Source organism: Lissotriton vulgaris, chromosome 11, assembly GCF_964263255.1.
Source record: "Lissotriton vulgaris chromosome 11, aLisVul1.2, whole genome shotgun sequence".
Taxonomy (NCBI): domain Eukaryota; kingdom Metazoa; phylum Chordata; class Amphibia; order Caudata; family Salamandridae; genus Lissotriton; species Lissotriton vulgaris.
Genome location: NC_141699.1, coordinates 1099428205 through 1099550100, shown reverse-complemented (window position 1 = coordinate 1099550100; position 121896 = coordinate 1099428205). Strand labels below are relative to the sequence as shown.

At 45.4% G+C, this 121896-nt stretch overlaps 1 protein-coding gene across 2 annotated transcripts; it reads right to left on the bottom strand.

Annotated features, from left to right (window-relative positions):
• Positions 1–3683: 3683 nt before the first annotated feature.
• Positions 3684–97197, bottom strand: CLDN16 (claudin 16). Of its 2 annotated transcripts, XM_086944966.1 has the most exons (6): positions 96687–97197; positions 54469–54571; positions 30135–30221; positions 25520–25684; positions 12377–12568; positions 3684–9715 (listed from the first exon to the last, which is right to left on the bottom strand). In XM_086944966.1, exons 1-6 carry the CDS (start codon positions 96798–96800, stop codon positions 9582–9584), a joined length of 795 nt encoding a protein of 264 aa, XP_086801092.1. In that variant the 5' UTR covers positions 96801–97197; the 3' UTR covers positions 3684–9581. The 2 variants fall into 2 exon arrangements, with proteins under 2 accessions (XP_086801092.1, XP_086801091.1); XM_086944965.1 differs by lacking the exon at positions 30135–30221.
• Positions 97198–121896: the final 24699 nt, after the last annotated feature.

Below are 121896 nucleotides of genomic sequence, written 5' to 3'. Positions count from 1 at the left end.
AAGAAAAAACAAGGCAGAGTGCCTTTTCTATTTATGCACCCAGGAACTGGGACAACAACCCCATATCTACGAAGATGCCCCAAAGCTGGTCTAATTTAGGAAAGAGCCCCTTTAAATAACACTACATCACAATGCATTAACCGTCCCCAACCCAACTTCGTCTCCTCTTATTCGATGACTTTATGCTTGTCTTCGATTAGGAACAGGGCTCCGCTGGCTTATAGAAAAACCATATTGATGCATAATCCATACATACAGTGTTCACATAAACACTGATTGTAAGCTGGATACACACTGTTCCTATCACCAATTATTGTTGATGTGTATGTTTACTGTGTTTGAGATTTCTATGACTTAGATTTACTGTGCAATTGTCTACGTATGTATATGTACTTTAAGCTTGCTTTTCCAACAAGTAGCTCAGGAGCCTCTGGTAGCTCTCCATCCTCCTATAAGTAGCTCTTCCTTGTGCAGGCAGCCTTCAAAGTTAGAAGCTTTTTTTTTGTTGAATTAATATATGTACCAAAATGAAAAGCATGTATTTGAGATGAAAATGTGTGCCTTTTCAGCACTGATAAGGTAAAGTTTGCAAAAAATTGGTTACTTTTCCAAAATATATTTGAACTCATATTTCATGCTGTGTTGGGTAAACTTTCTAATAGTATGACTTTGGTGCCAGGGGTATTACAGCAATGGCTGTCAAGTACTACCCATGTAGAAGCATTCCACAATGACAAAGCCTGTTTTACATGACTGCTGGAAGCCCAGCCTGATGAACCGAGGTGATGAGTGCGGGTAATATTTCATAAAGTGGCCACACATCTAATCTTGTCTGATATGGTCACGTCTACAACACAAGCACTATCAGTATCTCGGAGTAGTTTTAATTGACTTTAAGTAGCTCTTATTACACAAAAGGTTGGAGACCCCTAGTTTAAAGTGTTATTAAAGTGGTGTTGTTCTTAAGTGAAAATAGCCCCGGTTGCGTCCCCTAATTCTATTGAAATTGTAAGGATTGTCATACTTTATGTAGCCTTTAAAGGAGGACTTGGATGCCAAATTTCCCTTACATTCACCTACATCTTGGTCAATCCGCATTATCTCTGATGGTGGTCTGTTCTTTGGGGAGAAAAAGCCTGATACGTGTAGAGGCCATATGAAAAACCAGTGCAGGAAACAGGAAAAATCTATGAAAAAACATTACTGCACACATTTCAGATCATATCAAATATTTAATAGGCATTTTAATAACTTTAAATAGGTTACAATAAAGCAGAGTGTCTGATTTTCCAAAGTGCCCATAATTACATCTTTCTTGTGCAATATATGCCAGTTTCCTTCACTTTGTGTATTCTATCTTCAAAGTGCAGGGTGTGCTTCAAGTCACCCTGAGATGGGTCCCAGGAGTTCAAGTACTGGGCTGGGATTGGTAGATTCACATTTCTTTATACATGTCAGAGATAAGGATAACAAAACAAATACTTAACAAAAACAATAAAACATATTTAACTAACTTAACAGACATTGAGATTGAAAGCCTGTATTTAGTGGCTTAGAAAATTGTGAAGAGCAGATAAGATTTAAGTAAATATAGGAACATTTTGTTATGAAAATATTTAATGACCAGGGAACTGAATAGGGATATGGACAATACCCTACTCAACACATAAAGTTAAGTTCTCCATTAATCTCCTTTTCATCCCAAAACAAATCATGCCAAATATCCAAACAAAATCACAATAATGTACAAACTGGTCAGTATTCAATATCAGTGTGTGTGTGTGTGTGTCTGTGTCTGTGTGTGTATATATCTATCTATCTATCTATATATATATATATATATATACATATATATATATATATATATATATATATATATATATATATATATATATATATATATATTAACAAACACCTCCTCCCAAGATAAGAAGAAGCAGAGGCCTCAGCGGGGAAACAGGAGAAACCATTTATTAAATGCTGTTGTTGGGGATAATGCATTTCGGCCTGGTGTAGGCCTTCCTCAGATGCCATCGACAGTGTTCTGGCGACTCTGCTGCTCGTAGAAGTACTCCTTGCCACAATCCCATTTGTTAAAAGGCGCCACGCCCACCAGTGGAGTGATGTCACAATTCCCGCTGCTCGTAGGAACTGCAGGGTCCATGATGCAACAGCCAGGTGAGTGCTGCTGGTGGTGTGTCCCAGTGGAAAAAGCGTTATGTGGCAGGGTAACGAGGAGCAAAAAGTCAATATCCAGTAAAGTGTTCAGCATGCTCCCTCCGGTCCCCTTGCGTTCCAACCTCCTAGTCCCGATGTGAAACGAGCAGGGACCGCAAAATACAGTGCTTGCGAGTCCCCCGTGAAGTCACGGTTCAGCAGCTGCTGCCGCCCAGGGAAACACCGGTGTTCAGGGGCGGGCTCGGGACTGTAGCAATACCTTGCTTAATTGTAGAACTGCTAGCGCAGGATCCAGATGAGCCCAAGCCTCTTTGCTGGAACGGAGCCTCTGAAGCGCGTTATCTGGCAACGCGCGCAATATTATATATATATATAGATAGATATATATAGATAGATATAGATAAACTTGGAGGATCTGGAGTTTAATGAGGGAACAATCGAAGGAGCAGGAGGGGAGCAGCAGAGCAACAGCGGGAGTCATGGAAAGTAATATATGCAGTGGAGAAATATTTGTATGTGGTACTGATGTAAAAGTGGACAACAGAATATGCAGTGTGAATGAAAGAAACACACTGCCTAAATCCAAGATAGACTCACTACAAGGAAACTGGGTTATTCAGAGCTCTTACATTTCACAGATCAATGCATATGGAGTTAGAACAGTGTTTTTTTGTGCATTCTGGGACTTGTAGTCACTTCTAATGATTCCACTGGGCATCCACGGCATTCTGAAATTGGAAGTGTGCCTGTGATTTGCTTGTATTACCGTTACTAAAAAATAATGTCTGAAAATGTTGTACTTACAAAGAGGTCTCTGACAACTTTCATTGAGTTTTTCATTAAGGAAGGACTACAACATTCCCTTAGTCAGCTGTTCCTGGACTTATATTGGTTGAATAGTCACCCGGCCAGTTGCTATCTGCTAACTTCTATGAACATGGCATCAGGCTCTGTCTGCTGGGATAGAGATATAAGGCCAAACAGTAGTCAATTTACTATGTCCATAGTTCTATTGATACTGCGAACGGACTACAATCTGGTAAGTGGTGGTACTTTCTGTAATTGCAAAATGTATCTTTAGAAGTGTTAAGGCATGTTCGAAAGTCATGAAATGCTTGCTGTGTGTCCCTGCTCCACTGTGCAGATGCCTGAATGATTCATTCTCCAATGTGTTAATATGGCACTTATAAAATTGCATTCTGTTTCTGAACATACTATTCATAACTTCTAGGTAGCGGTATGGGATCCACTTTCATACCGAATGCAGATAATTTATCTGTTGCATGATTTGAAGTATATTACATGTGCATGTCAAATTTTCTTCAAAACCTTCATATATCACCTTTGATACATCCATAACTTTTTGATAGTTTAGAACGACCCAAAAGCAAGTCCAGATTACTTTAAAACAAACATACTTAACATATTTAGTGCTATGGGTGTGATGACAACAACCTGAACAATAGAATTTTTATGTCTTTAGTTTTTTGTTTTTTTTTACAATTGTACACAACATAAACAGTGTTACATATGTAGAAACTTGAAAGTGTTTTTAGAACTTTCTACTGATGCAAATACCTTACTGTATTTCAAAAGCAATCACTCAAAGCCATTAGAATTTTTTTTTTAAAGTGAGACTATTTTATCAAATAAGACAGAGCAGCGCTAGCATTTAATTTTCTTTCAGAGAAACTATGTAAAAATTGAGCAAGTGGTGATATCCGAACAGAATGATTTCAAAAGCCAAAAAGATAGTACTTTAGATAACAGAGATCTTTTATTGACATGTAAAATAAAATGAAGGTAGACTGAAAGCCCTTGGAACTTTTAGCCTATTTGTGAGATAGATTGAAAAAATAATAACAAAGGATTGCTGCATAATGCATATTTGTCACTAGTCTTAAACAGAATCCAGTGCATAAGTAGTCTAACAGCTCAAGGATAGAAAATACATTCGCTGCAAGTTGGGGTTTGTAATAATTGTAGATTACTTTGGTTGTGGACAATAATTTTGTCTTAAAATGTGAATTTCCTTTTACCATTTGAGAAGAAATTGTCACTATTTACTGCTGATACACTTCAGTTCCAGCAGTGAGTGGGTACCCTATATGAGAAGTAAACATGCAATCCACTGCTCTACCTATTTCAGAGGTACAGGTTAGCTTAACCTAAAATGTGCTTGCTCAAACCATCTTTTATAGTAGTTTAAAGGACACCAGTGCTTAAATTCAAGTACAAAGTGCCCCCCCTTTAATCAATATTTCACGCAGGATAAAAAAAAGTATGTCTGATTCCACAGAGACTCTCACTTCACCACAAACATTTCACATAAATCCAGCAAATTTCTCAAGAGTCATCTATATCATGAGCCAATGTTGGCAGAACATCAAAGTCAGAAGAATTTAGTGCCAAGCATCCTAAAAATTGATTTGCAAAAAAAAGGTCACACATTGTGTAGTGACTTTTTGGGAATGAGTTCTGATTTTGTAAACTGAGCCATGTACTAATAGGTTAGTTAAAAAAAAAATCACCACTCAAAGTGGGTCACAATTTAACATAGCTCATTGACGTTCAAGAGGTAGGTTGCAAATTGCAATTAACTCCAATTGGATGCCAGCACAGGGATGGTGGCCTGCTGGGATCAGAAGACCACCAAGTCTGTGGCAACATTTTAGTAAAGGATATACTTTTTTAAATTCAGCTCTCTTCCCTAAAGGAAATGTGATTTGTGATTCGTTAACTTGTTTTGGGTTAAGTACACTTTAGAACAGGTGCCTCCAGCCAGTCGATCACAAGCTATCCGAAGCTCATTGGCATGTTCAGAGTAGCTCACAGCCTTAATTTCATTTTTAAATAAGCACAGGGTCATATTTTTCTTTTAAAGATAAGGAAAGTCAGTATTTTATTTTATATTATCTTTAGACTGCCGATATCAGGGCCTAATAATGCGCAGTAATGGAGTCAATTTTTTGACCCAGAGCACAGAGGTGAAGCACTTAGGTATTTAACTCTGAAATAAGTCTTTGTCAACTCAATATTGAATTGTGAGAGCAAAATATGTTTCTGGATGCTTTTAAATGGTAGATGACTAAAATGAAAAGTAACCTAAATGATTAAGTTAATTCTTCATTTTAATTTTCAATCACTTCAAAGCGTCACATTTACAAACAGCGGGCCTCTTTGCTCCAAGTAAACACTGCTATATTGTAACTGAAAAATACAGTCCTCTTTTTAAAAAGGTGAAGAAAAATATTTCTATGAAACATTGAGGCCTTCCTTATGATGTTGGTTGGTCTGCAACTGACGGCCTGTCTGTTGCAATCTGACCGACATCTGGTCCTGTGGTCCGACCTCCACATTATGATACCCGGTGGTCAGGGGCGGCATGCAGAGGGACCGACCGATGATTCCGACGTCTCAAGGAGCCCGGCGACCATCGGTCGGAATATAATCCCCTACAATGGGGTGGTGCCTACTCAGGCACCACCATAGGGATTACGACGTCCCTTTCAGGCAGCATTTCAATGGTGGTTTGACCGCCATTGAAAGTCTATTATAAATGGACTTTGGGGCCTGTGGTGCCCCCCAAAACATCCTTACCAAGTGCGCCAGGCATCACATGGTGCCTGGCAGATGGTGTATGGATGTTTGTAAACATCCATTTTACCAATGCGGCTTGTGCTGCGGCAGTTTTCTGACCGCTGCACAAGTCACTATGGAAAAATAGATGTTTACGACTGCATCATGGGCGGTTGCATCCTAATTTGTCGGATGGAGCCACCGTCTACTAGTCAGTCAGTTTCCATTCCGACACGATGCTGGTCGGAGACTCATCCGACCAGCATCATAATCAGGATCTAAGTCATAATGTTTTTCTCCACTTTCAATTTAGCCAATTATGTCTGAATGTTTTATGAAGCATGTTTCTTCACTTTTAATTCCTCCAGTTTAAGCAAATGGTTGTTTTTTTCTGTTACAAATATGGCAGCTTGCCTACAGGCTACTGGGATTAAGCTGCCTGGTGTTTGTAATAGTGGCACTTGGAAATTGGATTAAATGACAAGATGTATAAATATAGAGTTAACTCTTCAGTTTAATATTCTCCCATTTCAAAATGTCGCTTTTACACACAGCAGGCCTCTCTCTCCCATTGGCTGGTAGACACAGTGCGCTATTTATAACAGAAAATATATCCAAGTGGGAGAAATTTAAAGCGTATAAAAATGTTCTATATCATGAAAGTTTTATGCACTTTCAATTTCTTCCATTTAAAAAAAATAGTTATATGTTTGTATTATACATGTAACGGTGCCACACATGACGAAAGGTATTCCAGTGCCACAAATACATATGACTAATGCTCTCAGTCACTCATACACATGTATCCCATTCATACGCACACATGTTCAAACATCCCCTAAGACCACCTCTCACTGGCACACATGACAGCCATGTCATTGTGCTCCTAGTCAAAGTATTGTGCTCAAACCATAGTATCTGGTTCTTATGCTATGGCTAGGCTTAAAGTTAAAGGACTGGGCATGAGGTTGTTTGGAAACAATGCACAAGTTTCTTATACTTCAGTAGCTCACAATGAGTTTCACTGATCAGAAGTAGCTCTCACTACAGAAAAGGTTGGAGACCTCTGCTTTAGAAAGCAAAAAGCCTTTTAGCAGTCGTACACCTGGTGATTTAGCGAGCCGCAGGCTTTGGGACCACTAAATAGCTTTGTACATCTGTCAATTAGTGTTTTCAGAAGACTGAAACATCGCTCAATGTAGAAAAAGTGCCTTGGAGCTACTACAACATAATACACAAAAGGACACAAAGAAAATGTAATATCCTAGATTGCAATCTCTCAGGTTATGCGCAGACCTCGTGGCGACAACATTGGAAGATCCCAGCTTATAAAGAATGAAGGTCGATTTTCTGAATAAATTAAATGTGAGAGATTCTGAATGAATGTAGAAAATGGAAAAATGTTGTAGTGCATAAGAAAACTGCCAAACAAAAAAGTTTACGTTAAACACGAGTGCTTACTGCAAGCCTCTGTTGCATGAAATATAGGAATATCAGATCATATAAAGAATCAATAAGGTATGACCATGGAGGGATGCTACAAGTATGTCAATCAGACAGTATATTTCACCCATTTTTCGGAGAACAAAGCACATGACCAGCGTATGCACGTTTCTCTGGCTTTTCAGAGTATAGAGGGAATTGGTAATATCAAATTGTCAGAGAGACATGTAAGCAGAATGTTAGAAGATACAGAGGATTAATGGTGGCAAGAACACTTCTATAGAAAGTGCTGATTTTGGGGCTATTTAAACAATGAGATCAAAGTATATTGTAATTAATGTGGCAGATGAAATACTGAAATATGTATATATTTGTATTAAAAAGAAATGCCAAATACAATTATTGTTATATTATGCCAGAGCAGGACTAGGACATGTAAGAAACATCAGAGGAATTTTCTTCAAATGATGATTATTCAATTGAATATTGAACATAAAAATATTGTAATATAAGATTATCGTGGACAAAAAATCAAGTATCAAATATTGAAAGGTAAGTGCCTCTGAAGGAAGTACAAATTTAATATTCCTAACTCCACTTCTCTGCACCTTGACGGTATATATCCTCAAGGTACATATATCCGGAATTATGTACAGAAAAAATGCAGTAACTACTGTTTGATATTTTGATTTCAACATATTGCCCTCAATATTTCTGTATCATGACATTCTGTCTTCAGAATCCCAGGGACACTCCCAAATGTTGATGCGTAAAGGAGAATAAAGAGTCATTTTCACCCTCTCACCCATTAAGCTTGTCCGCCACAAGGATGGATATCTGCTTTCTAATGGAGATTTCTGTTTTGTGAGGGAGCTGCCAGGGTGGCGATATTCACCATTCCAATTTGGTGTTCGGAAGGGACACCCTACACATGCCCCTTCCAATTACCAATTTGTTATGTGTTCAAATTGCGATTTGTAATATGTTACCAAATCGCAATTTGGGCATCACATTTAACAAAAATACTTTTTGGGGTTGCAAATATCCTGTTTCTGCAAATCGGACCTTTGTGAATGCACAAGTACTCCGTGCATCTGGTCCATGGTGTTCAATGGTATTCTCTTTTAGCTTCATCTTTTGACAGACGATCCCAGTTTTAGTGAATTTTCAGATTATTATTTGATCATATCAGAGAGTTAAATGTGGATTAATGGAGCTTAGATGTCTAAAGAACTTGCCAGTGTAAAGACCCTTGGCAGGCCCTTGTAGGCAGTCATGAAATCCAAACAAGTGAAAACTTCAATAGACCATTGTACCACATCCTACACAATATTCTGACGTACTGTGGCAATAAATATAAGTATGTTTCAATCATGACCTTTTTCAGATTTTGATTGGTTTCTAAATATTTTGTGAAGTTCTGAAATTTGGCAGAGAGTTCTTTGGTCAGTAAGGCTGTGGCCTCCATATTCATGTCTTCAGTCCTGTACCTTTCGAGACAACCCTCAATGAGAGAAGATCAACGCGATCTCATCGATAAGCGCTGCTACATTTTTGAGACAGGATCTCATAAGTGATGTTTGAGGATCAATGCAATGGTGGATTAGATGACCTCATTGAGATGAGAAATAATGTTGAAGGTGGTTGGATCCCTTTCAGACAGCAGCCATGTCTGCTATAACATGCGATGCAATGTGGGGATCATTCTAAAACAGCTTCGCGTGCTGTCTTTAGATCTCAGGACATACAACACTGAAAGGCTTTGGACCTCTGCGGACGACAAAGGCGGGCGCTTCCCATGTGCGGCTCTTAATTTCAAGCTGACCCTTCAAACCACTACTGTCAACATCAAAATGCAAAATGCAAAATCTCTTCCCTGAACTCAATGGAGGTGTCTGAATTCTTGACATCTCAAAACTATCCAGAATCTCAAGCCAACGATGGACCGAACTCTGCGGATGGGGTGCCGGTTGGAGCAACACCTTCCTGGACTGAAGAATATGTTCATTTTTGATCAATCCCCAAAGGAATTACACCTCAGCCAGTAGGTACATGCAGTGGGTACAATGAACACTACATTATCTTTTCAAGAAGCCTATTGTACCTGCCACATCTAGATTGGTACACTAGGATACAAACATGTCCCTAAATTCTGTGCGTTAGAGGGAATGAGGGATTGTGAGGCCAAGGGGGTGGGCAGCCAAAAAACAGAGTTTCCCAAACGCTTGGATCGTACAAATCACAACAAAAGTTGGGGCAAAACCCCAAGGTACAGATAAAGTAGGTTCTACCGGTGCTACAATCCAAAGAAAATTGATGTCTCTATGGAAATGCCAGACATCTTCTGCCATGGGTTTTACATTCATCAAAGATGGCTGACTTCAAACTCTGGTGTCCACCGCGTACATCTTGGCAGTCGCTGTCTGGGAAGAGTACAACTTGGCCATGGCTGTGCCGGCGCGTGATTGGACCTTCCTTGAAGAGTAAGAAGAGATGTTTCTGCCCGATCCAACATCTGTGATAAAAAAAATATCAAAAAATGACACTCCTCGCCACATATATTTACATATGTTACTTGTCACATCTGCAAAATGTTTTGTTAGATTTCTTAATGCTGGGAGGCTTTTCTGTGACATCTCTCCCCGTTAGGCAGTGATGAGTGAGCAGCCTTTACCTATAACACTCTCCTTTGGTAATATTTCAGTAACAGGTCACAATTACCAGCTTTATCTCAATATCATTGTCCAATAAAGATCATATTATATGGGGGGACTCACTTCATATTTTGCTAGATCATTGACATGGGCCTGTACAGAAGGCTGAGTACCCACCTGGCTGCCTTCTGTTGGCCCAGTAGGGGGCAGTGCTGTGGTGTACAGTTATGGGGTGGGTTAAGTACAACATGTCCAGTCAAGGTGGAGGGTAGGTGGGAATGTCTGACTGAAGCTGGCTGTCAGAATGTATGAGGTCAGTCTGTAAATGGAGAAATGTGGCTCAATGGTTAGAGCGGCAGACCTTGATGCAGAGCGCTGGCCAGGGACCAGGGTTCGATTCCCGCCTCGGCGGCATCGGGCTTAAATTCCTCTGACCGGATATTCTCGCCTCAGTGCCGAATCTAAGCATGGCCCCCACGCTGCAACTCTGGGCAATAGCTTGCTTAGTCTCCCCAACGGCCCCCGATACACAAGGGATGCCTGGTTTCACCATGGGATGCCCAGGAGTGGACACCTCACAAGGAAAAGCCAGGAGGGGTTCCCTTGTGGTAGGAGTACAAGCGCCGGGATGCTTACGGGTTACTGTTCGCGCTATACAAATACAACACATTTACATTTACATTTTACAAATGTGCAAGAGACAGGCAGGGAGTGCCTGAGTTAAGGATGCAGAGAGGATGTCCTGAGAGTAAGAAGTCAGGTCGATGATGCCAGGAGAAGAGTAGAAGCACAGGAGAACAGAGACAAGGAACATACATTGGCGGCACGGCACAGGAGACCAGAGACAAGGAACAATACACGGGTGGCACGGCACAGGAGAGCAGAGACGGAACTGTACCAAGGCAGCACGACACAGAAGACGAGAGACACGGAACAGTACATGGGTGGCACGGCACAGGAGACCTGAGACATGGACATGTGGACATGCTTGGGCCACCATGGACAACCATCAGCTCTCTTGATAGAGATATGCAAACCCAGGGGTAATAAAGGCTTACCATCTAGATATTCCTGGCAGGAATTTCTAGAAACCTGCTTAGTGAGGGCACCCATGACTCTAGGGCTGCTCCCTTCAGTTGACACGCCTCCCGTGACGTGGTAGCCAACTACACATTCCTCCAATCACAGAACTGATCTAGTAAGCAATCAAGTGGCTGGCACCCCCATGGGCATTGGAATCAACATACCTTGAAGGGGGCTACCAGACTTGGGACACTGTTGAAGGTGAAATGCCTCTTGGCCACAGGTATCTTCAAATGTCCCTCCTGTGAGGCTGGTAGGGCCTGGTGCAGAAGGGTAGTGTGGATGAGACAAGACATCCCTGGTGAAAGTTTTTCTGGTGTTAAATATCTCCAGGGAGCCACAATGGTTTCCTTCACATGACGCTGCCAGGGTCCACCAGACTAAAACATTTCCAGTTGACATGCCTGGCTGAGCCGCTCCTAGGGAATCCTGCCCTTTAATGGCTTGCCACTCACGGTGCCCGGGTGGTACCAATGTCTAAATACAGTTGCATAAAAGAAGCGTCCCTAAAGATGCTCCATGCAACACACAGTCCCCCGAAGACCACACTGCTGATTTCCACCCATAAGAAACAAAAAGTGGAAAGTGTAGGTCCAGGGCCAGTCTCTGCTTCACCCACAGACAGACACCATGAAGCTCTATCACAATTACGGCTCCCGGTTTTATGGTATTTATTTTTTAAACATTTCCATGTGTATTTATCCATATTTGTTGGTTGGCCATCTTATTGGTACTTATTCATGTCTATTTTTTCTTTTGAGAAAAAATGGATTCGAAAAAATAATATTTCCATATTTATTTAACTGATAAAGTTGCGCTCATACTGTGATGCCTGTCGAGTTTTAGCAAATTAAGCAGCCAAATATAGCGAAACGCTACACTCACAGCTAAATATCAGCATTCCAGTACAAATATATGTTAATATATGCCTGTATTTAGGAAAATCTCAACCAGTTTTTTTAAATCTTCCCATGCAGTCTTTCTGCTCAGCTGTTGTCCTGGAAATCACAGAAGACAGCACGGAGAGTCGCCCACATGAAGCACAATTGCCCTTGCTTTTCCACTTTTGAAAATAAATATAGACAGGAACCACACTGTTTTCTGTTTGTATTTATCTGTAAAAATCAGTAAAAATGGAAAACTGGGCGCCTTAATCACAATTTAGTGTGTGCCACTGACTTTATATTCAAGCATTATTCTGCACTCTTTGAAGATAAAGTGTGGGTCTCAGTGCAGAGGGTGTGCATGCCAAGTGTTGATTTTGCTGTAGGGAAGTCGGCCAGCATGTTTGAAGGTCAGCCCTTTGGAGGGAATTTGGTGTGTTGTATTCTAAACTTCATCCCACATTTCTCAAACATAGGACAATAAAAGATTTCAGGACAGAGGGCAGAGGAGTGGGGTCATCAGGAGGAAAGGGTGCTCCAGGCTCCATCACTTACCTCTAAAGAGATAGAGACAGCAGGTCAGCAATGCCCCACCCAGGAAGCTGCCCATTGACCCCACCATTCCGAGCCAACACGACCAGCCGAACTTGTACTGGATGCCCAGGAAGACGTTGTGGAAGACCAGGGACGAGCGCTCCACGTACACATCGATGGCGTACCAGACGGAACCAATGATGCCAGGGATACCTACAAGAAGAAGCAAACGTATCTCACAACCAACGAAGGCCCACTGCCCAGATGTTCAACTCCTTAGAATACCAGTTGACATCTGGAATCTTCAACATAGGGAAGAGATTCAGCATGGCACACTGGGAAATTGGTCATTCTCTTTATTCCTGCTATTTGGAGTCATGGAATTTGGGGGGGGGGGGGGGCTGAAAAACTTAAATGTTTAGATGTCTGCAGAATAATATAGTCAACATACTGCCATTGGATTTCCTAGTGTCGATAAGTCCGCGGCATGTTGGGGTCTACTGTGGTGTTGAGACAGACTCAAACCCAGCGCAATTCAAAACCTTTGGCCATTAAAAAGATGTGTGGTGTCTTTCTACATAGCACTGCTGTCTTGAGAGGCAAGGGAGAAGGCTCTCTCAGCTGCAGGGTCATGATCCTTTCCTTGTTTCAGGACACACGCAATGCATACCATATCGCATACCCACCCAAGCTCTCGTCATGCTCAATACTCCACCTTGCATAGGGGGCAAGGAACAAAAAGCTGTCTACCATGAGACACATTCAGCAGAGGTGTGAGTTATGGGGTGTGTGGTAGTACATGGCACACAATAACTAGTGAATCTGAAGGTTGTTTTCAGGTTTGTTTGCTGAACTATCACTAGCTGTGGTCTTCAATAAATTTTTCTCATATACTATATTCACCCCTATTATAGACTGGCAGTCACCACTGTATAGTTATGGTTCAAATATACTGTCCGTAGACTTCATGGACAGTAAGGCACCAAATTAGTCAATCATTTGACACAGTTAGCTAAGGTCTGGAATGTCAATGTTTCTTTTGATATGTACAAAGAAAAATATGCTGATGTGCTGTCCCATTTTAGCTTCTGTAGGAAATTCGCTTGAGTCTACAGAAAAAAAATCAGAACAGATTTACAACAAATTTGGCAAGAAAGTAAACCTTTACTCAGACAAAGTGCTTTTAGTAGTTTGTTGGTAAAATGTTCAATAGTTTTTGATAAATATCTGTTTGAAATTGATGTAGGGTGGGCTTGAAAATGTAGCTCAGTGAATATCTACCCCATGGATTTAAAATGGGAAATGTCACTTCTATTACCGCTCCCCTTTTTTTGCCCACCACTTCTTCCACTTCACTAATCTGTACAAAACTTTTAATGCCAAAACCAAATTGGATGGGCATTTATTTTGGGAAAGTTTTTGGGCAGTTTGGTCGAACAGCAGTTGCCACTGTGTCATTATAGTTAACTTTTTTGGCCCCCATTTTTAACTGTCCATTGACAAATATGTGCACATTTGAAAATACCAAGCGTTATCTCAACCTACGACTTTAGGAAATGTCGCGTGTTGTACCCTAGTCAAATACAGTAAGTGAGTGGCAAATTTTGTGCCAGATCTGGGCCAAAGCTAGAGACGAATCAAAAAATGTCTTTGATGTAATTTAAGTGGAAAGCGAGGATGACCATACCTACACAGGGATAACTGTTACTGAGATGGATGGATGGATGGATGGATGGATGGATGGATGGATGGATGGATGATGGATGGATGGATGGATGGATGGATGGATGGATGGATGGAAATTACACCGTGGTGGTTGCCACTGTGTAGTTATAGTTAGGTCAGAGTTTACATAGAAAAGGTATTTTTGTTTCATTAATAACTTTGATACCTTTTGATGATTCAGCAAGAAACTTGCCCCTCCCCCCCCGATAAAAAAAAATAATTCAACCACTTTTCTCGTTTGAGACAAACCTTGGCCCATCAAGAGGGGGCCTAGAAAAAGTGGGTGGCAAGAGAGGCCAGGCCCTTCGGCCAACCCCCGGCTGCGTGTGGCCAAAGGCCGTACACCATTTGCCTGAGGGTGTTGGGCGTATGCGCAATTTTGAATATGATCAAAAATTCACAAAAAATGTCTGAAAAAAACAAAGGGTAAAGTGACGTTATAGTTAAGTATGGTAATACGATCTTTGCTTAAATTATATAAAAGGCAGAAATTGCTGAAAAACAAGTGTTTAATTGACGTTACAGTTAAGTATGGTAACATGATCTTAGCTTAAATTTAAATAAAAAGACAGACATTTACTGAAAAACAAGAGTTAAAGTGACAGTATAATTAGCTGCTGAATAAGATAAGAACTAATGTTTGAAAACTGAAACCACAGAAATTTGCCAATTACGGTTTAGTGAACTACCTTTAACTTGTGCCCATTTCATGCACTGCTTTATTACCTCACATATTACATTACTCATGACACGTTAAATGACAAGAATAAGGACATCACTGATGGCATGTCAAATGACATAATTTATGACATCACGGGTGACATCTCAAATTACATCATCCATGACACTCCTATTCACATTCGTCCATAAGTCCTTAGATCATTTAGAAAAAGAAAGTTGTTACTAAAGGGCCTGTAGTAATACACAGCAGAGTTACTGGAAGCAAATACTTGACAAATGTACCCATTAGTGCATCTGATGGAAGCATTGGTGTAAACATAGACCGGTCACTGTCCGCCTGCTCTGAGCCGAAGCAAATTTACTAACATGCATTGTGGCTGCTGGGTGTGCTGCCCCAGCACACTAATGTGCAGCAGGGAACGGAGAAATCTGCTTCACTCTTCAATATAAGCAAGTAGCATAGCTCAGTGGGTTCATGTTTCTCCTGCAGAGCTCTGTGTGCTACCTGAAGGTCATAGGGTTGACCTTGTGAGGTAAACTTGATGGTAAGGTGATGATAAAATATATGCTAGTAAATATCGAAGTAAAACAAGATATGCACATTATTATAAATGATAAAGAAACACAAACAACCCATAATGTGGCGGATGAAGAAACACCAAAGGGAAATAGCAAAATAAGACAGACATGCAGATGAGATGCATAGAAAGACAGATATGCAGATAAGATGTATAGAAAGACAGACAAGCAGATGAGGGGCATAGAAAAACAGACATGCATGTGAGATGAGATGCATAGAAAGACAGATATGCAGATAAGATGCATAGAAAGACAGACCTGCAGATGAGAAGTATAGAAAGACAGACAAGCAGATGAGGGGCATAGAAAAACAGACATGCATGTGAGATGAGATGCATAGAAAGGCAGACATGCAGATGAGATGCATAGAAAGACAGATATGCAGATGAGAAGTATAGAAAGACAGACAAGCAGATGTGGGGCATAGAAAAACAGACATGCATGTGAGATGAGATGCATAGAAAGACAGATATGCAGATGAGATGCATAGAAAGACAGACAAGCAGATGAGGGGCATAGAAAAACAGACATGCATGTGAGATGAGATGCATAGAAAGGCAGACATGCAGATGAGATGCATAGAAAGACAGACCTGCAGATGAGAAGTATAGAAAGACAGACAAGCAGATGAGGGGCATAGAAAAACAGACATGCATATGAGATGAGATGCATAGAAAGACAGATATGCAGATGAGATGCATAGAAAGACAGATATGCAGATGAGAAGTATAGAAAGACAGACAAGCAGATGAGGGGCATAGAAAAACAGACATGCGTGTGAGATGAGATGTATAGAAAGACAGATATGCAGATGAGAAGTATAGAAAGACAGACAAGCAGATGAGGAGCATAGAAAAACAGACATGCATGTGAGATGAGATGCATAGAAAGGCAGACATGCATGTGAGATGAGATATATAGAAAGATAGACATGCAGATGAGATGCATAGAATGACAGACATGCAGATGAGATGCATAGAAAGGCAGACATGCAGGTGAGATACATAGAAAGGCAGAGATGCAGGTGAGATGCATAGAAATCAATCAATCAATCAATCAATCAATCAATCATTTGTAAAGCGCACTACATACCCTCGAGGGTCTCAAGACGCTACTGATCGAACAGCCAGGTCTTGAGTATCCTCCTGAAGGTCAGCAGGTCTTGGGTCTGTCGTAGGCTCAGTGGGAGGGTGTTCCATGTCTTGGCGGCGAGGTGGGAGAAGGATCTCCCACCGGTGGTTGTTCTTCGGATGCACGGGACGGTGGCAAGTGAGAGGTCGGCGGAGCGTAGCTGGCGGTTGGGGGTGTAGAGGGAGAGCCGTCTGTTGAGGAAGGCTGGGCCAGTCTTGTGGAGTGCCTTGTGTGCATGGATGAGGAGCTTGAAGGATATCCTCTTGTTGACAGGGAGTCAGTGCAGGTTTCTCAAATGGGGGTTGATGTGGCCGTGGAGTGGTACGTCAAGAATCAGTCGTGCCGAGGCGTTTTTGATGCGTTGTAGTCGTTTGATGAGCTTGGTCAGATCTCCTGCGTAGAGGGCGTTTCCGTAGTCGAGTCTGCTGCTGACGAGGGCCTGGGTGACTGTCTTTCTTGTATCTGTTGGGATCCATCTGTAGCTCTTGCGGAGCATGTGGAGGGTGTTGAAGCAGGAGGAGGAGACGGCGCTTACTTGCTTGGTCATTGAGAGCTTTGGGTCGAGGATGATTCCCAGGTTGCGTGCGTGGTCAGTGGGTGTTGGGGCTGCCCCCAGTGCCGTTGGCCACCAGGAGTCATCCCAGGCTGAAGAGTTGGAGCCGAGGATGAGGACCTCCGTCTTCTCTGAGTTCAGCTTCAGACGGCTGGTCTTCATCCAGTCGGCGACGGCCTTCATTCTTTCGTGGAGGTTGGCTTTGGCGGTGATGGGGTCCTTGGTGAGGGAGGCGATCCGCTGAGTGTCGTTGGCGTAGGAGATTACGTTGAGGTCGTGCTGTTGGTATACGTGTGCGAGCTGAGCCATGTAAAAGTTGAACAGCGTCGGGCTGAGGGAAAGACAGACATGCAAGTGAGATGTATATGAAAAGATTTTCAGAATCCCACAATAGAGTTTCTGGCCCCTACTAATTTGGAACTTTAAAGGGGCATGTTTTGGCTTTTCTTCTTCCGATTCTTTGAGGCATGTATCAATGATTTGTGAATGGATTTCCGGTTGCAAACCAATGATCAGTTTTGACTCCCAAATTCGGGCGGTAACTGATTCACAAATGCTGAAGGCTCCCCTTTACTCCTTCCCTTCAGGGAATCATGGACGCAACTTCCGGGGGAGTAGGCAGCGATTAAGGGACTACTGCCAACTCTCACGAAGTTTTTCAAACTGGATGGTTTCTAAAGCATCCGTTTCCTTTAAGGAAATCAGGATACAGTGAAAAAATAAATTGAAATGCAAATCACTGTAGTTGTAGATAAAAAGAGGGCATTGCAAATGGCGACCTCCTAATGCACATTATTAGGCTGGCTGTTCTGTGACCGCTGCTCTCAAACGGTGCACAATTTTGCATCGGTTGGTTCACAAATCAGATTAGATGCAAAATGTTAATGCACAATTTGCAATTTCTTTTTGCGAAGCCAATCTTAGTAAATTTTCACTAGAACTCTATTTTCCATCGTCAAAAGCAGACAGTTTAGTGCTGGTCCACTTAATGCAAAAAAGCAGCCAATGAGAGGGCGCATTCAAGTCTGAGGTTGGTCACGTGACCACCTGAAGGCAGCCCTGGCACTTCACAGAGAGGCAGACCCTGCCACCTGCTGGCCTGCTCCAGACTGCACTTAATTCTTGTGTTCTTGAAGCCATAACTTTGATGCCTTAACTTTTGGAAGTCTTCTTCTTTTTAGAAACTCTAACTACATTTATAACTAAAATCTTCAGAGTAAATGTCTCCCATGCCAAAAAATGAAAGTTTATAGTTGGGTGAGGTGCCAGGGGCATCCTGCTGATATACACTTGCCAATTACAAGAGCAAAATGGAAGGCAAAGCGGCCAATGGGATTCGCCAGAGTATACATACGGGTGCAAGGATGAAGGCGGATACTCAGGGAGGGATCTTGGATCCTGTAGAGTGGGATCTGCTTCAGGTCCTCCAAACTAGGGGTTCCCCCACTCTACTCAGTGAATGAGTAGTTTCCCATCCACGCTGCTTCCCTTTACTGGGCATGTGAGTACTTTCCACCCAGTTGTGCTTACAGTCAAGAATGTATGATATGATGTGAGTAAGTATTTACAGAGCACAGACTGTCACTCTAAAGAGAACATCCTGGGACTATGCAAAACTAATACAGGTTCCTAAGAGTAGGCTAGTAGAGTCCTCTTAATGAACTCCAAAGGGAGTCCGCAGCTCGGAAGAACCAAGATTTAAGTTCTTTTTTTTTAAGTTACTTGAGATCAATGGCACGCATACTGCAAGGAAGCAGGTTCCGTGCTTTGTGCCCACATGCATCAAACTAAATTGGATTTGCAAACGGTGCGAATCGCAATTTTCGGCCGTTTGCGAATGCAATTTACTAAATTGGGATGCATCATGTTTTTCGCAATTTTAGAAATCGCAATTACGTTACGATTTCTAAAATTGCAATTGCATTTAAGAAATCGCAATTTGAGATTTCTTAAATGCAATGCATGAACATTTTAAATTTGCGAATTCACACATAGGGAGAGGTAAATTACCATGAAGTTGACCTTCATGGTAATTTGCGAAAACTTTCAAAAATGCACAAAAGTACATTTTTTAAAGTTTCATTTTACACACACACATGCTCTTGGGGCATGTGTGTGTGAGAAATGCACTTAAAGTTATATTTCAGGGGTGCAGGGGGGGTCCTTTGGATCCCCCCCTGCACCCTTGAAATTGCATTTTCAATTTGCGATTCGCAAATTGCTAATCGCAAATTGAAAATGACTTCCCATTCATTCCTATGGGCCTCTAGGCCCATAGGAATCAATGGGAAGGGATTCCTTAATTGCGATTCGCAAATTGTGAATCGCAATTAAGGAAATTTAAGAAATTGCAAAAAAAATTGCGATCTCTTGGTGCATAGCCGTTTGCGATTTCTTAATTGCGATTCCTTAATTTTGGCAATTAAGAAATTGCAAACGGCAACAATGATGCATGTGGCAGTTGGAGTCTAAAACTGCGAATTACTTTCAACCTCGAGATTTCAGATGGAATGAGGGCAGTTCAGAAACTTCTCAGAGGAATGATCTTGGGGGTTCGCTGGGGCAGGTAATGGCAGAACAGTTCATTAACGTATTTAGGTCTAGGAACAGAAGTATTTGAAAAAGGATCCTTTCTTGGCTTGGAAGCCAGAGCAGCTTATTACGTACTGCCGATACGGAACTCCGCCTGGGGCGTTGGAGACCAGTCGAGCGGCTGTATTCTGTACCATCTGAAGTTTATGAATGAGGCCTTTTGTGCAGCAAGCATAAAGACTATTACACTAGTCCAATCTTGAGGAAATGAGTTGTAGGAATGAGTAGTAGGAATATGGAAATCAAAACTGTTTATCTCACTTTATCATGAGCTCCTCCTGGTGACACTTTTTCCATCATCACATGACAACGATCTGTTAAATGGGAAGAAAACCAAAATTGTAATGAAAAGATTCCTATTTTACTCCAGGAAGCAACGTCCGGATGAGCCCATAGAGGGCCATGTGTCTGTACTCAGGTCTTTAGCGGTCACATGTGATTTTGAGCATATTTATTATGAACAGGTACTTAGGGACCAAATTTTGATGAGGACCAACAATATGAAAATACAAGAGAGGGTGTGGATAAGTACTGACATGTCGCTCAATGATGCCATTGAAACTGCCAAAGCAATTGAGCGTTCAGAGAAACTTGTGAAAGAGACAAGAGGTGTTGGGAAGACTGATATCCATGTTGTGCACAAGGATACGTCTAAAATGAGGAACCAATGCATCCAAAAAAAGGGCACATCATAAATTAATGATATGAAGCTCCCGTGGCAGAAGCAGATGGAAGGAAGAATGCATTTTTATGCTATTGATGTGGGAACAATGCACATTTGGATGATGCAAAGGTGTGTCCTGCTATGGACAAAATATGTTCAAGGTGTGGTAAGAAGGGGCATTTTAGCAGGGTGTGTAGATCGGTTCCTAAGAAAGCCAACCGTATACAAAGGTAAGAAGGATATCATCGCTCTAATGATAGCAGTGTGCCTGACATTAATACTGTGTTGAGCATTGGTGAAGAATCTTATTTCATAAAGTTTCCTTCATGTGAAATCAATATTGATGGAGTTGGGTTGTGTGTACTTGTGGATTCTTGTGCTTGGTACACCATTATTTCACATGATGTTCTAAAAAATAACTGGACAATAAGAAACTCATTCCTCCTGATGTCGCTCCCGGAGGGTACACTGGTCATACAATTGATTTATTAGTTTCTTTTGGGCCTGAATAGAATTTTCTGGGTGTCAGACATGTGGGAAGATTTATGTAGCCAGACAGGGCCAATCCCTGTTGCGTTGGCCGCACCAAGAAGAAATGGGAATCAAATTAGATCCTGCTGCGCCCTCTCCTGTGTATGTTGTTGCTGCTAAAGTTGCAGGGGACGGGAATGCCATTTTATTGGAATTAAAATCACGGTTTCCTGAAGTTTTCAGTGGTACACTAAGAATATCGTCGATTCAAGCACCATAGGGTGCATAGCGTTATCACTTAGAGGTAAACTCCAAGACATTTTACATGATCTTTGTCAGAAGAAAATTATTGAGCTGGTGGAATCATCACCATGGGTTTCTCCAATTGTTATTTCAGTCAAACCCTCTGGCGAATTGAGACTTTGCATTGACTTGTGCAGCCTCAACAATGCCATATGGGTGGATGCTCACCATCTGCCTAATTGACACGAGATGCTCACCATGTTAGCTGGCAGCGAAAATATTTACTTCTCTTGACTTAGCAAGTGCATATCACCAGGTTGTTTGAGAAGAAGAATCAAGGAATTTAACAGCATTTGTAACTCCTGAAGGGTCGTTTTGGTTCTGTCGCATGCCTTTTGGGCGTGTCAGTGCCACAGCTGTTTTTCATAGATTGAAGAAGGAAACTCTGGATGGGTTAAAAGGAGCGGTTGCGTTCCAAGATGGCATACTTGTTTTTGGCAAGGATGCCAAAGACCATGATCACAAATTAAAAGGGTTTTCATGGCCTTAGCTGACAGAGGTCTTGCATTACAACATGATGAATGCAAGTTCAAGCAAACTGAAGTTGAGTACTTAGGGCACTCTATTAGTCATGAACAATCCATAGCTCTGGTGACCTACATGCGCCATCCCTAGCTCTGCTGAGCTACATGCACCATCCATAGCTCTGGTGATCTACATGCACCATGCATAGCTCTGGTGACCTACATGCACCATCCATAGCTCTGCTGAGCTACATGCATCCATAGCTCTGGTGACCTACATGCACCACCCATAGCTCCGGTGACCTACATGCACAATCAATAGCTCTGGTGTCCTACATGCACCATCCATAGCTCTGGTGACCTACATGATCCCTCCATAGCTCTGGTAAACTACATGCACCATCCATAGCCCTGGTGACCTACATGCCCCATACATAACTCTGGTGACCTACATGCACCATCCATAGCTCTGGTGTCCTACATGCACCCTCCATAGCTCTGGTGACCTACATGCACCATCCATAGCTCTGCTGAGCTACATGCACCATCCATAGCTCTGGTGATCTACATGCACCATGCATAGCTCTGGTGGCCTATATTCACCATCCATAGCTCTGCTAAGCTCCATGCACCATCCATAGCTCTGGTCCTACATGCACCCTCCATAGCTCTGGTGACCTACATGCACCATCCATAGCTCTGCTGAGCTACATGCACCATCCATAGCTCTGGTGATCTACATGCACCATGCATAGCTCTGGTGACCTACATGCACCATCCATAGCTCTGCTGAGCTACATGCACCATCCATAGCTCTGGTGATCTACATGCACCATGCATAGCTCTGGTGCCCTATATGCACCATCCATAGCTCTGCTGAGCTCCATGCACCATCCATAGCTCTGGTGACCTACATGCACCATCCATAGCTCTGGTGACCTACATGCACAATCCATAGCTCTGGTGTCCTACATGCACCCTCCATAGCTCTGGTAAACTCCATCCATAGCTCTGGTGATCTACATGCACCCTCCATAGCTCTGGTAAACTACATGCACCATCCATAGCTCTGGTGATCTACATGCACCCTCCATAGCTCTGGTAAACTACATGCACCATCCATAGCTCTGGTAACCTACATGCACCATCAAAAGCTCTGGTAACCTACATGCACCATCCATAGCTCTGGTAACCTACATGCACCATTCATAGCTCTGGTAACCTGCATGCACCATCCATAGCTCTAGTGACACAAAATCCACCATCCATAGCAAGAGGACACACACAAATAAGGCCTGCGGTAGGCGCTGCTTCCAGCACACATTCTTTGTGCTCCAAATCAATAGTATCTAGGAATAGTTCCCTTCTCCTACACATCAAAAGGGGAGTTCCCTGATTGGGCTTTGTAGGAGGTCTCCACGCGCTGACCTTATAGTGTCCCAAAGCAGGGGTCATGAGCATGCACACGGCTCTCTTTGGGCTGGTCTGTGATATAAAATTCACGCCTGCCCCTTGTCAGGAAGTCTCTTCGGTAAATGTATCATTGAATTAGGTCCATTTTCGAACAGGATTGTATGTATTGCTCTGAAGATGACTAAAATAAAGTAACATTTGCAACGCCTATTAAAGTATAAGTTAAAAGGTTTTCAGAAAACCTATACCACAATTGGCAGATTCAAACAGAAACATTGTAACCTTTTGAAAATGGAATTAGTAGACCCTACAACTGGTGAAATATTGTTCTATATTTTAATGTATTTATTAACTTATTGGTTAGATTACAGTAATTGTTAAATAGAGGTCTTCAGACATACAGGCTTTATTCAGATGTGTTTCTTTGTATCTGGCTGGTTCTAGGATGAAGGCATCAGTACATCACTTGAGGAGAAATACATGTCTGCTGCCATTGTAAAGGTATCACAATGCTGACCAGTGGCTGCGACCCACATGCACGTGAGACACCTGGTGTTCACTTTTAATACGTGTGGGGCCTTCATGCACATTACAGCAGCAAGGCTTGGCCTCACTCGTGTTACCACTGAGAATTGGATCAGAGTGAATGACTGGTCCACTCAAAAGAACCCAATGAAGGGTGTGGCAGGTGTTTAGACCACACTTGTGTTACCACTGAGGATTGGATCAGAGTGAATGACTGGTCCACCAAGGAGAACCGAATGAAGGCTGTGGCAGGTGTACAGGCCTCACTCGTGTTACCACTGAGGATTGGATCAGAGTGAATGACTGGTCCACTCAAAAGAACCCAATGAAGGGTGTGGCAGGTGTTTAGACCACACTTGCGTTACCACTGAGGATTGGATCAGAGTGAATGACTGGTCCACCAAGGAGAACCGAATGAAGGTTGTGGCAGGTGTACAGGCCTCACTCGTGTTACCACTGAGGATTGGATCAGAGTGAATGACTGGTCCACTCAAAAGAACCCAATGAAGGGTGTGGCAGGTGTTTAGACCACACTTGTGTTACCACTGAGGATTGGATCAGAGTGAATGACTGGTCCACCAAGGAGAACCGAATGAAGGCTGTGGCAGGTGTACAGGCCTCACTCGTGTTAAAACTGAGTATTGGATCAGAGTTAATGACTGGTCCACCAAGGAGAACCGAATGAAGGCTGTGGCAGGTGTTCAGGCCTCACTCGTGTTACCACTGAGGATTGGATGAATGTGAATGACTGGTCCACTGAAAAGAATCCAATGAAGGTGTTTAGACCACACTTGTGTTACCACTGAGGATTGGATGAGAGTGAATGACTGGTATGTGGTGGGTATTCAGCCCTCATTCAAGTAACCACTGAGGATTGGATGAGAGTAAATGACTGGTCCACCCAGGAGAACCGAATGAAGACTGTGGCAGGTGTTATGGCCTCACTCGTGTTACCACTGAGGATTGGATGAGAGTGAATGACTGGTCCACTTAAAAGAACCCAATGAAGGGTGTGGAAGGTGTTTAGACCACACTTGTGTTACCACTGAGGATTGGATGAGAGTCAATCAATCAATCAATACATTTGTAGCCCGCGCTACTCACCCGTGAGGGTATCAAGGCGCTGACGGGAGGGAGGGTGCCACTATTGCTCGAATAACCAGGTCTTGAGGTGTCTCCTGAAGGTGAGATGGTCCTGGGTCAGTCGTAGGTGTGGGGGGAGGGAGTTCCATGTCTTGGCAGCCAGGTAAGAGAATGATCTTCCTCCGGTGGTGGTTCTGCGAATCCGTGGGACGGCGGCGAGGGCGAGGCTGGTGGAGCGAAGCTGGTGGGTGGGAGTGTAGAACGAGAGGCGGTTGTTGACGTATTCGGGGCCCTTGTTGTGGAGTGCTTTGTGTGCGTGGGTTAGCAGCCTGAACGTGATCCTCTTGCTGACGGGGAGCCAGTGCAGGTTTCTCAGGTGGGCAGATATGTGGTTGTGGCGGGAGATGTCGAGGAAGAGTGAATGACTGGTCCACTCAAGAGAGCCATATCAAGACTGGGGCAGGTGTTTATGCCTCACTCGTATTACCAATGAGGATTGGATGGGAGTGAATGACTGGTATGTGGTAGGTATTCAGGCCTCACTCATGTTACAACTGAGGACTGGATGAGAGTGAATGGCTGGTCCACCCAGGAGAACCCTATAAAGGCGGTGGCAGGTGTTGAGGCCTAACTTCTGATTGGAGGTCACACTCAAACTACAGAGGAAGAAAGTCATTTGGGGGTTGACAAGCATGCAAGCGGGATCCTTACACTGCAGCTTTGTTGCATTAATTGCCATGCTTCGTTTGTTACATGAATATTGCTTGTTACTTGAATATTGTCCCTACCTAAAATCCTACAGGCAAACACACCAACTGGAGAATGCAATGTACCAACATCATTGAGTTTGTAAAGGGAAACAACCAGGCAAACCGCAAGCAGGAAAAGGAAGTGTCACCGACACCATGCAACAGCCTGTCAGCTTCCCAGCAACAGCACAGAGTGTGGAGTCACTGTTTGTCAGACACTCCCAGACTTACCTCCAATGAGCAGTGTGATTCCAGCAACAAAGCAAATCCTCAGCTTAATCGTGGGCTCGTCCTTGAGGAACTTGACGCAGTCAAGCCCTAGGAGTAGGGTGATGAAGCCAAACCCCGCTAGGATGTCTGCTGTGATCATCAGCCCTCGGGTCACCACCAGCTTCACTGCAAAGCAGGGAGGGATGTTAGAGCATGGAACATGGACATGGACCAGTGAAGGAGCCAGCCACAGACAGAGACATGCACCAGCACCCTTCATCAAGAGATGCACTAAGGTCTCGATTACGAGTTCCAAGGTATACATGAACGGTAATACCACACTCAGCGCTTTTTAGACAAACTGCACTTTGTAGTAAGTTTTGTAGTACTACAGTAGAACTACAAAACCTACTACAAAGCGCTACTCATAAACTGCACTTTTGTGGTAACTTAAACATGTAACTTACACTTTTGTAGTAACTTATACATGTAAAAAAGCTAGATCAGAGCTGCACCACTGACGCAGTTGTGGGACTGCCAACTCTGTTAGAATATATATAAGTTCAAGGTCACTACCAAATTAATCCTGCCTACTGATCTATTCAGACTTATGAATGTCCTGAAGAAGTCCTGTGCCTTAGGACAAAACGTGTAGGCTGTTGCTCTTTAAGAATGAATCAATGAAAAAAAAACCTTTTCATTTGATGCCTCATTGAGCAATAACTATTTGCATGGACTTGATTATTTCAAAAGTGGTGCAGCTCTGATCTAGCTTTTTTACATAATTGCCCCTGCTGTTAGGGGAGTCATCTTGGACAGGGGGCACCTTTAGAGGCGTGCACACAGGATATCTTAGGTTGACTTTGATTGGTGATTTTTTGTGATTGGTGCCACAATCGTTTGCTGTTGGTCCACTGTCCGAACCTTGTGGTTTTAACTTTTACATGTAACTTACAATTTTGTAATAACTTACGCATCTAACGTACTCTTTTTAATTACTTACACATTATTAGTAACAAATAAGTGTAACATACACTTTTGTAGTAACTTACAGATGTAATTTTGCTTCAAAATACACTTACATACATTTTTGTAGTACTTACAAGTGTAGCTTACATTTTTGTAATGACTTACATTTTACTAGTAACGTACAAGTGTAACTACACTAATGTAGTAACTTACACATGTCATTTACATTTTTGCAGCAAGTCCTGCACTACACATATCCGACCACTGGTAACGCAACAGCCTCCCAAAAACATAATGGAGCTGGGGACTTAAAATATAATCCAATATAAATTAATGATAAATTATGTAAAATTATTTAAAATAGTCAAAATTATAAATAAATATACACTAATGTTAAAAAAACTAAAAAGAATGAGCACATATTTATTTTTAATTACAAAATATTTAATAACTGACTAATTTTAAAGCATATTGTAACATTAACATTTAAAAAATAACAATATTATTATAATCATTTCTATTCATCATAATTAATGAACAATAACGAACTTTCTTCAGGTGGAGATTTTTTTTTAACTTACATTTCAACAAAATAGTTCTCACCTAATTTATTATATTACTATTAACTAATGTTTTAATTCAAAATTAATTTCATAGTGCTGTACTATTTGTCTATTACGTTGTACTTTTGAAGTAAATAAATAAATTCAATTTGCATTAATGTTTAACATGGACTTTGTTTAATATTTATTTTAAAGTTAAATCTTTTCAATTTTTAATTTCCCTTTCACTTCTGCAAACCAGGTAGTATTTTTAGCAACTTGAGCCATTTGAGCTAGAAACACATTTTGTTATTCAAATCTGCAAACTATAAAGGTGATTGTAGATTATAGTGCAAATGCTGGAAATTAAAAAATATGCAGAAAAAGCTGCAGTATCACATAATTCCAGTGGTACTGACTTTTAACGTATCTAAAAAAAATATTTATGTATGTAATAGAACATATTACGGGTTTGCATGCAATATTAAAATAGAATACAAATTGTGGGCCCAATTCACATAAGTAATCTGAGAAAAAATCCTAACTTTATGACTTTCGGTAGTCACAAAGGGTATTTAGGAGTTGTAAAGTTAGAATTTTGCCTCAGTTAAATTTAAGTTTTGGTCTTAAGTTAAACTTAAGACCAAAACTTAAGTTTAACTGAAACAAAATCCTAACTTTGCGACTTTCAGTATTTACAAAGGGCATTTAGGAGTAATAAAGTTAGGATTTTGTCTCACTTAAACTTAAGTTTGATTCAAGTTAAATTTAAGACCAAAACTTAAGTTTAACAGAGACAAAATACCAACTTTATTGCTCCTAAATTCCCTTTGTGAATACCAAAAATCGTAAAGTTAGGATTTAACCTCAGATTACTTTTGTGAATCGGGCCTGGTACTTTTATCCTGTAGTTGGCTTAATTTTTAGAAAACCTAAGGGCTGGTTGTTAAATAAAGAACACAACCCTTTACTCACAGTAGGTGGCCAGGCAGATCCTCACTTGTAAATGATTGTTGTTGCGTGTGTACTTACCAAGAGAGAGAGGAGGGTTGGTGTGTGTAACCTTTGTTCTTTATTTCTTGCTGTTTGACCAGTGAGCTATATGCAGGGTAGAATATGCCTTCTTTTTCACGAATGCCGTCACCCCGCACACAATTACAACGCAGACCTTACAACAACTGTGTTGTAACAATGCATACCATTACCCCAGAACAACGACTTGCGGGGTGCTGGATGTTGGAATAGTATAATTTACTATTCCAACTCCAGTCTGTGTGGACAGTAGGGAAGGTGTTGGATTTTTAATCCAACACCTTCTTCCAGAAACGCAAGTCATTGTTTCGACTTGCGTGGTAATGGTATGCGTTGTTACAGCGTGGTTGTTGTAACAACCATGTTGTAATTGCATGCGTGGTGACAGCTTACTTGTGAGGGTGTTTACCTGCGAAGAATATGCCTCCTTTTCACACATAGGTCAGTAGTGTATTATTGTACTGTAAACTGTATTTGTTTGTGTAGCTCCTGGTATATGTGGGTGACAAGCTTGAAGGGAGCAAGTTTGCGAACCAGGAGCCAGTGTTGTTTTCCTAGGTGGTTTGTAATGTGACTGCAGGGAAGAGTTAGAGCACAAGTCTGGCTGTTTCATCTGGATGACCTGAAGATGTGAGGGTGAAGTGTGTGGAGATGCCCACGCAGAGAGTGTTGCCAATGTCTTGTTCAAAGGTTGTATTGATTAAGGATTATAGATTGCATGGTCTATCTTTTAGTAAGTGTTGTTAAATGTAGTTAAATGTAATCTTACACATTCTGATAAAACTGTTTTTATGGTTAGGGTTATGTGTAGTGCTCCATTTGAGCACAGTGTTAAACTTCAGTATTACAGTCTGGAGTGGAAATAAGGTTAAAGTTAAGTTTAGGGTTGGGGTTAACATTCATTTGTAAATTAACTAATTTAAAATACATGCAATTTAATTACAAGTACAAATGTAACTGCTGAAGAAACATGTAAACCCAATAATTACATTGATTAAGGATTATAGATTATTAGTGCCTATCTTGGTGAAATAAATTAAAATATAAGTTAATTAATTTTGATACATTAGTTGTTAGATTAAGACTTAAGATTCACAGTGGGGAGGGGTTACCTTTAGTGTTACAGTACGAAATAGGTTGAAGGTTAGTTTTATTGTTTTGATTATTGTTGAGGGACAGGTTAAAGTGATTTGGATAGAAACAATGGGCATTTCAATGTTATAGATAAGGGGGTGAGAAATTCTAAACAGAAATGAGGGAGTGTTGGTATTGATTGTGATTAAAGTAGTGATATATACCCCACATAGCATATTAGAGTACTTCAACCAGAATCCCGATGCAATTAAACTGTGTCTCTAAGATGTCAGTGATGTGAGTTTTTATATTTTAGACAAACATCATCCAAGTTAGCCATACAAGATTGAACAAGCCTTGCAAAAAACTAGAAGGAAAGGCAGACAACTCAGCTCATCTAACAAGAGTTTAGTGTTTATAAAGCACCAAAAGAGTTGACATGATCAAATGCATTAGAAGCCACAAGCCTACTGAGTCAACACTACTGGGAACAGATTTTGAGACACTGATTGGCCATGATCCTTGTTATTTAATGTGATGCGATGCAAGTGTCTTCTCCAATGTGGAAGGTTTTCTGAACCTGGAATACTTTGTGCTTTACATCAACATGCATAATCTCTAAATGATAAATATTTGTATACATATCAGTGTAGAAAATTCCATACATTCACTTGAGGATTTCCAAGGTCTGAACTTAATGCTGCAGTGTTTTTAGTGCAGGATATTCAAACCTATGAACGATGTATGTCCTCAAAGGAGACAGACCGCTTTGTCATGAACATATGTCATCTAAAGAGGTACATGTAATATAAAGGGTTTCAAAGGAGGTCCGGGAGAGTCAGACTGTGGCAAACTTTCAAGGTGCCTGCATATCATAAATTTACATACAATGAATTTAAATGAAACTCAATATTGTCAGTGTTAATCATAAAAATCTGACATAGATACGGTCCACTGATCCTACATCGGACAACCTACGAAACAACATTTTCATCTTAGATGTGCATGTAATCATTTACCTTTTAATTGTAAAACCTCAGAAGAACGCTTGATATTTTTGAGTCCACAGTCTATGTTCAAGGTTTCTGAGCTTTCTTCTGCCTCGCCTGTCAATTTAATTATACACTATCAGCTTCTTCATCTTGTATTATCATTTCAAAATCATAATCTGCACCTACCAGCTCTTAACCTCCTGGAGGACTTTGTGTCACACAGTATTGAGTTAACTAATTGCTGTTTGAAGAGCTTATCACAACTCACCAGATCTGGGTGCCTGAACCAAAAATCTAAAGTACACCTGGTTATTTGCCAACCCTGAGACCAGCCAACACCACGCTGTGGATTGTTTGCAAGTTCAACCCTGAGAATTGGTACTCGAAGACTTTCAACCCATGTGCCCGACCTATGACTCTATTTCCTGGTGCCTCAGGTGGAGTAAGATAATCACCATCAATTTAGCAAATCTGTTTATCCTTCAGCTGTTTTGCCTAGGCAATGGCATCTAGGGCTATTATCGGAATCACAATCATCAGTTTACTTGCCTCATTTTTACTTTCCTCCCACACCCTTTTTCCCCTCCACTCAATTAGTCTTCAGCCACCTTACATGCTCTGAACACTCAGAGAGAGACATGCATTTGGTAACATACCGAAAAATCTCAAAAGCTCATGGAATGCCCAAACGGTTTCCAGTCACAGTAGAAGCACTCTAATCAGCAGCATGCAACCATAGAGAGTTCTGAATACCCAAAAACAGTAGGTGTGTCCTTTGCTGGTTATATTATCATGAGTGTCTGAGTGAAATAGTCAGTGAGTGAGTAAGTGAGTGAATCAGTCAGTCTGTGGACAGGAGAACATATAAAATGGAAAACAAAAAACTGATGGATAGAATGCCTGAATTATTCTTAGCACTAAGTTACTCTGGGCATGTTCCATTTGATTTTCCTATAGATTACCTATGCCATAACAGATAGCAGAAACACTACGTAAATCCAGTTAGCCCCTGCAAGGGACAGTGCGTCCTGATGTGGACGGCGCTGTCTCTGTGAATCTTAAGTCTGGTTTGAGTTTCCTTTTATGGGTGACCTGGCCTAGCTGTTCAAGCTGGGTGGTGTTTTCTCGCTGCATGGGGAGCAGCTGCAGTGTGGAGGGGTGTGGCCTAGATGCATGCAGTGATTCTGTAGGAAGGATGTACACATGAAATAGACCTGGATTGAAATCAACATTGAAGACATACCTTAGAAAGGGCTAAACAAAGCAACACAAATTAATGCTTTGTTATAATATTCAAGTTCCACATAATGCATAATTGAACTAATTTACCAACTTTTAGATTAAGGACTAGGAACATTCTGTAGAAGGGACATCTCAGCCTCTTGACTTTAACAACAATGTGCAAGAGACGGAATGCAGCGTGAAAACAAAATAGTGTTAATATTGCCAGAACTTCCTCAGACTTTGTGTTTTAACTAAGTATTCTTGTGTATTTTAAAACCAGAACACATCCCAAATATTGTGTCTTATCTTGAAATGTTGCTGGAGTGCAGAGTGTTTGAAACCCACTCACTGTGGAGCCTCAGATACTGGCGGACCAGGGTCTGCTCCTTGAATATCTCCCTGAGCTTCATGATGTGGTTCATTTGCAAAAAGTACGGTATAATTTATTGTTGTTGGACAGTTATGCCTCAAGATATGCTCATACAGTAGATCTGCACAAGCCATTTGGTGCTCCAATAAATCCCTATTAGCTAAAGTTGTGAATTTGAAAAATATCAAATATCATAGTGCTTTGAAAGATTTCAGATCTGTTGTGGTTCTCACTGCTTTAGAAGATCTCAGCGCCATCAAAGGTCTCAGTGACATTGAAATCCCTAGTCTTATCAAAGATCTCAGGGCCTTCAAAGAGCATGGTATCATCGAAGATCTCAGGGCCTTCAAAGATCATGGTATCATCGAAGATCTCAGGGCCTTCAAAGATCATGGTATCATCGAAGATCTCAGGGCCTTCAAAGATCATGGTATCCTCGAATATATCAGGGCCTTCAAAGATCATGGCATCCTCGAAGATCTCAGGGCCTTCAAAGATCATGGTATCCTTGAAGATCTCAGGGCCTTCAAAGATCATGGTGTCCTCAAAGATCTCAGTGCTTTGAAAATCACATTGCATTCAAAGATCATGGTATCCTCAAAGATCTCAGGGCCTTCAAAGATCATGGTATCCTCGAATATATCAGGGCCTTCAAAGATCATGGTATCCTCGAAGATCTTAGCACCTCCAAAGATCATAGTATCATCGAAGATCTCAGGGCCTTCAAAGATCATGGTATCATCGAAGATCTCAGGGCCTTCAAAGATCATGGTATCCTCGAATATATCAGCACCTCCAAAGATCATGGCATCCTCGAAGATCTCAGGGCCTTCAAAGAACAAGGTATCATCGAAGATCTCAGGGCCTTCATAGATCATGGTATCCTCGAAGATCTCAGGGCCTTCAAAGATCATGGTATCCTCGAATATATCAGGGCCTCCAAAGATCATGGCATCCTCGAAGATCTCAGCACCTTCAAAGATCATGGTATCCTCAAAGATCTCAGCACCTTCAAAGATCATGGTATCCTCAAAGATCTCAGTGCCTTTGAAAATCACATTGCCTTCAAAGATCATGGTATCATCGAAGATCTCAGCGCCTTCAAAGATCATGGTATCATGGTATCATCGAAGATCTCAGGGCCTTCAAAGATCAAGGTAACCTCGAAGGTCTCAGGGCCTTCAAAGATCATGATGTCCTCGAAGATCTCAGGGCCTTCAAAGACCGTGGTATCCTCAAAGATCTCAGGTCCTTTAAAAATCAAGTTGCCTTCAAAGATCATGATATCCTCGAAGATCTCAGGGCCTTCAAAGATCATGGTATCCTAGAAGATCTCAGGGCCTTCAAAGGTCATGGCATCCTCGAAGATCTCAGCACCTTCAAAGATCATGGTATCCTCAAAGATCTCAGAGCCTTTGAAAATCACATTGCCTTCAAAGATCATGATATCCTCGAAGATCTCAGGGCCTTCAAAGATCATGGCATCCTCAAAGATCTCAGTGCCTTTGAAAATCACATTGCCTTCAAAGATCATGATATCCTCGAAGATCTCAGGGCCTTCAAAGACCATGGTATCCTCAAAGATCTCAGGGCCTTTGAAAATCAAGTTGCCTTCAAAGATCATGATATCCTCGAAGATCTCAGGGCCTTCAAAGATCATGGTATCCTCGAAGATCTCAGGGCCTTCAAAGATCATGGTATCCTCAAAGATCTCAGTGCCTTTGAAAATCACATTGCCTTCAAAGCTCATGGTATCCTTGAAGATCTCAGGCCGTTCAAAGTTCATGGTATCCTCGAAGATCTCAGGCCCTTCAAAGTTCATGGGATCCTCGAAGATCTCAGCGCCTTCAAAGACCATGGTATCCTCAAAGATCTCAGTACCTTTGAAAATTACAGTGCTGTCAAAGACATCTGTAAGCTAAAGACCCTATATCTGTGAAGATTCTGTGCTTTCAAAGATCTCCGTGCCCTGAAACATCTCTGACCCCTCGAAGATCCCAGTGCCTTTGCAGATATCCTTACCCTTGAAGATCCCTCTACACTTGAAGATCTGAAAGCCTTCAAAGATCTCAATGTGATTGAAGATCACAGTACCCCCAAAAATCTCAGTGTCCTTGATGATTCCAGTGCCTTCACAGATGTGAGTGCCCCACGGATCCCAAAGCCCTTGAAGATATAATTACCCTACTAGGACCCAGTGTGTTTGAAGATCTCAATGCCCCTGAAGACCACAGGACCTTGAAAATTGCAGCACTTTCAAAGATCTCAGTGCTTCAAATATCTCGATGCACTCAGTGAGCTCTATGCTTTTGACGATCTCCATGCTCTTGAATATCATAGCACCATGAATTATCAGAGTACCTTCAAAGACCTCAGTACCTGCAAAGATTTCAGTGCCCTTGAAGACCATAGCATCCTTGAAGATCTCTGTGTCACCAAAGATCTTTTGTGTCTCAAAGATCATAGTATCATCAATTATCTAAGTAACGTCAAAGACTTCAGGACCTACAAAGCTCTCACTGGTTTAGGAGATCGCAGTGCCAGCAAACATCTCAGTATCATCAAAGATCTCTGTGCTGCCGAAAGCTCCAGTCCCATCGAAGATCTCAGTGCCTTGAAGATCATAGCATCCTTGAAGATCTCAGTGCCTTGAAGATCATGGCATCCTCGAAGATCTCAGTGTCCTCAAAGATCTTGAGGCTCTTGAAGATCTCAGTACCATCAAACAACAGAGTACCTTCAAAGGCTTCAGTGTCTACAAAGATCTCAGTGCCATCAATGCTCTCATGTTCCCTTGAAGATCCCATAGGGTTTGAAGATCACAGCGCCCTCAAAGATCACAGTGACATGGAAGATCTCAGTACCCTCAAACATCTCAGTGCCCTTGAATATCAGTACACCTCTGAAGATCTCAGTGCCCTTGACTATCCCTCACCTTTGAAGATTTATGACCCTAGAAGATCCCAGGGACTTCAATAATCACAGTACTCTTGAAGATTGCAGTTCCCTTGAAAAACGCAGTGCCTTTAATCATCTCAGTTGCAAAAACAACAGTTGATGGACAGAATGCAGAACAATGTCATACATTCACCCCAGTACAGAGATCTGGGCCTAAATCCATTGTGTTTTTACACTCCACACCACCCCAGTTCAGACATGGCCATATGCAAATCAGCCTTGACCCTGTGCCTTATGGGAACAGTACAGCCCGAACTGCCAAGCCATGTCTTTACTGGACCGGAATCAAGCATCCTAGGACCACAAGCATCTCAGTGCCACAAAGGTCTCAGTGTCCTTGAATAGTTACATTCCTTTGGAAATCTCTGCGTCTTCAAAGATCGCAATGTCCACATAGATTGAGGTGCCTTCCAAAATCATAAAACCCTTAAAGATCTCTGTGACCTCGCAGATCGAAGTGCCTTAAACTATTAGAGTGCATTTGAAGATCTCACTGCTTTAGAAGATCCCAGAACACGCCAAGAGCCTCGGCATCGTACTCGACTCATCACTCACCATGAGCCGACAGATCAACACCGTCACCTCCAGCTGCTTCAACACCCTCCTCGTCCTCCGCAAGACTTCAAGTGGATCCCGCCTGAGTCAAGAAAGACAGTCACCAATGCACTCATCACCAGCAGACTGGACTATAGAAACGCACCCTACGCTGGCATCAACAAATGCCTACTCCGCAAACTCCAGACAATACAGAACACCGTCGCCAGACTTGTCCTCGGCATCCCCTGACACGAACACATCAGCCAACACCTATAAAGCCTCCACTGGCTCCCCGTGGAGAAAAGAGTCACCTTCAAAATCCTCACTCAGCCTACAAATGCCTACACAGCAACGGACCAAAATACCTTAATGACAGAATCAACTTCCAGGTACCCCAAAAAAACCTCTGATCTTCAAACCTCGCACTGGCCGAAACCCCACGTATCCACCGAGCCAGAACTGGCGGAAGATCCTTCTCTCACATGGCAGCCGTAACCTGGAACGAACTGCCAGACGACATTGGACGCGCCCCCTCCATGAACACCTTCAGGAAGACCCTCAAGACCTGGCTATTTGGCTAGACAGATCTGCAAACGCCAAGCTGTGGCAGATTTATTTAGCTTTACTAAGAGGACATATCAAGCATATCCTTCCTGTTGGACTTGGCCCTTCTGGCAGGTTCACCCCTGAACTTTTTGCCTTTTAGTGTTACATAATTATAATGATTTCTGGTCTTTGCGCACTTTAGCACTGTGGCGCAGTGTAAAGTGCGTGCGCTCTCTGAGTGCGTGTGTGAGATTGGCCTGCCCTCCCATAGGAATGCATGGGGAATGTGTGTGTCCATGGTAATTCCTGATGCGTCGGGAGTGCAAGGTCGAATTTGGTATGTGCGAACTCGTGAGCTTGAATGCTGCGCGATGATGTGTGCGGCGTTCATATGTCTAGTGGGGAAGTGCCACTTCTAGAAGTTGGCCTGTCTGTGCAGTGACTGTCTGGCTTGTGATTGGCTGGAGCTGGCTGGTGTGCCTGGCTCCAGAAGTCAGGATGGGTCTGCCCCGGTGGTGAATGGGGAGATCTGCATGTTGATGGCAGGGAAGGGCTGCACCTGGGACCTGAATAGGGCTGGGCTTTCCCTCCACAAGGCTGGCTCCGCCCCCTGTGGTGCGACTGATTACCCTAGCCTGTCCTGTGAATAGGGAGAGGGGCTGAGCAAAACAAAGTGCTCCAGAACCAGCTGCGTCTGGTTTTCCCCCCACCCTGCACCCTGGAGACAAAGGGATTTTGTGTATAAAATGAGGCTGTGACCTCATGTTCACTGTTCTTGTTTCCTGACTTGAATCTACCAGGGGCATGCTGCTGCTGGGGCCCAGGGGAAGGTTTGCCTCCCTGGGCCCTGCCCAGCCCCTGGATGCCTGGATACCTGGAGTTCCTGCTTGGGTCCTAATAGGAGGGGGCTGCTGCTGGGTGGGCCCAGGAGGGACCGCCATGGGGGTTGTCTCTTGCCCTGTGTGCTGGCCCCTGGGCCCTGCATTCCCCTCCTGATGCCCTGGACCGCTGGGACCCCTTTTTTGCTTTAGGGGGATCCTCTTTTCTGGGGCCTTTGGAGGTTTCTGTGCCCCCAGAGCCTCGTGAGCGCTTTATTTCTATTCCTGGGCAGAGCGCTGGCATTTTCCCCGAGGGAAGCGCTCCTGCCCTTTTGTGCCCCTCACAGGTGCCCACCCTGCATTTTGCCAGTTTATTTGCTAATTCTTATTTACGGGTGCCCACCCCGCTTCTATGTTTTATTTTGCCCACCGAGGGAGCCTACCCCTTGTGGCTGCCCAGGAACAGAGATTGCCACTGCCGCTGCGGCAAAACAGGAAGTCAGGCAGCATTGTGCCTGGCAGTAGGCGGGACTTATGGGTTGCCGAATGAAGTCCCGCCCGCCGCCGCGCTGGGATTGGCTGAAAGTCCCGCGCTGGTGGAAAAATGAAGAGAAGCCGGCCAAGTCATGGCCTCCCGCGGACCGGGGCTTCCAAGAGGTAGGGAGAGCCACGGGGCCGGCAACAGAAACGCTGCACCAGTATTGCGGGGCTGCCAGGTGCTGGAGGGAGCCCCGGCCAAAGAGTCAGCCCGGAGCCACGTGGGCTCTGCCTCCCAAAGTCCCGGTCCCGAGATGGGGGACCGGGTGAAGTATGGTGCATGCCCCCGCCGCCCCCGGAGAAACAGCCGGTGAGTGGAGCTGCCCGGAGGGTGGGGAGGGGAGAGAGAGCGCCGAGGGAGTCTCGCCCAGAGTGGGGTCGCCCCACCATTTTGTACAGAGCCAGAGGGCTCCACCATTGGGGCATTCATTTCGTTTGGGAGCCAGAGTGCTCCAGAAGGCACATGTATTGTTTTAAGAGCATAGTGGGCTCCGAAATGTGCAGCATTCTTCAAAGAGCCTAGATGGCTTCACCTTTTGAGCAATCTATGTTCTAGAGCCTAAAGGGCTCCAAGGTTTTGGCGCAGTCTTTTGTCCTGAGGGGCTAGCGAGTAGTGGGCAGGTGCACCGTTTAGGCCTTTCTTTCTAGGGACATGTCTTGGACTCAGGAGTGAGTCGCACTCCTTCATCCCTACCTGGGCATTTCCCAGCTGCGCAGCACTTAGTGCCAGCTGCAGCTTTTAGGCCTGTTCTTGTCCTCAGCTGCCCAGCAAGTAGTGGGCAGCTGCTACGTTTAGGTTTTGGCGCAGTGGCGCAACCTGGACTTCAATGTGATTTCTGCGCTAAATGTGATTTATGTGCTTCTTAGGGTGCTAGGAAATGTACTGTGTGTAGAATGTTTTGCGCACCCTGTTCTGATACCTCTAGACATATGTATATGCTTAGGAGGTTGTTTTATCTAGTATGGGTTATACTAGTGTGTCATGGTTCCCTGCGTGATATATGCCTAAGGTGGTTAGGATTGCGTAGGTGGTACTTACCTTTTACCAGTGGTTACTGGTTGTGGTCTACAGTTGCTATTTGGCGCTATAGTTATTATATGTGCTATGTGCTATTTCTAAAAAATGCTTATTCCTGACAGTAGTCCATGTGGCCCTGTCCTATGTACATAATCCCCTGTAAATTCTGCCCGTGCCTATGGCACATTGTAAAGTGTGTGTTTCTTATCTAATGTGTTTGGTATAATACAAAGGCTATTTTTATATATAACCTTGTGTGGAGTTCCTTTTGTGGGGGGCCTGGGATGCTGTTGCTGGGGGTGCGTGCGCAAATACTTAACCTAAGCTGCCTCCGGGATGACGTAAATAATTAATTTACTCTCTTAATTTCTATGCAGGTAAGTACTTAATCAATAATAACTCAATCAGAATGAAGGAAAACAGAGTCCGTGGTGTAAGAGTTTCTAAGGGTTTTATTCCTCATAAAGGAATCAGGATATCATGTTCTGACCACCACACAGGGTGTCAGAAGGGATAGATGAGCGCGCTCTCGTTTATTGACAATACATAGCTTATATACTTGATTTACATCATAATGTTCAATGTAAGAGGCGTAACAGCTGAGAGAAAACGAGATAACAGTATACACGTGGTATTAGTACATCATCAAGAGGCGTAAACTAGGCGTAAGCTAGAGGTGTGTGCTAGAAACGTCACTGATAGGTGACGCAAGTGGGTGGCACCAAGGGGTGGTGCTAACAGAATGTTGCAATGTCAGCAGAAATCGGAAGCTTGGATGCGCGCGCAGCTGCATGACGTGTGATTGACGGGGTGCAGGGGACTTGACATTTACACTGACGGAAAGAGACAGAAGTCTGGCATGTCAGATCAACTTGTGCTTCTATTATATCTGATATCCGATGTTTAGGAACTAAGCTATCTGGACAGAAAGGTCTCTAGAGCAGAAGCTATTCTATACTTGCTGTGAGTGCGTGTATAAGCGCCTGAGTGTCTGTATGAGAAGCGTGGGGCATGGGGCCTTCCATGGAAGCATGGCAACAGAGGCTATGAATTACTTGCATAGAAACAGGTCGGCCCTTTAGCCCTGTAGCTGAGGAAGGATGTTTACTGAAGCTAGCAGGCTGGAATGTATCTTCGGGGAGGAAAACAGATAACTCGAAGGTTATAGTCAATCTTGGCAGGCAGCAGGCTGAGCTGAGCACGGAGGGCCGCGCTAGAAGTAAGTCAGAGTTCACGGGTACGGGGGCTACTTGGGCAGGGGCCCTCGCAGTCAGAAGCCAGAAAAGAGGCTCGGTGGCAGAGATTCAGGGCCTACTTTCAGCCAGGCTGAAAAACGTAGGAGTGCACTTCAAAAAGACGTTGGCATAGCATACTTAGGAACGGACCATCCAACCCATTCATGGTGGGTCTGAAAGAGGACAAGTTAACGTTAGACGCAAATGTATTTGCGTCTTCATAGCTGGTACAGGAGGGAAGTTACATGCACTTTAACTCGTACATGGAGTCGGTGGGGTACTCGCTAGGGAACACAATATGGCCAAAATTTAATTTTCCTCATTCCCTCCTTGTTCCCTACGGTCCCTTCATGATATATCGATCCTCATAAATCGATCGGTTTGTTCTTGTAACATTATATGTTCGTCTTTCTTTCTTTGACTGTTTGAGAGGCAACTGGAATGCTCAATGCAGGATGTGGCACACAGTCCACATATCGCTGGCCCACACTGCAGGCACAGGCAGCAGCTGAATACTATGACAAGGCCAATGCCTAGGAAGGATAAGATCTTCCATCCCCAAGCTGTTAACGTAGTCCAGAACCAACCGGACCAAGTCCAGGTGCCTGGATTCTGATGTATCTGGTTTGCAATTTTATGTAGACGGGTAATAGCTTGATAGACAGATGGTGCATTTTGTGGAATGAAAACACAGCAACTTGACCCGATGACCTTACAGGCTCCACCTCTATCTGCCAAGATGACGTCAATTACAAGACGATTTTGAAGGACAACAGTCCGTATAGCAGACTGCTCCTCTGTTAAGTTACCTAGAGCGGAGGCAGTTTCATTCACTACTGCTTCAAGAGTTCTTGTTAATCTGCGTATCAATTTACTGTTTTGGACAGGTCCTAGGAAGAAAAAGAATCCTTTATTAAAATCAGTGTACTGTTCCCATGCCGTTTCTGTGTAGTCGACAAGGGGAATATCTCTTTTGGGTCTATTCGGTGCTAGATTCGTATTTCTATGGTAATCAGGGGGAGCTAGAAAGACAGGTGGCAGAAGGAATGCAATGTAACAGGTACCATCCCAATCTGGAGGCAAACGTATGTATGCGGTATGACCACAAACAAAGTAGGAATGACTGGTAGCTTTAAAGGACGATTTACCATGGTCACTGAACTCGACCACAGTAGCGCATTTACTATGACCTACGTGTACTGAACCTTTCTTGCTAACACATAATTCACCTGTGACTGGTAATACTAACATATGGGGCGAAACTGGAGCGGTTTCAGATTCAACAGTAAGGATCATAAGGCTAATTGTGTAATTACCTAATCCATATACTTCATTTTCTAGATCAGTTCCTATTCGAGTGGGAAGTCCCTCTTTATCAGGGTAACAGACGTTGAGAAGGACTAAGTTCAAGTTTCCCCAAACCCAGCCCCCATCAAAAACAGCAATATCGGGATCTAAGGAATTAATTATTTTAAACCAGGCTCCACAGGAGCCATTGTGAGTGAACGGGTACGGAAAGAGGGGCAGAGCTCCCTTGTAATTCTGGTAGGGAGGGAGTCGGCCACATATCCAACAGTCCGTAGCATTATTTGTCTGATGGGAGTGATGTAACATACTAATGAATGTATTGTTGCGCAGCGCAAGTCTGTAAGAGAGTTCATGTGCAGGAAGTTCACTAAAAGTGTGTTCAGCAGAGACATTGTAAGCAGATTGTTCACGCCTGAAAATAGGCCAATATATAGGTAGCAGAATGCTGGCAATAATAATTAGAATACTTAGAAAAAACATTATTAACAACGTCACTATGCAGTGACTACGCAGTGATTTGCAGTAAGTACGTTTCTTTGCTTCTCTCTCTCTCTCTCTATCTCGATCTAGGGGATACATGTCAGAAACTATTTAACCGATTCACCTAGGGGAGGACTTAAACAATTAAACTGTCTGACTTGCTAGATCGGAGCTTCATACGGTAAAGTTCTTGGGGAGTCTTTTCTCGTTTAGAGACGGTAACGTCTTGTGCTTCAACACAGTCTTTGGTGGGGGTGGACGAGTCAGAGTCCTGTTTCAGTCCGTTTTTTAGTTCATTGCAAAGTTTGATGTGACTCGTATGGACCCACCCCTTTCTCCCCTCGATTTTCACAGCGGTCCTGGTGGTAAGCAGAACGGTCTTCGGGGATTTCCAACGGGGCTCCAGCGGACTTTTCCGGTCGAAATTCCGGACGAGTACCAGGTCCCCTGGACGGACCTCATGCGCCTTTACATCGGTATTGTCAGGGAAGGCTGCGGCAACCTGTGAACGACATGATTGGAGTGCAGACATCAAGGAGGCAAGGTAATCTGTCAACATGTTACAATCAACATCAGTGATCTTTTTCGGAATGGGCGTCCCCCACATATTCGGTGGTCTACCAAAAACCACTTCGTACGGAGATAGCCCTGATCTTGAGTGGGCGACCATTCTCATATAGAATAGTGCCACGGGCAGGGCGACTATCCAGTCGACTCCTTTTTCCTGACAGATCTTGGCAAGACGGATTTTTAGTGTCTGATTATGCCTTTCTACAAGGCCAGCTGCTTCGGGATGTCGGACACAGTGGAACCTCCACTGATATCCTAGCAAGAGGGAAACTTGTTTCATCAACTCGGACGAGAACGGCTGTCCGTTATCTGAATACACGACACGAGGTAAACCGTACCGTGGGAAGAATTCACGAACCAACTGTCTGGCAGTGGTCGGAGCAGTGTAGTCTGGGACTGGGTATGCTTCGGTCCAGCGGGACAGAGCACAAACAATTACAAGGACATACTTAAATCCTCTACAGCTATTCATCTGGATATAATCCATCTGGAGGACTTCAAAAGGGTGATCGGGAGGATGGAATCCACCTTGCTCAACAGGGACGCTTTTACCTGGATTGAACTGACAACAGATCATGCAAGTACGCACTTTCTGTTTTGCTGCTGCTCGTAAGTGTTTGTTGTACCAGAGATTCTGTAAACTGTCTAACATGGCTTTCTCTCCAAGATGGGCAGGACTATGTGCTGTATTTATCATGACTTGAACCATCGAGTCAGGGAGAAACCATTTAGATTTTTCCTTCGTTATCCAACCTTGACCTGTCTGGATCCCTCCTAGTTCAGTCCATTTCTTTATTTCATCTGGAGTAGCATGTGTCTGGATGTCAATTACGTCTAGGGCGGGATCTCTAACTGCCATACACTGTGTCGGTACTATTGTCTTTGTCACATCAGTAGTCTGGGTGTGAGTCAATGCTGTATGTTTTGCTGTCTGGTCTGCCAGGTCGTTACCCTGGGAAACAGAATCTGTGACTTTAGTATGTGCCTTACACTTCATGACTGATATGCCCGAGGGCAAATGTATTGCTTCTAACAGTGCTTGAATGAGGGGGCCATGTTGTATCTTGGCCCCATGAGAGGTCAGAAAACCTCGTTCTTGCCAGAGGACTCCGAAGTCGTGTACAACTCCGAAGGCATAGCGGGAATCTGTGTATATGTTAACATTTCTGTCCTTGGCTAGAATACAAGCTCGGGTCAGAGCGATGAGCTCTGCTGCTTGAGCAGACAGTGTATCAATACGATGTGTTTCTTTAACTTCAGTTTCAGTGGTCACGGCATACGCGGCCACTAATTCTCCTGTACTTGTTCTCATGCATGAACCGTCCACATAAAGTGTCAGGTCTGGATTTGTCAATGGGACATCTGTTAAGTCTCGTCTAGGCTTAGTTACTGCATTAATGATTTCTATACAATCATGTGGAGCTGGATCTGTCATAACTGTAGGTAACAGTGTTGCTGGGTTCAGGATGCTGCAACGTCTGATTTCTATGTGTGGCTGGAATAGTGTTAATTCATAACCTGTCAGTCGTGCTATAGTCAAGTGTTGAGTCTGGGTTCTGTTTAGCAAAACCTCTACAGAATGTGGAACTTGTACTGTTAACTGATGACCTAAAACAATTGAATCGCTCTGTCTGATTGCTAACGCTGTTGCTGCTACTGACTTTAAGCACGCAGGGAGTGCTTGGGCTACTGAATCCAATGTACTAGAAAAATAAGCACAAGGCTTATGTGAACCTGCTTGATCTTGAGTGAGGACAGACAACGCTGTACCATCACGTTCTGTAACAAAAAGTGTAAATGGTTTGTTGTAACATGGTGTCGCTAAAACTGGTGCTTGACATAAGGCTTTCTTTAAATCTTCAAAAGCTTGTGTGTGTTCCTGAGTCCAAGGGAGGGCAGTCGAAGTCGCTGCCTCCTGTGTCGTTAACTGAATGAGTGGCTTGGCTAGAAATGCATACTGGGGAATCCATTGTCTGCAGTACGAGGTGAGGCCTATGAAGGCCCGCACTTCCTTTTGTGACTGGGGTTGTGGCATATTTGCAATTAACTGGATGCGATCAGGAGTGAGCTGTCTCCCCACTTTGGACAGCAAGTGACCCAAGTACACAACTTGCTGAACACAGAATTGTAGCTTCGAAGGAGACACCTTGTGTCCCTTGTCGGCCAGGAAATGTAAAACTGTCAGTGATGCTTTTTCACATTCGGGCTCACTTCGTGCGGTGATCAGCAGATCATCGACGTATTGTAGTAAAGCGGTGTTGACTGGCATTTGGATACCATCTAGTTGTCTCTTCAGTGCTTGACTATAGATGCTGGGGCTTTCTGTGAATCCTTGAGGTGCGCGCGAAAATTTGAAACTGCGTCCATTTAAACAGAATCCGAAGAGATATTGGCTCTCTGGATCAATAGGCACGCTGAAGAAGGCGTTCTTGAGATCAATTACAGTAAAGAACGTTGCTTCTGAATCAATAGCAGTCAATAGAGATGATATATCGGGGACCACAGGATACTGTGGGATAATGCATTTATTCAATTCTCGAAGATCAATCACCAGCCGATATACTGGCGGGGCATTGGGATCAGTACGTTTAAGAATCGGAATGATTGGTGAATTACAGATATTGGAGTCGGTCTCGACGACCACTCCTTGGGCAATGAGCTCTTCAATGATTTTCAGTAAAGCCACTACAGCATCGGGTGGTAACTTGTATTGTCTGATTCTGGGTAATACAACACCTGCCTTGAGTGTAACGCGGTATGGTGTAATGTGCATACATCCTACATCTGTTGGGCCTTTTGCCCACAAGTAATCAGGTACATTTTTTAATCTGACGTCAAACTCACGCAAAACGTAATGGCCCTTGAAATCCCGCAGAAAGAGTCTAACTCCCTCCGGGGAACAGCAGATTATAGCTCCTAGAGCCTTCAATGTTTTAATTCCTAATAGATTTTCTGGACATGATTTCGTTAGTAACAGGTCTGTAACGCGTGATAATGGACCCACAGCCAGGGGAACTGGTTCTGATACTTCATTTACAATAGGCTGTCCTGAAAAACCAAGGGAAACATTTTGTGAGCCTGAGAGGGGTGCCCCTGGAACTTCGTCATGACTTATTGTAGTGCGACTTGCCCCTGTGTCTATTAAAAACTTTCTGTCTTTCCCCAATACTTGACTGTGTACATAAGGACCTTCTTGATCTACAGGAATCTCAATAAGAGGCAAGCCACCTTCCCTCTCTAGGCTGTTTCATGTATATCGGGAGTATTCGGGGTAAGCAGACTGGGCATACTGGTACATCTGTTGGGAGACTTGCTGAGTTGCAGCAATGGGCTGTGGCTGTGGTACTGCTACGGTCTGTGCTGTCTGTACGGATGCATGCATAGGCTGTGTATTCTGTGTAGACTGATGCTGGTTATGGTCTTGTCTAGGCGGATGCGGTCTTTCTTTAGTTTTACCCGTCGCTATGTTATGTTTCAGAACTGAACATTCGTGTACGTAGTGACCTGGCTGCTTGCAATAATTGCATGTCCCTTTAACAGGAGCTGCAGTGTGACTTGTCTGGGTCGTACCTTTTCTGTGGCTGTCGGATGGGACCGTCTGAGCTACTAACATTTTCATTTTCGTGTCTTTCATACGTTTCTGTTCCTGATCTTGTTCTTCCCTAATTCTATTCTGGTGATATTGTAACATTTGTAACATCTGGGATGGCGTATTTGCTTGCCATGTACTCTCGACTTTATACACTCTATTTTTAACTAACGGTAGGGAATTCTCGACTAACTTTGATACAAAAAGATGTGGGTACGACTCGCTACTTGGCTGGAGGCCACTATTGATAATAAAACATTTCTCGAATCTTGAATAGAAGTCGCTAGTATCTTCATCTTGTTTCTGTTTACAGGACGAGATTGCGTCCCAATCCTCTTTTCTAGTTGTCAACAATCTGGGCAAGACCTGTACTATCAAACCTGGTAATGCTTTAGTTTTGTCCCCAAGGCCTAACCCTGGAACCCGTTTTTTCTCTTCTTCTTCTATTTCTGCCCAGGCAATCTTTGTGTCTCCCACCTCCCATTCCTTTTCCTTTAATTTCTCGAATATACCCGTGGGCAATAATACTTTCAACATTTTCATGATATCATCATATGTGTAGTCCCCCATTAATAACATGTCTTTAAGCTCTCTATGGAAACCTGCAGGGTCTTTATCATGGCACGGGACTAATTTCTTCATTTCTAACAGTTCTAATTTAGTCAGAGGCGTGTGTACATACACGCGTTTCAAAACCTTATCCTCACCCATAACAGGGTGCACTTCTCGTAAGGGGTTCTGACTTTCAATACCACCCCCGCACTGTATATGGTACATTTTCCTCTCCGGAGGTGGGGCGGGAACATATTCAGAGCTTACAAAGGTATCATATCTGCGTCGTTGTTCTAGAATTATTTGAATTAATTTGGTACTTAAGCCTCTCCATCTATCCATCAGTAGTGCTTCTAGTGTCTCGTGTAAGGGACCTGGATCAGAATAATGTTTTCTGTATTTAATGAGAAGGTGCTGAATCATGTATACACCTGCTAATTTCTGTTCGTCGGGGGAGAGGTTCAGAAATGTCTGTGCTACGGTATCATCATTATATATGTCTGCATTCTCGGCCCATGATACAGCTGATCGGGCTAGTTCTTGTTCATCCATAGAATTGAGTACATGGTACCCAACTCGATCTCGAAGCCGTTTATCAGTTTCCTGGAACTGATGCTCAGCAGAATTCGGATTTGTTAAGGCAGAGAAGAAAACTCTCTTGCTCTCCGGACGGACACCTTTCCTAAGGTAGTTTCCCCTACCTACATATGCTATAATGTCTGTAGACTTTCCTGACGTCTCATCTTCATTTTCCTCCTCGGAGGAAGTTTTATCAGTTTCTTCCTGGTGTGCAGCTAATACTGCCTTTCTAATTTTCTGGGACATAGCGGCTATGCAAGTCCCCTTGTCATGTTTTGCTTCTGCTATATTTTGGCCCCACTTGTTCAATACGTCTAATTCACTCTGATCTGTTCCAGGCCTGTCTCGTTCTCTTATTACACAATTAATGAAGAATCGTAATATCTGTTTTTGAATGTCAACTTTCTGTTTATACATGGCAGCTTGGACACTGTCGGGATCTTTCCCTGTCTGTATGAATTTGTATAGTCTGTCGAGGGCTTCCTGCATGCCCACACAGCATACCAAGCTGTCGGTGGCAGATCTTAAGCGCAGTGATGCTAATACCATTAGATCGTCTGTTCCGGGTACTGGATCATATCTGCAGAACGACATCCTATCTTTCAATGCCTCGAGCCGGGATGAGTAGTGGGGAGACTGGAAAGGATTCTGTGTGTCTTTTAAATGCAATCTGTGTGTCGGTGGCGGGGTCTGTAGACCCGCTGTCGCACCTCCTGAGGCGGATGCTTGGGCATTATCTCTCCGCGGAGTCTGTATCTGAACGTGAACTTGTCGTTTAGGTGGATCAGGCAAACGTTGTTTCGGTAGGTCAGTTTTGAGTAGGGGAAGTGGCGGGGCTGGCGGAACAGGAGAAGTCTGTTGCGGTACCGGCGGAACGTGACCTGGGGGTGGAGTACCGCCCCCGTCCCTGTCTGTAGGCAGGGCACGAACAGGCAGATTGGTGTAAGCTGGTGCTGCATCGTCTAGATAGGAATTTAGGAATATGTCTTTAGTAGTCTTGTGCATTACTTTAGTTGGAACCAATGGTGACGGCAAATTTTTCGGTATTTCTGAAATGGCGTCAGTGGTACCTTCGGCCAAAAGATACATGTTGTTCACTTTGCTATTTTGGGTACGATCTATTTGTTCTAATTTTACTCGAATTCCCTCAGTAACTAATTCGTTTTCTTGGGCCTTTTCTGATTCTTGAAGTCTGTCTTCTCTACGGAGTGCTCTTTCAGCACGCTTACGTGATTCCTTACGCCAAAATTCTATGGCGTCTTTCTGAGATTGTCTAGCTTTCTTTTTCCGTAATATTTCTTCTACCTTTATGATGCACTCGGCATCCCATGTTCCGTTAACTGGCCATCGGTATCTTTCCTCTAGGTGCTTGGTGTAATCGGTCCATAACTCTAGATACAGGATGGCGTCTATGCCATGTTTATTGTACATAAAATTACCTGGAGTGTCCCTAGGGGGGATTGGAATCTCTTCCTCTAACATCCCTTTCCTAGTTCCTATCTGCTTTAACTTGTTGAAAAACGGCATTGTGCCTACTTGATACTGAAATGCTCGATCCTTGATACTTAATTTCGACTGTAACTATTTATACAAGAAAACACAATAATGCACAAAAACAATCACATTCATACCACGACATTAATTACAAAAACATTTAAAACATAGATGACTACCCCTCTATACTAGATGTACTGCTCAACAGTACAGATACACTGTTGTAACAGTGCAGAATTTCAGAAATTCGGAATACTAGATATACTGCTAAACAGTACAGATACACTGCCTAAAAACAGTGCAGACCGGACTTGCGTACCCAAACCCGTCTAGATACGACCCAGCAATGGTACTCACCGGGAAGCACGGAAAACAGAAGGCCTCGGAAAACTCGACTGGACTCGACTCGGAACTTCGGAAAACTTCGGAAAACTTCGGAAAACTTCGGAAAACTGGTGGGCCTCTTCACACCTCGGACCTTGCTTCTTTCGGCTGGGCTCTGGTCGGGATCCTCCGCACTCCTCACCGCCTCGTCTGGGCACTGATTGCAGTCTTCGTCACCTCCGTGTGTCAGAGGGGGATGCAGGAAATCCTGCCAGTACACGTGTAGTCCGTCTAACTGATGGCAGGGGACACGGATTGCAACGCACCTTCCGGCGCGTGAGGTGGGGGAGGGGTCCCTATTCGGGCGCCAAAATGACGTAAATAATTAATTTACTCTCTTAATTTCTATGCAGGTAAGTACTTAATCAATAATAACTCAATCAGAATGAAGGAAAACAGAGTCCGTGGTGTAAGAGTTTCTAAGGGTTTTATTCCTCATAAAGGAATCAGGATATCATGTTCTGACCACCACACAGGGTGTCAGAAGGGATAGATGAGCGCGCTCTCGTTTATTGACAATACATAGCTTATATACTTGATTTACATCATAATGTTCAATGTAAGAGGCGTAACAGCTGAGAGAAAACGAGATAACAGTATACACGTGGTATTAGTACATCATCAAGAGGCGTAAACTAGGCGTAAGCTAGAGGTGTGTGCTAGAAACGTCACTGATAGGTGACGCAAGTGGGTGGCACCAAGGGGTGGTGCTAACAGAATGTTGCAATGTCAGCAGAAATCGGAAGCTTGGATGCGCGCGCAGCTGCATGACGTGTGATTGACGGGGTGCAGGGGACTTGACATTTACACTGACGGAAAGAGACAGAAGTCTGGCATGTCAGATCAACTTGTGCTTCTATTATATCTGATATCCGATGTTTAGGAACTAAGCTATCTGGACAGAAAGGTCTCTAGAGCAGAAGCTATTCTATACTTGCTGTGAGTGCGTGTATAAGCGCCTGAGTGTCTGTATGAGAAGCGTGGGGCATGGGGCCTTCCATGGAAGCATGGCAACAGAGGCTATGAATTACTTGCATAGAAACAGGTCGGCCCTTTAGCCCTGTAGCTGAGGAAGGATGTTTACTGAAGCTAGCAGGCTGGAATGTATCTTCGGGGAGGAAAACAGATAACTCGAAGGTTATAGTCAATCTTGGCAGGCAGCAGGCTGAGCTGAGCACGGAGGGCCGCGCTAGAAGTAAGTCAGAGTTCACGGGTACGGGGGCTACTTGGGCAGGGGCCCTCGCAGTCAGAAGCCAGAAAAGAGGCTCGGTGGCAGAGATTCAGGGCCTACTTTCAGCCAGGCTGAAAAACGTAGGAGTGCACTTCAAAAAGACGTTGGCATAGCATACTTAGGAACGGACCATCCAACCCATTCATGGTGGGTCTGAAAGAGGACAAGTTAACGTTAGACGCAAATGTATTTGCGTCTTCATAGCTGGTACAGGAGGGAAGTTACATGCACTTTAACTCGTACATGGAGTCGGTGGGGTACTCGCTAGGGAACACAATATGGCCAAAATTTAATTTTCCTCAGGGATAAGCCTTACTGCTCGTGTCACGTTACCTAGAGGGTGAGCAGGGGTTATCTTTGGGGTGTAACTCCCTTGCCCTGACTAGAGTGGTGGTTTCTGCCTGGCTTTGGCGCAAGCCTTAGCCAACCGGAAATCCCCATTTCTAACACTTCCCTACAGGTGTTAGGGAAGGGCAGGCCACTGTTTCATCCACCCATCTCCCTTGACCCAATAACATCATTACCGTGGCTTTGTCCAAGTCAAGTTTTAAGTCATCACTGCCCAAACAACACAAAATACATGCTTGAGACCATCCTGTGGCATCCCCCAGCTCACCATATGGTGAGCAAGACTTGGGTGTATATTTCCATTTATGGGAAACAAGAACCCATGGATGTGGCTCAGGACCACCAGGATCCAAATGTTGATGCAAATGAAGATGTAGGAACCCGGCGACCCAAAATAGCTTGAGAAGAGGTTAAACAGCTGGAGCACAGCTGCATGGGTCCAGACTTCCAAGCAGGATTTGTTGTGATCCAAGGTCATACTCAATAAACTTCCCTCCAGATCACCCCTCGAGAGGAGTGCATTATCACTGGTGTCAGATCTAACAATATCAGGGCTGTGACCATAACAATCTGAACCCAGCCTGGGGTCATCAGTAAACAACATAGTAATAATCCAGAAATCAGGACCTAGTTCTGTTGAGCAACTTGATAATGTAACATCCCTCTCTGACAGGGACTCAGGATAGCTTTCTATGCATGTGGCTAACTGAATACACGCCTTGTCCTGCTGCGAACAATGCAACTGCGTGCCACAGGCATGCAAACCTCGGCTCAAATCCCCTTGCTGCCACTGAGCATCACAGGCAGGGGCCCACTTGATATGGGAGCAGAGGTTTTACCCTGTTCTCTTTCTCTGCTTAGTACTCACTCACACTGTGGCCCACCATCTTCTCCCAGAAAATGGCATCAACCTTAGTTTTACCTGAAGCCTGGCAGGCTGCCCACCATCTACACTACGCCTTCCAGAGCGCTCTGTTGAAATGGCCGAAGTATTTTGGAACCCTGACAACCCTTCCTGGAAAGAACCCCCATGAGCTGCACCCAGAGAAATAAGTGAATGTCACGTCTCATTATAGGACCCAGTGGGGAAAAAAAGAATGAGGGAGCGAATAATGAGTGAAACAGCTGGAGTGGGTAAAGGAACAGCTTCGGCAAGCCTCACCGGTAAGAACTGTAACAAGACAGAAGGACCTGTCTGTAGTTGGTGGTTTTGGTAGCACCTACTCATACATCACCATAGGAGTTATGACACTTGCTGACTTTATCTATTATTGAATCCAAGACCACAGGACATTTTCCTTTAACAATAATTAAGGTCACTGCAAAGTGATCAGGCTCCTTGAACAGATTCTGCATTGTACAACCTGTAGTAAGGGTGAAAGGCAGCCAAGTCACATCCTCCAAAACTGTACTGTGGTCACTGTTCTACTCGGCCGCCATCTTGGAGCGGCTACGGATGCTGCAGATGGCCGTGAACTCGCTGGAGTCTCTGGGTTCAGAAGCCTCTTCTGGTTGGAAAGCTTGCAGAATGGTGCATTTCTTCAGTGGGTCAAGCGATGCAGAGTGGACACACCCTTGGCTCACACTTCATCCTGCTGTGGTGTGGTGTTTTGTGCCATGAAAGGACTACATAAGGTTGTACGCAGCACTTTGTTGTCTCAGAGCACGTGCTCTGAAGAACCGACATGAATTCTGAGGCAGAGTTACCCAAGGTGTGAGGTATGTTCTCAAAGTTTACTAACAGTACATCAGAAGAGCAGTCCACCACAAGTGTCCGGCTGAGAACAGCCGATCTGTTTTGCCACTCTGACTTGAACCTGAAATGTGATTAACATGTTTAAGCACAAACAATGAATATTTGTGGCATCTGTGACACCCTGGGGCTCAGCATTACATTCTACTGGGGGCATCATTTTATGTTATGCCCCCTGAGTCACTGCAGAGGTCAGGCACTGCAGGGGGCAGTCACTTCAAGGGGCAATTACTTCAGGGGGAGTACCTGTTTAAAACCAATAAATACTGCAGACAAGGGAGGGGTTTACAACTATCAAGTCATCCACTGGACCAGGCCATAAGGTGGCTGCCCTTCTTGTAAAATGAAGTCTAGGAGAGGGTCGTCCAACATTACTCGTCAGTATCCAGAGCAGTTAGATCTCTTTCAGAGCATCCACATGGCGTAAAGTTACCATTTACATAGACGGGGGCAATCTTAACCCCTTCGCCGCAGGGCTAGTTCCCCCGCGGTACTGGGGGGAGGGGGGCCGCACGCGCGCCATGGTTCTCGTGACAAGCTCAGCTCAGCTCATCACGCTGCACGGTGGCGCTGTGCTCATGACAAGCTGAGCTCGTCACGACCACACCCGTTTCCATGGAACGCTCAGCACAGCAGGGGAATCAGCCCCGCGTGTGAGCGTCGCGGCGGTCATGACGAGCTCAGCTCGTCATGAGCACAGCGCCACCGTGCCTCAGCATGCAAGGAGTTAAAGAACGACTGGAGCCAACGTCAAACATCCCTACACTAGGGGGGTGGAAACAGAAGAGTAAACTACACACTTTTACTGAAAATTTTAAATTATGGGAAAACTGTGAGAATGAATCACCATGTTTAGGACAACATATGAATTTGCTCCCAGTCTGTCCTCTTTAAAGTTGTGTGTTTCAAATAGGGAGAGCAGTTGACCTCGAAGCTGGAAACCGGGTTCGACTCTCGGATGGGACGCTCAAAATCCTGTGATTCTGGGCAAATCACTTAATCTTCCTGTGCCTAACAAAAAGAATGTGTCTATCTGTAATGCAACTGGTGCTATTGTTGAGCAGTCTGATATCTTCGGGTCGAGTCGCGCTTTATAAATCTCCCCCAACAAATTGGTGCTATTTCTTGGCTCATATTGGAGATGGCCCAGAGAAACCCATTAAAACATCCTGTGACCGTCATATCCTGTAAGTCCTACTGAGTTAACCGTCCACCAGGGAAAGCTCTCTCTAGACCAGCCCTGGCACCAACACCTTGTCCCATGTCATCAGCACCCCATTTTATATAGTTCTAGATATTTCTGTTACAAAAAGTCTCTATCCTGAGGGCAGGTCCAATTGGTTCAATAGAAGCAAACTAAGGGCCATATGTACGACCATTTGATTTTGCGCCTCGCAGTTTGCGACAAAGTCCGAGTCACAAATTGTGAGGCACAAAATCAAATGTACAACAATGAGTTTAACACTGTTTGCAATTCCCAATAGGGTCGCAAATTGCAATGCTCAGTAATATTAATGAGCCTCTCGTAATTTGAGAGCCCATTGGGAATGACAGCCCCTCCCCGGGATGGTGGCCTACTGGGCTCAGCAGACCACCATGTCTGGGACTGCTTTTAAATAAAACAGTATTTTTTTTTAAATGCAGCCCGTTTTCCTTAAAGGAAAACGGGATGCATTTAAAAAAAAAAAAAAGAAACGTTTTCGTTTAATTTTTTTAAGGGCAGGCCCTAGGACCACAGTCCCTGGGACCACAGCCTGGCCTTAAAAAAAATATTTTGCATGCATTTGCAAAGGGTAAGGGGTCCCCTAGGGACCCCTTCCCATTTGCGAATGCATTACCACCTACTTGAAGTAGGTGGGAATTGCAAGTGTTTTACAACCGCAATTGCGGTCACAAAACATTGGTACATGGATTTGAAACTCGCTATTTGAAAGGGAACACCCCTTCCAAATAGTGAGTCGCAAAATTTATTTAGCGAGTCGCAAATAAATTGCGACTCGCTAAATAGGCTTTGTACATGGCTCACAATGTTTTTGCATGCGTTTGTGCATGCAAAAATGGGTAGTACATCTGGCCCTTACACTACAACTCCCAGAAGAACCCTGCTTTAGAGTAGGGAGCTAAAGTGTAATCCTCTTATTTAATTATGAAATGGTAAACCCTCTATTGAAGCTTCTCTCGTGATGGTCCTCTTCCAGGGAATGGCCTGAGGAAGGTCCTCCTGCAGATGAGAACTTCAAACGGAGGATGCACCGCGTCTTCACAAGCAGGGGGCGTCCCACGACCACTCACTGGGTCTTGAGGGCACGACACAAGGTGGCATCACCAGCCTGCCTCTGTGATGCCACCTGTCTGCAGCAGACCATCCATTGATTCAGAGATACCAGAGTTCGCAGCTGTCCCTCAGCCCTCAAAAGGAAGATGAAATGCTTCCTGTGCAGATCTAACGGAGGTACTTGCTCTCACCCTAAGAATTTGGGGGGACTTGGGCAACACATAATTTGGGGCCACTCTGTACGGAAAAACGTTGCATTTTATTACCCGTTTCCTGTTAATTCAAGCCTACATGATGACATGCAAGACTACATTATATGTTACAGTTTAACTGAGTCACACTACAACAGTTGAAACCCCAAATGTCTTTAAGATGACACCGCATAGACAGACAGAGTCAGAGATAGAGGCAGGCAGGGGGATAGAGGTTTGGATAGAGTAGACAGAGTTAAAAAATATAGAGGAGGTTCACTTTCCCAGAGGGTCCCTTGAAAGGTGGGAGCCCTGGGCGACCGCCCACTTGCCCATGCCTTAAAACGACTCTGGAGGTACGTACATGGGTGTTCCGCCAGGATGGAGTCGTACTCGTCGCAGGTCCGGATTCCATCGAAGGCGTTGGTAACGCACTCCCACCACAGTCCACGACACTTGGTACTCACCTGCGAGGGGAAGAACAGAGAAGCATCAGCAGTGGCGGGCAGTGCAGCAGGAAAACAGCAATACACCAGGATATACCTGATTTGCATGTAACATACACTCAAAACAGGACCAACCATCATCCTCCAACCAGGAGGTGTAAAGGCAGACTTCTTGCTACAACACCATACATGTACAAGCTTTGGCAAAACCAATAGGTTTGACTTTTCTAGAGTGCATTTATACATGCAGGCAGACAAACCTTGAGCCATAGTGCAAGGGTGCCTGTGTGGCAGGGATGATTGTTTATGTGCAGGAAGGTGTCCCTTCCTGCACATAAACAATTACTAATGGCGATTCGTTACTTCTGCGTGTGCTGCAGAATGCAGAACACATAAAAGTAGCAAATCACCATTATTTAATGATTTTTTTTTTTAAGGAAAGGACAACTTTATGCACAAAAAATATTTAATGGTGTTTTTTCTCTTTCTGCAGCACACAGAAAATGCAGAGACGAGGAGAAATAAAGTATTTCTCCTCCTGCGCCCTTCTAACGTCTGCTTTTGTTTCCCATTTGTTTTTTCCGCTGCCTCAGGTTTGCAGATCCTTGTAAGACTAGGGCAGCATCAGCAAGGAACGGGTGTTGTGGTGGAACGCCCACAGCAACACGCACTGCACGTCCCTTTCACACAAATACCCGCATGAAAGGGCGCCATATTTACAAAGCGGCCTTAAGCCACAAAAAGTGGTTGAACGCCACTTTGCAAATATGGACCAGGCATTGCGCCACCGGAACGTCAGTGGCGCAATGGCCTGGCAAATATGGCCCTTAATATCATGTGGCATACACAGTGTGAGGAATTTGGCCTTAGAAGAGAATTATGAATGTAGTCTTTAAGAAGATGTCTGGTATCCATGTCTGTAAACCAGCAAACAGAGACTGACGCACACTGACAAAAAACATACAGGCACATAGATAATGCCACAGAACACAGATACAGTCAAGCAGCACACACGCAAGCACAGATAGAGGGCAGAGAGAGAATCAGGTAAGAAGGGTGCTTGGATGCAGGTTTGATTTGATGGCCATTGAATATTCAAGCCCACAGCAGACAAAAACTAATTTGAGGCACAAGAAAGACAGGTGGCTCCACCTCTTAAAAATCACTTTCACTTGGTTATAGGATATTTCAGTCCCCACGCCTGTTCTGGTGATACCCACTTTGGTGCGATCACTTGTGGACAGTAAGTCAACCCTCTCTGCATGACTGTTGAATCCTTTGCTTCACTCATCTACTCATGCAGGTGCATATCTGCTATTCCCATAAGACAAGGCAGACAGCACTGCGCCATCTTCAAACGTTTTGTAGCTATAGTGAAAGTGGAGAAGTGTGGCTCAACGGTTAGAGTGGCAAACCCTGATGCAGAGGTCTAGCCCGGGACCAGGGTTCAATTCCCGCCTCGGCGGGTCTTGTGCTCAAAATTCCACGGACCTGATAATTCTCGCCTCGGCGCCTATTCCAATCATGGAGTCCCACTTTGCGACTCTGGGCAATAGCTTGCTTAATCTCCACAACGGCCCCCACAACGCTAAGGATGCCTGGCCTCCACCTTGGGGGTGCCCAGGAGTGGACCCCTCACAGGGAAAGCCAGGACGGGTTCCACAGCGGTATTTGTACAAGCGCCTTGAGACCCTTGCGGGTAAGTAGTGCGCTATACAAGTATCAATTTACAACGTTCAACTAAGTTTGTTTTAATCAAGTGATAGATAAATAGAAACAAATCAAGACTATAACTCTTAGAATGTTTTGAATTGTTAAATTCAGGACAAAACCAATAGCCTGATGCCCAGCTGACGAGGGGCTCATTAGCTAAAATTGTACTCATTTTTGTATTACTGATCTCAAATTCAATGCCTTGTGGCATGTCACAATAGGAAACGTGCAAAGAAATACTACTCATGTATGGAAGTTTTTTGTGCCAGACATTCACTTAATGGGTATTATATAGAAATGTCATGTTTCAGGATGTTCCCATCTGTCGTCCATCTGCCCAGGAAGTGACGCCACTGCATTTACCATCATCTACCCGCACAGAAAGTGAGATCACTTCCTCCTTTCTCCCTACTTCAATCAACTCATCAGGGCATCCAGACGCCCCAGTAAAGGTCTGAAGCTCAACTGAATCAAGACAAAAATCGTGTTATTTGCCAAGATCAATAAACAAGATATAGTACAAACCTCGCTGAAGGACATTATTCTTAATAGCTTCAATCCTCAAATTTCACCGAATGCCAAGTCACTTGGATTCACCCTCAAACCTCAACAAACACATTGCCAAAAAAGGCAGCCAGGTACCAGCTCTCTCTTAAGGTCAAACCATTGCTTCCAGAAAGCGACTACAATGCTATTGTTCAAGCCCCTGTATTCTTGCATGTGAGAGGTGGTTATGCCCTTCTCCATGGCCTTCCAGACTCCACACGGCTCCTTAGGGGCATCTGACATGTTGCAGGAAGTCTCATCAGGGGACTGAAGAAACATGATCACAAACCCCCCCCCAGACTGATGGAACACTATTGTCTCCATTTTCAGCACAAGCTGCATCATTTACAAAGCTATCGCAACCAGAGCCCGCTTACCTTGCAGACAAGCTCACCATCTACAGTGGGTTTCAACACAACTGCAGACAGGACACCACCAGCCTGCAGATTACGAAGTCTAAAAATGAAAAGCAAGACAGCAGGCCGATTCTATCTATGCACCCAGGATCTGGAACAACATCCCCCTATCCATCAAGACCACCCTAACTGCGTCCAACTTAGAAGAGTTGAATACTCAGCTCTTTAAATAACACCACATCACAATGCATCAACCATTGTCAAACCAGGTCTGTCTCCTATCACTCGTTGACTTTATGCCTGCCTTTGACCGTGATCTGATCTTTGATACCTTTTGACTAGGTGTGGACTATAGAAATATGATTGAGATATATATATATATATATATACATATGTTCCTTGTCCCACACAACTTACCATTTGCAACCCCATTACAAGTTCTATTTAACTGTTCTAAAATGCCCAACTGTCTGCATGTGTTTATTTTTTTCTTCCTGGCAATAGTTTCCAAGTGATTCATCGATGTAATTTCTGGAGACACTTCCTTGCAGTGGACTTGACACTTATGTCAGACCTGAAGCACTTAAAAGCCTCTGAAGACCCTATCATTTTAGGACACACTTTGACCACCAGTGTCTGAAGAGGTGACTCAGCTGCTTAGCAGCACTTGTGATACATCTGCTTATGCTTCCCTGTCCACCACCCACCCAACCCAACCATTCTGGTTTATTTTTGACTCCCTCCACCAAGTATGGGCGCAAAATCCGTTCCGCTCGCTGATTTTGCGGATTTTCTGCAAATTCGCAATCCGTGAATTCCCACGAATTTGCCAAAAATCTGCGAATCCGCGAGCGGAATGGATCCGGGGGGCAAATGTTCAAGCTTCAAGCTTGTAACTATTTTAGAACGGCGCCAGCAAGCTGCCAGCGCCATTCTAAAATAGTTACTAAGTTAGCTTCAACAGGAAGCACTAATAGAAGCAGGTGCTCCAGTTTAACTGAATTTGAGCACCTGCTTTATTTTATCTATTAGTGCTTCCTGATGAAGCTAACTTAGTAACTATTTTAGAATGGCGCTGGCAGCTTGCCGGCGCCATTCTAAAATAAAACAGGAGAGGGGCAGAGGGCAGAAGGGCACAACAACGAGTGTGGCAGAGGGCAGAAGGGCACAACGAGTGGGGCAGAGGGCAGAAGGGCACAACAACAAGTGGGGCAGAGGGCAGAAGGGCACAACAACGAGTGGGGCAGAGGGCAGAAAAGCACAACAATGAGTGGGGCAGAGGGCAGAATGGCACAAAAACGAGTGGGGCAGAGGGCAGAAGGGCACAAAAACGAGTGGGGCAGAGGGCAGAATGGCACAAAAACGAGTGGGGCAGAGGGTAGAAGGGCACAAAAACGAGTGGGGCAGAGGGCAGAATGGCACAAAAACGAGTGGGGCAGTGGGCAGAAGGGCACAACAACGAGCGGTCTCGCACAAAAAAAAACCCGCGAACATGCAAATCGCCCAGCGAACACGCAAAAAAAAAATCTGCAAATTCACACAAATTCGCAAATTTTGCGGATCTCGAATTCGCAAATTCGCAAATCGCGAATTCGCAAAATTCGCCCATACTTACCCTCCACCCACCCCTAGGTCTTCTGACTCTTCTCCTTGGGTTATGGTGACCACGTGGTTGATCTGTAGTGCTTGGAAGCAGTTTCTCAGTGGCATTTAGAGCCATAGACATAAACAAATGAAAAAGTAAATTACTAAAAACTGACACTTAGATGGGTTTTTATGGCATGGGTCTAAGCAGCAACAGGATAAGCCTTCTCAGGTCTTGGGTTAGTGATGAGGCCTGGAGGAGGCTTAGGGCTTGATTCTATTTCTCTGGCAAGCTGGCAGCTGATGCAGGACACGTGCAAAGCACCACGGCTGAATGGAGGGGGCTACTTATGGGGTGTGAAGTGTGCCCCTGCATCCAAGTTTCATTCTCCCACAATGGGAAAATACACAAAATGTGCCTTTGATTTCAGCAGGTGAACCCTGCATTTTTTCGGGAGATGGAGGTTAATACATATGGAATTTGGAAACTCTGGGGATATTGTTCCAAGCCCACTGAAGAGAGAAACACATCTTTGAGGCATGAACAAAGACTGCTGAGCAAGATTTTTTTTAATAACTCTTTTTATGGACATCTGTGCTCATCGTGCAGATCATAAAGGGCATATACACCTGCCCTACATTTCACATTGAGCGAAAGAAGGTATAACATGTAATAGCCAAATGCGAGTCTACAATCAGGATGGTCCTTGTACGGCCACTGTACACTACGAAGGAGAATCATCATTTTCAGCACAATACATAAAAGACCTCCCACCAACTTCAAAAACAGTGCAGCCAATCAGGACCCTCTGGAGGCGCAACAGGCTCTCCACACCTTTTGCCACTTTTTGGGGCATCCCGACTTTGAGAAACCAGTTGTTCTGCCCTCTGACACCAGTCAACATCCGACTCCCAGTCTTCAGTGCTGGTGGGAATATTCTTGCCCTATGCCCGGGCTATATTGCGCTTCGCCATCCTCACCGCCAGCACCCGCCAGATCCTTTGGTGTATCGGCCGGGTGTCCTCACCCAACACCATTAGGAGCAGCCATTTAGCATCTAGAGATATGGGTGAAGAACTGGAGCACCCCGCCTCTGCACCGCAAGCAATCACCGTCACTGACTCAATTCAGGAAGAACCTCAAGACCTGGCTCTTCGACTGAACCAAAGAGCTTTATGACGTACCAGCAGTTTCATCCAGCGCCTTGAGACCCTTACGGGTGAGAGGTTGAGCTCTATAAGCCACCTGATTGATTGTGCGTCAGGTGCAGCTGCACTGGCATGTCCTCAGTGTTCGAAAGCACTGTCTGTGTCCAGGGGCAGTGAATACGGTGCATCTGTCCTCCTGTGTCCCTGCATCTTCCTTTTAGCACCCCCAGAAACTCTACAATCCCTTATGACAATAATGTTCTTTTTGTAGATATTGGCACTTATCAGCACGCCATGTACTCAACATGCGGGGAGTTTCTTGCACTATGTGCAAACAAGAGTACTCTTGTCTAGGCAGTTTGCTTTCGGCCTCCTCTACAAATTTATATTAGTAATATTTCCTGGGAGGAGGTCACGTGGCGAGCAAGTGAGCCACTGGCCCTGTGGCATGAAACGAACATAGTCCCCTGTGCGCCATAGTTCGGTAGTAAAGGACAGACATAATCAGGATGGAATAGGCCCCTCAGACGCACAGCGACACAGGTACAGCTCCATGTGTGACTGCCTGACCGTGAACTGCCTGATGGAACACAAACACTGCTTTAAATGGGCCGGTACTCACCGGTACTGAGTACCAGCACTTTTAAGTTTGGTCCCCTTGAGTACCGGAACTACTTCTAGGACAAATGAGGGTACCGGTACTCATGGTGGCCCAGCATTGGTGCAAACACTGTTGTGATCAACAACGGTTATTCAGATGATCCCTGAACCCGAGAATGAACAAGGCAGAGAGCGGTATACATAGTCCCAATATCGGCAACACTCCCCATCCCCCTCTACAGCAATATCTTGGAGAAATAAACGCACAAGACACCATCTTTGCGGAGAAAATTGCTGCAGGTTTATTTGTATAACAAATATGCCAACATTATCTTACGGGCGATCCCAGGGAAGGCAGCCCCTCGCCGCCTGCCCACCTGATGAGCCAAATTACACCGTGGCCATAGCCAATCAGTGTTTGCCAGATTTGGGGGAGGGGATAACTCTTCCCACCCGTGGACCGCCAGTCCACCCCATTACTCACGCCCCCCAGAAGGGGGGGTGTAGCGTTCCAGGAAACCCCCTGTTGCTCAGGTCCACAACCGCCTGTAGGACTAACCGGGTGCCGTCGCTCCTCCAGGGTCCAACGCGAGGATCTCCCTGGGGATATTTGGCCTTTTCACCCTGTTGTGGTCCTGCAGAGGGTACCCCTCTGTACCTTACAGCCTCTGAATCACCCTGTAACTCCACCACAGCTCTGGGTGTGGCCACCGTCACCCCAAAGCCCCCACCAAGATAGGCCTAGTTATATACACACTGCTGATTCCAAGGCCTCCCCCAGATCAAGCAAGAACAGGTCCATTCCCACTCTGGACAGGTGTATCCGATCTTCATCAAAACACCCTATGGACTTACGGCATCAGGGCAGTGGGAAAAAGAGGGCGCTCAGTGGGTGGGAGAGGTATTTGTACCTCGCCCCCCGCCCACTCCTGCCTGGAAGTGACACGGGCATGCGGACCCCCTAGGGGGTGGCAAACACTGGGTGGCTGCCTCGAGTGCCATCATGTGGCACCAAGGGGGGGCCACCCTCTTAGGAGGGTCCCCTTCATGGACCCCGGGCAGCCTTCATAACACTCTCGTTATGTAGCACCTAATCCATGATTCTTGTTTTACGGCGCCATCCTATTTATACTTCCAATTGGCTAATTAGGTTCAGCAAGGTGGAATGCATACGCTGTTGCAGGCACAAACTCTGATTGTCTGAGTCTTCCTCTGCTGTTTGGTCAGAATGTCCTTGTGCCTCTCGGCCTCACCTGAGAGCCCTTCATCCAAATTATGTCAGCTGGCTGGAGGACTGGACCAACTCCCACACAGCTCCAGGACTCTCAATTGAACGCCAGGGGGTAACCTAAAGATCGAGTGCCTTTATTTTCTGGTAAACTGCAGGAAATTAGTTCTGCGCTGGCCATTGGCGCAGAAGCTGCAGGATGTTTATGTCTTATGCCTGCAATGTCTTTAACCCCTCCCCTGCTGGTGACGGAACCACTCCGTCATCAGCCGCGGTCGCGCTGTGCTGATGACGGAGCGGTTCCGTCACGGCCCGCTCAGCACGCCTGCGCCGGGCGGATTCCGCGCCTGCGCTGAGCGTTCTATTGAGAGGGCGATGCCGTGACGGAACCGCTCCGTCATGAGCACAGCGCAACCGCGGCTGGTGATGGAGCGGTTCCGTCACCAGCATGGGCGTGCCGCGCGGCCCCCTCGCCCCCTTAGCACTGCGGCGGAATAGCCGCCGCAGTGAAGGGGTTAAGTATTGTACTGCAAGAACAACGTGGGGTTAGCCAGCTATATGTTCCTTGTGCAATGTAAAACATGCACTAATTCAAACAGAATTAGTGAATATCCCTCACACACCAAACTCTAACACAAGTTACCAGAGAGATTACATTGCAGGGACCGCAAAAGAGCTGTGACTTAATGTGCAAAGATGCCAACTTTAGAAGGTTCGTATCCTGGCATCGGCTCAACATACAGTGATTGTGGACAGATTCCTATCATTAACCCCTTCGGTCCTGCAGATGGCCCCCTGCCGTCCCACGTGACGGTGGGCATGTGCGGAGGACGGCTGGGGGCCGTCAGAATCCCGCCCACTTGCTAATTCGCCCGCACTGCGGGAGAATTAGCACAGCGCACAAGGGGTTAAAAAGCTCTGCCTCGAAAGAAATAAGCAAGGACACAAGCTTTCCGTATTAACTAAGACGTTGTCATTTATTTAAATCAGGAACGTGGTGATTTTCAAATTCCAACATTATTCTGACACTGCCAGATCGCATTCAGAATTTTTTAGTTAGAGATGGTAGCCCCATCAAGCCCAGATGTTGATTTTATGTGTGACTGAACATAGGGCGTCAGTCATATTTTTTGCATATTAGACTTGTTGAAATGATTCCATTTTCCATTCTTGCCCGACATCCCCCGCAAGAAGAACATACCATGCACAGCAATGCAATAATCACACAAGACATGTATGTTGGAAAACATCTTGCTGCAGGTTTATTTCATACAAGAAATATGCCAACGTCGTGGGTTAACTTACGGGGGATCCAAGGGCAGGCAGCGGTGAGTCACCTAAGCTGCCCTGCCCGCCTGAGGAGCCAACTGCACTGTGGCCAACCCAATCGGTGCTACCATTTAGTGGGGACTATCCCCCTTAAAATACAGTGGACCACCAGTCCATCACTTTACTCATGCCTTTTTAGGGGTCTAGCGTGTCCAGACAAGCTCCCGGTTGCTCAGGCTTACAACCGCACGAAGTACTAACGGGATACCGTTGTTTCCCTCCAGGATCCTGTCGTAAAGACTCCTGGGTTGTTTTGCATCTGCACCCCTATTGTGCTCCTGAATATGGTACCACTATGTGCTATTCAGCCTCCGTATCGCCCTGTAACTCCGCCTGCAACACAAATTAACAAGTTAACATGTTTGTTTCCTGGCTTCGCACCCCAGCCAACACGCCGGGTATGCGGTAGGGAGGGAGAAGGCGTGACCAGGAGGTACCAACATCCCAGCCAACACGCCGGGTGTGAGGTAGGGAGGGAGGCGGCGTGACCAGGAGGTACCAACACCCCAGCCAACACACCGGGTATGCGGTAGGGAGGGAGACGGCGAGACCAGGAGGTACCAACACTCCAGCCAACACGCCGGGTGTGAGGTAGGGAGGGAGACGGCGTGACCAGGAGGTACCAACACTCCAGCCAACACGCCGGGTGTGAGGTAGGGAGGGAGACGGCGTGACCAGGAGGTACCAACACTCCAGCCAACACGCCGGGTATGAGGTAGGGAGGGAGACGGCGTGACCAGGAGGTACTAACACCCCAGCCAACACGCCGGGTATGCGGTAGGGAGGGAGACGGCGTGACCAGGAGGTACCAACACTCCAGCCAACACACCGGGTATGAGGTAGGGAGGGAGACGGCGTGACCAGGAGGTACCAACACTCCAGCCAACACGCCAGGTATGAGGTAGGGAGGGAGACGGCGTGACCAGGAGGTACCAACACCCCAGCCAACACGCCGGGTAAGAGGTAGGGAGGGAGACGGCGTGACCAGGAGGTACCAACACTCCAGCCAACACACCGGGTATGAGGTAGGGAGGGAGACGGCGTGACCAGGAGGTACCAACACTCCAGCCAACACACCGGGTATGAGGTAGGGAGGGAGACGGCGTGACCAGGAGGTACCAACAGGTACCAACACTCCAGCCAACACACCGGGTATGAGATAGGGAGGGAGACGGCGTGACCAGGAGGAACCAAATGGACAGCCAGATGGGCAAAGGCAGGTATAAGTACCTCAACCCAACCCTTCGATGCACCGGAAGTGACGCAGAATCTGCGCCGGACTTTAGGGACACCCCGGGGCTCCCCACAAATGACGTGGAGATGTGCATAATGTGGTACTAAGGTGGCTGCCCTTGTGAGCGGTCCCACTGCGTGTCCCGCTTGCAGCCTCAATTCTTGCATATAAAGTCAATAAAAGTTAGTAACATAGCCCCGCCCCCTGTCCTGCCTCAAACTCCACCCATTTTCATCCCCAGGCCTCGCATCGCTTCCCGGCACAGCCCTGGTCAGGACGCCTCACGGGGTCATCAGACCAAAGCCAGGAGGCCGCTCCGTCATCTATTAATGCCCGGGGCAGCCTCGGACACACTTAGTATTCACGCCGGGCCCCTGGACGTGAAAATAACGCTCCTCATTAACCGAAAGAGCTGTTAATGGCACACTTAAGGCCGACGCGGCAGGAGATGCCCTTGGACGGCGGGCACAAGGGTACCTCTGCCCCCGGGCACAGGGCTCGCCAGCACCCACAGAGCCACTGCTGCGTCCATGGGACGTCTGGCACCTCCTGAAGGGGGGGAGGGTCAGCTCTTGGATGTCCGGATGGGACCTCACTGAGAGAGACTGTCGTGGGGAGGGGGGTGCCATACACCCTGGACAGGGGTAGGGGCAGTGACATCACACGCCCTCTGAACCCTGATTGAACAACGGGTTAACCCGGTGTCGTCGCAATAGTCCCCAAAGCACTGCGGAAGCGCCGGGACCAGGGCTGGAGAAGAAGAACTGGAGATGGAACCATCCCGGAGTCCAGGGCCCTGCGCCCCCTGCCTCACCCATGACCCCCGAGAGCAGGGGCAGCTGAGGGGGGAGACTGAGGGGAGGGGCAACTAGGACCACACAGCAAGCGAAGGGGAGCAGCTGAGGAGTAAACGTAACCTGAGCGCCTCGTGGACAGACAGACAGACAGCGCTGAAGGCCAGGAGCGAAAGACGCGCTTCTTCTGACTTCAGTCCGGTCCGGGGGGAATTCTATGATAAACCGGGAAATTCACTCACAGACACTGGAAAGACAGGGACAATGGAAAGACAAGGACACTAGGGAGAAAGAGACACAGGAAACACAGGGACATTGGGAAGAAAGAAACACTGGAAAGACATGGTACAAGGGAGAAAGAGCCGATGGAAAGACATGGACACTAGGGAAAAAGAGACACTGGAAATACATGGTACTAGGGAAAAAGAGACACTGGAAATACATGGTACTAGGGAGAAACAGACACTGGAAAGACATGAACACTAGGGAAAAAGAGACACTGGAAATACATGATACTAGGGAAAAAGAGACACTGGAAAGACATGAACACTAGGGAAAAAGAGACACTGGAAATACATGGTACTAGGGAAAAAGAGACACTGGAAAGACATGAACACTAGGGAAAAAGAGACACTGGAAATACATGGTACTAGGGAGAAAGAGACACTGGAAAGACATGAACACTAGGGAAAAAGAGACACTGGAAATACGTGGTACTAGGGAAAAAGAGACACTGGAAAGACATGAACACTAGGGAAAAAGAGACACTGGAAATACATGGTACTAGGGAGAAAGAGACACTGGAAAGACATGAACACTAGGGAAAAAGAGACACTGGAAATACATGGTACTAGGGAGAAAGAGACAATGGAAAGACATGAACACTAGGGAAAAAGAGACACTGGAAACATAGGGACATTGGGAAGAAAGAGACACTGGAAATACTTGATACTAGGGAAAAAGAGACACTGGAAACACATGGTAGTAGGGAAAAAGAGACACTGGAAAGACATGGGCACTAGGGAAAAAGAGACACTGGAAACATAGGGACATTGGGAAGAAAGAGACACTGGAAAGACATGGTAATAGGGAGAAAGAGACACTGGAAAGACATGGTACAAGGGAGAAAGAGACACTGGAAAGACATGATACTAGGGAAAAAGAGACACTGGAAACACATGGTAGTAGGGAAAAAGAGACACTGGAAAGACATGGACACTAGGGAAAAAGAGACACTGGAAACACAGGGACATTGGGAAGAAAGAGACACTGGAAATACATGGTACTAGGGAGAAAGAGACACTGGAAAAACATGAACACTAGGGAAAAAGAGACACTGGAAACATAGGGACATTGGGAAGAAAGAGACACTGGAAAGACATGGTAATAGGGAGAAAGAGACACTGGAAAGACATGATACTAGGGAAAAAGAGACACTGGAAACACATGGTAGTAGGGAAAAAGAGACACTGGAAAGACATGATACTAGGGAAAAAGAGACACTGGAAAGACATGAACACTAGGGAAAAAGAGACACTGGAAATACATGGTACTAGGGAAAAAGAGACACTGGAAAGACATGAACACTTGGGAAAAAGAGACACTGGAAATACATGGTACTAGGGAGAAAGAGAGACCGGAAAGACATGAACACTAGGGAAAAAGAGACACTGGAAATACATGGTACTAGGGAGAAAGACACACTGGAAAGACATGAACACTAGGGAAAAAGAGACACTGGAAATACATGGTACTAGGGAGAAAGAGACAATGGAAAGACATGAACACTGGGGAAAAAGAGACACTGGAAACATAGGGACATTGGGAAGAAAGAGACACTGGAAATACATGATACTAGGGAAAAAGAGACACTGGAAACACATGGTAGTAGGGAAAAAGAGGCACTGGAAAGACATGGGCACTAGGGAAAAAGAGACACTGGAAACATAGGGACATTGGGAAGAAAGAGACACTGGAAAGACATGGTAATAGGGAGAAAGAGACACTGGAAAGACATGGTACAAGGGAGAAAGAGACATTGGAAAGACATGATACTAGGGAAAAAGAGACACTGGAAACACATGGTAGTAGGGAAAAAGGGACACTGGAAAGACATGGACACTAGGGAAAAAGAGACACTGGAAATACAAGGTACTAGGGAGAAAGAGACACTGGAAAGACATGAACACTAGGGAAAAAGAGACACTGGAAACATAGGGACATTGGGAAGAAAGAGACACTGGAAAGACATGGTAATAGGGAGAAAGAGACACTGGAAAGACATGATACTAGGGAAAAAGAGACACTGGAAAGACATGATACTAGGGAAAAAGAGACACTGGAAATACATGGTACTAGGGAGAAAGAGACACTGGAAAGACGTGAACACTAGGGAAAAGAGACACTGGAAATACATGGTACTAGGGAGAAAGAGACACTGGAAAGACATGGACACTAGGGAAAAAGAGACACTGGAAACATAGGGACATTGGGAAGAAAGAGACACTGGAAAGACATGATACTAGGGAAAAAAAGACACTGGAAAGACATGAACACTAGGGAAAAAGAGACACTGGAAATACATGGGGGGCAGCTGAGGAGTAAACGTAACCTGAGCGCCTCGTGGACAGACAGACAGACAGCGCTGAAGGCCAGGAGCGAAAGACGCGCTTCTTCTGACTTCAGTCCGGTCCGGGGGGAATTCTATGATAAACCGGGAGATTAGCACAGACACACAGACACTGGACAGACAGGGACAATGGAAAGACAAGGACACTAGGGAGAAAGAGACACTGGAAACGCAGGGACATTGGGAAGAAAGAAACACTGGAAAGACATGGTACAAGGGAGAAAGAGCCGATGGAAAGACATGGACACTAGGGAAAAAGAGACACTGGAAATACATGGTACTAGGGAAAAAGAGACACTGGAAAGACATGAACACTAGGGAAAAAGAGACACTGGAAATACATGGTACTAGGGAAAAAGAGACACTGGAAAGACATGAACACTAGGGAAAAAGAGACACTGGAAATACATGGTACTAGGGAGAAAGAGAGACTGGAAAGACATGAACACTAGGGAAAAAGAGACACTGGAAATACATGGTACTAGGGAAAAAGAGACACTGGAAAGACATGAACACTAGGGAAAAAGAGACACTGGAAATACATGGTACTAGGGAGAAAGAGACAATGGAAAGACATGAACACTAGGGAAAAAGAGACACTGGAAACATAGGGACATTGGGAAGAAAGAGACACTGGAAATACATGATACTAGGGAAAAAGAGACACTGGAAACACATGGTAGTAGGGAAAAAGAGACACTGGAAAGACATGGGCACTAGGGAAAAAGTGACACTGGAAACATAGGGACATTGGGAAGAAAGAGACACTGGAAAGACATGGTAATAGGGAGAAAGAGACACTGGAAAGACATAGTACAAGGGAGAAAGAGACACTGGAAAGACATGATACTAGGGAAAAAGAGACACTGGAAACACATGGTAGTAGGGAAAAAGAGACACTGGAAAGACATGGGCACTAGGGAAAAAGAGACACTGGAAACATAGGGACATTGGGAAGAAAGAGACACTGGAAATACATGGTACTAGGGAGAAAGAGACACTGGAAAGACATGAACACTAGGGAAAAAGAGACACTGGAAACATAGGGACATTGGGAAGAAAGAGACACTGGAAAGACATGGTAATAGGGAGAAAGAGACACTGGAAAGACATGATACTAGGGAAAAAGAGACACTGGAAATACATGGTACTAGGGAGAAAGAGACAATGGAAAGACATGAACACTGGGGAAAAAGAGACACTGGAAACATAGGGACATTGGGAAGAAAGAGACACTGGAAATACATGATACTAGGGAAAAAGAGACACTGGAAACACATGGTAGTAGGGAAAAAGAGACACTGGAAAGACATGGGCACTAGGGAAAAAGAGACACTGGAAACATAGGGACATTGGGAAGAAAGAGACACTGGAAAGACATGGTAATAGGGAGAAAGAGACACTGGAAAGACATGGTACAAGGGAGAAAGAGACATTGGAAAGACATGATACTAGGGAAAAAGAGACACTGGAAACACATGGTAGTAGGGAAAAAGGGACACTGGAAAGACATGGACACTAGGGAAAAAGAGACACTGGAAACACAGGGACATTGGAAAGAAAGAGACACTGGAAATACAAGGTACTAGGGAGAAAGAGACACTGGAAAGACATGAACACTAGGGAAAAAGAGACACTGGAAACATAGGGACATTGGGAAGAAAGAGACACTGGAAAGACATGGTAATAGGGAGAAAGAGACACTGGAAAGACATGATACTAGGGAAAAAGAGACACTGGAAACACATGGTAGTAGGGAAAAAGAGACACTGGAAAGACATGATACTAGGGAAAAAGAGACACTGGAAATACATGGTACTAGGGAGAAAGAGACACTGGAAAGACGTGAACACTAGGGAAAAGAGACACTGGAAATACATGGTACTAGGGAGAAAGAGACACTGGAAAGACATGGACACTAGGGAAAAAGAGACACTGGAAACATAGGGACATTGGGAAGAAAGAGACACTGGAAAGACATGATACTAGGGAAAAAGAGACACTGGAAAGACATGAACACTAGGGAAAAAGAGACACTGGAAATACATGGGGGGCAGCTGAGGAGTAAACGTAACCTGAGCGCCTCGTGGACAGACAGACAGACAGCGCTGAAGGCCAGGAGCGAAAGACGCGCTTCTTCTGACTTCAGTCCGGTCCGGGGGGAATTCTATGATAAACCGGGAGATTAGCACAGACACACAGACACTGGACAGACAGGGACAATGGAAAGACAAGGACACTAGGGAGAAAGAGACACTGGAAACACAGGGACATTGGGAAGAAAGAAACACTGGAAAGACATGGTACAAGGGAGAAAGAGCCGATGGAAAGACATGGACACTAGGGAAAAAGAGACACTGGAAATACATGGTACTAGGGAAAAAGAGACACTGGAAAGACATGAACACTAGGGAAAAAGAGACACTGGAAATACATGGTACTAGGGAAAAAGAGACACTGGAAAGACATGAACACTAGGGAAAAAGAGACACTGGAAATACATGGTACTAGGGAGAAAGAGAGACTGGAAAGACATGAACACTAGGGAAAAAGAGACACTGGAAATACATGGTACTAGGGAGAAAGAGACACTGGAAAGACATGAACACTAGGGAAAAAGAGACACTGGAAATACATGGTACTAGGGAGAAAGAGACAATGGAAAGACATGAACACTAGGGAAAAAGAGACACTGGAAACATAGGGACATTGGGAAGAAAGAGACACTGGAAATACATGATACTAGGGAAAAAGAGACACTGGAAACACATGGTAGTAGGGAAAAAGAGACACTGGAAAGACATGGGCACTAGGGAAAAAGAGACACTGGAAACATAGGGACATTGGGAAGAAAGAGACACTGGAAAGACATGGTAATAGGGAGAAAGAGACACTGGAAAGACATAGTACAAGGGAGAAAGAGACACTGGAAAGACATGATACTAGGGAAAAAGAGACACTGGAAACACATGGTAGTAGGGAAAAAGAGACACTGGAAAGACATGGACACTAGGGAAAAAGAGACACTGGAAACACAGGGACATTGGGAAGAAAGAGACACTGGAAATACATGGTACTAGGGAGAAAGAGACACTGGAAAGACATGAACACTAGGGAAAAAGAGACACTGGAAACATATGGACATTGGGAAGAAAGAGACACTGGAAAGACATGGTAATAGGGAGAAAGAGACACTGGAAAGACATGATACTAGGGAAAAAGAGACACTGGAAACACATGGTAGTAGGGAAAAAGAGACACTGGAAAGACATGATACTAGGGAAAAAGAGACACTGGAAATACATGGTACTAGGGAGAAAGAGACACTGGAAAGACGTGAACACTAGGGGAAAAGAGACACTGGAAATACATGGTACTAGGGAGAAAGAGACACTGGAAAGACATGGACACTAGGGAAAAAGAGACACTGGAAACATAGGGGTATTGGGAAGAAAGAGACACTGGAAAGACATGATACTAGGGAAAAAGAGACACTGGAAAGACATGAACACTAGGGAAAAAGAGACACTGGAAATACATGGTACTAGGGAGAAAGAGACACTGGAAAGACACGAACACTAGGGAAAAAGAGACACTGGAAATACATGGTACTAGGGAGAAAGAGACACTGGAAAGACATGAACACTAGGGAAAAAGAGACACTGGAAACATAGGGACATGGGGAAGAAAGAGACACTGGAAATACATGATACTAGGGAAAAAGAGACACTGGAAACACATTGTAGTAGGGAAAAAGAGACACTGGAAAGACATGGGCACTAGGGAAAAAGAGACACTGGAAACATAGGGACATTGGGAAGAAAGAGACACTGGAAAGACATGGTAATAGGGAGAAAGAGACACTGGAAAGACATGGTACAAGGGAGAAAGAGACACTGGAAAGACATGATACTAGGGAAAAAGAGACACTGGAAACACATGGTAGTAGGGAAAAAGAGACACTGGAAAGACATGGACACTAGGGAAAAAGAGGCACTGGAAACACAGGGACATTGGGAAGAAAGAGACACTGGAAATACATGGTACTAGGGAGAAAGAGACACTGGAAAGACATGAACACTAGGGAAAAAGAGACACTGGAAACATAGGGACATTGGGAAGAAAGAGACACTGGAAAGACATGGTAATAGGGAGAAAGAGACACTGGAAAGACATGATACTAGGGAAAAAGAGACACTGGAAACACATGGTAGTAGGGAAAAAGAGACACTCGAAAGACATGATACTAGGGAGAAAGAAACACTGGAAATACATGGTACTACGGAGAAAGAGACACTGGAAAGACATGAACACTAGGGAAAAAGAGACACTGGAAATACATAGTCCTAGGGAGAAAGAGACACTGGAAAGACATGGACACTAGGGAAAAAGAGACACTGGAAACATAGGGACATTGGGAAGAAAGAGACACTGGAAATACATGGTACTAGGGCGAAAGAGACTCTGGAAAGACATGGTACAAGGGAGAAAGAGACACTGGAAAGACATGATACTAGGGAAAAAGAGACACTGGAAACACATGGTAGTAGAGAAAAAGAGACACTGGAAAGACATGGGCACTAGGGAAAAAGAGACACTGGAAACACAGGGACATTGGGAAGAAAGAGACACTGGAAATACATGGTACTAGGGCGAAAGAGACACTGGAAAAACATGAACACTAGGGAAAAAGAGACACTGGAAACATAGGGACATTGGGAAGAAAGAGACACTGGAAAGACATGGAAATAGGGAGAAAGAGACTCTGGAAAGACATGGTACAAGGGAGAAAGAGACACTGGAAAGACATGATACTAGGGAAAAAGAGACACTGGAAACACATGGTAGTAGGGAAAAAGAGACACTGGAAAGACATGGACACTAGGGAAAAAGAGACACTGGAAACAGAGGGACATTGGGAAGAAAGAGACACTGGAAATACATGGTACTAGGGAGAAAGAGACACTGGAAAGACATAATACTAGGGAAAAAGAGACACTGGAAACACATGGTAGTAGGGAAAAAGAGACACTGGAAAAACATGAACACTAGGGAAAAAGAGACACTGGAAACATAGGGACATTGGAAAGAAAGAGACACTGGAAATACATGGTACTAGGGAGAAAGAGACACTGGAAAGACATGGACACTAGGGAAAAAGAGACACTGGAAACACAGGGACATTGGGAAGAAAGAGACACTGGAAATACATGGTACTAGGGAGAAAGAGACACTGGAAAGACATGGACACTAGGCAAAAAGAGACACTGGAAACACAGGGACACTGGGAAGAAAGAGACACTGGAAAGACATGGTACAAGAGAGGAAGAGCCGATGGAAAGACATGGTACTAGGGAAAAAGAGACACTGGAAACATAGGGACATTGGGAAGAAAGAGACACTGGAAAGACATGGTAATAGGGAGAAAGAGACACTGGAAACTCATGGTAGTAGGGAAAAAGAGACGTGGAAAGACATTGGCACTATGAAAAAGAGACACTGGAAACACAGGGACATTACGAAGAAAGAGACACTGGAAAGACATGGTACAAGGAAGAAAGAGACACTGGGAACACAGGGACTTTGGGAAGAAAGAGACACTGAAAATACATGTTACTAGGGAGAAAGAGACACTGGAAAGACATGGATACTAGGGAAAAAGAGACACTGGAAAGACATGGACTCTAGGGAAAAACAGACACTGGAAACACAGGGACATTGGGAAGAAAGAGACACTGTAAAGACATGGTACAAGGGAGACAGAGCCGCTGGAAAGACATGGACACTAGGAAGAAGAGACACTGGAAACACAGGGACATTGGGAAGAAAGAGACACTGGTAAGACATGGTACAAGGGAGAAAGAGCCGCTGGAAAGACATGGTACTATGGAAAAAGAGACACTGGAAACACAGGGACATTGGGAAGAAAGAGACACTGGAAAGACATAGTACTAGGGAGAAAGAGACACTGGAAAGACATGATACAAGGGAAAAGAGACACTGGAAACACATGGTACTAGGGAAAAAGAGACACTGGAAAGACGTGGACACTAGGGAAAAAGAGACACTGGAAACACAGGGACATTAGGAAGAAAGAGACACTGGAAAGACATGGTACTAGGGAAAAAGAGACACTGGAAAGATATGGGTACTAGGGAAAAAGAGACACTGGAAACACATGGACTTTGGGAAGAAAGAGACATTGGAAATACATGGACATTGGGGAGAAAGAGCCACTGGAAATACATGGTACTAGGGAAAAAGAGACACTGGAAAGACATCGACACTAGGGAAAAAGAGACACTGGGAACACAGGGACATTGGGAAGAAAGAGACACTGGAAAGACATAGTACTAGGGAGAAAGAGACACTGGAAAGACATGATACAAGGGAAAAGAGACACTGGAAACACATGGTACTAGGGAAAAAGAGACACTGGAAAGACATGGACACTAGGGAAAAAGAGACACTGGAAACACAGGGACATTAGGAAGAAAGAGACACTGGAAAGACATGGTACTAGGGAAAAAGAGACACTGGAAAGATATGGGTACTAGGGAAAAAGAGACACTGGAAACACATGGACTTTGGGAAGAAAGAGACACTGGAAATACATGGACATTGGGGAGAAAGAGCCACTGGAAATACATGGTACTAGGGAAAAAGAGATACTGGAAAGACATCGACACTAGGGAAAAAGAGACACTGGAAACACAGGGACATTGGGAAGAAAGAGACACTGGAAAGACATGGTACTAGGGAGAAAGAGGAACTGGAAAGACATGGTACTAGGGAAAAAGAGACACTGGAAAGACATGGACACTAGGGAGAAATAGACACTGGAAAGACATGGTACTAAGGAAAAAGAGACACCAGAAAGACATGCACACTAGGGAAAAAGAGACACTGGAAACACAGGGACAATAGGGAGAAAGAGACACTGGAAAGACATGGACAATAGGGAGAAAGAAACACAGGACAGACATGGACACCTGAGCAAAAGAGACGCCAGAAAGACATGGACACTAGGGAAAAAGACACCAGAAAGACATGGGCACTAGAGAAAAAGAGACACCAGAAAGACATGGACACTGGGGAGAAAGAGACACTGGAAAGACATGGACACCTGGGAAAAAGAGACACCAGAAAGACATGGAGACTAGGGAAAAAAGACACCGGAATGACATGGACATTGGGGAGAAAGAGACACTAGAAAGACATGGACACTGGGGAGAAAGAGACACTGGAAAGACATTGACACTAGGGAAAAAGAGACACCAGAAAGAAATGGACACTGGGGAGAACGAGACACCGAGAAGACATGGACACGGGGGAGAAAGAGACACCGGAAAGAGATGAACACTAGGGAAAAAGAGTCACCAGAAAGACATGGAAACTAGTGAAAAAGAGACACCTGAAAGACATGGACACTAGGGATGAAGAGACACCAGAAAGACATGGACAGCAGGGATGAAGAGACACCAGAAAGACATGGACACTAGGGAAAAAGAGACAGCAGAAGGACATGGAAACTAGTGAAAAAGAGACACCGGAAAGACATAGACACTAGGGAGAAAGAGACACCAGAAAGATAGGGACACTGGGGAGAAAGAGACACCAGAAAGACAGGGACACTGGGGAGAAAGAGACACCAGAAAGACAGGGACACTGGGTTGAAAGAGACACCAGGAAGACATGGACAATAGGGAGAAAGAGACACCAGAATGACATGGACACCTGGGAAAAAGAGACACCAGAAAGAAATGGACACTGGGGAGAAAGAGATACTGGAAAGACATGGACACTAGGGAAAAAGAGACAGCAGAAAGACATGGACACTCGGAAGAAAGAGACACCAGAAAGACAAGGACACTGGGGAAAAGAGACACTGAAAAGACACGGACGCTAGGGAGAAAGACACCCTGGAAAGATATGGACACTAGGGAGAAAGACACCCTGGAAAGATACGGACGCTAGGGAGAAAGACACCCTGGAAAGACACGGACGCTAGGGAGAAAGACCCCCTGGAAATACATGGATACTACTGAGAAAGAGACACAGGACAGACATGGACACTAGGCAGAAAGAGACCCCAGAAAGATATTGACACTGGGAAGAGATACAGGAAAGACATGGACACTAGGGAAAAAGAAACACTGGAAAGACATGGACAATAGGGAAAAAGACACCCTGGAAAGACATGGGCACTGGGAAGAAAGAGACCCCAGCAAGATATGGACACTGGGGAGAGATACCGGAAAGACATGGCACTAGGGAAAAAGAAACACTGGAAAGACATGGACACTGGTGAGAAAGGCACACTTTAGAGACATGAACTCTAGGAAGAAAGAGACAATGGAAAGACATGGACATTAAAAAGATAGAGAAACTGGAAAGACATGGACAGTGGGGAGAAAGACACCAGAAAGACAGGGACACTGGGGAAAAACAGACACCAGAGAGACAGGGACACTGGGGAAAAAGAGGCACTGGAGAGATGTGGACACTAGGAAAAAAGAGAAACTGTAAAGACATGAACACTAGGAAGAAAGAAACACCGGAAAGACAAGGACACTAGGGAAAAAGAGACACCAGAAAGACATGGACAGTGGGGAGAAAGACACTGAAAAGAGATGGACACTAGGAAGAAAAAGACATTGGACAGACATGGACACCAGGAAGAAAGAGACCCCAGAAAGCTTTGGACACTGGGGAGAGATACCGAAAAGACATGGACACTAGGGAAAAAAAGACACCGGAAAGATATGAAAACTAGGGAGAAAGACAGACTTTAAAGACATGAACACTAGGAAGAAAGAAACACCAGAAAGACAAGGACACTAGGGAAAAAGAGACACTGGAAAGACATGGACACTAGGGAAAAAGAGACACCAGAGAGACAGGGACACTGTGGAAAAATAGGCACTGTAAAGACATGGACATTGGCGAGAAAGAGACACCAGAAAGAGCTGGACACTAGGGAGAAAAAGAACTTGAAAAGGCACAGACACTAGGGAGAAAGACACCCTAGAAAAACATGGACACTAGGGAAGAAGAGACACTGGAAAGACATGGAGACTGGTGAGAAAGAGACACCAGAAAGAGATGGACACTAGGGAAAAAGAGACAATGGAAAGACATGAACACTAGGGAGAAAGACACTGAACAGAGATATACACTGGGGAGAAAGAGACCCTGAATAGACATGAACACTAGGAAGATAGAGAAAGTGGAAAGACATGGACACTGGGGAGATAGAAAAACTGGAAAGACATGGACACTGGGGAGATAGAGAAACTGGAAAGACATGGACACTGGGGAGAAATATATCCCGGAAAGAGCTGGACATTGGCGGGAAAGAGACACTGGAAATACATGGACACTAGGAAGAAAGAGACCCCAGAAAGAAATTTGACACTGGGAAGAGATACCGGAAAGACATGGACACTGGGGAAAAGAAACACTGGAAAGACATGTACACTGGGGAGAAAGAGACCCTGAAAAGACATGAACACTAGGAAGATAGAGAAACTGGAAAACATGAACACTAGGAAGATAGAGAAACTGTAAAGACATTGATACTGGGGAGAAAGATATCCCGGAAAGAGCTGGACATTGGCGGGAAAGAGACACTGGAAATACATGGTGTAGGAAGGTGGATATCTGACTATGGTTACCCCCAAACTTTTTGCCTGGTGTTTAGCTGGTTTTTGACATAGTTGGCCTGGGATCCTGCTATTCAGGGCCCCAGGCTAATTGCTCTCTCCTTAAAATGGACTCCATGTACCTTAGGTGCATATACAATTGGAACTGGTTCACCTTATTGGCCCCTGTAACAGTGTACCCTAGGTACCCAGGGCATAGGTGCATCCAAGGCCTACCAGGGGCTGCAGCATGTATTGTGCCACCCCTGGCCTGGCCTCCATATTTGACACAACTGGCTGATCACTCAGCTGGGGTAAGTTGGTGTAATCACCTCTTACTTAGATATAGTATCCCTATATCTAACCTTAAACTGGACACATATGTTCCTATCAGCCACTCCTATGGAAGGCCTCTTCAATCCTGGAGGCAGAGTGCTTGGAAATATGTGAGATGGTGCTCTAGCATGAGCTGAGCCTGTCTGCAGCTGTCGGGAACCACTCCCTAAGCTGTTCCGGGATATTGCCATACCATATACTCTTAAGTGCATTATAACCCTCGCGGTTATATGCTATCTTTTGTTTGGCTTTATCAAAACATGTCGAGTAAGGTGCCATACGAATTGGAATACTATCCCCTCGACAGTTCTGTCGACGGGGATAGCATTCCACCCTTCTAGAGGGACACAACATGTGTGTAGCCTTAACCCCAGTTAAAGTTAACCAGAGCCTCAGCATCACAAAATGGATGCTGCCACCACAGACACGAGTCTGACCTCCTGCTGCTGGGAGTCCTTCCAGCGAGGGAGGCTTGGACAAAGGGTTTCCTGCCTTGGGAGGTGCGAGCACCACCCCAGACAGGGTTTTGTGTATTGGGTAGGACAGGGCTGAATAGATTGAGACATGCCCGGGGCACACAAGGTGTCCCCGTGCATAAGCCAGTCCAAACCGGTCCTGGGACTTTCCAGACCCAGGCCTGGCGAGGAGCTGGACAAAGGAAAGGGGGTGTAACCGCCCCCCTTCCTGGTTCCTCCTAGAGGAGGGACCTAGTAGGTGATCCACCCCTCAGATTGGGAATAAGAGTGGGAGCAGTGCCATTGCACAGCAGATCATCCTGAAATCAACTTTAAACAAGAAGAAGACTGGACTTCGACATTCTGCTGCACAGAAGACTGAAGAGAATCTCCCTTGTGGCCTAGGAGTGGCAACCCTGTGAACACAGGCACCAACCAGCAACTCAACATCTGCTTTGCCACCGCCTCCCACCGGAGCCCGAGCCCAGAGCCTGACAAGACCCAGATTCCCAGACCTCTCACAGCCCGATCCACAGTCCCTGCAAAGAAGGGAACCGTGGAGGCACCGAGTGACGTGGGACCGGACCTCTTGGAAGACACTCGAAAAGCTGACTGCGCAGCACCCAAGGCATCCTCGATGTTGTGCTTTAGGGACTGAGAACCCCCACCACCGAGCAGCCCTTGCACCGAAGAAGAGCCCTCCAGCATCTCCACGATCTGCGTGGGGCCCTTTTGCATTGTGCCACTCGACGCGCCATCCCGGCCACTACCCACGTGGTCAGCGGCCATCTTGGTGACAAAACCGACAAACTACACTGCGGGTCTGGTTGCTCCAGACTTGCCCAAGCTCCTGTGAAAAGGAGCACTCGCTCTGACCTTGCTGGTCCGAGTGTTAAGCCTTTTTTGACTCCTGCGTGGCTTGCATTAGCCAAGGCCTGTTTGCTCCGATCAGATTGCTGACACCGCCAACAGCGAGAAGCCTGCGTGGGACAGCTCGTGACCAACTCCTGGTTATCCTCACCTCCCGGTGTCCACGTGGCTGCAGAGAGAAGCTACATCTCAACGCCTGGTTGCACCCGACATTGCCTGGTTCCAATCTGGGTCCACGGTAGTCACTGGCTAGTGACTTTGAACATTGTCCCCTCTGCTTTCAGGTCTTCACAACTTCAGATCCACCCTTGGATCCACCGGAACTCTTCACATTGAGCCGCCTGCAGCATCTTCAGCTCCAAGCACCACCGACCAGCGTGACGAAACCCGACACTACTTTGACCCTGTGCACCCGCTTCCTGTGGGTGAGGTAACTCAGCTCCGCCGGTGTTCCTACACTGGTACACATCTCAAGGGCCTGTGTCTTAAGTTTCAGCGTTCTAGGTCACTCGGAAGGTTCCAAACTAACTAACTTTGTACTTTTTATGCACCATAGACTTTACATTGGAAAGTGCGTGCACTTTAGACACTGCACCCGAGTCCCGTGGGCCTTTCCCGACTTAATCATTGCTAGTCTCGAATAGCTCCAGCGATTCCCAAGGCCCTAGGCCTGTTCCCGTTCTGATTGGTATCTCTTATACCACTTTCTTAGTATATGGTTTAGGTGGCCCCTAGGGCTCATCCATATTGTGCAACTTTTGTGTATTTTAAACTGTCTTGTGATTTAACGCTTGTGCTTCTGTGCTCATATAGAGTCCAGGGGATTTTATAGTTAATAAATCAATATATATTTTCAATATATATCTGTGTGGTGTCCTTTCATTTGGTATTCAAGGGGGTTGTGTATGGTAATACAGCTGGCTTCACATGCCTTTCAGAGTTTAGCCTAAGACTGCTTTGTCCACGTTACCACTAGGATAACTGGTCTACAAGGTTGAATTACAACCAATCATCATAAGGGTTGCTTGGCATGCTACAAAGTGATCACTAGAATTAGTGAGCATTATATACCAGGCCAACTTCTCACACATGGACACTAGGAAGAAAGAGACCCCAGAAAGATATTGACACTGGGAAGAGATACCGGAAAGACATGGACACTAGGGGAAAATAAACACTGGAAAGACATGGACACTGGGGAGAAAGAGACCCTGAAAAGACATGAACACTAGGAAGATAGAGAAACTGTAAAGACATGGACACTGGGGAGAAAGATATCCCGGAAAGAGCTGGACATTGGGGGAAGGAGACACTGGAAATACATGGTCACTGGGGAGAAACAGATAAGGAGATACTTCAAAGACACTGGGGAAGCTCAGGGGACTCGGGTAACACATGTGCACAGGAGCCTTTTAGAGACATAGAACCGGAAAGATGCTTGTAAGACATAGGCACTAGAGAAACCAAGACTATGGGGAGACCAGTAGATAGTGAGACAGTGAAAAGAGAATGACAAGAGCAGACACTTGGAAAACAGACATCGGTCAGACATGGAGGCATGAAGACAAGAGGGAAATACACACTAGGGGGAGCTAGAGGCACTGAGAAGACACAGACACTGGGAGAAATAGACAGGAAAAGACATGCACACAGCAGATAGTGGGAGAACAAAGTCACTGGGGACTCCTGTAAAACATAGGCACAGGGGAAACAGATTCTGAGCACAACTGGGTATTGGGAGACAATAGGAAGACATAGGCATGGAGGTACAGTGGGGAAACATAGAGACATAAGAGAAAAGAGAAACAGACTCCAATGACACATGGGCACTAGAGGCAGAGGGAAGACATACACATGGGGAGACTCTTGGAAGGAATAGGCACTAGGTAAACAGGCTCTAAGAACACATGGACACAGGAGACATTTGGAAGACACTGACTTGGAGGGGCACTTGGAAGGCAAAGGCACAAGGGAAACAGACTCAGAGAGACATGGGCATAGGAGACAGTGGGAAGACATAAGCATGAGGAGATAGTGGGAAGATGTAAAGAAACCAATGAAACAGACACTGAGGACACATGGACACAATAGATAGTGGGAAGACATAGGAAATGTAGAGAAACTTGGAAGACATAAAGAAATTAGAGAAACAGACCCTGAGGACACGCATGTATGGGAGACAGTGGGAAGACATAGGGATGGAGAGACAATTGAAAGAATTAGGCTCTAGGGTAGACGAATCTAAGGACACATAGGCCCAGGAGACCGTGGGAAGAGATAGGTATGGAGAGGCACTTGGTAGAAACAAGGACACCAGGAAAACAGACTCAAGGACACATGGGCACAGCAGACAGTGTGAAGGCAGTGATGGGGAGAGGCACTTAGAAGACATAGGCACCGGGGAACCAGACTGATGACACATAGGCACAGGAGGCATTTGGAAGAGACACTTGGAACACATAGGGACTAAGGAAACAGATTCTGAGGACACATGGGCATGGGGAGACACTTGCTAGGCATAAAAACAGCAGAGAATTTGACTCTGAGGACACATGAGCACAAGAGACAGTAGGAAGGCATAGGAATGGAGAAACACTTGTAACACATAAAGATATCTCCCCTGCTCTCCCCTGGACGGAGCTCTCCAACCTCCGGCCCATCTCCCTCCTACCATATCTTAGCAAGCTGGCCGAGAAACATGTCAACGCGCACCTGTCCAATTACATCGAGGCAGCGGGCGGCCTAGACCACTCCCAATCTGGTTTTAGGCCAAACCATAGCACAGAGTCAGCCCTCCTGTCAGTGACTGATAACATCGGGATGTCACTTGACGGGGGGAGCTCAGTGATTCTGGTGCTATTGGATTTGTCCGCTGCCTTCGACACGGTGTCGCATAAAATTCTTCTCGGCCGCTTGAGGGAGGTGGGAGTAAAAAGGACCGCCCTGGCGTGGCTTGAAAGCTTTCTTGCGGACAGGCAACAAGGTGTCAAATTAGGCTCCCACAAATCTATCTGTAGGAAGCTCACCAAGGGAGTGCCACAAGGCTCATGTCTAAGCCCCACGTTATTCAACGTGTACGTGGCCCCCTTGGCAGACATCATAAGATCCTACGGGTTCTCCCCAATCTCCTACGCTGACGACACCCAGTTGTTGTTTCCCTTCCAAACCATCACACCTGCAGTCATGCAATCCTTTCAAAATGGTATGAGAGCTGTGGCAGGTTGGATGGCCCAGAACTTCCTCCAATGCAATGTGACCAAAACCGAAGTCATGTTGTTTGGAGGGGCCACCCTGCTTTGGTCCCCCGACTGGTGGCCACTTGAGCTAGGACCTGTCCCCGTGCCAAAACAGACCATCAAAAATTTGGGAGTGCGCCTAGACCAAGCATTGATACTAAAATATCATGTCAACCAAGTTACAGGAACCTGTTTCCGAGTAATTGGACTTCTACGACGCATTTTCCCCTTCCTGCCCGACATCCACAGGAAGACGTTGGTACAAGCACTGGTTATCGGACGGGTAGACTATTGTAATGGTCTACTCATCTCTGCCAATCAAGAACAACTGTGCAGATTGCAGGTGGTGCAGAATACTGCAGCAAGACTCATCTTGAATGCCCTCCCCCGAACTCCCTCACGCCCACTCCTCTCTCATCTTCACTGGCTCTCGGTGAGACAACGAGTCAACTTTAAATTATGCTGTATAATGCATAAGTGTATTTATGGGTCTGGCCCCAAATACCTAAGAGACATATTTGTCCCTTACTCTCCTGGACGCGCCTTGTGCTCCAGCAACACCATGTTGATGCAGGTGCCCAGAGTGGCGAGAGCAAGACAGGGAGGTCGGGCCCCCTCACTCAAAGGTCCCATGCTATGGAACTCTCTGCCTCCTCAGCTGAGACAAATCCCTAATCTCCTCTCTTTTAGAAAGAAATTAAAAACATATCTTTCACCCAAGACTAATTCCCTCCAGCTCTCCTACACTGTCATGCCTTAGTATGTTCTTCTCCCCTACAGAAGCTACGCGCGGAGATACCCCTTCGGGGCTGATTCAGGCGCGATATAAGCATATAAATAAATAAATAAATAAATATCAGGGAAACAGACTCTATGGACATATGGGCATGGGACAGTGGGAAGACATAGGCATGGAAAGACAATTTGAAGACATAAAGACACCAGGCAAACAGGCTCTGGGGATGCATAGGCACAGGAGGCACTTGGAAGGCATAGACTTTGGTGAAACCCAGGCTGTAGGGAGATGTGGACCGCAGGAGATACTAGGATGAAAGAATCACTAGAAGCCATGGACAGTGAGACGTAGACTGAGGAACCACTGTGAACAAATGGACAGAGGGAATGGACAGGCGCAGAAACTTGTAGGACACCTCACACTCGCGAAGCAGGAATTACACTAGGAAAATCCAGACTCAGGAGATAAATAGAGGGAGAAGCAACAGACACAGGACATACAGGAAGACATAGGCTGAAGAGACACTGGCAATATGGACTCTATGGGCCCGATTCACAGAACTAACGTAAGACAAAATCCTAAACTTACTACTTTTGGTATTCACAGAAGTTAGGATTTTGTCTTAAGTTTGTCTTAAGACAAACTTAAGACCAAATCCTAACTTCTGTGAATACCAAAAGTAGTAAGTTTAGGATTTTGTCTTAAATTAGTTCTGTGAATCGACCCCTATGTATACATGGGCATTGGAAGACCTGAGCGCAGGGAGACACTGTGGGGAGAAGAGAGCCTGGCGAGACCTGGAAACAAGTTAACACTAAAAAGAAACAAACATTGTTAATAAGCATTCGAGGCAGTAAATAAATATGTCAAGGAATATTGTACTTACAGAATTCTAAACTTTACCAGGTTTACAATTCTATTAATAGTTCTAGGAAATACAAAGCAAACTGCATCTAAACACAATCTGTAAAAAGAACCATTGTCAGGGTTCTGGATAAAGAAGCACGAGTAGCAAGGATGAGTGAGTAGCAAGAAGTTATGAGGTTCATCTATGTAAAGACTACAAGACATCTCAACCTGTATTGACTGTGGTTAATAGAGCTTTTATGAGAATGGACAATAACATTTGAGGGATTTGAAATACTGGCTTGGTGAACCCTGTGAGTACTAATTATTACTCTGTAATGTCAACTGAGAATACTTAAAATCAACACAAGAATGACTTAGAAGTGGGTGTGTGTGTGTTTTACTACGTATGGGGAACATTGAGACACAACATAGGCTAAGGCAATCTATGTTTGCCCATGATGGTTAGCGTGTAATTGAGACTCAGTGTGTGACCTATGATGTTTTTACATTGCTTGCCTTATACAACAACATTTTCATTGCAGACATGAGACTTTTTTGTTTAGGAATTGCCACTGTTCGGATGCCTTAGCCTGCCATAAAGACACAGGGCTATTCACCAGCAGCCCTTACTCGTTCATTTGTTTTACTTTGTTGTCATGATAACATGCGGTGGAATTTACAGCTTTTTTTCACAGAGTAAAAATTGTACACAAATCGGTTTTCTTAAAGATGCAAAGACAATACTGACCCTTCATCAAAAGACACTACAGTGCATTTTTTTCTGTGTGATCTTTTTAAGTTCACCAATTACAACACAAAGTTCATATTTTGACTCCTTTTCACAACTTTCTTCCTTGAGGATACAGCTTAACTTTGCTAATGCAATCTCTTCAGAAATGGCACTCCTACTAGCTTCCATATTATTGTAGACCAAGATTTTGCATCATTTAGGGCTTTTATTCATAGGGTAGCTAGGAGTGGGTGGCAACACACACAAAGTTACGCAACTTTCGCCACACATTTCCCCCCCAAAAAAACAACACTTTTGATGTTGCCAATGTCTGTTTGGTATGATACACCAACATCGTCATCGGCATATGAAAGAGGGGCACGACTTGTGAAGGACTTCCCATCGGAACAGTTGTGTTCTTTGGGACTCCTCCCTCCATGTGCCAGGTCAAGTGATTTATTTCAGTAATCTCGTTATGTCACCGTGTTGGCGGAACTCCCTCCACATCGCCTAATACTGATGGGCGAGAGTGACCTATACTCCTTCTAACACCTAACTGAGGTAAGAGGGGTAATAGATAAGACTGGGACAATAAGACGTCCTGAAGAAGATCAAGGTGACCCATTAATTAAGGGCTAATAGAGGTCGAAACATGTTGACTAAAGCAGTAAAGGAGGAATGCTAATGGGCCTTAACACCCTTTGGTAGCACCACCATCCATTCTTTTTTTTAATCCTGACCTTGGAACCTACCAATAAAGTTTACTATGGTATCCAGGAGCCAGTTTTAATTATTCCCTACTGCGAATTGTTTGTTTGTCTATCTTTGTACTCAGTCTTGATTTGTTGTTTGTGGACACTGGTGTCACGTTCAACCTTGTATTGCACTTTGTCTGTGTATTTCTTTGTTCCCCCTCCCTATGCTTCACCCGGTGTGTGGCTACGCCCGGGCGTTGTAGCAGACCCGATGATGAAGCATGTCACTCACAGTGTGTGTGAGTGAGGGCAGTTTTTCATCACTCATGAGTGTGCCAATGCTTGCACACTTTTGTTGATTTTGTGTTCTTTTTTGTCGTCTCCACCCCTTTTGTGTGTATACTATAGTGACATAGGGGGTTCGGTGGAAGATTTGTATATAGACCCTCTCCCCTTTTGTGTGTGAGAATGGTATGATACACCAGCATGGATCCACTCTTTGCTGTTGTGTTCCTAGATCATCCTATGAAATGTTGTCTAATTCTATGGCAGCCCGTGGTGCATTATGTTATGTTGTTCTACGGTACCCTGTGGTATCATGTTCTTATGTCACTTAATCTAAGAATCGCTTTAGTAAATGCATGATACTCAAACTTAGAAGAACCAACGAAAGTTCATGAAGAATTAGAATTAGAGATAATGACCCTGCAGCTAGTTAAAGTCTAATCAGTTGTCTCATTCGATCACTCATAACGGAGGTTGGGCAAAATAAGTGGCTTAATTGACCTACTTCAAGGTCGCTAATGCTATTGGGCATGAATATGACGCCTACATCACCACGGCCTTATCTGCTCCTACGGATATGATTTGCCTAGTGTGATAAGTGTAGCTGAAAGCCTATATCTAACTGCATTCTGATGCATATGATAGTCTGTCCCACTCTCAACATTCCAATGAATGCATTAATTGAGCATTATTGCCCTCAGGAGCTGGAGAACGTTGAACGGTGTTTGGGAATAAGTTACATGTGCTGAGGGTTGAGGAAGGAACATATTGGATCCCTCCAAAGTCTCAAAACTGTTATGTACTAGGTGCTGACTAATGAGCTTCCCAACAAAATATGGCAAGGGTTCTGATTGGCTGAGAGGATTTTAATGTACTATCCACTGAGGTAATATTCAGTGGTGTACGTTATAGGGAATCGGTTTGAACAGGTTTACTCAGTGGATTTGGGTTTATTTCAACAGATATTGAGATTAATGGCATATAGTCAGTCCCATTAGGTAGTTGAAGCCACATGGTGCACGGATAGGACCAGATGAGGGTCACAGATGGAGGAGTTGCAAACATTTGCGGTAAGTAAGTATATCACATCTTGTGTTTATTCTGAAGAAAATATTTTTGGTGAAAACAAATTGCCACATCAAAACAATTTTCTTTAAAAAAAACAACTGTTGCAAATATAATAGAGAATTTATATAGTTTCCTTGATGAGCTCTGTCAATACTTTCTTTAAGTTGTCACTATATTCACCAGCATTTACAGTCTTCTTTCTTCATGAGCAATGTTCTTACGTTCCTCAGACTCCCTCTTCATTCCCTAGATTGGATCAGCTGCTTTATTTTCATTGTGTGTGTGCCAGACACATAACATGTATGTACCTTCGTGGAGCTTCTTCTATAACATTGTATACTATAATATACATCCAGCAGCCTTATTGTAAATCCCTCAGTTGGGCCTGAATCCTGGTTGCATTCTTCCAGCCTTTGATGTTGTTCGAGATATGCCTGTAGATAGACTTAGGCAGCCACTTCACGACCCTCCTGTCCTAAGGGTATACTGGCAATGAGACAGTAAGACACACATACATATTCTGAAAATCATCTCCCCACTCACAACTCGCAGGTCTAGCCCAGTTGACAGCCCACAAAGAGATTTTAACTAAATCAACCGATAAGGTCTGTGGCATTGTGCAGCCTGCTCCCTGAACACCCAACCGCTCGACTCTGGGAATAACCCAGGGATATCTGGAGGAAGGACTCAGTCAAGTGTGGATTTGCCAAAAAGATTCTGAGTTCCTGAGGACCCCAGATCCAAATATTCCAGCCATATGTTTACTCCCAGTGACAGATACAAACTTAAAGACACCTTTGGGATGTCCAATAGTGCCAGGGTGCAATGCTCTCAGAAAAATGCCAATGTATGTCGAAATCTAGGTTGTTTTTTTTTAAATTGAACTCAATTTCAAAATACATTAGAATGTTTCTAAAAACATTTGTCAGCAAGAAAACATCATTTCCCCAAGACCCAAGAGATACAATCGGCTTGATGAAGCATGTTCAATCCTTTTGACAATGTTGGTTACTTTGGATATGGAGTTCTGAGTTACCAACATTTCCTCTGGATGAAGCATTGGGAATCATTGAATCAGGACTAGTGAGGAGGACAGAGCCCTGATAAGTACTCAGAAAACTTATCTAATCAGTGGCAGAAAATAGCACTCTAAAAGGACCTTTTCCCCTTATCTGTGAATTATTACTTTCCGACAAAAGGAACGGCCATGGGCTGTTCCTTCACTCTGGAACACGCCAATGTATTCATGGCAGAATTCAAAGTACTGTGGATTTTTCTTAAAAATCTATACAAGGAAAGCATAACTATGTGATAGATGACATGTTCTGGGTATGCACCTGATCCCAAAACAATGTGTTGATTTCCTCTTTTGCTCAGAACGGTCAGTTGTGTTCCCTGAGCTCGAAAATAGACACAACATTAAGATTTAGACATCTAACTGAAAGAAGAACAGAGAATCCTTATAGGTTCTTTCTTCGCTAAAGGGTCTGACAAAAACAGTATAGCGCTCTGAAGGAGATTCCACCTGAGGAGTCTTGGGGACAATATTCCCTTTGGAAAGTTCCTCAGACTTTGTTGTAACTGCAGAAAAAAAGGAACATTATTTCCACCACTCAGGTCTCCACAATCAATAACATACAAATGAGTGGATATCCGAAGTACCTAAAAATAGATTGTAGATAAAAGTAGATACCTAAAAATGCTGGTTAAAAAGCCAGAAATGGAAAGAAAAAGCCTGAGAGGCAAGGGGTGTGTGAAGCCACAGCTATGAATCACTGACAGGTAACTACCCCCACCCCCCACACCCCCATCACTGAATCTGGGAAAAAGTCTGACACAAACTAAGCCAGGGTTAGGTTCTAATTAAGTCAGCCCCATCCAGTAATCCCTTCAAAACACAAACCACGTATGTGCTGAGAAAATAATTTATTTTCATGCGGTTGGGGCTTTAAGAGTTTTTAGTGAGACCCACACTCTGGGAATGATGCCTACCTGCTTACAAGAGCAAAGGCCCTAAGCTCCACAGCAAGAAACAGGGTGATAGGTTGGGGCATGGCCAAGCCAGGCGTGGACGTTCGGGACGGAGTCACCCTAGTATTTTTAGAGAAGGGAATATGTTCTCCTTACATGAGGCTAAAGTAGGCTGTCTCTCCTTGTGACTCTGCATTGCAGCTACACTCATCGACCAATAAGGCATTTCTATAAACCCCACTTCCCACTGGTAATCTTTGCAATAATGTTCTTGATGTTAAAAAAAGATAATAACATAGTTCAGGTTAGACCTACAAAAACAGTGAAGGACTTTCTGAAGCACAGCAGAGGTGTTTTCTGTTTTGCACAAACAATGAAAATTGTACAAAGTTTTTTTATCTCGATAACATCATCGTCGATGTGAACACAAATAATGCCGTGCTGGTCTGATCCAAAATAAATTTAGGGTACAGGAGCAGACTCACTAACAGTAGTTTTGGGTGACTTTTTTTCAAAGAGACTTCAGAGAAGTACCAATATCTTCTGGCAGGTGACCGCCAACAGGAGAAATCCCATGACATGTGTTACATGCAAGAATATTACATATGGCATATGTGGGAGAATCATGCAATGGGCTGCTGCAGGCTGCTTTGTGCCTGGTTTTATTTGCTACGCAAATCTGCTTCGCGCTACTTTGCATGGCTTTAGTAGGCATGATTTTTGCCCAATCATGGGGGTGACTGTGCTGTTCCCGCCCTGTTATGTCTACTGTACATGCATTTATCAGGGGTTTGATATTCTGGGTCACAAAGTCGCTTGGAACTCTGCAGGCGGGAATATTACGCACAGAAGTCGCTTTGCGCAGGGTAGTTAATGATTGCTCTTGTTTGCGTCCTGCGGTGTCGCATGGAATCACTTTGCATCACACAAGAATAACTCTGGGAATAGAATCGAAAAGAACCCTGAGAATGTAGGTGTCAACAAGGAGCATAGGTCTTAAATGTATTTCTTAGATATATTAGACCAGAATGATGGACAGCCGTGTGGACTATGATTGGAGATTTAAAAAGAATCTTCTAGCCCCTGAAAGCCAGTGCAGAGATTCAAAAGCAGTGGAAGCTGAAGAAGACCCGGTAATCCAAGGCCTACTTTGGCCGCCACGTTTTGGATTCGCTGAAGCTTCTTCAGCACACTGGTTGAGGTCCCTAAATACAAAGATATGCACTAGTTAAGGTGACTAAGGATAGTAGCCGGCACCACAATCCGACCAGCCTGGAGGGGAGGGGTGAAAGTACTTTTTTCTTAAGCAATTTTTACTGGAGGAAGCAAGAGGAGTTAAGATGGTTAGCTTGTTCTCCAGTGACACATTTCCTTCAAAATTACCCTAAATTCTTCACAAACTTTGCAGGGGGAGGAGGTTCAAGACAATGGGGGGAGGATTGAGCCAGAGAGGACTGTAAAAGCCAGAGTGCCTCAGTCTTGTTGGAGTTGAACTTTAAGACATTAAGTTTCAGCCACGAGGCCACAGAGGACATGCGCTGATGGAAACTATCCAAAGGGGCTGACACGGTTTTGTCCAAGGCTACACCAAGCTGAGTGTCATCAGCATAATTAATGCAGGTGACACCAAAAGATCTGACCAATAAGGACAAAGGATGAATGTAAATATTAAATGGGGTCAAATTAAGAGCAGACCCGTGAGGAACACCTTGTTCCAACGCCTCATAAGCCGACACATACGGAGGAAGGAACACGGCTTGATGTCGATCCCCTTCGAGCCTTGCACTGCTGTAGGGCAAATCCTTCTACCCGACCTCTGCCTGTCTGATTGTGAGGATGCAACGAGATACAGTATCAAATGCCACAGACAAGTCAAGAAGTACCAAGGAAGCTAGATGTGCCGTGTGCACCAGCATTCTTAAGTCTCCCAAGACCGAAACCAACGCAGTTTCAGAGCTGTGTCCCGGCCAAAAGCCGGTTGGCACTGGTTCCTGTATACAGCTCTGTTCCAAACAACCGCAGAGCTCTTGATTAACATGCCTCTCCAAAAATCTAACTGCAAAGGGTAGGAGAGATGTTGGGGAACCTTAGAAAGGATGGCGTTTGGGTTCTTTAGCGGTGGAGCAATGAGAGACTGGAAACCCCGCAATTAACAAGGCCTGCAACAAAGGATGGAGGAGAGCAGGTTTGTCCAAGCTCCAAATGTTTGGGTGGGATCAGGCCCGGTAGAGAGCCAGGCTCAATAGACCCAGAGATAGAAATGAACTGGTCCACAGATAGATTAAAAAATCATCTCAGCGAGCAGTATTCTCAGCACAGGTCCAAATGATGGAATCTGGGCTGTACCATTTAGAGCCGACATGACTTACACACAGGGCCACTGAAATTATGCGATTTGGCGGCAACAGCATTTCAGCATGATTATTTGATTGCCGTATTTGCCACATAATACATCATCTGCTGCATAATCTGAAGATTTTAACAAAAAAAATTGTTTCTAGCTATATCGGATCAGGCTGCAAAAAATTCAGCAGCTTGTTGCCACTTCCTGATTGCCCTTCTCATAGGATGCCTGGTCACCTTTCTTTTGGATAATGATGTATTTGTGTGTCAAACTTGGCTTATTAAGATGAAACCTTTGCATGGATTGTTTTACCGTGTAAAAATGACACAAAAATAAGTACTACTATACATAAATGTGCCACATTATGCCTCATAATTTGCCTTTTCTTGCCACATAATTTAGTCAACCCTGCTGCATAAGTTGGTCCCCCCCTCCCCCTCCCCGGCCGCATAATTCCAGTGGCCCTGCATTTACTCTGGCCCTCCAGGTGATGCCCTCTGCCACAAGCATCACTCTGCCCCAGTCTCGGTTTAAAGTGCCTGATACTTCATTTGGACCAGGGAATAGCAGCTTTCAGGCCCATCTGAATTGCAAGTTATTGTTTTTCACACATGGATTTTGCCTTTTGAGTGACAGCTGTGGAAAATCATGCAGGAAACAGAGATGAACCAAGAGCTCCTGCTTCTGTCCCCCAAACTCTTGCAGCCCCCATTCTTACCTACCCTAGCTTGAAACTACTGGTGCACCCCCACGCACCCCAGGTAAAGGGAACATTAGTCAGGGAAATTACAGGCTATGAACTCCTCGGATTAACCCCAGGGCCCTGGTAATCGAGGCCTCAGTCACCAGCTCTGCCTGTGCTCTGCAGCCACAGCCTCTCCCCTGACTCTGCCCCCCAGGGCTCCTTAAATGCTGCTATTGAATTTACTGCTGAGAGCTGCTGCTGGGGGCTGGAGTCGTGCATTACAGACATTCAAAGAATGCTGCACGGGGCAGTGCTCAGCAGGGCTGCCAAGTGACACAATTCTAGCACAGTTTTCAGATTCTGAGGCAGGCACAGGCAGCTGACACAGGGCTGCATTTTACGGATGACTCGCTCAGCCATCCTGGGATATCGACCCTCCAGCTTTTCTGTTTCCAAAATGTGACCCCCAAAGCTTATCTTTATAGTGTTAACTCCTCTTTCGTTCACGTTTCTGCATCATTCTGTCACCCTGATTCATCCCTGCATCTTGACTGGCATGTTTTTGGTGTCAAACATGGGAGGGGTCCACAAGACATATGATGACTTTGCCCCCAAAGTTCTCCAAACCCCACAACATGTCAACAATTTTCAAATGTGATTTTCTGCTCTCGGTTCTGAAATGGAGTGCAAATTCTAAGGCCAGGAGGTTCAAAACTCAGAAGAAAGAAAACAAGTAACAACTTTGGAAGGCAGTCTGCAGGGAAAGACCAGTACTTACACCCAGCACATTCTTTTTCCTCTTAAAATGTAATTTTTGCACAGGGTCATCAGGGGGTTTCAAGAGTGGAGCCTGAATTTATGGAATAAAAATGGAGAAAGACGCAGCGGGGTCTTGGAAACATTGCCTCTATCCAAAAGCCTGTTTCTGCCGCTACTTAGCAATGTTAAATATTGCAGGGATTTGTTAACATGAGCTGAACGCCATTTTGTATTTCTGGCAGCCATCTTGTTTGCCATGTGCTGCCACGTGCTCGCCATGTGCTCTGTCCTCCCTCAGTGTTGACTGCTCTTGTAATCTGCCTAGAAACGAACTATATTGAGCATCTTCCACCTTCGCACATGCTCAGAAGGGCCTGGCTAGTAGAATGCACCTGCTCATCTTGTAGAACGGTCAGGCTATTTTTGCTGCTGTATGGAGAAGTAACTCTCCTCCCATTTTGTTTAGCAAGCAGACCTTGTATGCCCATATCAGGCATTTTGCATGCTTACATGTGCCAGGACTGCCCCTTGGTCTTATGCTGACTATGTATCCCTAAGCATATATAAGGCCCCAGTTTTCTGTACTCCTGAGACTGCCTCATTCAGTTGCTAAGGCTTCTGTGTGACGTAGTCCCCCTCATCTGAGGTGAATAAAGATGTTCTTTTTATATTGCAGCTTCTGTGCCAATTTCTTCTTTGTTGGTTTAAAGGGACCAAGTATCAGTGAGACGGTTTCTATTTTCAGCAGCAAGTTTTGTTTCAGCAGAGTAAGGATGCGTTGATGCTGCAGAGTCTGTGGTACCTAGGAGTGGAGATGACCAATCAACCTTCACCATTGCCACATGCTGCTGGCCAATCAGAGAACTTTAATCTAGCCGTTCGGTTCAAAATTTGTATTCGCCGCAATCAAAATAGGCCATAAAAGAACAAGATATAAAATATAGCAACAACAAATAATTTATACAACTAATAATATAAAATGCATCCAAGAAATAAAATGTTAAAAAAGACAATTAAAAGCCCTAACTTCAACCACAGTGCTACAACTAGGAGGAAATGCCTTTTCTAATTCGAATTGCTCCTGAAATATATGAAGCGATCTAGTCCCGCCCTGCTTGTCCGTTCTAGCCACGTACTAAGACCGCTTCTTTACCAGGACTGAGACACAACTAAACTGCCAATGAGAGGCCAGAGCGGCCACGTTCCCTGCTCACAGAGCCACTCACAGGCGACAACAGCACATGGCGGGTGTATCAACCAATCAATGGTTTGTAGAGCGCTGCTTATCATCTGTGAGGGTATCCAGGCGCCGCTGGGAGTAGTCAGGCGAACATACAGGTTATAGGCCATCTCTGAACTTCTGTAGGGTGGAGTGAGGGGCCATGTATGACCTATTCTTGACTGCTTGACTGGCCGAATGAACAACAGATTACATGTCAGCTCGCATGATCACTGCATGTTCACTTGCCTGACAGATTGTTCAGCACATTACAAGACTGTACACATGGTTGCTGCATGTTTGCCTGCCTGGCAGGCTGCACAATAGATTGCTTGACGGCTAGCATGATCACTACATGTTCGCCTGCATGACAGACTGTCAACACATGACAGAATGCTCACATGGCTCACGGATGTTTACTTACCTGACAGATTGCATGACTGCTCACATGATCACTGCATGTTCGCCTTGCCTGACCAATTACATGAAAGATTACATGACTGCTTGCATGTTGTCTGCATGTCCACTTGCCTGACAGATTCAGGAAGGGATTACATGATCGATCGCATGAAGACTACAGGTTTGATTGCCTGACAGATTGCACAATAGATTACATGACGGCTCACATGAACAATGCATGCTCGATTGCTTGACATCTCACATGACCGCTGCATGTTCGTTTGACAGCTTACATGACCGGTTGCATGTTCGCTCACCTGACAGATTGTGTGATATATTACATGACAGCTCACATGAAGGCTGCATATTTGGTTGCATGACAGATTACATGACTGCTGCATGTTCGCTCGCTTGACAGATTGCGCGATATATTATATGACTGCTCACATGAAGGCTGCATGTTCGCATGCATGACAGATTACATGACGGCTCACATGAACAATTCATGTTCGCTTGCATGACAGCTCACCTGACCGCTGCATGTTCGTTTGTCTGACAGATTGCACAACAGATTACATGACAGCTCACATGAAGGCTGCATGTTTGCATGCATGACAGATTACATGACTGCTCACATGAACAATGCATGTTCGCTTGCCTGACAGCTCACACATGACCGCTGCATGTTCATTTGTCTGACAGATTGCACGACAGATCACATGACCACTCGCATGAAGGTTGCGTGTTTGCTCGCCTGGCAGATTGCAGGGTACATTACATGACCGCATGCTAGCATCACACCCTCGCTCCTGTCTCTTTAAGGCCACGCATAGACGCAGCAACACACCCCAGGGTGCACATGTGTTCCCCGGGGCACGCACACCACCACCAGCCATCTAAGACTCGCACTCTTCCATCCATGGCGCCCCTGGACTAGTGTGCGACTCATTCATCCTCAAGAGCTTTGGCACCTCCAAGGGGTAGAAGGCGCTATATAATTACAGTTACAAAGCGATACAAAAAATAAGCTGTTGTGATGGTGAGATAACGTGCAAAACCTCAAATGCAACACATGACTGTGAGCGCCACGGGGCCGGCTCGTGACAGGCATGACATGGCGAGATGACTACAGAGGAACTCTGAACAAGGAGAGACTCTTTAACTACAATAAAAGTGGAATTCGTGTCACAGGCGGCTTCATACACAAGGGGGCGGCCCGGTGGCAATGCCATTTTTTTAATCAATATTATTATTAATACGAGTGTTTGCCTGAAACTCACTCTCCTCACACCTTCCGTTTAGCACAGTGAGCCGAGGGACAGGCGAATGAGGTGATGACCCAGGATCACACACCCTGGCCAACAGGGTAGCCGGGACTGGAAGCTACACCCGCTGCTTTTACCACCGAATTATGGCGGCTCCTCGGTAACCGTGTAGACAGGCTCCGCGGCAGAGGGCGCAGTATATGCTGGGGGTTAAAACAGACCTCGCTACTCACTTTATGACTGAACTAGTGCCTCAGTATTTTATTATAAAGGCACCCCCGTCCAGGAAGCGTGGACCCGTCCAGACCATGTCGTAAACCTGCAGACTGCAGGATTCTCACAGGCGGCTCAATGACTATCACGAGGCTCACCCGTGGAGACAAACGGCAGCCGCTCTGGTAGCGCAGCGTGTCAATGCGCCTGCACCACAGATAGTCGAAGCACCCGAGGCCGGCCGTGTGGACCCGGTGCAGCTGCACCCTTCGGAGCCCAGTGCCCCGCTCTCTGTCCGACTGATGTGATTACCATTCAGAAGTACCACTATTTACCTTTTATTTGGAGTTCAAGAAATCTTGTTTTGATTGAAATTAAAAAAAAACGAAAAACATCTTCTTATGTTACAACCGATAGCCCTTAAGGATTGAAAATATTTCCTTTAAATGTGGGCCGCTACAGTGCAACGTCATTGGTTTATCAGTTTGCGGTTCTAATATTAAAACCCCGGAAACAAATTAACCGTGGATAAGTAATGTTAAATTCTATTGTCTAAGTCCTTTCACGTTATGGAAGTAGTCAGTCACGCGGTGACTCGAACATTTCACTCACTGCTACATTTACTCAACCCGCTGAACTAAGGGATGGCACGCAAACTTTTAATCCCGAATGTCAGTCACTCTTTTGGGGGCTGCGGGTGCATGCATGGTTGCACGGGAGTGTCAGAACAGGGGTACACCCCAGAATATATTCTGAAAAATAACCAGTATAAAGGAGGGTGAAAAGTAAACCTAGGCCAGCCAGAATTCCGAACCACGCGAACAACACATGCTAAAGTCACCGTCAACGCATACTATATGTTTTTGTTTTGAATACTTAGAAATTAAGTACATCTTTGTATTTTTCTTGTTTTTGTAGTTTTTCTATCAGCTATACTTTTCTCATGATGTTTGTTATTGTGCATGTTGCATTCATTTTTTCGGATATCGCTCTCACATTTTTTTATATCACAATCGTGCTATTTTATTACGTTGGTAATTTCTTTGTTTGCACAATAGTGTGTCACATTTAGCTACAATGTGTATCCCATGTGCTGCCTTCTTTATTCCCCTACGCCCCCTCTCCGAACTAGGCGGATAGTGGGGGACGCCGCAGTGTCCGCAGGCGGACACCTCCCGGTCCGAACCACCAGCGCATCCTGCACGGTCCGCTTACCTCCAGCGAATCGTCGGCGTTCTCCATCCAGCAGTCCGTCCAGGTGGCCACGATGAGGAAGAGTGCGGAGACCAGGGCGAAGAAGAAGGCGACATATTGCAGCAGGACCCTCATGGTGAGAGTCCGCCGGTCAGTCCATTCGTGGGGGTCATGGACCCGCGCCGTCTCCGAGCCTTTTTCCCGAACTGGCTCCGAACTTCCTTCTACCCGCCTCTGACCACTCTCCGAACTGTATCCGAATTACATTCGACCTTCTGCTGAGTACTTGGGGAACTGCCTCGGAACTCTTCCGAACCGGATCCGAACTCTCCCGAACCTTCGTCAAACTCTTCCGAACCGTCGCCGAAGTGTCTCCGAACCGGACCCTAATTCTTCCGAACCGAACTCTTCCGAACCGGTTCCTAACTCTTCCGAACCTTCGTTGAACTCTTCCAAACCGGTTCCGAACAGTCGCTGAAGTTTGTCCGAACTCCCGTCCTACTCGCACCGAACCCCTTGCATCAATGAAGCGGGCCGGTGCGTTGTCGCCGGTCCCACAGCACTTGGTACCCGGCGGACTGCGCCCTTCCTCGGTCCCCGGTGACCTGCCCAGTCGGGAGCCACGGAGAGCCTCTGATGCCGGCCCTGGAAGGGGGAGGCTCTGCCAAGGAGCACAGCTGGGCGGGACGCTCCAGCCGGTCCAGCTGCCAATCAGGGCCGGTGCCCAGCAGGTGCATCACGAGGGCCAGCCCGCACTGCGCGGGGGGCACCCACCCGTCCCACCCCTTGCCCTCTGCAAGCTCTAGTGCCTTTAAAAATATTCCAAAATGTGAAATCAAGAGGCTTTGTGTACATGGCTGGCTACAGAGGTGTCAGCTGTACCTGCGGGTGGCGAGGCTAGAAAACGACCCAGCTCCTCAGAGAGTTTGCATCTTGGCGCCAGATCAACACCCTGTGATTCTGGGCAAATCACTTAATCTCCCCGAGTCTCCCAAAAATGAACGCGTCCTTCTGTAATGTAACTGGTGCTCATGTAAAGCGCCAAAGTACCTTCAGGTGGAGATTGCGCTATGTAAAACTGCAACAAAAAAAAACAAAGGTCAATCAAGCATAGCAACACAAAAAAATGCATACAACCGAAGAGTACAGAATCACAGGTGGAAACAAGGGTTGAAAAGGCTCCGGCAAAGGTGCAGGCCTCTGAGGCTCAAAGCCAGAGGAAGCGTCCAAGAACCAAGTGGAAAGACCTCCTGGACCGAAGCCAAGCACAAAGCGAGGCAGATGTAGTCTAAACCCAACTAACATCAGGAAGGGAGAGTCCAGCCGTCCCTGCAAACGAAGGACCGTATCAGAACCTAGTAAAGTAACCACGAGACTTGAAGGCACAGGCATCAAGGTAGGCTTTTGCGATTCCTTAATTGCGATTATTAAGGAATCGCAAAAGCCAATGCATTTCGGAATCTCTATAAAAATAGTGATTGCTAAACATTCCTTAATTGTGACTTGCAAATTGTGACTTGCAATTAAGGAATGCCTTTCCGTAGGCCCTTAGGAATGAATGGGAGATTGCCTGCACAATTTGCGAATACCAGTAGGTACTCGCAAATTGCTAGGTACTCTCAAATTGCTCATGCAATTTCAAGGGTGTCAAAATGTAGTATTATTACAATGTTTAATACTTTAGTTTGTTTTGTATGTACATGCTTTTATGGTGAATTTACTGCACCGAATAACGCAGATTTTGACTTTGACTTTGACACTCTGTTGCACCCCTGAAATTGTGATGTGCACCCATGTTGCGCACACACACACGTGTGTGTAACCTAAAACTTAAAAAAACTGCATTTTAGTGCATTTTTCAAAGTTTTTGCAAATTACAGACAAGTTTGATTTGTCTGTTATTTGCAGTCCCAAATAGCGAAATCGCTATTTCAAAGTGCTTCTAGCATTGCATTTAAGGAATCGCAAATTGCGATTCCTTAAATGCAGTTGCAATTTAGGAATTTGCAAATAATTGCAAATTCTTAAATTGCGCATAGGAAACACTTTCATGCATCTCCAAAGGCCAATTTGCGATCGTAAATGGCCAATTTTTACGAATCGCATGTTTGCGTTCGCAAAAAGCTTTGATGCATGTGCCCGAAAGAGGACAGAAGACAGAATGCTCTAGGAACCAACAACAAGTGCCACCCTGATGAGACACAGCAATGCGTCAAGACTTCAAGAAAGACCCCCAGGATGAGCCTGGGCCAAAATGTGGCAGAGGAAGACAACCCCTCCGAAGGGCAGCACTCCCCAGTCCACCAAGAGAGGACAGGGCAACCTACCGGCCCAAAGACAACAGCACTCTGCTGAAAAAAGAACCCCACGTGAGATCAATGCAAAAGCAGCATAACCCCTCTAGGACCACAGAGACAAAAAGCACCTAAGGCAGCAGAGACGCTGAGCCAGAAATCCCATCAGTGAGCACCCAGAACAAAGTCACCCAAAAGAACTGAGTCTGAACCATAGCCAAGCAGACAGAAATCCCATGAGTATACCTAACGGCACCCCAGGGCCTGTACACCACAGCAACCCAGTGGAAAGGCATTGTGGTTCATAAGGAAACCAATATGGCAACAGATGCACCCACCCAAAGGAGCCAGCCCACCCATAAAGCAGCCAGAGGGAAGGGCAGAATTTAAGAGCAAAAAGAGGTAGCCGTGAAGAGGATAAAGGCTGTGCCCATCAAAACATCTACAACAGTGAAGGTCGTAACAGAGGAGGACCCAGAAAACACCACTATGTTGATCAAAGAATAACAGAAGGCTGGGCCATGCCACCCAACATAGCCAAAGCGGACTGGGACAACAGGACACCCCTAGACAGTGGGGACACCTAGATGAAAGAAAATGCCCAGCAGCATAGCCAGACCACAGCTAGAGCCTTCAGAACTGGAAACAGACAGCAACCTCCCACGGCTGAACATGACAAGAACAGCCACAAACTACTCCCCAAACCAGACAATCAAAGAGGAAGAGAAGTCCAGACAACCCACAAACTGCTCACCAGCATTGCCAGACCACAGCTAGAGCCCCCAGGACTGGAAACACACAGCAACCCACCAAGGTTAGGCATGACAAGAACAGCCACAAACTACACCCCAAACCTGATAATCACCTGACAATAAACAAATCAGAGGAATTCCAAAAACCCAAGAACGATCCAAGTCCCCAAGCCCAGCAGGGGGCAGGGAGTTCCAGGGTCAGTAATACTCCAGAGTGCAAGAATTAAAGGTGTAATGGCTGGTGGTGCATGAAGCAAAGAAGAGTCCTGGAAACCCAGCCAACCTGGCACACCACCCAGAGCAGGCAAGGCCAAATCCCGCAGTGCCCCAAACACAGCCAGATGCCAAACCACAAATCCTATAAACCAAGAGGAACTCCAGAGAATCCAGCCAAGCAGAAGTGGAGCCAGGCAGTAACACAACCGAGCCCCCAACAGCAGGGAACTCAGACTGGCCAAGAGCAAGGGGATCACTGAAAGAAGCCGAACCGCAGTCAGAAGGCAAGAGTCCAGACAGGCGCAGACCACACCCTCCAAACAGAGGGCGGGCGCGCCCCAAAGGGAACCCTCTCAAAGTGGAGGATGGGTCTGGGCCCCAAGAGCCCAGCCCTGCTAAACAAGAGCCCACACTGTACCACAAGAGGCAGGAAACAGCTCTGTCGCCAAAGCAAGCAGCCAGAGAGCACCACAGGCCAATGGCCCAAAACAAACCACACCAGCCAGGAACCCTAAACGCTCACACAAATACCCACAGGGGGTCGAAACATGAGGCGCCAATGCTAAGGAGCACCTGCACCCCCTCACACAGAAAAAGAGTGAGGCCGAGGTCTACCGTCTGAGTGTGACAGCAAAAAGAGACCACAGCACCACTCAGCCTCCCAAATGGGCAAGAACAGTGGCATAGTAAGCGCTATATAAATGCAATTCCAAAACAGCGAAGGAGAACAACCTCAACCAAAAGAGAGCACCGTTTCCAAAAACAGAGGCATGGACCCCCAAAAAAGTACCAGGGATGGTATAAAGGGCAGTCCGGAGAGGACATGTCCGCAGAAGAGGCAGAGCTACAGTGAACACACATGGGGCAGGAGGCAGACAACACACCAAACTACCAAGGTCCGACTGAACGTACATAACTTCCACGGAGTCCAGCACACAGCCCCAACATTGCCAAGCAGGATACCCTGAAGACTGGGCTCTTGCCTGACAGGGAGTGGGAAAAAAGCACGCAAACCACTCATGAGCATCACATAGAACCATTCAGTCAAGATGGAGGCAAAGGTTCAAAACAGCCAACAAGAAGCAATGAAACAGGGAACCATGCATCCTGTACCACACAACTTCCAGCAAGCCCAAGAGGCAGAGAACCACAAACCCGAAGCGCAATGCTACAAGACTGGGAGACAGGGAACCAGGCAACCAGTAGCGACTGCTACCGGATGGGAGTGGCCGCCTCCTCTCCTACAGTCTCTTCATCTCGAGTCCGGCAACAAGAAGCACCCGGGTTCCCAGGCTCCCCACAGCCAATCACAATGCTGCAATGCAGCATTGTGATTGGTCGGAGCGACATAGTTCCACGCTCAGACAGGCAGTGGGAGCCTGGCATGTTTTCCACCCAGGCTGGATCACCAATGGTACAAAGATACCGACCATACTGAGACACTGGTGGTACCAAGATGCCAATGGTACCTAAACACTGATGATATCGACACATCGATGGTCCTGAGACACCGATGGTACCGAGGCACTGGTGATATGAAGGCACCGATGGTACTGGGACACCAATAGTACAGAGACACCAATGGTTCTGAGACACCGATAGGGCCCAGTTCTAACTAATGTTTTTAAGGTGGTAGCCAGTGTGTGCCCACTGGAGTCATGGTCACAATCTATTTTAATACCAATTCTTAACAAGCATTTGCAATGCAATAGGTCTCGCATTTACGCAAGTTTAAGCTATTGTCTTTGTAAATGACAAAGCCTTTTATTTATGTTTTAAAAAACAGAACAAAAATAAAAGGCATTATAATTTACAATGCTAAGAGCTCCAGCTCGCGTAATTGCGAGGCCTATTGCATTGCAAATGCTTGTTGCTGTTGGGAATAGTCTGGAAGCATTTTGTCACTTCCCGTCCCATTTCCCACTGATGCAATAGTTTACCCCAGTGGTTCTAATAAGTAAACTTGTTCCACTTACAGCAGAGGATTTTGGGGCATTATTTGTTCATCCTATTTACTAACACATGTGGGCACCCTGCAGCTTTATGACCTAGCACCTGACGCGGGCGGGTGAAAGGCTCCAAAGATACTGTGGATATGGAGAGAAAGCACACAGCTTTCTTGTCTTTTCGGTGGAGGCATCATGTCCATCAGCAAAGACAATTCTAATATGGATCAGACAAAGAGGTCATGACCTTGGTCTACTCTATAGTAGATGAATACCCTATCACGAGTAGAGCATCAAAGAAAGGTGTTAAACGTTTACTCCTTTTTCATTTGCAAATGGCTAATCAAAGGCATTTATATTTGACACAAACTCTGCCCACCTGATGATTTACTGTAGATCAGATACACAGCACTAGTTTATGCACCAGAATGTGAAAACCAGCACACCCATTGCTCTCATCACGACCAGCCCAGTCGATTTACCGATTCATAAATACCGAAATTTACCGATTCGGTATTCATGAATCGGTAAATCTAATGTAGGTAATCATTTGGTATCAAATACCGAATCGGTAGGATTCGGTATTTACCGATTCGGTAATTACCGAATCTGTATTTGCCATTGATTCCTATGGGCTTTGAAGCCCATAGGAATCAATGGCAAATACCAATTTGGTAATTACCGAATCAGTAAAAATACTGAATTGCCAAGGGGGACAGGGTGTCACTTTGACACCCTGTAGCACCCCTGTTTCTGGCTTGTGTGCCATATGACACACATACATGCCCTTAGTGCATGTATGTGTGCCACATGGCACAGGTGTACATGCACAGATGTGCATGTACACAGGATTTCGTTATTTACCACCCAATAGTATTGGGTGGTAAATAACAAATTCTTAAGGGCCTGCGGCACTGTTTACTGTGCCACCTACATCTGGATTTACAGAATCAGTAAATTTACCGATTCTGTAAATTTCAAGCCCCCTACATGTCAAACACCAAGGGCCAGATGTAGGTAAAATAGATTTACCGATTTTTAATTACCGAATTTTACCGATTCGGTAATTAAACATCGGTAAATCTAAGGGGTGGACATGTAGGTATTCCAGATGTGCTGGAATACCGATTCGGAAGAATTCGGTATTTACCGATTCGGTAAATACCGAATCGGTAATGCCCATTCATTCCTATGGGCTTTGAAGCCCATAGGAATGAATGGGCATTACCGATTCGGTATTTACCGAATCAGTAAATACCGATTTTCACAAGGGTGCAGGGGGTGTCACTTTGACACCCTCTGGCACCCCCAAAACAGGCTCGGGTGCCATGTGGCAGGCATACATGCCCTAAGGGCAGGTCTGCCTGTCACATGGCATAGGTGTGCATGCACACATGTGCATGCACACCGGAATCGGTATTTTACCATCAAATTGGATTTGATGGTAAAATACCAATTGGGTAAGGCCTCTGGGACTCTGAAGAGTCCCACCTACATCTGGGTGCCTCAGAATCGGTAAAATTACCGAATTTTTATTTTACCGAATCAGTAAAATTACCGAATCAGTAATTTTACCGATTCGGTAAAATGATGCCCCCTACATACCTGTCACCCATTTACCGATCGGTAACGGCCAAAATCGGCCGTTACCGCTCGGTAAATGGCCTCAAACGGCCACCTACATCTGGCCCCAAATACCGGTCGGTAACGGCCGAAATCGGCCGTTACTGACCGGTATTTGGTCTCCTACATCTGGCCCCAGATAAATTAGAATTCTAAGAAGTCAGATTTTTTTCAGGTACAATAAATATAAAATCTATTTCTGTGCCACTCATAATAAGGGCTCATGTCTAAACCTTATACGCGACAACAATGGTCCAAGCAGAGAGGCCAACAGGAAGGACAAGATTTAACAAATTAATGTATCCTGAATTGTTTATGTACAAACCAGACTCCTCAACCTAGACGTAGGGTGTAAGGGATTGCTTTCAACTATATGGAAGAGAAAATGAAATTATATAAGTTCTTATCACACACATAGAAGTCAATGCATTTGATTTTTTTTGTATTTATGTGCAACTTGACAGTGTAATTCACATCATTTACATCTGGTCGCTCCAGAGAGAGAATGAAGAGAAAAAAGGCGCTGAAAGAGAATGCTTGTGTCTGAAATTTCCCTTAGAAAACAAAAAGAAGAAAAGGACCTCATACATATATCATAGCTATTACAGGGAAGCCTCTCAGTTACATTTATTGGACATCATAAGGCATTCTCATCAAGCAAGGATCATTGTTTAATTATAACTGTTCCTTTTATGGATGGGTAATCCAATCCAGGCTTTGTGAGAGTGTGCAGCACACAGACATGGAGAGGTTGGCATGCCCACCATGTAAAAAAAGGGTTCCAAAGACAACCAGTAACCAAAGACCCTTTTTATGTTGCCCGGCGGTATCGCCTCTATGACCCACCAATGTTAATCAATGAAGAAGCAGGCGCTGGAGACTGGAAGGCAGGAAACGAGGATTTTATTCTCTCCGGAGGAGAACACATCAATTCAGACAGCAAGTATCGTCACGAGGTGCTCTAACCACATCTCTGAGGCCTGGCCTCTTATACTAGGGTTTATGACCTTTATTGCACATAACACATTCTCGCAACACATTGATAGTTGAAAGAACATCCTCGGAATTTCCCCTTCAGGCCCGTTCCCACATACATTTACAGTTGGATTCCCCACCCCGGTCACAACAGGTGGTGGTTGCCGCACAGCAGGGCATTCCGCCGATTCACGGAATGCATGGGGTTGATCGGATCTCATAGGGTGGGGGCTTTGATCGGTTCGTGGGTCTTTTGATGGGGAGGGGAAGCTTCCTACTGTACGGGGTAATAAACAGTATCCGCAGGGCCAGGTGTCGGCCTGGGAACAAGGAAGACAAACGGGGACACAGGAAAAAGGGGGTTTGCATCAAAAGGATCTGAGGCCATGAAAGGAATGAGGGGAGGTGTCGCGCTGGGAACAGGATGGGATTCAGTGGTGAAGCTGCGCTGAAGAGGGGTTTATGACCCAAGGCATGAGAGAGCGGGGGATATCAGTGCGCGGGGGGATGCTTGCGAGGTTGAGAGAGAGAGAGAGACGCGCTGGCTATCAGCGAGGGGCAGGGAGGCCATGGTGTTCAAAATGGCTGCCGCTTACGCGCACGAATGGGCTTGAGAAGGGGCAAGATGACGCCGATAATGTTCACCAAGTTTGTGTTAATTTTCCACAGTCCTCCCTTTAACATTTCCAAGACATCTTGCTGGCCTATTTCCTATCTATACCTATATGCAGTGATCATAAGTAAGGGAGAGGGGACTTAGGCAAAAGAACTGTACATAAACATCACATTATAAACATCATATTGAAAAATCTCATCATCTAGTAGGCGGGTTCATCGTTAAGTTGGTTGCAGAAAAAGTCATCGAAATGCAATATCAGACTAGAATTACGTAGCGAGGGCGTTGGGTACAGATCATAGGTACTTATAGTCATTCGAAATAGGAGCTGGTAAGTTATTATATAAGTAAGTCCTTTTTTTTGCATTCGGCGGGTGCATAGTTAGTCCAATGGTGATTGGGAGAGAAAGGAGATATAGTAAAAATATCATAGTTCTCGTTGTCTTTTGTCGTCTTCTGTTGGCACTGTTAAGCACCTGGATTACAATTCGGTCTGTCAACAGGAATGTTCATGTGGATTGAGTCGTTGGAGGTCTGCGGGCAGGGGTACATTTTGTCTTGTTTCGCCAGACCTCATAGGAGCAATGTGTTATGGTTTTGGAGCAGGTGCATCTTCTTTTGTAACGCAGAGCATAGGTTTGCAATAAAAAAATGCGATTGTTCCTGAATGGTGAGATCTGTTTGTTTCTTGAGTCTCTGTGGTGGGCATTTCCTGTTGCTTCCATCATCTTCGAGGCGTTCAGCAGCGGGTAGAACCACATACTTCGTTCATCTTTTCTTTAGAGGCGACCCTTGGTGGAGTTCTAGGTCATCGTTCTAAGATTAACATAGTTCGTGGTCTACTTAGTCGGAGCTCCCTCCCTTCTGACTTAGGGAGTAATCTTCTCTGGGTAGCTCAGTAGGATTTGGAGGAACTTGGGAGTTCGGGTGGAAAGGTGCGGGTGTGAACAGTCCTTATGGTAGGTCGGAGGAGGAGGGGATGGAGCAAGGTCAAGTCGGGAACAGATCAGGGGGGCGGAGAGTTTGTGACAGGCGAGTCCGTAACCATGTTCAGAGAGCGGGGACTTTTTGGCACACGTTGATCATAGAGCAGGGGCTTCAGGTCAGCCCTTTCCTTAGCTTTGTCTGAAACAGTGCCCCGTCCTGCGTCTCCTTACTGCTGTGGTCTTGCCTCGGCCTCCGTCGCTGATGTTCCACAATCCGCAGTCAGGCCGCGTGCTCCCACATCCGGTCTCTTTCTCCTCCGACAGTGATACCCTTAAATGAGTTTTGAAAAGACAGTCTTTAGAGATATTGCAGAAGAAGGTAATTACATAAATCTATTTCTCTCCCAACACCAAGCAACTGGGGTAAGCACTCGCTACATTGCAGATTCTTGCGGCTAACGTATAAACAATTGATGATGGGTTTGCTGGATTCCTTACAACTTCCTTTTGTTGGCTAATTCTTTGGCGCTTTGATGGTTATTACGTTCATTTGTAATAGGTACGAGGTCTGGTACTCATTTATTGCATACGTCTATTATAGTAGATGTCAGTTCTTCTGGTAGAGACCCATTTCCCTAGTACGAGTCTTGCAAGGCTAGGCTGGTCTTCAGGGCCTTGTATTTTACAAAAAAGTGCAACGTGCTATTCACCATAGTCTGATAGGCATCCTTCTGAGGGGTGAACATAGGCTAAACAAGTCTGCATTACATAAAAAACATCTTATTTACAACAAGGCTTACTGCAACAAGTTCTTTCGATTTTCGATCTAAATTTCAACTTTGCACACATCTTTCTAACTTTCTATATAAATCCTCGCAACCTGGTTACTACAAAAACTCGGGGGGTGGTTTGCGATAATTATTAAACTTATCCTCGGGGAAGGAGGGATCTTGTGGAAAACAATTGGGCACACAGTGAATTAGAGTAGGGGGCGTTTTTCAGGCTCTCGTTCAGGGCAGCTGACCCCAAACTGGGGGCATCTTGGGAAGACGGGGGTGTCTCGACTATTTCTTACTGTTTGGGGTGTAGAGACAATTTGGAATGGGGATGGTCGCATTACCACAGACATATTTTATCATAGAAGCCACTGACAAATGGTTCCCTGGCTGTGGGTCAAATTTAGGGAACCTCAGTCGTCTTACCTGTCCCTTTCCTATTGGCCAATTTAAATTTCATCCATGTTTAGCAGAAAAGGAGAGGTAGTAACGTGGTACCGATACAATTTTATTTAGGACAAATTTGTGCAAATACTTGTGGTATTTGGGGCCAATCAGGAGGTGCACTAGGTTCGTCAATTAGGTGCCAGTCGCTAGGAAGAGGGAAAGTGTGGAGAGGTGAAAGAGTGAGAGAGAGAGAGAGAGAGAGAGAGAGAGAGAGAGAGAGAGAGAGAGAGGGAGAGAGAGAGAGAGACAATAGGCCAAACAGTACACATGGGACATGGAGAATGACCGTGTATTGTTTGGGCTATTCAGTGCGTTACCCAACGTTAGACGTTTCGGGTCTGTGTTAGGATGTAGAAAGCATGCAGTTTTGGGACAGAAGAGCATTAGATCTGGTACAAAAAGGTCGTGCATTGGGTAGGGCGTCCTTTTTGTGTCGTCTTGCAGCGGTAGTCCGTTTTTCATGCATCGGGTGTGACGTGGTTCCAGATCCCTTACGATACTCTAATCGGGATTCTAATGTAACCTGCAGAGGGAAAAAGGAGGGAAAGGGGAAGGTGGGGGACAACATTCGAACACATCAAATGTACGGGCACGAAAGTCCTTTACTTACCGCATACTCGTACTCATCTCTTCGGGATATAATCCCTTAGGGTTTTGGTTTCCGAAAGTCAAGGGAGCGGGTAATGTGATAGGTGGTTCATGGGGAGGTTCGAGGATGGCATTAAGGATCGTGTGTAGAGAAACGCTTAAAAAGGAATCAGAGGTGCCTAGTGTGAGGTACCCGGTTTTGTAGATGTATCCGGCCTTCGGGATCCTTAAATCATTCCCAAAGCTGTGAGGTTCTAAGGCATACCAGTTCTTCGTTTAGCCCGGTACCTTAGTACCTTCGACCACCATATCTTAATAACATTTTATCAATCACCCCGTTTTACTTTACCCATTCTCAGAGGTCGAGGTCCTTCTTCATATGTTAGTCTCTGAGCTTAGTCGCATATTTTGGAGGCAACGTATCATACCTGAGATCCGATCATCAATCCGGGGCCGGACAACCATTTCTCGGATAACCTTAAAAAAAGAGCAGAACGGTTGCGCACAGAAAAACCCTCCCACCGATACCCACATTTACAAAAGTATGCGATGCCTATTCATAGTTTTTAAGACCTTTATTTGTATAATCATTCAGTACGTAAAATGTGAGAGCGCAATCATATTTTGGCCGGACATGTCGGTGATGGAAGCACATACAGTAGGGGGTTATTTTGTAGCACAAGAACATGTAAAAAGGCCTAATTTATTATTTGCAAGTAACTAAAAACATTTCATTGCGTGACGAGGGAATCAGGGGCATTTTAGTTCATAAATGGAAACACAGTCAAGCTCATCGGAATCGCATTTCCTAGATGTAAACCGTGGGTGTGCATCATAAGCGACGTTATGTACCAGTTACAATAAATATCAAAAAAATAAATCGTTCATTGAAATCAACATTTTCACGGAACCCCTCTCAAACGTTCGCCAAGTGAACCCTCCTCCCTTTCCCCTCGAGTGCACAATGGTTCGTATATATATCTTAGTACATCAAGTTTCATTAGTTAAGGAACACCACGAGGCGTCCGTTAGTTTCCATTGATACCGGCGCCATTTTGGGCGAGGCCGGTTTAGTCCGGAAGTAGCACCAGAGGAAAAAAATATCCTCGACGATTGGCGGTTGGACCAGGGTCCCTTTCGGCAGTTCAAAAGAAACTGTGCTAACAGAGGGGCTGGTGGCGTGGACCGTCAATCAAGAGAGGGAGGGGGTAGAGTCTTTCTTACCGGGTCATGTTGATGTTCAGCCGGAACTTGCTCGAGTTCGTTAGCCCATAATGTTCCTGGGTGGTTCAGACGGAAGCTGATGCAGACACGAGAGCACCGCCATCTTGTTGCTGTGCCGTGGTTATTTCATTAGTGATCAATGCAGCTGTTCCCCTCCGGAAGCCTGAAGGGGCTGAGGGCTCTTGGGACTTTGGTAGAATCTTCAAAGTCGAGGGGATGTTTGTCGATGGTGGGGGCTGGCGCCCAGGTGGGCAAGTGCCCGAGTTGCAATTTCGGACAAAGTTACTCCAGCGGCCTAGACCCGCCTTTCGAGGGCCCAGACGCCATTTTGAGACCCTGTGGCAGCCACCTTTGTCGTATCCATCGGGAGTGGAAGAAACTTCTTGTGATGGCGAAGGACAGAGCATCATGCTGCTGGAGCAGGACATTTTGGTTCGGGGCGCCAGGGTGCAGCAGTGGAGCCTTCGTCTGGGGAGGTGAGAGAGGCTCGTCTGTGCCGCCTTCCTCTCCCGGCGCATCCTACGCCGCCCCTTTGAATCAGGGGCGCACATGATGACCACCCTACACCCCTGATTCCGACTCTTGGGGGACCACTGTACATCCGGTGCTCCGTAAATATGCCCATCGGACATTGTGTGTCCTGTGTTATGCAAGTATACCAGTTGGGTCTTGTATGTCCCGTGCTAAGGAAATATACCAGTCGGGCATTATGTGTCCTGTGCAGCGTAGGTATATGGCCGTCGCCCGGCTGGAGGACATCGGCGCCGGACCAGGGCAGGGAAGCCTCCTACCTGTGGAGGTGGAAGAGGCTCGTCCGCGTCGCCTCTTCCTCCCTGCCCACCCTGCATCCGTTCGATGGAGGAATTCGTGATGGCCGGACCAGGAGATACGAGGGAGGGGGTCATTTGCAGCCGCCCCCTCCCTACTCGCGGCCCGGGGGACGCCATCCCTGGAAGGGTAGTATGGGAAGACCATTTCATTGCCTGCTTGGTGGAGCCTCCAGGACTTTCTCGCCGGCGATCCCTTTTGGCTCATGGCTGCTGGCAGGCCCCGCCCCACACGTGCTATGTGTTTCGGATGGGCGGGACCATCGAACTGTTACATTTCGAGGACTTCCGGAGTGAGCATAACATGTTTTGTATTTTTCCTATTAGTCAAGTTTGCTTTTTTAGAGAGTTCTACTAGTTATTCTATTTACTGTTGGTTGTGTGTTTTTCTTTACCGTAATTAAATCCTAAGTTATATAATAGACGCTTGGTTTCCTTGAGTCTTTTCTCTAACGGGGGGTTGTTTACACTGGCCTGCAGTTGTGTTTGTTTTTTATGGTGGGGGAGCAACAGAGAGCAATCAGTCCCAGAACTCTAACATGTCGTTAAAATTGGTCTGACGAAATCTGTGCCATCGAGCATAATCAAACGGGGTGGTTCTATCTGTCCTGTCCGCACTAGTCTGATTGGTTTTTATTTCGTGTCTTTTCCCTTTCTGTCGGCCTGTCCTTTCTGTCGACCCTCCGTTCTTACCTATGCTCTGCAAAGTCGGGCATTGGGCTTTCCAGTGCCCGAGGCATTTACAGAAAGCACATTGGTTCTGTTTTAAATCTATTCATCCTGTGCGCAGTGTCGGGGGATTACCTTCGGGTCGTTGTGTTCCGGGGTTGACTTGTCGGCACACCCCTTTACACCGTTCTCTTTTCATATCTACTCCTCGGGACTGCGCCATCGCTGGCCCTTCCCTTTGCCTACTAGACGTTTGGAGGGTTGTCCGTCGTGTCCCTTCACCTTTTCTAAATTCGTCGCCTTCCCTTCGTCGTGTGGCTTCTTTGCGCCACATACCGAGACTATCGAGCATAATAGGTGTTGTTTTATTCCTACGAAGGGCTATTTCTACCGTTTCTATTTTGTCAAGATCAAAGGATCCTCTCAGTGGCCACTGACTTTCTTGATCCTTTTTCGTATATTTATGCCACAGCTCACTATAGGCTATAGCGATCAATCCATGCTTCATGAACATGTCCTTATTAGGGGTGCCTTCCAGCGGAGCCGGATGGTTCATCTCTAATAAGCGGTCCGGGTTAAACAGGCTACTAACCAGTGGGGAGAAGACAGGCATGACGGATCACAATGGGATAATAGTCAGCACTACCTATCTTATCACTGCGTGCAAAGACTAGACAGAATATTTCTATTCTACGTTGTTTGCACGTAGTGAATACCTCATGAATCAATCTTGAGCAATCAATGTTAGGTCAAAAATAAAAAATCAATATGGTCAATGGGGAGAATAAGTAGGCTCGCAAAGGTTCGCGTCACCTACCCTTTCACTATCTGTAAAGAGGGGACCTATTTTTCCCTGTTTGCAGACAGAGAATCTCCAGAAAACAATCTATAACAGTTAATCAGTGGGGGGGAAGGGGCAATTGTTCAGTGGGGGAGAAAGATAGGTCCGACGGGTGCGTACCTATCCTTCGCTGTTTATAAAGGGAGAGCCTGTTGTTTCTCCGTTCGTAGACAGTGAATCTCCAATAAATTAACAAAAAGTAATACTAGTATTTTCTCATCAATTATCAATCACTTTCAATTATCAATCACTTTCGCAATTTGTCGTGTTTACACGACCTTACCCGGACCGCATGGACAGTTTCTTGTCTTCCGAATCCAGCGCCCGATCGTCCTCTTCTCTTCGTACTTCTCGTGGCACTCCTGATGGTTCCCAGTCAGGACCGCAGATCACTCGAGAGAGGTCTGTTCGGAACCAGTGAAGTTCGGATGATCGGCTGTCAGACGAGGGTCTATCGGACAGGGTACCTTCCGATCGTTGCAGTCGTTCACTCTGTCGTCAGGACCTCTCCCACTGGATCCACGAGTCGCTGATGGGCCCCACGTTTGGGACGCCAATTGTAAAAAAAGGGTTCCAAAGACAACCAGTAACCAAAGACCCTTTTTATGTTGCCCGGCGGTATCGCCTCTATGACCCACCAATGTTAATCAATGAAGAAGCAGGCGCTGGAGACTGGAAGGCAGGAAACGAGGATTTTATTCTCTCCGGAGGAGAACACATCAATTCAGACAGCAAGTATCGTCACGAGGTGCTCTAACCACATCTCTGAGGCCTGGCCTCTTATACTAGGGTTTATGACCTTTATTGCACATAACACATTCTCGCAACACATTGATAGTTGAAAGAACATCCTCGGAATTTCCCCTTCAGGCCCGTTCCCACATACATTTACAGTTGGATTCCCCACCCCGGTCACAACAGGTGGTGGTTGCCGCACAGCAGGGCATTCCGCCGATTCACGGAATGCATGGGGTTGATCGGATCTCATAGGGTGGGGGCTTTGATCGGTTCGTGGGTCTTTTGATGGGGAGGGGAAGCTTCCTACTGTACGGGGTAATAAACAGTATCCGCAGGGCCAGGTGTCGGCCTGGGAACAAGGAAGACAAACGGGGACACAGGAAAAAGGGGGTTTGCATCAAAAGGATCTGAGGCCATGAAAGGAATGAGGGGAGGTGTCGCGCTGGGAACAGGATGGGATTCAGTGGTGAAGCTGCGCTGAAGAGGGGTTTATGACCCAAGGCATGAGAGAGCGGGGGATATCAGTGCGCGGGGGGATGCTTGCGAGGTTGAGAGAGAGAGAGAGACGCGCTGGCTATCAGCGAGGGGCAGGGAGGCCATGGTGTTCAAAATGGCTGCCGCTTACGCGCACAAATGGGCTTGAGAAGGGGCAAGATGACGCCGATAATGTTCACCAAGTTTGTGTTAATTTTCCACAACCACACCACAAGCATTCCTGATTTTTAAGAGGGAAGACACAATGGATCTCACAACTGTAGATGAAGTCTTCAGACTGCCCACACCGCAGAGGGGTCTAAACTACCATAAATGCTGGGGGTGGGGGTGGAAGGCCCCAGCAGCAATTTTCTTCCCCCTTTTCGTGGATCCTGGAAGTCTCTGGGCCACCCTCGCCAGGGAGAGACCCCCAAGTCCCCTGTGCAAGGCCACCAGCTGGGGAGCAGGGAGCACCCCAGTCCTGGTGTTTTATATCTGTAAACCCTCGCCAGAGAGAGACACCCGACCCCTGCGTGTGGAGTCAGCTGTGACCCTTGCAGAGATCTCTGCATTGGACAGAATGCTCTGTGAATATTTTTATTAATGTGAAATAGAGAGGCGTCTTTGCTGGGCCGTACTCACTCAGGTACCCCTAGGGAGGGCTACGGGTTGTTGGTACCTGCAGTGGAGCCCCCTGCTCAGACTTGGTTCAGCCCACCTCCCCTTGACATTCAGCAGCCTGAAAATATGTAAATTTTGTTGGGAAAAAACAGCTTCCCTGCCTGCTGATACCTTCGGACCTGTGGTGTTCGCCAACCTGCTTCCTGATCCGGGACTGCTGGTGGGCTGCCATTGGCTCTTGCCATCACATGCAAAGCTAACTTTCTTGACTTGACAGTGCAGGGAGGAGGGTTTAGGGGAAACAGGAAAACGAGGCAGGGTCCAGGAATACATTGTAGTGCATTTTGGGGGGTGTGTGCGTGCATATCCGAGGCAAATTAATGGCCATGAGCTCGTTTTTGGTCAACTCCAACTATGTGGACCCCAAGTTCCCCTCCCTGCGAGGAATATTGCCACACGGATTACCTTCCCAGCAGCCACAGCACGGACTTGTACAGCGGTCAGAGGCAAGACGCCGGCAGCAGGTTCCTGCAGCAGCCGATCGAGGCGCCCTTCCGTCCGGCGTGCCCGGAGCAGCGATACTCCTCGTATCTGGGTTCCAGCCAGCCCCCGGCCCCTGCTTTGATCAGCAGCCGGGGCCGCGGCCGCCTCTGCGAGCCAGGGACCCCGATCCCGCCGTCGCCGCCCTCCTGCAGCCAGACCCCCTGATGCACCCGAGCCCCCTGGCAAGGAGCCGGGGTGGTCTACGCCTGGATGAAGAAGGTGCATGTCACCACGCGTATGTAAACCCCGCACGCTGGCGGCCCGGGCTGCAGGGACCCCTCGCCAGTGCTTGTTTAAAGGAAACTTGCGTCGGGAGATTTACGAGCTGATCTTTGCTGGGCGCTAATAATTACATCCGGCATACATTTTTATTGCACTCCTTGCTCAAAGTTGCCTTTGAAGTCTTTCCTGGCCCGTCCCGCTCCTCCTTTGCATTTGCAATTGCTGTTCCATTTTTATTTCCACACACCGACACCTCCCTCCCCACCCAACGCTAAGTATTAGTATGTATTGGAACTTATTTGTGCGGGGGCCACATCCCGAGTTGAGCATGCCTGCGCCTACAAAACAAAAGTGAAACTACAGGAGGCTTGCGAGGAAGTGGGACAGGAGATTTGCATGGTGCATTCACATTTCCAGTCCGGCATGCGCATGCCACTCTCCTGTCTCCCTTCAGAGGCAAGTCAGTAGCAATAGATCTCGCTGGCAACAGCGCTTCGCGCTGTGGTCGCCAGGCGAGACCGAAAAAGAGCAATAAATCTGAGCCAAAAAATTATAGGTGCATATCACTTCTGGACAGCACAGCTAAACGTATGGGTAGAGTATTACTGAATAGCCTTGAGGACTGGGCCACTACTTACAATGTTTTGATCTCGACCCAATATGGTTTTAACTCCTTAACCGCGGTGCGAATTCCGCCGCGGTGCGGGAGTTCTAATCAGTGGGTGGGGCTGCGTCGGACAACGGACATGCCCAGCACTAGCCAGGTAGTGCTTGCGACGGCTGTTGGCCGACACGCACATGGAATGGGTTAAGAAGGAAAAAGGCACACAGGACCAGTGCCTTAATTTGAGCTTGCTGATTGCTAATTACACACAAGCGAAACATGTCAAGCTGTACTTGGCTTTTATGGACTTATCCGCAGCTTTTGACTGTGTTGCCCATCTTCATTTGTGGAGGTTTATGCAAGAGATGGGCGTCGATGAAGCAATTATCTCTTTTATTAGACAACTATATACAAGGGCAGTGGCCAGTGTCCGCTATGGGAAGCAGGGAGAGTGCTCCAGAGGGTTCCCTATTAATAGGGGGGTTCATCAGGGGTGCGCCCTTGCCCCTTTTCTTTTTTCAATTTATACCAACTGAGTGGAGGTTCCTCTGCTAGACTCCACCCTGGATGTCCTAATGTTGAACCTGGTCTGCATACCCATACTCCTTTAAGCTGATGATGCAGTCTTAATTGCACGCACTGGCCTGGCACTTCAGAAGCGTTTAGAGACATACATGAATTTTATGCAAAATTTACATTTACAAACTAACGAGGCAAAATCTTTTCTTTTAGTGACAGGTTACAAGGGGAAGAAAGTACCATATTTTTATATAGCAGGATGGAGAGTGGCACATATGGATACATTCTCTTATTTAAGGGTAAACAACTCACAAAGAAGTACGTCTGGTATATCAACAAACAAAGGACAGGTGCATCTAAAAATGGAAATTTGACAGAATTCAGGAAAGAGATCCTTTCAGGACAAGAACCCTCACTCACCCGAGGGAGACATGCTTTAGCATTGGGTTACCCCCTCACACCTGGACTGCAAGGTACATGGTGTGGGCTACAACTCTCCGAGCGGAGAGGAGCTGAGGTGTTTTAAGTTGAGTGATAGTATTTGAGGTAAGTGAGGGACAGAGTGCAAAATAATTTTTCAAAAGTGATTAAAACGTCCTTCTGGGTACCAAATAAACTTTATTCTGTGATCCACTGGGGTTAGGGTTAAAAAAAGGGTCGGGGTTATAAAAAATGTACATATAGCCCTTTCCAAAGGTCTTAAGTCGACATGTTTCTGCCTTAAATGGTCCCTAAACAGGGATCCCAGGCATTCATCAGGACCAAACAGTTATGTCTTTGTAGTCACTCTGTATAGTGTGGGCAAATATGTAAACAATTGAATCAAATATTATACTGGCCCATCAAAACGGCCAGACGTACGATGGCCCACGTGTATTCGGGGTCCACCATCGTTCTGAAAGTAATGACAAACAAGGGAAAAATATAAGTGATGTCACATTTCACACGCAACTATTATTGTGGGTTACTTGAACATATATTAGTGCATGCTGCATACATTGTTAAGACACAGGCACTTTTGTGTGTCATAGCAAGATAGTTATAAATTAATAGCATACTTTGTCTTTCCTAATCAAATGGATGCTGTGGTCCACCTTCGTGCCACTGGATGCGTCCAGAGCGCCCAACTATAAGGCAAAACTATAGAAACAAACAGCAATGCATACGACCATATAAGTGCAAGTTCCATGCTTGTGTTTTCACAAGTAAGCATGTCTAGTTCACTATTTTTGTTCTAGAGAACAAGACCTATAGTATGATCTTGCTGGCACTGTCGGCCGTGTAGGGGAATCTGTACTGTATCTACTCTGTTATATGTAATAACTATGAGGTCTGTAAGATCAAGTACACAAGTAAATACTTGTGGCAGGTTATAAAGGAGTCACTAGTCATGTTGGCTCCTAATGGGGAGGTTCTCCGATCGGGCAACCTTATTTATAAAGTTTTATTCATTTATAAAGTTTTATATAGCGCGAACTTGACCCAAGATGGTATCAGAGCGCTTTATATTTAGGATTGTTGTGTTACAAGTTACATCAAATGCAAGAGCATAGTAAGGTACAGTACACATAAACAATGTTTCAATAATTCGTAGGTGGAAGGGGAGGAAGGAGTAATATCGGGGAGACGAGGGGGAACAATGCCCAATGTCCGGCTGGGTAGGTGACGGTCAAGGGGGAAACATCACATCACAGGTTCAGTCAGATACATGACTAATAGCATGACGGCGCCCGTCGAGTTATCAAAACTGAGGCAGCGCCAAGCTAAATATTGTTGACGCATGCGCCTTCAGTCAAAATCGTAGCTCAGGGAGGTAGGGTTACCTCAGTGTGTCGGTGAGATACTCACGGGATAGCCCAGCGAAGGTGAAGTCAGGCAGACAAATGTTTCGTATTTGAAAAAAAAAACAGCGCCGACTCGCTTGCATTACTTGCGTGCTGTAGCTCATGGGAAATGTAGTTCTGGGGGCAAAACGAGTGTCTGTAATCTATGTGAATGTTGCTAATGCGTTAGGGCTCATGGGACTGGTACCTCTATAAGATGGTCTGGTTGATATCTGTAGTCTTACTTCGGATTCAATCTATTCAATTGGTTCTACCGGAAGAATGTATCATTGCTTTTCAGCTACGTTTGTCCACTGGAGGAGGTAAGTAAGGCAGACTCTGGTTATTTATTCAAAATATATGGCTGGGACTTGTCAGACCATTAGGATTAACATCAATTTATACAAAATTCATCCCAACCAATTGTTCTCAGTATGAGGGATATTGTGTAAAAAAACAATAACTCTCGTCATCGTGACGTGTACCTGGTGGTTGCACTACACCTCGAAGTGGACCCAAAAAGTCTACTTTAATGAGACGTCAGTGTTCTAGGCAGGTCCAGGGAATGTCATCATTTAACCCGTCTCTATCACTTGTAAGTCTAAAGACCCAACATTGTTCCCTCAAGAAAAGGACTGATTCCAAGGGGTCCATTGTTGGTAGGTAGTTGGGTTTATCAAGGACCACCCATGATATGTCATTCTCGGTGTGTATATGTTCTAGAAAATGTCTGGTGAGTTTCATGTTCGTCTTTTTGCATCTCACCGAACTTCCATGTTCAATAATTCTAGTCCTGACTTTTCGTGTGGTCATGCCTATGTAGTTGAGTCTGCAGGGGCTTCTAAGTAGGTAGATCACTCCCTCTGTGCTGCAGTTAGTATGTTTAAGGAGTTTCCGTGGTGTGCGTAAGCCCAGGTCTATTTCAGATGTAGTGAGAGTATTAGGGCAGACTGAGCACGTGCCACACGCGAAATGGCATTTACCAAGTGGAGTAGTCCAGATTGTAATTTGGCGAGTCTGGCCTGGTGCCGGTCGAGGTCTAGCATGGACAACCATATCTTTAATCTTCTTACTCCGGTTCAAGGCAAACAGTGGCTTGGATAAATTCTTTCCTCCTGTGTTCAAAATTGGCCACTTCTTATTCACTCTTCTTTTCACAGTATTAGTCAAATGGCTATAAATTCTTACACAGACAAGCCTGTCTGTTTTTTGTCTTGGATGTGAGTCTAGTAGAGCGTCTCTGTTATTATTTCAAGCCCTTATGGCTGCTCTTAATGAGGTCACGAGGGAAGGCGTTTTGTAACAGATGGGTCCTAGTGTGGCAGCATGATCTCTACATTTTATAACCTCTGTGCAGTTCCTCCTGAGCCTCAGAAATTCTCCAACGGGTAGGTTATCTCTATTAGCCCGTGGATGAAAACTATTATAACATAAAAGGGAGGTGCTGGCCATTTTTTTTTATAGAGTTCAGAGTAAATCATTCCGTCCTTTGGATATGGTAGAAGGGCTAGAAATGGGAAAGATACCTTACTAAACTCATACATAGATGAGGACTTCTAGAGTTTAGCTACTCAGAGAAGCCACTGAGAAAGCTGATCAAGACTTGGCTGTTCAATCAATAAACGCTTTCTGGTCATTTACTGCTGTCCGTAGCGCCGAGACACCCCAGGGTATTTGTGCGCTTTAAAAATCTCAAAAATAAATAAATATGTAAGGTAGCCAGATCCCCTTTCCAGACGACCAAAATGTTGTCTATGTACCTCTTCCAAACCTTCAAATTTTCAGGGTAAGGATTGTGTGGAGGATAGATGTGTGTTGACTCAAAATCATGCCTGTAGAGATTCACCATACTGGTGGCAAAGGCACTCCCAGTGGACCACGGAATAAAGTTTATTAGGTATCCTGGAGGTAGTTTTAATCACTTTTGAAAAAATATTTTGCACTCCGTCCCTCACTTACGTCAAATACTATTGCTCATCTTAAAACATCTCAGCTCCTCTCCGCTCGGAGAGTTGTAGCCTACACCATGTACCTTGCTGTCTGGATGTGAGGAGGGAACCCAATGATGAATAAATGTGTAGTAGTAGAAAATGATCCCCTTATAAACATCAATAACATGTTGTCACAAATGAGGTGTGCCAAAGTGTTTTCAACACTTGATCTCACACCTGCTTACCACGAGATCAAACTTCATGAGCAGTCGGAGGATTTAATGGCATTTGTCACTCCATTTGGTATTTTTATTTACTTTAAGGATGTCTTTGGAACTAATTTTCACAGCTTCAGTGTTCCAGTGAGTTATGGAGAAGGCGTTGAAGGGCATCTCTGAAGTCAAACTTTTCCAAGATGATATTCAAATCTGCGATGTCTCCAGACAGAGATTGAAGATCCACTCATAGCAGTTTTGGGTAGGATTTGTCAAGTGGCTAACTTTAAAATCTACTAACTGCAAGTTTGATAGGAGAGAGATTGTGTATTTAGGACATTGAATTATGTGTGAACACATTTAGCTAAAGGAGGAATCAGTGAAGACCGTTCAAATCTACTTAAAGCAAGATCACATATCAATTTGGTTTTTGGGGATGACAGAATATTATTATACGTTTGTGCCACAGTTTGTTGATCTCACCAGAAATCTGAGCTTGTTGCTAAGGAGCTAGGTTTATATGGTCTGTGGAGTACAGCGAGGAGTTTGACGACATAAAAAATAGATATCAGAAGCCCCAATTCTTCAGAGCTTTGACCCTAGAGGCAAATTTACTTTGGTAACTGATGCCCACTCAAAAAGATTATGCGCAGTGTTGAAACAAGGACAGTGAGGTTCCGTGACAATTGTAAGTGGTGTTTTCGACTCGCACGAATATAGTCGAGTCTGGTATCTATGAACCGCAAATGACGAGTTTAGTGGGTGTACGCAGTTTCGCTGTACTAACCTAAACCGTTTGTCTATTACGTGGGTATTTCTATCTGTACCCACGGGTTCCATCTTAGATACGGCATCCATTTTGTCTCTTGCCCTCAAGTAGCCAGCGAACGGACGTTGTCCGCTTCGCGACCCTGGGACTCCCAAGATATTTGCGGAAGACACATGTCTCTTGTAAGTGTCTTTATGACGAGGGGGATGATACTGTAAGGCAGATGGCGCCGCTCGAGGCCCATCTCGAGCGGCCGGTTTATTGTTTCAGCCGTGCATCTCATTAGGCACGTCCCATTGATGCCTGTATCTCGTGTTTCCCGATACTTCCCCTTTTACACCCTTTCCGATCTCCCCACTGTCTCCGTCTTCCTCTGCACCTGTCCTTGTTCCTATCACGATCTGTTTTACTGCTGATTGGAATGTACTAATGATGGGAAGATGGGTTTTTACAGTTGGGAACCGCCAAATGTTTCCGCACTTATATTCCGGACCTTATGTGAATCAAAGTGACCAAAACGACCCCTCTGGGGGATAATTGTGGGAACCGGGTTGTAAACTTTTGTCTGCTATGCAAACCTATGGGAAAATCGTGTATAAAAGGAGCGATTCACAGAAGCAATTTGAAGCAGTCACTCTGAACTACACTTGTTGTACTTCCGTGATTTCTGTGTTTCCCTGCAGCAAATAAACCTTGAATCTTTGACGCCGAAGGAAGTGTCCCGTGTCTCTGTGATTCGTACGCCGGAGCAGGTTACCCACGAAGGTTTCAGGTGTTGTGCCCTGGCACCGCTGGGTTCTAAAATAACCCAGTCCTTCAGTTGGCGCCCAATGTGGGGCTGCATCAGTGGTACCGGTCCAAGCCCGACGATCGTGAGGAACTTCGTGTGAAATCTCCGAGGGAAGGTGCACTCCGCTTCATCGATCCTGTTGTCGAAATAAGTGGCCCGAAGACTTTTCCCGCGAAGATTCCCGCCTCCTGACGGCTGCGACGGACTGCTGCCCTGACTGTAGACCTGTTTTGGCGCCTGGCGTAGACCTTGGTAGAGCGAGACGATTGACGGGCCTTCCTGGTGACGCCATCGATCTTTGAGTTAAGTATTTGTGGGTCGCTCCCAGAGTTCTTGGTTGTGGTTCTTAGTTGTTGCATGGTTCCATTGCATTTGTAGTTCTTGGTCCTTGTTGTGTTGTTTGACGACTGCAGCTGCCAAAAAACCGAGGGTTTTTGCTCTTTGCTGGGACTTGGTAAATCCCGTAACCCTTGAAGTTTGTGAAACTCGGCTAGTGTGCAAGATGCCTAGTCGCAGTACTTTGTTTAGTTGTTTCAGACCTTGCGGTGTGGATTCCCGACTGGAGGACTCGTGTCCGATACCTCCGGTTGGAACTCCGACTTATGAACTGTACAGTAAGCATGGGCTAGGCCCGATTGCTTTTAATGATTATTTTATCCGTTATACAAAAAAGGACGGTGTCCTTAGTTGGCCACCTCATGGTAGTTTTGAGACTCCAATCTTAGATAATCTAGAGGTTAAGCTATTTGCGAAAAAGTCAAGGCCGGCCATGTTTGATGCCTTTCGGTTGTGGCGTAAAGAAGCCCGACAGAAAGAAATCAGGAAGACTAAACGAAATCAGAGAGATGGTGTTGCTACCATTGTAAAGAAAGCAGAGCAGTTTCAGCGTGATAAGGAGGATAAGGAAAAGGAAGTGTTCGATAGGCTACAGCGTATGTCCATAGATAAATGCTATCCTGCTTTGCCTACGGAGTCGGATAAGAAGGAAGAACCAGTAGAGGATCCTTTAATGTCTTATCTTCTGAAGTCACCACCTCCGTATGTACAGGGTGCCGCTGCAACCGTGGTTCCCCCTGTACCTGTTCCGCCACCTATTCCTCAGCCTGTTCCTCAAACTGCACCCGTTCTTCCGACTGTTCCTGCTCCTTTGTCTGTTGCCATCCCTACTGCCCCTCCACTTCCACATACTCCTGCTCCCGCTACTGCTCCTGCTCTGTTAACCCCTGCTGTTGCTTCTGTCTCTACTCCTTCACTTGTTAGTC

Bases quoted from the DNA above. Each gene is read 5' to 3' on its own strand.
- CLDN16 (XM_086944966.1), bottom strand. From the start codon at position 96,800: ATGAGGGTCCTGCTGCAATATGTCGCCTTCTTCTTCGCCCTGGTCTCC. The intron at 54,572-96,686 runs GTAAGCGGACCG...TTCCCCTCGCAG, and splicing joins ACGCCGACGATTCGCTGGAG to GTGAGTACCAAGTGTCGTGG. The intron at 12,569-25,519 runs GTAAGTCTGGGA...TTCTTCTTGTAG, and splicing joins AATCACACTGCTCATTGGAG to GTATCCCTGGCATCATTGGT.